We start from the raw sequence: 121,896 nt of genomic DNA, 5'->3' as shown, positions 1-121,896 counted from the left end.
CTTTAACTATTTCTGGATTTTTTTTTTTTAAGATTTACTTATTAGAGAGAGAGAGCTGGGGGGAGGGGCAAAGGGAGAGGGAGGGAGAAACTTAAGCAGATTCCCTGCTGAGTGTGCAGCCTGACACAGGGCTCCACAAGGGCTCTCTCTCATGACCCTGAGATCACTACCTGAGCCAAGACCAAGAGTTGGATGCTTATCCACTGCATCACCCAGGTGCCCCATCTATTTCTGGATTCTTAGCACTGAGTGTGTGCTGTTTTCATAATCAGGAAAAAAAAAGTTATCCAGACATGGTCAGTTGTTCCCCAGTATCCATTTTTCTGCAATAAACAGGAACCCGGTTTTTAGGTAATAGCACAAGTAGAGCGTCCCGGGATGGAGATGTGTGACTGTGTTCTGGCTGGTGAGATGTGGGTGTTTCTGGGTTCTGCCCTCCAGGGGAAGGGCTTGCCTCTTCTCTCCCCCTCTGATTCCCAGCAGCCTGGGTGGAACGGAGTGTAGCAGAGAGCCACCTGGAGTGAACCCCATCCTCTGGTAGCATCGTCCACGAAAGCTGGGACTGTGACAGAGACATGACTTCCATCTGATTTGAGCCCCTCAAGTGTGGGGACACTTCACAGCAAGATCACCTGAGCAGGCGGGCATTCCCCCCACCCCGTGTCTCATTCTGCGGGGGGGGGTCTAGGGAAGGTGGAGAGGGCATTTTGTAGAACACCTTGCAGCTTTGGGAATAGAGCAAACATGGGTGAAAGTCCTGGTGTCTGTGTCCCAGGGGCCCCCTCAGGCACAGACACCGCATCCACTTAGACCAGAGCAGGAAAGCGCCGTGGAACGGCCGGGTGGAAGAGAAGGAAGAGGCAGGAAGAACACGCATCACTGGGCACAAGCAGAAGGACCTGCTGGTAACAGACCAGCCTGCGGCAATCCTTCGGTTCAAGTCGGATCCTGTGCCACGGCCTGGCCTCAGCCTCCCTCTCCACTCCCTGTGCTCCTACCACTGCTCAGGCTGCCTGGAATGCTCGTCCCCCTCTTTGTCTGGCAGGTCCTGTCGTTCTGATGGCACTTAAGGCTGGCCTGCTCAGAGAGCCCTTTCCTGACCACACAGCCTGAGCCCCCCACTTTGTTCACACCTGGCTGTCTTTGTGCTCTCTGAACCTGGCCTGCTTGTCTGCATTTTCACGGCTGTGGCCCCATCTCCTAGAACAGGGCCCCATGCACACAGTAGGTGCTCAATCTCTTCGTGTGGAATCAAAAGGGAAGTGACAAGGGCAGGTCACAGTGCTTGAGGTCAAAGGACACCAACGGTGGAAAGGTCACAGTGGAGTCCAGGTCGTGAGGGCCATGACCAGCGGACAATGTGAAAAGGCTGAGTGAGCAGGAGACACAGAGTTCTGAGGAGACCTGCAAACTCCCATGGGACCCCAAAGGCCCAGTGTCCCTGCCTTGCTGTCCCGATCCCACTGCTGGTCCACACCTCTCTGCAGGCAGCCTCGGGACAGAACCCATCCTCCACCCTTGTTTTCTGGCAGCCAAAATTTGGAGTAAAACACAGTCCTGGGAGCTCCCTGTGATGCGTCCATGCCCAGGTGAGCCTGGGGGCGTCTTGGGCTCCCCTCCTCTGGCCTGACACTCAGCGGGGTGCAGATGACCAGCTTGCCTCTGGGCCTCCCTGTTCTTCAGAGCTCAGTCTTCTCACCCTTACTCCTGGGTTCCTGCCTTGGGACCAGGTCACAGCAGAGCTCCGGTGTGTGTCTGTCTATATGGAGGAAAATGAGCATGCCTCCCGAGGGCCCCCCACTGTGCCTGCCTGTGGCTCCAGGGGCCTCCTGCTTCCTTGCACGCCCGCTGGAAAAGTGCTGGCCTGGGAAGTCCCAGTCGGATGGGGGAGAGCCTATACTTGGCAAATGCACCCCCCCAGGCCCTGGGGGAGGGGCAGTTATATTGTCCACCTCTACCAGAGGCTGCAAACTGGGGAGGGTGGGGAGGTCCCATCTGGTTCACAGAAGGGCTTTGTTCCGCCCACACAATGTTTTAAATCTATTTTTAATTAGCTGACAGCTTTCAAAAGAATCAAGACATTTAACATAAAAAATCTGGATTTCTTGCTTTTCTCAAAAAACCCGGGATCTCTGGCTACACTCAGCCTACATTCCAACAGGACAATCTTTTCTTTATGCGCAGCACGGGCTCTGCTATTTGTCACAGTACCCCCCGCCCCCCCCGCCCCCCCCCACCGCTTGATTTTTATTATGAGCCTGGCTTCATGGTCAGTTGAGTCTGTGTCCCCACCACCTCCTCTTTGGGGCATGGCTCCGGCCCGACTTGGGTCTAGGTGGAGCAGAATCGTTTCCTGGGAATGTATCAAAGAGGGACGGGGAGAAGAGACCTCGCACACCCACCCACAGCCTCACACCCCAGTCTGTAACGAGGGGAGAAGTCATTCTGCAGAAAATACACAAAACAAGTGTTGAAAACAGAGAAAGAAGAGAGACAGGGCTGAGTCTTGGGGTCCCGTCATACCCGAGGCCGCCCCATCCTGCCCCCGTGTGTTTCAGATGCCCCTGACCAGGAGGTAGCAGAAGCAGGGGGCTTGAGAAAGACCTTTGGAACCCAGGTGGCCAGCTGTGGTTTTGGACAAATCTTAGATCTGCCTCCCCCCACCCCCACGCCCGTTTCTTCAGCTGTGCCATGTGGACTCTGCTGCTAACCTTCCGAGGTGGGTTATGTCATTACGCGGAGCATTGAATGCAATGCTTGTGCATAATAGGGGCTACTGAGGGTTCCATAAGCACTTACTGACCTTTATGGCAAATGTTTAAACGCAGGCGGGCTGGCATTAAGACGAGCCCCCTCCCTCCTGAAGAATGGCAGCAGTATCCTTTAGGGAGACATTTCTAGACCAGTACTGCCTTCAAGGACTCTGGGGTGGGCTGGAAGCAGCCAGGCCTCCACCCGATGGACTGGGGTTCGCATTACATCCCATCCCTCCAAGGACTGCGTCCTCTTGGGCTACTTATCTCAATTCTTGGACCCTGAGGTTCCTCCTATAAAGTGGAGATAATAAACCTCATCTCTTTCAGTGACTTTGAGAAAGAAATTAACTCCCTAGCAGAAGGAGTGCCTCGTAGTTATACTAAGCATTCGACAAATTGTGGTTATTAGGATGGACGTCGAAAGGCCACGGGCGAGAGCCAGCCAAAGGCTTCACTTCTGGAGAAACACTGCTATTGTGATTTCTAGTATCTGAGGCCCAACTGAGCCATGAAAGTCATCAGAGCACAAAGCCGTTCTGTTCAGCAGGGCCAAGAACTCCCTCGTGCAGCACTCACCCCACAGCCAAGCCAGCGGCCCCCACGATTCAGAACCTCCGATGGGAGCTTCAGACAACAAGCTGTTACAGCAGATTTCTGCTCAAAAGAAAGAAAAGGAAAAGTTTCAGATGGTCAATTGGCAATGTAAGACCCCCAAATCAAGAGAAAAACCACAATGTAGAAAGAATCTTTTTTTTTTTCTTTTTAAGAAGTAAAGTCTAGCAACTTTCAAGTTGCAGCCAAAATGATAAAAGTTGCTGGCATTTTGAGGCCAAAGTACTGTGTTGTATGATTGATTCCCTGCGCGGGTGGAACGGGGGAAAAAAGGGGTAAGATGGGCTCCCGGGAAGCTTTGTCTCTTCCTCCAGTTTTGGCACCATGCCTGACCCGCCTTGCACGAAGTATCCTCAAACACTTGCTGGGATCGGTGGCCCTGGGCGCCACGACTTCCCTGCCAGGAGCTGGCCAGCACTGGGTAAGTCTTGAGGGTGACAGGCAGCGGTGTCCGTTGCTTTGATGAGCTCTTGAAAATAACGCCCGATGGAAATAGTGTCTGTGGTGGGGCCCTGGGGGGACACGCCGCCCCCCACAAGTCTCTGCTGTTCACCTTGAGCCTCTGATGCTCGTGGAGAAACTGCACCACGTTCGAGTGTTGCCACCAGAGTGTCTTCATCGGCTGGCCCAGCTGCCAGGCTGTGTCAAGTTCCCGGGCAACCAGCTGTAACTTCTCCAGCTTGGAGGAGTGCTTGCTGCCTTTTCCAAGTGGCTCTTGGGCACTCTGGTGGCACAGAGCATGGCCCGTGTGTCGGTGGCCCTGGCGCGGAGCTCCCAGAGGAGCTTCTGCATGTCCTGTGGAGGCAGCGTGAACGCTTCCTTAGGAGCGACCTCCCGAGGGCAGGCGTGGGCATGCTTCACAGCATTGTCTCGGCCTCCTGTCCTCCATGGGCCAGGGACTCCTTGGGTGGGGCTGGCACCCATGGTCGCCAGCCCAGCACCCATTTTCACCTTTCCTCCCCAAAGAACCCTGAGCCCTGCCAGCAATGTGTGGGCAACTAAAAATACTACATTCGTTTCCTGCTTCCCTTGCAGTTAGGGGTGACCAGACATGCAACAGAAGCAGAAGTAGGAGTGGCTGGGTGGGGCCTCTGGGAAAGCAGCTTCAAAGTGGGCAGATGCCTCTGGGACAAGTCTTGACCCCTGCCCTTCCCCTTCCTCCTGCCGGCCTGGGGCTGGTGCCCACGCAGGGCAGCACCTTGTGACCCTGTGTGGCAAGGGCACCCCCAGCGTGGCCGGAGAAGAGGGCAGAGCTTCAAGGGCAGCCAGCTGCCTGGGCTGGCTCCCCACCTCTGGACATCTCAGTAGGAAAACAGAACCCTTAGTTTCTTAAAAATCACTGCTCATGAGCTTTCATTACAATCAAATGCAGATCCTTGCTGAAAGAATGGCCAAATACGGGGTGCCTGGGTGGCTCGGTCGTTAAGCATCTGCCTTCGGCTCAGGTCATGCTCCCAGGGTCCTGGGATCGAGCCCCACATCGGGCGCCCTGCTCTGCGGGAAGCCTGCTTCTCCCTCTCCCACTCCCCCTGCTTGCGTTCCCTCTCTCGCTGTGTCTCTCTCTGTCAAATAAATAAATAAAATCTTAAAAAAAAAAAAAAAAAAAGAATGGCCAAATAGAAGGATTACCCAAATAATTTTGAGGGGAATGAAATCTCAGACCCGTCCGTCGTGATTGTTCTAGAAAAAGTCAAGATCTCTGCCCTGGATTGTCCACGGCCACAGCCCCTCCCTGTCTCAGCCCATCGGCCCATCACCCGCTCATCCCGTCAACCTCGGCCCCCGTCAGCTCTGGGACATATTTCCGTCGCAAGGCGCGGTGAGGTCCTGCGGACGCTGGCGTCACCTTGGCTCTGATGGCGGGAGAGTCCTGCATCTGAGATTCCTGCTTGTGGAAAAGGGACCCGGGTCCCACAGAGAATGGAGTGAGAGGTGACCCCGCAGGACATACAGCCACACGCAGCAGGCAGTAGGCCCTCGGCAGATGGGGCTCGACTCCCCACACCCCCTCTGCCCCGGGCAGCGACCGGTTCTTCCACCCTTGCGTGTCACCGCAGTCCCGCACATGTCACCATCGGTCACCATAGCACGGCACAAACACGTCCCGACATTGCGAGCTGACCGAGAAATGATGCGACTCTCCCCCATTTCCAAAACCGTCTTCAAGTTGCCAGTTTAGTTGATAAATAGATATGCCTGCCCTCCCTATCGCCCCCGGTAGCCCGCCCGGTGTGTGTTGAGGCCTTATTTGACCCACTAGAGTAATCTTCCCGCGGGCCGCCTCGCGGCCCTTACAGACACACTGCAGAAAGATGAAGGGACATGGAGCGCGGTGGGCACAGCAGCGGAGCGCCCAGGGGGCAGGCAGCTGTTGACCTGGGGTGGTCCGGGAAGGCATCTCGGAGAAGCTGTCCTCAGAGGCAGGACCGAATGATGGCCAAGCACTGGTCTTATGACACAAAGCACAAAGGACGTCTGAGGAGTGGCCAGGCGCTGAGGCTGAGACACAGCTGGGCGGAGTGGGGACGCGGCGCTGGAGAGGCAGGGGGGCCAGGCCTTGGATTTATTCGCAGTATGTGGACCCCCGCCACCAAGTGGGGATTTTGAACAAGGGACTGGTATGAGCTAAAGCGCTGGCTATTAGTGGGGCTGTGTGGGCATGAGGAGCCCACGTGGGAGCCACTGCAGGGTCCAGGCCAGAGATGAGGAGGGTGGGACCCGCGGGGAGGCCTGCGCACCACCAGGGTCATCAGAGAGCGCAGCACGGCTGACCAGGGGCCCGGGGAGCTGCACGAGTGGGGACGGCCAGGAAAGGCCACGTCCACTCCCACCAGTCCACAAAGTGTTGGGGCCATGGAAATGAGGGTTTTCTGGGATAGTGGCTCCCACAGGCGAGAGAGAACAAAGTGGATGAAGAGCAGGCCAGTGAGCTCGTCTGTATCCTTCACCCACCTGGGTCTTGCAAGATGTTAAATATCTCTTTCTCTTTCTTTTGAGTTTTTAATATTACTTTGGTTGTTCTTTGGCTTCCAAGAAAACTTGCAGTTCTGTGCTATACAAGAAATATTAAATGCTACAAATTGTGGACTTTTTTACATTTGTAAAATGATCCATTTTGTGATAAATAAATATAAAATGACGTATTTTCTAAGTATTTTAGGCTTTGTATAGAGAACAGAACCACAAATACAACAACAAAAAATTTAAGAGATTCCAAAAATGAGTGAGTCATTTGAATTTCTGTTTTTATGATAAGGAATACGTGATGCAGTAAAATTATTTTGTAATGCGACAGCAACTCACATGGAGAAGCTCACAAGAGAGCAGACTTGCTTATTTCTCCAGCCCTGGATCGCATTTAAAACACAACTGGCTTCTCTGGCCGCGGAGTGAACTGGGAGTGAAACCAGCAGGTGCCCTGGAGCAGAGCCCTCCCGCTCAGCGGGGACCGTGGGGCCAGTTCTCAAAACTACCCGAGTCTGTCCACCATTGAACTTCAGCGTAACACGTCCCTGTTCCTTTAACATAACTGAGATACTAATGACCCGAACCCACCGGTCCGTCCAGCAGGGCCTTAAATTCACTGAGCAGGACCCCTGTCTTGCTCACTGTCGGACGCCCTCTGCCAGGCCCCCAGCGGGCACCCAACAGACACAAACACCCAAGTGAACAACAGAGGGAGGTGGATGCTTTCTTGGCTGATAAAGCAGTGGTTCGGAGGAGTGCGATAAACCCAGCTCTTCAAAACATCCTTTAAAGTTTAAAAACAGCTTTACTGAGTATAATTGACATGGGAAAATTATACAATTTGATAGGTTTTGAAGCTTACTGGATGAGGGGAAGCCATCACCGCAACCAGGGGGGCGAGCCCTTCTATCCTGCGCCCCTTTACCATCACCTCCCTTCCCCCCTCAGCACCTCCAGTGCCTCCCCAGCAATCTCTGCCCTCCCTTCTCTAACTGCTTGCTACGCCACAGTTTCTAGGATTCTATATAAATGGATTCGTGCTCGCTTTTTGTCTGTCTTCTTTCACACAGCAATTTTCAGACTCATTTACAGGTTGTTGTGTGCAGCCGTTCGTTTATGCATTTGTCTGGATGTTTGGATGGTTTCCAGTTTCTGTCTATTATAAATAAAGCTACTATGAACGTTTGTGGGCACGTCTTTGTAGGCATATATATTTCCTTTCCTCTTGGGTATTGAGACCCAGGAGTGGAATGAGTAGATCATATGTTTAACCTTTTGAGAAACAGCCAAACTGTTTTCTGAAGTGTTTGTACAATTTTACGTTCCCTGCGACCATGTACGAGAGCCCCACTTCCTCTGCATCCTTGCCAACACTCGGTGTGGCCTTGTCTTTCTAATGGTGTGCGTGGGATCTCATTGTGACCAGTGACGCTGAGAATCCTTTCATGTGCTGTTTGGTGAAGAGTCTGTACAAATACTTTGCCTATTTCGATTGTTTGCTTTCTTAGAGTTGAGTTTGAGGGGCACCTGGATGGCTCAGTCCCTAAGCATCTGCCCGTCTGCCCCCGGCTGAGGCCATGATCTCTGGGTCCTGGGATCAAGTCCCTTGTCGGGGGGGGTCCTTGCTCAGCAGGGAGTCTGCTTGAGATTCTCTCTCTCCCTCTGCTGCTTCCCCTGCTTGTGCTCCCTCTCCCTCTGTCAAATAAATAAATAAAACCTTAAAAAAAAGAAATGCTAGAGAATAGAAAAACAATACTATAATTAACAAAATATTGATTAAAATAACACCAAAATAAACAAAGCACTGAATAAATTAATCTAGAAAAAATAAAAATATATGAAATAAGAAATGAGAAGGGAGAAATAACCATTGAATCAAATGAATATTTTTTAAAATAGAAGACTACTTTTAATTGGATAATTTCCTAAGAAACAATAGCTTAACATAATTGACCCCACTGGAGAGAGAAAGCTTGAGCAGAATAGTTTCTGTACCAACAAAATAAAGTTATTGAGAGACTATCCCACTCAAAATCACCTGGCCCCGTTGTTCCCAAGAAGAATTCTATCAAATCTTCAACTTGTTCCAGAGCACAGAACATGGAGGACTTTGAAGTGCCTTTTATGAAACAAGTAGGATGTTGAGACACAATCCTGAGAAGACGATATCGAAGGAGCAAAATTTACAAACAGATATTACTTACACATACCAGTGCAATTACAGTAAACATAATGTTAGGGGAGGGACTACACCACCACATTGATGTAACACCATCCCATGGCCAAGCGGCATGTGTTCAAGAGTGAACATGGTGTTTTCATTTCCATCCCGTTCAGAACAGCTAGTGGATTCCGTTTGGTTTCTTCCTCGCTCTGTGCTCTCTGGAGGCGTCCCAGAGATCTCTGTCATTGAGTCCTGATTGAACTGTATTGCGGTCAGAGAAGTACTTGGTGTGATTTCAATCCCTCTAAATAGCGAGACTTGCTCCATGGTCTGTCTTGGCGGGCTGTGCACTCTGCGGTTGCTGGGCGGAGTGGCGAAGCGCTGTCTGGCCAGTGCCGTCGTCTGAGTCTACTGTGTATATGCTGAGTTCCTGCCTACTTGTTTTGCCAGCGATTGCGAGAATGGTATTGAAAATTATGCATCTGTCCATTTCTCCTGGGCCTTCTATCAGTTTTTACTTTTTTATTTTGAAGCCTCATTAGACGCACAAACATTTAGGACCCCTGTGTTCTCTCGATTAGTTGATTCCTTCATCAGAATGAAGTGACCTTCGGGGTCCTGAGTGGCTCAGTCGGGTGAGCGTCCCACTTTTGATTTCAGCTCAGGTCATGATCTCAGGGTGGTGAGATCGAGCCCTGAGTTGGGGTCTGCACTCGGTGTGGAGTCTGCTTGAGATTTTCTCTCCCCCTGCCTCTGCCTCTCCCTCCACTTTCTCTTTCTCTCAAAATAAATAAAATCTTTTTTTAAAAAATGAGGTGACCTTCTTTACCTCTGATAACGTTATTTGGTCTGAGATCTGCTTTTTGGGATGTTGATAAAGCCCCTGTAGCTTCTTTTGATTCATGTTAGCATGACTTATTTCTTCCCATTTTTTACTTTTAACCTGTTTGCGTGTGTCTTCCTTTTTAAAGTGTATTTATCACAGGCAGCATATAGTTGGGTCTTGATTTTTTAATCCATTCTGATCATCACCTTTTTAACTGAAGGATTTAGATAATTTTCATTGCATGTGATTACTGACGTAGCTAGATTTGAGTTTTATCATCTTGCTATTTGTTTCCATTTGCCCAATCTGGTTTTTGTTCCTTTTTTCCTCTTTTTCTACCTTCTTTAGGATTGAGTATTTTTCTGTGATCTTGTTTTATCTCCATTGCTGGCTTATTCTCTATAACTCTGTCTTTGTCATTTTAGTGGTTGCTTTAGGGCTGATCATATTTATCTTTAACTTATCCCCGTCTGCCTCCAAGGATGTTGCAGCCCTTCACATATAGCGCCCTCCCACCCTGTCCCTCCTGGCCTTTGTGCTCTTCTTGTCCTGCATTTCACTTTTACATATTGTAAACCCCACGATATATCGTTGTTTTAAAACTGATTATCTTTTACTTTATTTTTTAATTTTTTTTAAGATTTTATTTATTTATTTGACAGAGAGAGACATGGCGAGAGAGGGAAGGGGAGTGGAGGAGGGAGAAGCAGGCTTCCCGCTGAGCAGGGAGCCGATGTGGGGCTCGATCCCAGGACCCTGGGATCATGACCTGAGCCGAAGGCAGACGCATAACGACTGAGCCACCCAGGCGCCCTAAAACTGATGATCTTTTAGAGAGATTTAAGTAATACAAGAAAAATCTTTGGGAGTTCTGTGTTGGCTTCATTTCTGGTGCTCTTCATCTCTCTGTGTGGATCCAGATTTTCCTTCTGCTTGACGGGACCGCCTTTAACATCTCTTCAAGTGTGGGTCTGCAGGTGAGGAATACTTTCAACTTTTGTGTGTCTGAAAAGGTTTTTATTTTGCCTTCACTTTTGAAAGATATTTTCAGTGGATATAGAATTCTAGATTGACTTTTATTTTTTTAAATGCATACTTCTAAAATTTTGCTCCACTATCTTCTTGCTTAGATTGTTTCCAATGAGAAATCGGATGTCATCCTTATTTTTGTTCTGTATGGAACATCTTTTCCCCCTGTGGTCACTTTTAAGATTTTCTCTTCATCACTGGTTTTCAGCACTTTGTTTCCGTTTTTTAATAAGATCTTATTTATTGGCCAACTGGTGAGACCTGTGGTCCCTAAAGAGCTTCCACATCCACATATTGGTTCTCCATCACTGAGGCACATTTATTGGCCAACTGGTGAGACCTGTGGTCCCCAAAGAGCTTCCACATCCACATATTGGTTCTCCATCACTGAGGCACATGTGATTGATGCATTTTCCCTCCATGTCCCAGCTCTGTGCACTCAGGACCCGCCATGCCCCAGGCCATTGACATCTGTGGAATGTGTTCTGAAGCAGGTATCAAGGGTCACCTGCACAGGACACCAGGTGGAGGACAGAGGTGATGGTAGCATGAGGATGCTCGATTGGTCATTCAGCAAAAACACACCATACTGGGTGCTCCATGGAATCCTCACGACTGCGTTAGATGATAATTGTGCAGGGAAGCTGGGAAGGGGCCAAGATGCTGGGTAACATGCCCACGGCACACACCAGAAAGGGGCAGCGCTGGGATTAGAAGAGCAAAGTCCCTTCCACTCTGCCACGCCACAGCCTCCTGGGCCTTGTCAGGACTGGCTGCAGCGTCCGTGGCGTGCTTGGTGAGGTGCCTGCCACTCGGTGGTAGCTACTGATAGCGTAAGGGCCTCCACAACGTCAAGTCCACTGCAGGCTCACGGTGAGGCCAGGTAGATGGAAGGAGAGAGGACCCTTCACTTTCCCTCTTCTAGTGGGGGGCTCGGGACGAGCCACTCACGTCTCGGCAGGGGAGATTACCACCGACCACGATGCAGAACCACTGAGAATTTGTGGCAGACGAAACTGATTTTCAAAGGCAGAGTCCAAACAGCAACAGTGAACAGCACAGTCTTCTCTCAAGCCCTCTTACTGGTGTGGCCAGCCTGCCCAAGACTGCCACCATGTCCCGCAGGAGGAGGGACCACTGAAGGAATAGCAGAGGCTGGAGCGGCCTGGAGGCCCAGGAGGTCTGCTGAAGCTGACATCACAGGGACACCCTGCTCCGTGAGGATGGACCCCCAGCACTCGGCGCTGAAGAGCCAGGAGCCCGGGCACCACGAGACCATCTCTCGGGGCCACGTCTGTGCTCCCGGAGTTGGCCACGAGCTTCAAACCAGAGCCAAATAATGAAGACCAGGGAATCATCTTGACCTCCTCCAAAGAAATCACCAGCTTGGTTCATGCCCCGCAGTTAACAAAGCAGCCTAAAGCTGGTGGGCTGTGCTCCGTAATCTGCGAAGCAAGGAGCACCCTGGCCGTCCGGGGTTGTTGAGGGCATCAGATGGGCTAGAACTAGAGCCGACTGGCGTTATGTCCAATTCATACCTGAGTTTTATCTGACACGAGTTGTCCTCAAGTCTGTACCAACGGGGAAGTCTACGTGCATCAGATTACCTTTGAAGGTCCCTTGACTGGGGCATGGGGTACAGAGGACACAGGGTTTTGCCTCACGGTGTTGCAGACATGCGCATGGAAGTGCACGACGTTTCGAGCACTGTACGGAACGCGGTGAGGGCTCCTGTGTGTCCCGTGTGAACAATACGCTCAGCTCTGCAAACAGCGCAGGAACCAGCAGGAGGGCCGGCAGCTTCGCTGGTCCCCCTCCCCCACCCTCTGTCATTGGGATGATGAGGGGTAGCCAAATCCTCCTAAGTCTGAAGATGCTGCTACTCAGTGTGACTGCTTGAGCCCTTCTCTCTGTGGTCCCCTAAATCCTGCTGCGGGCTGCATGGCTGATGCCACACACACCAGGGTGATGTCCCTGGGCTCCAGTGCGAGGAGTGAAGGGCAGGCAGTGTGGGTGCGGGTGCGGGTGCGGGAATGTTTCTGGAAAGGAATCTCTGCTATACTCCTGAGCAAACACCTGATTTCAACTCTAAGGCTGCTGAGCAATTTGGCAGATTAGGCAGCTTGGCAAGAATAAACTAAAGTTGTAACTGGGTACCAGATTCGTGGCCTCCCCATGCTCTTCGCACATTTGAGCAAGTTGGCTGTGCTCTGTGGTGTGGACTATCTCTGGTGCCCCCTCAGACTTCCCAGGATGTCCCCCTGCCTTCCCCTCAGAGAGATGAGCTAGAACACAGAGGCACGAGCCTGTGGCAAGCGCCCATCGCCCACTGTGACGTCACCACAGGAGGGGCACCGCCCGCCAGCCGTCTCCTGGGTAGTGAGTGCCCTGCCTTTCCCCGGGCACGCTCCCAGGTGACGATGACGCACAGGAGAGCACAGACAGGGAGGAACCAGGTCTCCTGGGGTGACTGCGAAGACCAGAGTTGCAGCCTTGAGGAGCGGGTGCCTGAACTAGGCACTGAGAACCCAAGTGTATTAACTCCATCTCTCATTTGCTGCCTTTGATGCTCTGGCGTCTAGGGCCCTGCAGACCCTGGAGGGACGGGCCACGCCTGGAGATGGCGAGGGGCTCACCTGGGGGCTGCCTCCACATTCAAACAACCCACGCGGAGCCACACCGCGGCCTCTGTCAGCTCTTGCCACCCAATCACTGCGCCTGCCCTGGTCGCCCAGCACCAGGTGCCAGACATCTCTGGTGGCCCCCTGCCCAGAGCCCGCTGAGGTCATTCACCCGCTACAGTCTGCCTCGCCTGTTCCTTCCGTGGAAATCACAGTACTCGCTGGCTGACCCCAGTGTTTCCCGTGTGGCCCCCCACAGCAGGTCCACCCTCAGGGACCGTGGGTAGCGAGCTACCTTCTGATCTGATGCCTGCCTGCCACACCTGAGTAGTAATAATACCTACATTTTAAAGCACAACAGACAAGACCAGGTGCCACGGTCACAATCCACCTGTTGAGCAAACTTTCACTCAGGGTGCGCTATGCCGGGGACGTGAGGGGGAAGGGGAGAGGCCCCCCTGGCCCCCCCTCGGGGCCCTGGACGCTGAGCGGGACACACATGCCGGACAGCCACCCTGCCAGCGCCACCTTGGGATCTCCCGCCGGACCGGCAACCTAAAGCTGTCCTTTCCCCCGTGCCGCTGGGGGTGTGTGTGAGCGCATAGTTGCATACGCGTGTCTGTGGAGGAAACGTGGTAATCGAGCCCGGAGTCCGAAGGGAGAGCTCCACGCCAAGTCCCGGCTGCGCAGAGTACGTGTCAGGCGGACAGTGGAAAGTAGGGGTCGTATGCGTGCGTACACAGGGGACACAGCGCTGGGAAGATGAACGGCTTCGGAACATCCCCCACGCCCAGGCTCGGCAGGGGCACCCTCGGTCTCCCTGAGTCTGGCGGACAAACGTTGGTGGAGCCTCGTTTTACAGGGGATTCCCTCGCCCCTACTGTTAAGCATGTGACTTAGAACCACACTGGGGGACCAAAGGTGGTGTGAAGCCACCCGGACGGGGGCTCCGCCCGCCCCGGGAGCCCACATCAGCCGTGGCCACAGCTGGCCCTAAAGGGACATTAGAGAATGAGCATGTTAAGCACTGTGAGACCGCCCCGGGAAGAACTCTCCAGAACAAGTTCCAAGGGGCTGCCTCGGTGGGCCTGGGGCGGGGGCACACGGAGCAGAGGCCGTGACTTTCACTCTCCATCTTTTCCAAGGTTGACCCTTCAGCCTGGTGTGTACTACTTTGAGAGGACTTTACAACAAATACAAAGTAAGCGAAAATTCCAAGTTGAAACACGAAAAGTGTAAATAAATCCAAGCATCTGGTGCCTTTGAAGCTATCCCAGGCCGGCAGCCCGTCACCCGCCCCCATGTCCGACTGGTGACTGTTTGGGGGCCGGGCCCCCCTGCCCAGGCCGCCCTCTGTTCCACGGCCCCGTCTCCCGCAATCTGTTCCGCCTGCGTTTCTTCCTTCCTTCCCTCCACAAATCCCCAAGGGACCTGGATGAGCTCCAGTTGTGGTTCCTGCGCTCTAGCTCGGGATCAGGTCCCACCGGATGCGTGGTGTGGATTACGGCTCCCCACTGCCCATAGGTCAAAACACAGCGCCCTGTGCATGACCTGTAAGACCCCCTCCAATAGGGCCTCACCTGCCCTCCCAAGAGCACATCCCACGTCCTCCACTGAAGTCTGTCTCCTACGGACCAGCCCCAGCATCTCCGGGTGTGGGCCCCTCCCCTGGGCCCCGGCATCTGCCACCCCCTCTTGCCGGGATGCCCTCCCCACTTGCGATGCCCTGCTCTGTGCACTCTCTTCTTCTCTGAATGTCCTGTGTCCGCCGGGGCCTGGCGCCTTGCTAACGAACACTCCTTGCCGCCAGCGCGCGCCCCAGGGCACGTCCCCGCGGCCCCCAGCCTGGGTCCCCCATGTCTTCGGAGCCCGCTCCCACCCTTCCCAGCCCTTCAGAGAGGGGTTCTGGCCGGCCAGTGTCTGCTTTGCCAGACATGCCCCAGTCCTTTTGTGGGGTGGATTCTGAGACGTGCCGACCGGAAAGAGACCTGCCGCCTCAGTAGAAGGCCCCACACCTCTCTCTCTCCCTGACGCCCGGGACGGCAGACTGCCTGCTGGCACCTGTCTGGGGGGCCGGGAGGAGCCGGGAGGAGCAGCAAGGGGCATGAACCCTCCATGCACACAGGGCAGGACAGCACCGCGCCCAGGGCCTGCCCCGCCAGGCTTCTAGATCAGGCACCAGACACAGCCCCGGGAGACACATTGTCACACGGACGCCAGACTTTCCTTGTGGGACAAGAAGCGAGGCCATTCCTCAGACCCCTGGGGCACCAGCACGTGTGGGGGGCAAACTACGGCCCGCCCACAGCTTCCTTTTGTACAGCTCACCAGACACAAGCGGGTTTTACATCTTTAAGACCCGGTAAGAAACAAAAACAGGAACACATGATATGTAACGGAAACCATATGTGGCCTGCAAAGTCCGAAATACTGACTTTCCAGCTCTTTACTGAATTTGCTGACCTCTCTGATGCAGAAGATACGCGGCTGGAGAGCAGCCCGCCGGCTGGCTCCAGCTCCGGGGACTTGGGGTCCCGTGCGGGCCTGCGCTCCTGCACAGGACGGCCTCTGGCGCGCCACTGAGCTCTCCCGCACCTCCACCCCCTGCAGAGGGGCAGGTGCATGGGCCCACCTGGCCTCGGGTGCCTCGGAAGACCAGGCAGCCTCCACGAGGGGCGCTGACAGCCCGAGGAAGCACAGGTCTTGGCTCTCACCTGAGCAAGGACGTGGAGGCGTGGAGAGGTGCGGCGACCTGTCCAGGGCTGCAGTTCATGAAGACGGAGGAGCTGATGGTAAGTGGTGCCCCGTGGGCTCTCCTTTTGCCTCTGACAGGCTGCGCTGCTCACAAGTGAGGTCCTGCAGATGGGGACGTTCCCGGTGAGATGCACGGCCTCCTTACACTCCTGGACGTGCTTGTGAGACCACGGGCAGCAGGGAGAAAACCATGAAGACCTACTGTATGCCCTTAACCTCCATTTGACATGCACAGAGTGAGCACCCAACATGCTGGACACACGTGACGGCCACATGGGGGCCACGGTGCTGCCATTCCTGGGCTCTTCACTTACCTGCTGCTCCTGTGCCTTTGGTTCTTAAATATCTATTTAGTTAAATGGATAAAGAATAGGGGATCTATATACACAACGGAATATTACGCAGCCATCAAAAATTAAAGTCTTGCCATCTGCAACGACATGGATGGAACTGGAGGGTATTATGCTAAGTGAAATGAGTCCGTCAGAAAAAGACAAACATATGATCTCGCTTATATGTGGAATTTAAGAAACAAAACATGAACATACGGGAAGGGAAGGAAAAAGAAGACGAAAACAGAGAGGGAGACAAACCATAAGAGACTCTTAAGCATAGGAAAAAAACTGAGGGTCGCTGGAGGGATGGGAGGAGGGGGGATGGGGTAACTGGGTGATGGACATTAAGGAGGACATTTGATGTAAGGAGCACTGGATGTTATATGCAACTGATGAGTCACTAAATTCTACCCCTGAAACTAACAATACAGTATATGTTAATTGAATTTAAATGTAAAAAATGAAAAAAATTATTTGAGGCGGGGGAGGGGCAGAGGGAAAGAGAATCCCAAGCAGACTCTATGCCCAGCACGGAGCCCAGTGTGGGGCTAGATCCCACAACCCTGAGATCATGACCTGAGCCGAAACCAAGAGTCAGCACACTCAACCGACTAAGCCACCCAGGCGCCCCTAAAATTTACCATTTGGGCCATTTGTAAGTGCGCAGCTCAGCAGCACTGAGTGCAGCCATCCACACCATCCATCTCCAGGACTGTTCCATCTTCCCAAACTGAACCTCTGTCCGCACTAAACAGTGTGTGGACTGGGCAGGACAGCCTCCAGGACCGAGCTCACTCAGGTGGTATCACGGGGGCTGGAGGGCGTGGGTGCAGCGGGGTGAGCCCATCCGGGCAGGAGGGATCAGGGGAGGCAGAGCACCAAGGAGAGAGGACGGGGGTCCATGCTGCCTCCAGGGTGGATGGGGCATGGAGGCCAGCCTGTGGGCTCAGGAACGGGGGGCCAGCAGCAAGAGCACGCACTCCGGGGCTGGGCCCAGGCGCCAACCTAAGAAAGACCAACACCTTTCTGCCCCATCCCTCCTGCCCCTGCAGCGTTCTGGCTCGTGCGTGAGGTTTCCCTCTGCCCCTTCTGTACACCGGCCCCTTTCTGTGGCACAGACTTCTCTGTCCATGTCCCCCTTGGACGCCACTGCAGGGCCAGGTGCCTACTGGTCTGGGAGTCAGGTTTTGATCAGAAGCTGCCCTGCCTTCCACGAATCCGCAGTCTGGTGGGAGCACCAACATGCAGACCCCCAGTCCCCACCGCGGACATGAGTGCTGTCCTAGGAGAACCGGCCTGGAGCCTGGGAGGCTGTGTAGAGCCGGGTGGGGGCGAACAGATGTCACTGAAGAAGGGTGGAGACAGAGCAGGAGGGGCTCGGAGATGTGGGGGTCTTGGGCCCCCGAGAGACCCTGGGACTTGGAAGGGGCGGCAGAGGATGTGATGAGACTTTCTTTAGAACAGCTGAGGTGTGTGGGGCTGGGGACCAGCGGATGGAGCACAGACGACACAGCCCAGGAGCCTGAGCAGAAACGGATGGTGGGTGTGGACAAGGAGCCAGGGCCTCGGCTTTTCACCAACGGAAATCAAGGCTGAGCTCCCGGGAGAGCCTGCTGGGGCTTGGGTAGGGGGCATCGTGTCCTATTCACAATTGCCAAAACCAGCGCTAACCCGAGTGGTCCTGGGAGAATGGACCCACAGGCCGTGGCCAGTCCACGTGGCAGGAGCTCCTGAGCCGCAGATGGGAGCCGCCGTGGACACACACGATAGCGTGGGCGCATCCAGTGGGGCCCAGAGCCTGCGGCTGTGTGACGGCTGAGAAGACAAAACCAGAGGACACGGCGGTGGGCTGTGCAGGGACAGCAGGGGACCTTCTGCACTGGCCGGCAGCTGTGTCTCCCTCGTGGTGGCAGTTACATGACTGCGTGTTTGCAAAACTCGGAACATGGACGGTTGAGCCTTTGACCCATTATCTCCATATACCTGACTTTAAAATAAGCAGCCCCTGGGAGGGGAGCGGGGAGGCGGCCGAGCTGTGGTGGCTGAGGAGGGCTGGACCACGGGGCCGGGCTCTGGGGGACGGCGGGGAGGGTCTCCTCCAGACCAGCCTGGCCCTGGGAGCTGGGAAGGGCCACACCCTGGTGCTCCATCTCCTCCGGTCATGCTGTCCGTGCTCCAAGCCCGGAACAGCCTCAGTAAGGCGGGCCCTAGTTCCTGCCCCTCCTCCTCCCTCTCCCAAGAGTGCCAAGAGCCACCTCCTCCGCCAGCTCGGCTCAGGGTCAAGGGAGGATCCCACTCGAGCAGACAGGCCCCGCCTGCCAGGAGCCCCGATCCACAGCACACACCCCCGTCCGCCTGGGTTCCTCGGGGAGGGGACATGCCCTGCCTGGCCTGGCTGGCCGGCAGCACCCTGCCTTCTGGGGAGGGGCCGGCCTCCAGGACACACTTCGGTATTTTAAGGAGAGACATGTGCCCATTCCAGGCTCGTAGAGCCCCCTGTGGCAGCTGCGAGGGGGCGCAGAGGGCCCAGGCCTCTCCAGCACCTCGGGCCCAGTCGGGGGCCCAGCCTGGGGTAAACGGGGGCCTGGAGTCCACACTGAGGAAAGAAAGTCAAGACATGGGCCGTTTCTGCTCACCTGAGATTGTGGATATAAAACACTGGATGGGGTGAGGGGGACCTCTTTGAAATTTGGCAACAGAATGACCCCAGCCCTCTCCTACAGTCCAGGGACAAAGAAGGATTTGGCCTCAGAACAACGGGCCAGAAGCACCTCCGTGCACTGCTTTGTCCAGAATCCCCGACCCTCCATTTCCCGACTTTCCATAGGCCGAGCACGTGTCCTCCCTCTTCCCAGAGGAAGTTGGCTCTGAGGTCCCACTGCTCCTCAGAAAGAGCCGGTCCTGCCCCCAGGGCCACCTGCATCCTTAGGGGGACCGGCCTCGAGTCTGTGTCTCTAGGGCCAGGGCCGGAAGGGGCCACGGGTGGGACGCGGGGGGCAGAACGAACACTGTCCCGTGTTTAATTCAACTTCCTCCTCTCCCGAGCAGACACAGACCTTCTCAAGAGCCATTTCTTGTTTGCCAAGGGTTTCTTTTGCACACGGGGTTTCTTCATGACTCACGGGCCCTGGGTGGCGGCCAGGAGGCTCCGTCAAATTCCCGGGGGGCTGACTTCCGGGCACACCAGCAGCGCCCTTGTGGGAGGTAGGAGGCCAAACCCTCTCAGTTAGAGCTTCTGAAGCTCTGCAATTAAATTGCGGTTTCTGTGCCTCCACATTAGCTTGTGAATGCCAGTTGTCAAAGTTCTTAATTGTTGAAAAAAATAATTACGTGGCTAAAGCAGCTAAATCTCCTCTGAACCCTTTAAACAGAGAAAGCAGGAAGACAAACATCTGGCAGGAGAGGCTGTGCTCTGAATGGGCGGCGACCAGAAAGTCCACGCAGGAGTCAGAGTCTGGGAAAACAGTCTTTCACTTTTACCAACGGAGCAGGAATGTGGGACATCTGTTAAAACACAGGTTTTCCCAAATCAGTCCTTCAGAAATCCTCAGAAAACAAACATTTAAAATCAGAAATGCACTTCAGTTCATGTAAAGATAGTTTAGATTGTAGACACAGAGCTCCCACTGCAAAAATACTACCAGCAGAGAGGCTCTCTGGAAATTGAGCTCGACAAGCGACGGAGACCAGCTGTGAGCAAGCCACTTCTTTTTCACTTTAGAAACACAGCATGGCTGCGCTGTGGGCAAACTCATTTACAGAAATTCAAGCACAGTTAGAGCCCCAGCACCCCTCGAACATGATGGCCCATACGTCCCCGCCCAGAGAAAACCCACGTGACCACTCCAACGTGCCTCCTCCCAGGACACCGTTTCCTCTTTTACAAACGTAAGTCTATTTTCTGGAACAGAAAAATCGGCACACAGTATTTAAAGTGTGCAACTTAATAAAATCTTTAAAAAAGTGGGGGGGCGCCTGGGTGGCTCAGTCGGTGAAGCGACTGCCTTCGGCTCAGGTCATGATCCCAGAGTCCTGGGATGGGGCCCCACATCAGGTGTTCTCAGCGGGAATCCTGCTTCTCCCTCTGCCCGCCCCCCCCCCCCCACCACACTGTTCATGCTGGTGCTCTCGGTCTCTCTCTCTCTCTGAAATAAATTAATAAAATCTTAAAAAAAAAAAAAGTGTGCAACTTGATACCTTCTGACATGAAACCATGAACTTCACCCACAAACCCAACACCACAGTCACCACCGTGAACGGGAGCATGCCCCCCACACCCCCGGGCCTCCTCTGGCCCTGGGCAGCCAGATCTGCACTCGCTCACGACACGTTCTTCTGCGTTCCCTAGTTTTATGTACAAGGGATCACATGGCGCGTACTCCTTCCGTCTGGCTTCTCCCACTCGGCACAGTGAGGCGGAGTCATTCCTGCTGTTGTATGAATCACTGAGAGTTCACTCCTTTTTATTGCAGCGTGGCGTTCCACGTGTGGATCCACCACGATGTGGTTTTCCATTTTCCTGTTCATGGACCTTGTGCTGTTTCCAGTTTTTGGCTAGTCCACACAGAGCTGCTATAGACACTCCTGGTCAAGTCTTCGTTGGGATGTACACATTCTTCCCCCGTGGATAAACGCCTAGGAATGGAACAGCTGGATAGCACACTTCTGAGGCCACCGCCAAACAGCTTTCCAAAGTGTGCACCACTTCATGTTCCCACTCGCAGTGTGAGTTCCCATTTCTCCGTATCCCTACCAACACCTGGTGCACCCCAGTTTCTGCATTTTCAGCATTTTACAAGGTGTGCGGTGGCATCTCCTTGTGGCTTTCATTTGCATTTCTTTTAATTCCAATACCGTTAACATATGGTATTATGTTAGTTTCAGGTGTACAACATAGTGATTCAACACTTCCTTATGTCACTGGTGCTCATCAGGACAGGTGCACTCCTTAATCCCCATCACCTGTTTCACCCACCCTCCCACTCTCCTCCCCTCTGGTGACCAGCAGTGTGTTTTCTGTAGTGAAGAGTCTGCTTCTTGGTTTGTCTTTTTTCCCTTTGTCTGTTTGTTTTGTTTCTTAAATTCCACGTCTGCCTTCGGATCAGGTCATGATCCAAGGTCCTGGGATCGAGCCCCGCATCTGGCTCCCTGCTCAGCAGAGAGCCTGCTTCTCCCTCTCCCTGCCGCTCTGCCTACTTGTGCTCTCTGTCAAATAAATAAAATCTTAAAAAAAAATTCCACACGAGTGAAATCATACAGTATTTATCTTCCTCTGACTTATTTCACTTAGAATAATACCCTCTAGTTCCATTCACATCCTTGCAAATGGCAAGATTTCATTCTTTTTAATGGCTGAGTAATATCCCATTGCACGTATACGCCGCATCTTCTTCATCCATTCATCTGTCGGTGGACGCTTGGGTTCTTTTCAGAATTTGGCTATTGTAGATGATGATGCTATAAACATCGGGGTGCACGTACCTCTTTGAATTAGTGTTGTGTTCTTTGGGTAAATACTTAGTGGTGCAATTGCTGGGTAGTAGGGTAATTCTATTTTTAATTTTTTGAGGAATCTCCACACCGTTTTCCAGAGTGGCTGCACCACTTTGCTTGCATTCCCACCAACAATGTGGGAGGCTCCCCTTTACATCCCTGCCAACACTGCTGTTTCTTGTGTTGATTTCAGCCGTCTGCCAGGTGTGAGATGCTGTCTCACTGTGGTTTTGATTTGTATTTCCCTGATGCCAAGCGATGCTGAGCATCTTCTCATGTGTCTGTCTTCTGCCCATTTTTAAATTGGATTATTTGGTTTTTGGCGTTGAGTTGTGTAAGTTCTTTATAGATTTTTAAAAATTATTTTATTTATTTATTTGACAGAGAGAGACACAGCGAGAGAGGGAACACAAGCAGGGGGAGTGGGAGAGGGAGAAGGAGGCTTCCCGCTGAGCAGGGAGCCCGATGCGGGGCTCAATCCCAGGACCTTGGGATCATGACCTGAGCCGAAGGCAGACGCTTAACGACTGAGCCACCCAGGCACCCCAATAGATTTTGGATACTAACCCTTTATCAGATATGTCATTTACAAATCTTCTCCCATTCCATAGTTGTCTTTTAGTTTTGTTGGTTGTTTCCTTTGCTGTGCATATTCATTTGCCTTTCTATGACTAATACTGCTTAGCATCTTTTCATTTAGTTATTTGCCAATTTTGTATTTTTGGTGGTGTATTAAAATCTTTGGCACTTTTATAAGTTTGGGCTGCTTTTCCTTTATCTTGTTGAGTCTTGAGAGGTTTCAGATAGTCTTTCATCAGATAAATGCTTTGAGAAAGAGTCTCCCCTAGTCTACGGCTTGTCTTCATTTCTTAACAGTGTCTTTTGAAGAGCGGAAGTTTTTAATCTTGATGTAGTCCAGATTATCAACTTGTTCTTTAATGGACTGTACTTTTGGTGTTGTATCCAACAAACCTCTAATTAACCTAAGGTCACATATATTTTCTCTTAGAAGTTTTATAGTTTTAGATCTTACATTTAAAAGTTGATTTTTGTAGATAATGCAAGATACGGATCCAAGGGTTTTTAATTGTCATTTTGCATACGAACATCCAATTGTTCCAGCACCATTTGTTTAAAGACGGTCCTTTCTCCGCATTGCCTTTTCACCTTTGTCCAAACTCAGGTGTTCATGTGTGTGTGGGTCTCTCTCTGGAATATCCTGTTCCATTGATGTACCTGTCTAGCTTTGTATGAGTACCACACAGTTTTGGTTAGTGTAGCTTTATAATAATTCTTGAAATCGGGCGCCTGGGTGGCTCAGATGGTTAAGCGTCTGCCTTGGGCTCAGGTCATCATCCCAGGGTCCTGGGATCGAGTCCGGCATCGGGCTCCCTGCTCAGCGGGGAGGCTGCTTCTCCCTCTGCCTCTCTCTCTGTCTCTTATGAATAAATAAAATCTTTAAAAAAGGGCGACTGGGTGGCTCAGTTGGTTAAGCGACTGCCTTCGGCTCAGATCATGATCCTGGAGTCCCGGGATTGAGTCCCGCATCGGGCTCCATGCTCGGCAGGGAGTCTGCTTCTCCCTCTGACCCTCCCCCTTCTCATGTGCTCTCTCTCTCTCATTCTCTCTCTAAAATAAATAAAATCTTTAAAAAAAGAAAAAAAATAATTCCTGAAATCAAGTAGTGTTAGCCTGCCAACTTTGTTCTTTTTTCAAAGTTCTTTTGGCTGTTCTAGGTCACTTGCCTTTCCATATGAATTTCAGAATCAGTTTGTCAATTTCTGCAAGAAAAGCCTGCTTGGACTTTAATTAGGATTGTATGGGATCTAGAGATCAATCTGAAAGGAATGGACATATAAACAATCTTGACTCCTCCAACTCATGAGCAGGTTATCTTTCCATCTTTTTCGGTCTGTTTAAGTTTCTCTTGGAAATATTTTGTAGTTTTCAGTGTGCAGGTGTAGTGAGTTGAATCACGCCACTCACCCTCCCCCTGCTCTGCTATGTTCGTGTCCTCGTCCCCAGAGCCTGAGAATGTGAGTTTATTTGGAAAAAAGGTCTTTGCAGTTGGTACTTGAAGGTCTCAAGAGGAGATCATCCTACATTATCCAGAGGTGTCTAATCCAATGACATGTGTCCTTATAAGAGTTGCACAGAGGATAGAGAGAGAGAGGAGAAGGCAGTGTGAAGATGAAGGCAGAGATGGGCGTGATACGGCCAGAAGCCAAGAAGCCCCACGGGACACCGGTGGCCGGCAGAAGCTGGAAGAGGCAGGAAGGATCCTCCCCTGGAGCCTCTGGAAGGAGCGTGGCCCTGCTGATCCCTTAATTTCAGACTTCTGGCCTCTGGAACCAGGAGAACCAGAACAAGTAAGCCCCCGCTCCCCCACCCCCTTACTTGTGATCATTTGTTGTGGTGGCCCTTGGAGATGGATAGAACAGGTGGCTCCCATTTTCTGTCAGATTTATCCCTTAGCGTTTGATGCTCTGGTAACTGCCATTGTTCAACTTCAGGTTCTTCATTGCCAATATACAGAAATTCAGCTGGTTTTTGTGAATTGATTTTTTGTCTTCCCACTTCACCAAACTCACGTAATAGCTGTCATAGTTTTTTTCTGTAGATTCCATCAGATTTTTTACAGGGATGGTCATGTCTGAAAATAAAAATGGTTTTACTTTGGGCGCCTGGGTGGCTCAGTTGGTTAAGCGACTGCCTTCGGCTCAGGTCATGATCCTGGAGTCCCTGGATCGAGTCCCGCATCGGGCTCCCTGCTCGGCAGGGAGTCTGCTTCTCCCTCTGACCCTTCCCTTCTCATGCTCTCTCTCTCTCTCTCTCATTCTCTCTCTCAAATAAATAAATAAAATCTTTAAAAAAAATGGTTTTACTTTCTCCTCTGAATGCCTCATATTTCTTTTTCCTGCCTGATTACACCAGCCAGAACCTCCAGCACAATGTGAACAGGAGGGGGGGCAGCCTTCCCTGAGTTGTTCTGATCTTAGGGGGACAGTGCTCTCCTCTTTTCCTCTACCTCCTTACTTCTTTGATCCACATTTGTTGATCCCTTCTGTGTGCCAGGTGTTACACCGAGTGTGGCAGGATCATGGATGAGAAGAAAGAAAACCAACACACGGAGCACCACGTGTTTAAGGGCTGTGAGAGACAGACACATGTGCACAAGCACGTGAGAGGAGACGAAGCACACATGTCCCAGGACACGTGAAGATACCTCACTGGGACATGTCTCACACCAGCTGAATCTGGCAGAAACCAAGAAGGCAGCCAGTACTAAGTGTTGTCAAGGCCACTGAGCAATGGGAACTCGCATTCACCACTGCTGGCGGATAAACGGAGGCGATCGTTTTAGAAACACCTTGTCCTTGTGAAGGAACCTGGACATGTGCCCTGAAGCCCGTAAATGCCACTTGTAGCTCCACAGCCTAAATAACTATGTGTGCACCCATGTGTTTGTATTTATCTACAAATACAATCATCTAAGTGTCCATCACAAGTAAAGGGGTAAACTGTGGGGCATCCACATAATGGGCTGCCACACCCCAGTGAACACACAGGAACCACAGCTCCACACGCCAACATGGATAAATGTGAGGAACGTGGTGGACAACGTGAGCAAGTCACAGAAGAATACACACTGCGTTCTTCAATTTGCATAAAGCTGAGAAACAAGAAAATCCAAGTGATGTGCTGTTTGAGGTAACGTGATAGAGAAACACACACAACGTACAGCGGAAGCGCTGAGGAGTGCATTGGTCAGCCCCGGCTGCCATAACAAACACCATGGCCCGGGCTGGTACGATAGAAGTGTGTGTTCTCACAGTCCTGGAGGCGGGAAGTCTGAGGCCCAGGCGTGGGCAGGCCAGTTTCCCCCAAGGCCTATCTCCTGGCGGGTAGACACCGTCTTCCCACGTCCTCACGTGGTTGTCCTCGGTGCGTGTCTGTGTCCTCACCTCCTTTTCTTCGCAGGGACACTGGTCATGCTGGATTGGGGCCACCCTAGTGACCTCGTCTTCACTAATTACATCTGCAATGACCCCATCTCCAAATACAGTCACATTCTGGGGTACCAGGAGTCAGAACTTCAACATGAATTTTAGGACACTGTCCAGCCTGTAATACCCCTCCATCTCCTTGGGCTGTATAGTCAAGTAGCTGAATTTGACTACATTTAACACACTCTGTTCCAAGGAATTAGAGCTGAGCTTTGAAGGATGTTCAGAATTAAGTGAGTGACAATGTTGAGAATTAGGCTTCTAGCATTAGTTCCAAGCATGTGCTAAACTCGGCTCCTGACAGAGGACGAACGACTGAGAAGATGAGCTCATGTGCCCCCAGCATCAGTGGAGAGCCACACACAGAGGAGGCATGGCCTTGCTTGCTGAAAGAGGAGTTTCACACTGGTCTCTTCCACTTGTTTTGAAGTCCACTGGGAGCATAGAGAATATTCTTAGAAAATACTTGATCTTCTAATTTAAACTTTGTTAAAATAATACAGGAAATATCACCTACTGGTCTCAGGAGCATTAAATTTAATATTCGGTTGAACCACAGGAAATGGCCACATGTGATCATTTTTGACCTGCAGGCTATTCCACATGGTTCAGTCTAATTCAGTGTCTGACTACTTTTAATTTTATTTTTAAGAGAAGAAAGAAAATGAGAAAGCAACTCACTAAATCAAAGCCAAGGAGTGTTTTCAGGCTGTAATCAAATGGCCATGTAAGTAGGAAACTACTCCAAAAATATAACTTCTCCCCAAAACAGGCAATCTTAAGAGTCAAACATCTTTTCATTTTAATCAAGAAAGCCAGGAGGCAAGGACATTACAGCCTTCTGTTGCAATATAAACTGCCGTGGACACACGAAACTTCAGTGCACGAGGTCTTATGATCGTAAAAGTCTGGTTTGGACATTGTCTTCCATGACTGGATGTTTTAAATGATGGCTGACAGTGATGGTTTCCCCAAGCCACACTGCTCAAGGCCTCCATCGTGATCACTCACAAGTCAGTTTTACCGTCAGTGTTGGGCTACTCAGAGGCCAGCTCATGCCTAAAAGCATAACTAAAACAGAATGCACAACTGCATCACAGGATTTGTTGAATTTTTCTCCTGTCATGTTATCTGTAAACAATTTTCAACCAACTAGCATTGAGTAGGCTCCTTTATTTTCCTTTAAATTTATCTATTTGAGAGTGAGGGAGAGAGAGTGAGTGAGAGAGAGAGAAATGGAGCAGGGGGCAGAGGGAGAGGGAGAAGCTGACTCCTTGCTGAGCAGGGAGCCCAACGTGGGGCTCCATCCTGGGACTCTGGGGTCATGACCTCAGCCGAAGGCAGACACTTCAGTGACTAAGCCACCCAGGTGCCCCAAGGAGGCTCCTTTAGATAAGGTGATACTCTTGAGCCATATTCATAAAAAGCACCAAAGAGAATGTCATTCTTGTTTTACTTGCACTGAAAATATATCGATCCTTGTTCATTTGGAACAACAAGAACAAAGATGCCTTGAGTAAACTGTCAGATTAAATCAATCCCCCAAATTACTGTGGGCCTTCAGATATCAGGGGCTTGGGATATGCATTTTGTCTGCAGCCTATTGTCTCCAGAGATTTCTTCAGACCTCTAAAGAACTGGCTGAAAGAGCATGCAAGCAATGAGCAGGTGTCCTCCATTTAAGAGAAACCAGCAAAACTTTATTGAAGTTATGATACATGGTTTTTCATGGACGCCAGCATGATGAAAGCACATGCTCTTCCTGAGATAAGACTGGGGAGCTGGCTGAAGACACGACTAAGCACATTACGTGGGTTTCTGAGTTCTGCACACGGATAAAGCAATCTCAAGACCAGCAGCACTTCGGTGCAGAGGGCATCAGCGAGCTCTCGGATAGAAGGAAAACTGGTAAGTGGCCGGAAATCCTGCACTTCCTAAGTGAGATATGCTGAGATCACAGGACAGTGACATGGCAGCTCAGCCAGCTCCAGAGGACAGACATGATGGGGACTTTCACTAAGTGACAAACAACACAATGCTCTATGGTGCCACCATGGAGCCCAGTGCTGACAGGGCCCATGGTTCCTGCCGGGCATTCTGTCAGGGGGAGGGAGGAGGGCACAGTCTGGAGTCGGTCAGACTGGGACTCCTTCAACAGGCAAGTATGAATAATACTTCTCCCCGGGTCTGGTAAGAACCCAGACAATGCATATGCATGGCCATGGCCGTCAGTTCTGAGTGTGTGCTCTTGGCCCCTCACACTTCCGCTGAGCTGAATCCCAAAACCCTGTAAGTTCTTCTGGTCAGTAGAACTATCCTCTGGCCTGCAGAGAACTCCTCATCCACTCAAGTGCAGGAAGGCAGGAACCCCGCCAGCCTTAAGATTCCCCTCACCCGCTCCTCCTAGAGCTCTCCTCTCCCCTCCTGCCCCTCCTGCCCCTCCTGCTCATACTGGACCAACAGAGTTGGGACCAACCAGAGCCTGACTGATGTCCAGCCCACGACCCAGTCTGCCTGTCAGGATCGTCCCATCACCAAGCATACCTGTATCATCAGGAGCTCCAAGCTAAAATGTACGAGGGTTATGGGTTGTTCTTTTCACTTTTATTCAAATACATACAAAGCCCACAGACAGCCTGATTTATTTCTCCCACCAGCTCTCTTCCTCAGTCTGGTGCGCTGCCATGGTCACGTCGGGGCTGTGCGGGACCATCTCAAACACACAGGCCAACAGCCGCTTGTCCAATGAGCCCTGCTGGCAGCTGCCCAGGTGAGACTGACAGAAATGACGGTAAACATCTTTTTGGGTAAAAAACATATTTTTATAATGTACCTTTGGATAAAATGTAATCTTTCCCTTCTTTCCCAGGTCAGGCACTTAAAAATGAGAAATTTCAGGAACGGGCAACCAGTTCATTAAAATTCGCTGGATCTTAAGTTTCCTAAGAAAACTTACACAGTGTGGGAGGTAACGACATTCAGCATTTGCCGCCAGAGTCTGTAAGACCGACAAGGATTACTATGTTTCTGATGTGCCAGCACCTGATTCAGAGATGCAGGAGTCGGGGAGACTCATCCGTGGTTAGCTTCACTTCCCCCGAAATTCCGTCTCTAAAATTAGGTCATAACCTTACCGTGAAATTGGTTAGATGAATAGCATATTTACTGGGGAAAATGCTTACCCTCTGTGTGGCCCGCCCTCTGGTGCTGCACACATTCATCACGGCTTCGACTGCTGAATGACAGTTTGGTCCACAGAGAACTGGTTAGGCAGGAACTAGTTCACTTATTTCTTATCTCGAGCCCAGAGGGTGATTGCGGCCTACGTGCGTCACGTTCAATTTAAGAATCTTAGTTCTCAGAGTGACAAGTGGCCGAAGACAGGGCCCTGAGATGACAGGGTCCACGGAAGGGCAGATGTGGGAGGTGTGGGCCGGTGGTCACGCTGCTGCATGGAGCCTGCCCCCACCTGACGCTCCTCCCTGTGGAGTCCTGCTTCTGAGCAGCTGCCCACACTGCCCACCACGGCCCCCGCTTCCACCGTGAAGACGCTGTTTGTTGGGCATCAGGCTGGACGTGCCGAAAAGCGTTCCTGCCTCCTGTGACAGCAGAGGTCGGCAGGGGGTCTGGAAGCCTGACCAAGAGCAAGTCTACTTCCCGTGGTAAAAAAATCCCAACCACCTCACAGTCAACCTTCAACACAAAACTAAATCTCTCTGAGAAATAATATCTTTGAAATCCTTTGACGCGTTTATAAAAAGAAAACAACAAAAAATTTGCAAATTAAAAAAAGATCCTTAAAAAAATTCAATAGCCTTCTTACTAACAAATACAAAACTGCTTAAGACACTTTGTGACTTCCTTAGGTCAAGGATCAGGGGGATGGATCCACAGTGAAGTTTTACTACTAAAATTACCTATTTGGTAAAAACTCCAGCAAGGGTTCCACTGACAAAATATTTGTTTTGGAAAGAAGAGTCACAACTTTTTCCAAAGTGTCAAAAAGAATAAAGATGTAAACACCACATACTTAACATATTAATACAACAGTATTAATTCAGTTAAATAAATACAAGAAAGTGGCACCAACGTTATGGCAATTTTTCAACACAAAAATGTAGCTCGAGGGTATTTTAAAATAAATAATTGCTCCCAACAGAAATGGGTGTTCTTAGCACAAACCAAGAGCGTCTGAGATAAAGTGCTCTGAGACAAAGCGGCTCCACGCTCCAACCTGTTCATCTGTGCGCAGAAACGCCATCTGGGTCTCCGGGTCGGAGGGCTCCGCCACCAGGAAAGCATCACTAAACGCCAGGCTGAGGGCCATCTTTTGTCATTTTCCTGTTTTCTTCCAGTGTGTGTTTAAATATTTTCTTCAGGGTGTCGTAAACTAGTGGTCCATTTTCAGAGTCAAAATTAACCTGCTGACAAAGAATAGATAGACTCAGGACACAGTAGTGAATCTTAATCAGCTGATTTTGGGAGAAAAGGAAGGACGGTGGAAAAAAACTCTGACTTACAAACACAGTTATACACAATGAACAGCATACATAACACAGTCCACACATTCATTTTAATCGAAAGACTGTATTAGAACTGCCAATCATGTCAACACCAAAGTTATGAATGAAAACTCAAAAACCGAAACCCCTGCCCGGACATGCGCACTCACAGGTTGTCGTGACGCCAGGCAGCTGTGAGGGCGGAGTTCCGAACCTGGAGACTTAAGCGCCAGGGGCACAAGGGACGGGGTCTGTCAAAGGGGTCTCCAGCTGTAAGGCTGCCCTGTGGCAACCCGCCTGGAGCCCACCTTGCCACTGGCCCGCTACGCGGCCCCACTCACACCTGACCTGTCACGCACGCACCGCGGTACCCCCCGCCTTAGCATTTCTGGGAGCACTGGGTGTGAGAGGCTCACGTGTTTGTCTGCCACAGAGAAAGCCTTCATGCAAGTTAGTTCCCTTGCCCCATGGTGGGGATGTACTGTGTCCATGTATTTCGGCTGCAGGGTCGAGCAACGGGAGGACAGAGAACCCGAGCAATTCCCACACCTGCACCCACTCCCACTCCCGCAGAAATGTGCGACTCCCGGCGGTGCTGCGGAGGGTCTGGGCCCGCCTAACATGTTCGTAGACACAGGACGGCCAGGCCAGAGACAAGCAACTCCACCCTCCAGGCAGCATGTCACAATCACACGGCCGCCCTCGCCCTCCAACAAGAGGTGGGGCGACGCGGAGCGGCCCAGGTGGGCTGCCCATCCTGGCTGACCTCTCTGGGCGCAGGTGACCCCAGTGTTTGCTGAGGGGCTGCAGCAAGCCTGGAAAGCTCTGGTTTTTATTACTTTCTGCTTTGATTTGCCAACTAGGGCAGGGTCCCGGGTCATCGCTGCTGGATGCTGGGTTCTCAGTGGTCAGTTACGCATTTCGGCCCAAAGTAGAATGGGCTCAACCAGAAAAGATTCTCTCCTACTTGGCACACGATTTAAAAGAATTTTCTCAACATCCAATTGTTTCTGTACGAAAGCTCTTTGTTCCAATGTTCTCCTTCAAAAAACCCACAGTTCAGCTTTTTCTGATATCACTGTTGAGAAACTAATATTTTTTGGCCAAAGTCTACTACTGTGTTTGAGAAGTGTCAAACATGTTTCCATTAAGGAAAAACATACTGAAAGTTTTATTTTAGAGCAGGTGGGGGGGGGGGCCCTCTGGATTCTGATTTGCAATTATGCCGACAGCAGCATGTGACCCACCTTGGTGAAGGCTTTAATGGCGCGGATGAGGATGGCTTCCTCCACGTCCGCAGGGATCGCCTGCAGACTCACTATGCAGTGCAACACACAGAGAATGGTCTGGTGCTGGCCCTGTTTTTGCAGAAATCAAAATCAAACAAGTGGTTTTAAAAAATGCCTCCGAACATAAACTCAAAGTAAGTGCAGAGCCAGGAGCTGGGGTGCGACCAAGTACTCATGACCTCAAACACCAAACTCTCTACCAAGGGCTCTACTCACGTTTCCTGTTAGGTGTTAATATAATTTGAAAAGCTTCCAGGAGATAAAATCAAAGCTGCTTAGTTATTACATAAAGTATAACTGAATATGAATATCATCAGTGTGACTTCAAATCAAAAGTCTTCCTTGCAGTGAACCAATGAGAGGACCCACTCGTTTCTAGACACAACTGTTTCAGTTCGGCTAGCGGAGGCCCGATGTGCCACGGTGGTCCGTGGACCAGTGGGCAGCCAGGGTCAGTACGAGCACGCCCTGCCTGTGGCTGGAGCTGCGGAGGGAGGCGGGGAAGGGGAGAGACAGCCGTGGCCCCCCAGCAGTGCGCCCACTGGAACTTAAGGGGGAAGGTCCCCAAGGAACGTGTCCGACTTGACTCCCAGGGGCTGTTCACTTTAGAGAAACAAAGGAGACACCACCTCTGGAGCCGACATGCGTCCAGTACACTTGCCCCTGAGAGCCACTGACTACGCTTCTGGAAATCTAGTGAGGGCCTAATCGGAAATGCAGAAAACCCTGCAAGCACAAGTGATCATTACAGGATGGCTACCGAAGTAAAACCCTGAAATAATGCAAACACCCTATGTGCAGGGGTTGGAGTGAAGGAAGACGAAGGTGCAGCGGGCGCCACGGGACAGACGGGTGCAAGCTGTGTGCGGAGCCACTGGGGCTCAGGTCCTGCTGTGACACACGCTGACTGCCTTTCCTGAGAGATGGGGCCTCACCCTGTCCAGGCCATGGAGATGAATGAAGGGGAAAACGGAAATTAGGACCTGGCAAGGGCCTGGCCACTGCCCCAGGGGTGACCTCCTCTCTCAGCCCCTCACCCAGGGCCTGAGAAGGCAGACTGGGAAACGGACTCTGGATCCAGGGCGTCCTCACCTTTACTGGCATGTGCGCACATGTGCGAGCGTGTGCATTCGTGTCCATGTGTGTCTGAAAAATGAAGTATGCGGTCGTCCGTGACCACATTAACAAATGCACTAAGTCTGACAGAACGGACGTGCAATGTTCAGAGTGGTGCTGCTGGGTTACGGGCGTTCTCCTCGTCTGGTGTTGTATCTTCTACACCTGATGCTGGGTGTGCATTTCTTCTTACCTCGGAAAAACCTAGATTAGACCCAGATATGGGATTCTGCACAAGTCCCCTTCTTCATAATGGATTTTTGTGCACGAAGCCTGAGCTAAGGGCCGTGGTTAACTTCATCAACCGCCCAACAGCCTCTTTACCTTCTCTAATAAAAACAGTGCTTCTGTGGCATGTGCGTGGCTGCCAGCCAATGTGTCCACGTCCTCTTTGGTGACCACAGGCTCCTTCAGCTGCTCCACCCAAGACCACATGAGACTGCACAGGACGAAAGGGTCCCTTTCGCCACATATTCTTTCCCAAGCTCCATCTCGGGAATTTAGTTCTTTCTAAAAGAAGGGAAGAAAGAGGAGAATGGAGAAGAAGGAGAGGGGAGGGGAGGAAAAAGGGAGGGGAAGAGGAAGGGGGAGGAAGGGAGAGGGAAAAGAAGAGAGGGGCAGGGAGGGAGGAAGGGGAGGGCAAGGGATGAGGAGGAGGAGGGAGGGGGGAGGGACAGGGAGGTAGCACTGTTTGAGTTTTGATGGCCTTCAGGCTGTTCATGAGTGACAGTCTCGGGCTTTGGGTGGATGGGGACCCCTCCCAGTGCCCCCACCTCCAGGTGGCACACTAGGCTGAGATGCTGAGTCTCTCCAAGCCTCAGTTTCCCTCTGTGAAGCTGACCCCCTGCCCCACGTGTGCCCTAAAGCTCCCTCAGAGAGGGGCTCAGCTGGCCCAAACGCTAAGCTCTCCACCGGGCTCTGAAACCACAGACGCTGTTCAGGAAGAGGGAGCCTTCCGTTTTAGGTTCCTTGGGACAAAAGACAAATACTTACTGTGATGGAGTAGAATGTTAGACAAAAAAGCATACATAAGATAACATTTGCAAATTACCCTGGGACGAGGAAAAGCTGACTAAAACTTCAAAGTGGGCCCCAGAAAAGTGCTGAACAGTCTGCAACTGGGCAGGCACATCTGTCTCACGTTCCTTTTCAGAGTCCCATGCAGGCCTGGCCACAGAGCCAGCCCCACATCCTGAGACTGGACAGGGGAAGGGACGAGCAAGTCTTGCCCATGCCCTGAATGCTGGAGATAAGTTAAGGAGGAGGCCTTAACAGTTTACCTCGCAGAGAGCAGGGGGAAAACAGGAAAATTTTAACTTCTGATGGGGCTCAGTTTTATGCACTAGTAAATAAAGTCTATGTGTGCTACAGGAATAAGCATAATAATTGCACATTCATTCATTCACACATCTGGTATGTTCACAAAGCTTAGAACAGGACAGCCTGTAGCACGTGGCTTATCCGATTCCTACAGCCCCCTGAAGTGAGGCCCTGACGGCAGATGTGCAGGCCCAGGGAAGAGGGTACTTGCCCAGGAGCCCAAAGCAGAATGGGGCAGACGGCATTCCCTGGGTTTTGCTTGACCCCAGACGTGATGCTCCTGCCCCGCTGCCAGGGTCCTCCGGCTCTGGGTTCCTCTGGTTCCTCTTTATTATCTTATAAAGAAGCCAATATGTTTAGTTGTATGGAGGCCCCGTTCCCCACGGGTCATATACACAGCAGATCTGCTCTGCAGTAACCAGAAGCTGGGCAGAACGGGACAAGTCAAAGGCCCTCCCAGTAAAATGCCGTTACATAGTCATGTTTTCTGAAATCCTCAAGGGGACTTAGCAAAGTATTAAACTCATGAGCTGCATCCCGGCCCTGCCACATTCGGGCCACATGACCTTGAGCATGTGCCTTGACCCCTGTGACCCTCGGCTTCCCTACCTGTGATACTTAACTCATAAGGACTGTGAAGATTAACGAAGAATCTTAGGGTGTCCTCTGCCCTCCGGGGTCCCTGAGAGAGCAGGTGATGCAGCAGAAGGAAGAGGGCCTAGCGCGGGCACAGGCAGCCCGTGCCGTCCAAATCACAGTTCACTGGACTCTTTCCAGAACTCAAGTTGTTTTATTGCTGAAAGGCCCATCATAAAATCCAGAAAGTGAAACAAAGGGCAAGCCTATCCAAACAAAAGGGTCGTGTTCACCTCTGGAAAATGCTTTTCTGTGTGAGGTGCTCCGACAGTCTGGCCCATGCTGGGCTGACCTATGAGGGGTCCAACCACTAGCTCTCGTGGCTATGGTGTTACAAGGGAAGGGCCCTCAGACTGAGCCAGAACGAGCCAAAGGCTTGTTCAGTTCAGAGTAAGAAAAAATACTTCGTGTTGGGGCGCCTGGGTGGCTCAGTCGTTAAGCGTCTGCCTTCGGCTCAGGTCATGATCCCAGGGTCCTGGGATCGAGCCCCACATCGGGCTCCCTGCTCCACGGGAAGCCTGCTTCTCCCTCTCCCACTCCCCCTGCTTGTGTTCCCTCTCTCACTGTATCTCTCTCTGTCAAGTAAATAAAATCTTTAAAAAAAAAAAAAAAGAAAAAATACTTCGTGTTGTAAGAAATCAATGTATGTAGCGATTTGCTCAGCAAACACCTGCGGTTCTGACAAACAATGTGCGCATGCTCTGCAGTCCACAGCTGTAAGTGGTGCAAGGCTCTGGGCCTAGTTTTCCCACCTCTGCATCTGGAAGGTTCTGAACCTTCTGGGAGGTGTACATGCCTTGCTTAATTAATGTAGAATACAGAGGAGCACCTACACAAATAATTCGTGGGAGATTATAGGCGAACAAGTCTCAGTTTCACTGAGCCAGGCCTCCCCAGGTCAGCCCCACATTTGGGCAGTTTACTAGTTTCTGATAATTAGGTGGTAAGGCCTGCCCTTTGTCTACACCAGCTGCTCATTCAGGGCAAAGAGCACAACTGATTTAAGATTGTGTTTCTAATGAAAATACACCACAAAAAGGGGTTAAAATTTAAAATTGCACATTCTAATTTAAGTAAAAGCCAAGAAATGGGCCCCAAAGACACAACCTCGGGTAAAACTACTGGCACAGGGGTGCCTGGGTGGCTCAGTCAGTTAAGCGTCTGACTCAATTTCAGCCCAGGTCATGATCTCAGGATCGTGAGATGGAGCCCCACGTCAGGCTTGGTGATGAGCTTGGGATCCTCTCTCTCCCTGTGCCCCTCTTGCTCTCTCTAAATAAATAAAAGCTTTTTTAAAAACCTAATGACACAAAGGTACTCTGTGGCTTGCTCCCATTTGCTTTGTGGAATCTGGCTGTTGCCTCATTGGGGTGCACCGGGAAGTCTGCGGGAAGGGATGCTGAGCAGACAGCATCCATCACGTGTCCTCCTGACCTCACTCAACACTTGCGTTGATGACTTTGGAAAAGAATTTTCTCTGATTTCACGTATGTCTCTTGGTCAGTGATTCTCCCCACCAGACTCAGGTTAGTGGTGCACAGGTTAGTTCCTAAAGCTGTCTGCTTAGGTCTGTCCATCCCACAAACCCAGCAGGAAAGCAGGAAGCCGCCACATGCATCAGCATCAATGCCCTGCTCCAAGGGCCCTGCTAAGTGCTAAGCACTGAGCGCTTTCTTTCACACAGAGATTGAGAAACCTGAAGTTCAAAAGTCACGTATGACATAAACAGGTCTTCAAATTCCCATAATACCTAAATTTGGTAAAATGTATTGTTTTTGTTCTGACGTAAGTATTTCCCCCACACACATAATCAAATGAAATACAAGTACCTGCCACATTTCTACCTTCCTTTTCACCTCCTCCTCTTCTGTGAACTCATTTAAACTTGCCAGGGCTTTGGCTGCCAGTATTCTCCTGGCTTCGACACTCAATTCAGACTGCAAAGCAGTGTGTGGAGCAAGTGCAGACAGATCTTTGCTGTCCTGGGCTCGGATGCGTCCACCGAAGAAGGGTGCTTTGGGGCTGAAGCCACAGTCCACGGGGCCACGGGGGGTGTCGGAGCAGCAACCAGCAGGAGTTCCGTCCTGACAGCGGGGCGCTTGCTGGGGAGAACAGTTTGGTTCCGTAGGGGTATCTGCAAGGTTCGGCATAACTGGTTCCCTAGGGTTGTATGAACTTGAAACACCCGAAGAGAAGGTTCTACTCCGCTGTACTTCCTTTGCAATAGTCTCCCTATGGAACACCGGTGACCCCTCATCTTTGAGTCCTTCCAGGCCTCCAAATTTAGCCTGATTCCAGAAAGAGAATGTATTTTGGACCAGCTTTTCCTTACTTGGATCCAGCTGTGGAGACTGGGGGGTGTAACAGTGGCTGATGGGCTTCTGCTGCCCGGGATGATGGCCAAGCAACACCTGGGCAGGCCCTGTCCACGGAGATCCCCCCTGCTCCAGAAGCGACTCAGCCCTCTTTAAATCTGAGTCGCTGTAGCTGAATGGTCTTTTCAGATGAGTCAGGGGCTGAAGGCACTCGACATTCCGTCTCTTCCAAAGAGGGTCAATCTCTTGCTCGCTGGAAAGAATCACATCCTGATTCTCAAAATCTGTGGGCACTGCAGTGGGGGGGTAGGAATCTGATGCGTCACTGCCCTGCCTCAGCAACTCTTTATCCAGCTGCAGGGTGATCATCTCAGAAACTGTCTTCTCAATTTCGGCAGATAGGCTGGGCACTTCTGCCACCTCTTCTGTCACTACTGGCCTGTTCTCGGCTAAGTCGAGGAGCAATTTGCAAACGAGGTGGATAATTTTGGGTACATGTTTCAGAAGTCGGGCCTCATAACCATGAAGCAGATGCCGCTGGCGAATAAGATACTGTGCTAAAGTAACAGCGTGTGCTTTGGGGTCACAGCAAGAGAATATATTGCGAAGAGGAATCAGAAACTGAGTAAACTCCCTTACACAGAGTAGTTGTCCTCGAGTTTGTATGGAATTGGGTCGCTTTGCCCGAACAAATATAATTGCTTGGTCAGCAGTCATTCTTGTTGCAAAAACTAAGTAACATGCTATTAAAACACCTAGAGGTGAAGAAGAGAAGATTGGTATGAAAAAGTTTATAACTTATTTATTTATCAGTCTTTAAGTTTTAAATTTTGAATACGTGTCAGGAAACCATATAAAGGATCATTTTAAGGACAATTATAACTTACTGACTTCTTGTACAAGTGTTTATTCACCTGTCTATATGTCACTGAGAATCCACAGTCATCTCTGTACCCTGAAAGGAAGTAAGTATGGGTGAGGGGATGAGGGAGAGAGTGTGGGTGAGGGGGATGAGGAAGTAAGAGGGGGCAAGGGGATGAGAGAGTGAGTGTAGTGAGGGGATGAGGGATAGAGTGGGGTGAGCGGGGGTGAGGGGGATGAGGGAGAGTGTGGTGAAGAGTTGAGGGAGAGAGTGTGGTGAGGGGCATGAGGGAGTGAGCACGGGTGAGGGGATGAGGGAGAGAATGTAGTGAGGGGAGGAGGGAGTGAGTGTGGTAAGGGGATGAGGCAGAAAGTATGGCGAGGGCATGAGGGAGTGAGAGGGGGTTTAGGGGAAGGTCCAAACAGTGTATGGATTGACTGGATGGAATAGTTTAAAAGCAGTTCAGAGCAGGAAGTAGAGCAGGATTTGCTTTCATCCCTGTTGAAGTTGGTCTGAAGAGGGTAAGGAGCTGAGCACAGGTCACTCCATCCCCCGCCCTGACTGCACACTTACTTCCTACTCCTGCCAACTTTGCCATCGATTGTTGCCACATTCCCAGCCTGGCATTCTTCCTTTTCGGGCTTTTTTTCTTTGGGGATTATTCACACTGACAGTTTACTTCTGGACTTTTCTCTACACTAATAGTGCTTTTCTCTAGACCAAGATATAACTTTATTCGATAAATACTTATTATTAAAGGAAACAACCTTAATGTTATAAACCTTATTATTCTTGTTAATTAATTTTAAATTAAAATGAATAACACAGTGGTGATAATCAATTAATCCAACTTTGATAGTTAACTAATATCAAGGTAAAAGGCAAATCAGAAGACATCTGTGTGATTCACCAAGTTTGTTAATCACGTTACACGTGAAAATCAGGACCTCTGCAAACTGCATGGTTCCCAGTAGGTACAGTGTCCCACAAATCTTTCTCACCAGGACATGGCACTTCAGTGTAAGTAGGAAGTATCTGCAGTGCTGTCGTGTGGAATCCCCAAGAACAGGGAGATTTTAGCTGGACCCTAAGAGCTGACGTTCTCAGGCAGAACTGAGTCCCTGCCCTGAGCACACTCCCAAGCAGGTGGGAGAACTGGAGGCAGGTACACAGGTACACTGTGGACAGTGTTGAGCTCAGGAGTCTGGCTGGACCAGATGACAATTAATATTCTAACCTTACAGTATTTATTTTTGCCCCAGTATCAGCACTGCATTGAGATCTGCTGCATTTTTAAGTAAAATCATTGATTTTTATATAGAATTTTAGGCACAGATAGACTCCCTTCACAAATAAATTCCTTCCAGCCACGAATTTAAATTTTGGCTCTGCCACTTACTCAATGTAGCAAGTTACTTAAGCTCCTCTCAAGACTCACATTGCTGCTAAAGACTTAAAGAAACAGTTTGTGTAAAGTGCTTAGAACACACCAAATAAAACAATGCTTTCTATTTTCATTGTTTTGGTTAAGGAAAATTACATTTTAAAAAGATATTATGTATTATAAATAAAGTGTTGGGGCTTTTTTCCTTTGAAAAAGAATAACCAGAATAATCATTTAGTGAGCTGTGGAAACCCATCTGTTTACTAAATATGATGAGTTTTCAGGCTTAAGTCTCTCAAAAATACTCTCACAAATAAATGATCACTGAAACCATTTAAGTTATTTCTAATTTCTTTCAGTGGCTTCTACCATTTGACTCCAAAACTTTGATAGGATTCTGAAAAATATTTATCCTCTAGAATTACGAAATATTATTCTTTACATGTTTAAATATGCTACAAGACAATAAATCCACTTCCTAGTATTTACCTGTCCGACCAAGCCCTGCATGACAATGGACAGCTACTTTTCCTTCTTGTAAGGCAAATGTCATCACCTTCACCATATCTAAGATGGTGGTGAGTGATGCTACACCATAATCCTTCCATCCAAAATTGTAGAAATAAACTGGACAATGAAAAAAAGAAAACATGAAAAAACAATTAACATCGAGGAAAAGTACTTGCGTAGCCATCTGAAGAAAGGAAGTGAATTCATGAAAAGTGTAAAGCTGTAAGGCACACGGATTGAACTGGATGCAGAGGCCTAAAATAATAGACTTTTTACATTTCCAGTAAGTTCACTGTTAACATTTCTCACAAAGCACATTCTATATTACTTAAGATATTTCCTGCTAAAACTCAGCCAGAAAGAATTAAGGTGAAACAGGATTACAAATTAATAAAGTCCCCGACCCTGGCCCAAATTACTCAGCTACAGAGGGAAAGCATGGCATCTTGTTTAAGTATGGCAATGTGTCTAAAGGACTCATAAATGGCACAAGGTGGGTACATACAGATTCTCCACCCCGTGAAGACAAAAAAAGCTAGACGCACACTTCTGAAAAACAAGTCCCCGAAGTGGCCAGGGTTGGTCCTTTCCAGTCTGGTCCTGAATGGCATGTGCTCGGCGGACTCCATCCCTAGGCTCCCAAGACTGGGGCTTCTGGGATTGTCACATAAAGACTCCCTGCGTCCCACCCAGAGGCAGAGCTCGGCAGCAGTAAGGGCATGAGTGAGTCCCGGGTTCCAATCCTGCTGCCATGTGTACACTGTGTGACCCAGGCGAGTGGGGACTCACGAAGCCTGCAGGGCCTGAGTTGAGGCAGAAACAAGGACTATGGGATGCGCAGAGCAGCAGGGCCAGTGTCCACGGTAACTAACGCGGGCATTGTTTCTACAGGGACCCTCCCAAGATCCCTCTCACAGGACAAAAGGAATCCTGTACTTTCAGCAGCACCACCCGAGAAGAATGGCCACATTATCTAGAATCAGTCAGCTCATCTTCTCCGTAGGGAGCCCACCCCCGGCAGAAAGCGGTCACTCTGTCACCCGGTAACGACGGGAGAGCTGGGCAGACAAGAGTCTGGGTGCTGTTCTTGGTAACTCGTGGAGGGGAGGTGGAAGGACTTACTGCCAGCCTCCATGAAAGCTTCCGGAAGGTACGTGAAGCCACTTTCTTGTTCCAGAGGGTTCCCACAGCTGGCATGCTCACCAGGGCGCTGCAGGTTGATGACTGTTTTTATGCCATGGCTGACAGGAGAAAAGAAAAAAGTTATTTTGAGGGCAAGTGTTTAAAAAAAATCAAGCATTTTTGGCATGAATAAACATTATTAATCACTCTCAAAAACCTCAATTTCCTAGTCGAAATAAGCTGTCCACTGCCTATCGTTTGGCTATCTGACGTCAAAAGCAATGGACAAGAACATGCGAATTGGCTTGGCAAGTGTGTCAACGACACGGCATTTACCTGTGGAACTGCTCGATGAGGCGGTACTTCTCAAGGAGCTCCGTGGACGGGCGAGCCATGGCTAGGATGTTCTCAGTGACCCTAGGATGGGAGGAGGGGCTGGTGAGATGCACAAACTTGGAACGTTCCAGCTCTAAGAACTAAGAGAACGGGATACCAGGTCCCTACTTTTCTATGATTCTAACAAATCTAGAACAATTTTCTTACACAAATTCCGGCTTCAATTCTGCATCACGATGAGGGCTCTGAGAAACCCCGAATCCCTGGAAAAAATTCCGGGATGTACGGTATTTGTGGACCCCGGCAGCGAGAGTCTAGTGGACGTTGCGGAGGAAGCTCGCTGAGCAGCAAAGGTACTTCTGCCCCTCAGTTACCTATGACGTTAAGTGGGGATAACGCCTGCCTCACGGGGTTGGCACGAGAATTCAACACAGTGTGGGAATAAAGTCTTTAGCACAAATCCTGGCATGTGATTAGGAATAAATGCTGAGTTACTGTAATTCAGCAAAACATATGGGCTTTGGAGTCATTCGGGCCTGGTCTCAAACGCTGGCTTTTCTACTTCTAGCTGGGTACTAGATTAGTCTCTCTGGACCTCAATTCCTTCATCAATAGGATGACACTAGCCACGCCTACTTTCAGGAGCTTTATGAAGATGACATAATAATTTAACAGTGTCTAGCACAGTGCTGGCCTGAGGACAAATGGACAGAGGCCCCCCAACAGACAGCTGCCCCTCCTCCGGGGTCTGGTGAAAGGTACGTCAGGCAGTCTATCGGGAGCTATGGGTCACATGAGCCTGATGAGTAACAGAGACATCAGCTGAGCAGAGCACAGTCCAGAAAGATACCATGCCTCCCTGCTGGGGCAAGCCCTGAAAATTGATGGGGGCCTCCCCCACCAAATTCAGCAGTACTTAGTATAAGACGAGGAGAGAAGTACCATGAAAGCATGGCAGGTGAAAAAGACTCAGATGTTTAGTCAACAATAAACCAAAAATACTAACGTGATCTCAAGCTGCATGATTGGATATTTACGGTCCGAGCACACCTCAGGCCTAACGCTTGCTTTCACACAACATTCTTTAGACTAGAATATGATCTGTGGGGAACGGCAATGACAATGGACCCCAACTCTATCACTACACACGTGCCAGCAAATATAAAAAAGCCCAGGCTGCAAGTTAGGTAAGCCGGTTGACGAAGTCTAATTTGGAAATGGATTCTTGCTGCAGGAAATGAATCACCACTAGAGTTCTTTGAACTGTGGATTCCTCTTATTGGGCTTCAAAGGTGATTTGTGGGGGCGCCTGGGTGGCTCAGCGGGTTAAGCGTCTGCCTTCGGTTCAGGTCACGATCTCTGGGTGCTGGGATCGAGCCCTACATTAAGCCCCACATCAGGCTCCCTGCTCAGCGGCAAGTCTGCTTCTCCTTCTCTCTCTGCTCCCCCCCTCTTGTGCTCTCTCTAATAAATAAAAAAAAAATCTTAACAAACAAAGGTGATTTGGCTTGATTATCAGAATTCATCAGAGACATCACTACATCAAAAGAGGTACACTTGACAGTTTACCGTTAATAACAAGCAGCAGAAGGATTCACTGCAGAATGAATCACATCTGCACACCATAAAGCATGCACCCGTATTCACCCTGCCTGCTGAGCCAACAACGTGCACCGCTCTCTACTGAGGCACGCGGGCGGTGTATTTGCGTGGAAGTGTGCCCTTTCATCCAGAAGACGGGAACAAAAAGAAATGAGGCTAACACGTACCTGTGTGAAACTGACAAACCATGTATGTACCTCCTGCCTTCTCAAATTTACAGCTGAGCACATTATTTCTAGCAACTTCCAATACTTAAGAGCTATCTCGTTACCACTTTTTTAAGATTTACGTACATCATTTCACTTAATTAAAAAACCCCTGTGGGGGCGCCTGGGTGGCTCAGTCAGTTAAGCGACTGCCTTCAGCTCAGGTCATGATCCTGGAGTCCCGGGATCGAGTCCCGCATCGGGCTCCCTGCTCGGCGGGGAGCCTGCTTCTCCCTCTGACCCTACCCCCTCTCATGTGCTCTCTCTCTCTCTCATTCTGTCTCAAATAAATAAATAAAAATCTTTAAAAAAAAAAACAACAAAAAACCCCTGTGGGCTGGTTTTATTATTTCCATTTTACAGAAGAAGTTCAGAACACCCATGTGAGGCAGCCAAGATCACGCGGCTCATCAAACCGCAAGGCCAGGGCGGGGGCGGGGCCCTCCGCCTTCACAGCCCCGTGCCCCCTCCTGCACGGCCACTGGCCCCGCAGACTCACTCACCACGATGAGTACACCCCGTTGATGGCTTGCTCCTGCTCGCCCCAGCGCGCTGGGCTTTCGTACTTGCAGGCTCTGCCACCACATGCCAGGGAGCAGGCCATGTGTCCGGGAATCACATGCCGTAAGCGCTCTCCGACTTTCGTGTACTTTGGTGTTGGACGTCCTGAATTTCCTAGAACACACAAGGAAGAGAGGATTCAAAATTCCACTCTCCAAATGCAACAGTAACATGAGAAACAGCTTCCATGTCACCTCAGGATTGTAGATGACGAGCCGGGGCTACATTCCCTTCATTTTGCCAGAAATAAAACGGTTTCCTTTTCATCTGAGTGCATGATCTCTTAATATAGAAAAGGCTTTCACACACAATAATCTCCACATGTCATACTGGTAATGAAGAGGAAGAAACCATAAAAGCAGATCTTTTACAAGAGAATGAATTTTTTCAAAAATTACATTTTTAATGCAAAAGCACAAAACATTCACTTTATCTCCTATTACATGTCCACTGAAGCTCTTAGCATAACAGACAGTGAAAGTACAATGTAGAATTAATTGTCAACAGTCTGAATTTAAACTCAAAGCTGTGGCAATCTTTAAGAAGGAAAAGAGCTTTACTTTTTCTCTGGAGGCTAGTTGGGTTCCTCTCGGCACAGCTGACGGAGGCCACTGCCACCATCACCTGGAGAGAGGACGAGGAGAGCGTCTGGGCGGCCGAGCCACGCCGGCCATGCTGCAGGACAGGGTCCGAGGACGAGTGCCGGCGGCCCTGGAAGAAGGAGCTGAGGAAGGGCAGGGCCGAGCACCGCCGGGGCAGGTCCTGCATGGCTGGGCTCCCAGCGGGAAAGAGCTGCGGGCGAGGGGATGACAGCTCCAGCCTGCTCCGTGGTGAAGTTTCGCTGAGCCGCCAGCCTCACTCTGCGAGATCTGACAGCCATTCGGGATAGGCTGACTTGTTTCCATAGTGACGAACAAAGAAACTACTGATTCCCACTCAGAGCTGTACAGGCAAAATCCCACATGAATGGATTGCATTTTGGACAGACTGTTCAAATAGAGGAAAGAACATGTATTTTAAATAGATTACACTAAATTGCAACTACTCTATTTTGTTTCTCATACACAGTTGAAAGATCTGCCAGCTCAAAGAATTACATCTAACACACTGTAATGAATTTAGAAAAATGTGTTTATCACACAGACCCTGCCGTTTATACACATGTTGAAAGGTTTAAATTCTGGTATTCCTCTCATAACTACTCTCTGAACAGTCTGAAAAAACTTCTCTTTCTACTCCTCCCTGGAACAGGGTGGACAAGAAGTTAACTCTAATGAAGTAAAATGTGTAGCATACCTCGTAACATCATTAAAACACCACCCAGTTCTTCAAAACCAAAAAGTCCCCTGTAATTTTCCTGACAGAACTATTTAAAAAAAAATACTTGCACAGAACACATAAAGACGTCTGCAGGGTTGATTTAATCAGAAGACACGGACTACCATACTTTTACTTTCAGAATGTGAAAACACAGATCCTGCCCATGCCTTGATCAGGTGGTTAAGTGGCCATGCCTCTCAAACACTCAAAGATGCAATTCTGTGCCTTTTGTCACTGACTGTCGGGGGGGGAACGAAGCTTTAGGAATGTCTTAGTGGAGGCATGTGGAAAAAATTCACTAAGTATCACATTCTTCTCAGGAACTGGATGAGGAGGTGGCTGCAGCTTGAGGATAAAGGACACAAAGAACACAGAAAATCTAACATTGATGTCCGCCTCCTCCCTCCTGAATGTCAGGCTCGCCCCACCCTGTCACTCTGTGTCTCCAGGTCTCTCTCTGTCTCTCCAAATGGTGTTTCAGCCACGTGCAGACAGAAACAACCTCCTGCCACAGATATGGCTCTTTTTGTTGGTTCTATTTTATTTTAATCATCAGTAATGCTGTAAGCACTTGCCTTTTAAAATGCAACCCCAACTCCCCAACTGAACAGATTTTGTCAAATAACACAGAGACAGAGAAGCTCAATTTGGTGCCCAAATTCCTACCTGAGTGCCATGCCATGTCCTTGTTCACATACAGTGATGGAAAATAAATTTTTTTTAATGTAACCAATCCAAAAAGCAAAGCTCCCACCGAGCTTTACAGGAGAGAAAGGAGTACAAGATGGCGCACCAAGGGTGAGCAGATGCCTGGCAGCCGACAGCCCTGAGGACTCAAACTCAGGGGTCCACATCTGCTATGTGCACCAGGGGTTCTGAGCAAAATGCCCAAATCGTGGCCAAATCCATCTTTGAAAGCCAGTTTTTATTTATGCCAAGTGGCTTTCCAATAGGGAAGCGTGCCTTCAGTCCCACCCCTAGGACTACACTGGCCTCTCTTCCTGCCTCTGTCTGCAGACGCGTGGACCTTCTGTGAACACATCTTCCTGCTTTTCGAAGCAGATGGCCACACCTTCCCATTTGCTCTGTGTCTCACGAGGGTCCTCACACACAAGCGGGTGCACCATAACTTATGTCCTCATTCCCTCGCTGTTGGACATTTAGGCCATAACCCATGATCTTATTTAAAAATAAGGCATTAAACATCTCAGGACCCAATCCTTTTTATATCCACATTTCTCCTTCAGCAAACTCCTAGGGATGAGATGGCTGGTGAGCAGAATTTTCAAAGCTCGTATTTTCATATAGGTGAGTCTTTACATGTTTCAACAACTACGTATGAAGACGCTGAAAGAGGTAATATTTTTTAAAACTCAACACAGGTTTTTTCTGAGGTCAGAGAGAAATACAGCATTAAAATAAAGACTGAGAAAAGCCATCTCCGAGAAGCTTTGTTTCAACCTCCCTGACCTCAGAAATCTCACATCTCCTTAATTTGTGGCCTTTGAAAACCATGTTTTTGTTCACAGAATGTTGCCGGAAAATAATCGTGAAAAAACTTTAAAGAGATTATTTTCAAATTCTTGGAATAAAAAATATTATACTTGTACCAAACTGGTCTCTCTTTCTGTATTCGTAAGAAAGCATATTTGTAGAACAACCTAAAAATCCATTAAAAAATTTAAGTTGGGATGAGTTACAGATTGCTAATGATGAGTTGTTCAGATTCTTACAAGTAACATTTCTTTTTAAAGATTTTATTTATTTATTTGACAGAGACAGAGATAGCGAGAGCAGGAACACAAGCAGCGGGAGTGGGAGAGGGAGAAGCAGGCTTCCCGCGGAGCAGGGAGCCCGATGCGGGGCTCGATCCCAGGACCCCGGGATCATGACCTGAGCGGAAGGCAGACGCTTAACGACTGAGCCACCCAGGCGCTCCTAAGTAACATTTCAATATATAAATTACCAGCAGGAAAAAAACAGAGGCCTTCTTTTTAGATAAACAGGAGCCACAATACTATTTTAATTCCTATTTCATGTGATATTGTGATATATAAAATGGAGTGTTTCAGAGAGTAATTTTGTGAAGGGCCATGCTTTCGCAGACACTTAAAAGGTAGAGTGTTTTTTCAGGAGGCCCCAGAAAGAACATCATTATCATAAGCTCCTTGTCCCTCCACCGTTATAATTTATTTGCAGGTCACAAGAATCCACACTACTGCTGTTTTCCCACTTGCCTGCTAGTAACTCATCTGGTTTTCTCTGCTGTGACAACATATTCTTCTAAATACATAAGAAGACAAATGTCAGTTTTCTATATCCCATGAACATAAACTCATGGGTGCGCTACCTCGCTACTGTTCTTACCCTTCTCCCTTCCGAATACACCGTCTCTAAAAAGAAACCAGGCTCCAAGAAAAAGCAGGAAGATAATACAGAGGATAATCCCTGTGACCAATCCTATACCCCCCAAGCTGCTGTCATCACCCGCACACAAAGGGCCCTTTGAAGCGCAAAGAACCAGGGCGCTGTGCTCCAGCCGTAACACCTTCATGGCCACTGGCCTGATTGCAGGTGGGCAATCGGACCTTCCCCAGTTCAAAATAATGTTTAACCAAGGGATTCCCTGGTCACTGCAAGGGTGAGACTGTCTACCCCTGTGGTAAGCGCAGCAAAGAAACCCGCTGAGAGGCAGCCGACCGCACGGTCCTTTTAATTCCCACACGCAGTGGTTAAGGCAGACGTAGAGCCCCAAGCACTGGTCATTTCCACTTAGACTCAAGATTTCAGAAAGGGCTGAGGACTTCCTATCTGAACAAACCACATGACAATGGGCCTGAGTGCGCAGTGGGAGCTGGAGGTCCACCTGGCCTCAGCCCTAAGTCACCAGAGGAATCACTTCCAGGAACAGCTTCTGCTTGCCACTGTTTGGGTCAGGAGTTCACTTCGTGCAAGGCCACCAACCACTCAGCTGCTGGACGGCTCAACGCGTTAGTCAGAAGCCCCTGCTCTGTAAACACTGGCTCTACTTCTTTCCTCCGAAAATTAAAACAAAGCATCTCTTTGACTTTGCAAGATCTTCAAATAGCTGAAGACAGAATTTCTCCAAAACTTCCCCTCCTTGGGCTATAGCTTCTTAATTGTCCAAGTATTCCTGCATACATCATTATCTCCACACCCCTCACCACAGTCCCCTGCTTCGGAGGGTCCTTCGTCCCCCTTCCCAGAAAAACCTCTGAAGAGTTGACAACAGTGGCCATTTGCACGTCGCCTGTCCCAGTGCCAACCCCTGTCGCGCTGGTCTCTGCCTCCATCACCCACCAACAACTGTTCTAAGGTATCCGATGGCTTCCGGATAGTTTTCGTCTTGGTGGACTGCTCAGCAGCAGGCAACACGGTTGAACAATTTGGTTTAATTTTAAAAATTTTTTGGAGAAGACTATCTTTTACTTTGAAGCAATCTCAAACTTACAGAAAAATATAATAAGGTATTTTTTCTTGAACCACCTGAGAATAAGCTGCAGACATGCTGTCCTATTACTTCAAATAATTTAGCGTATATTTCCCATAAACAAAGACATCCTCTAGATTCCCCCAAATCTACAGATTACAACTGATACATGACTAGTTGCTTCTGTCCCTCAGACCTCGCTCAAGCTTCCCTGATGATCTCAGTGCTCCTAACGGCAAATCACACCACGTCAGAACCACATTGTAGCGGCTGCCCGTGTCTCACTCATTCACTCCAGAGCAAGCTCCTCCATCCTTCCTTGACTTCTGAAGAGTGTAGGCCCGTTATTTTGCAGAATGTATCTGTTTCCCCACGAAGAGCCCTCACGGCTGAAGAACGGCGCTTAGGAAGGAAGTCTGGGTGCGGGGTGCAGCCGCCAGCAGGCCCTCTCAGCAGACAGTGAAGACACGTGTGCTGGAGACACGCACACTCCGCACGTTCGGGTCCACGTCTATCTCCATATGCACGCATACGTATACAAACTGAAAACCAAGAGTTCACCCTACACAGCAAGTCCAATCCAACACACACGGTCCCTCCGCCTCTGCTACCGTCATCTTTAACCGGGCCGCTCTGTGTGACCGATCTCCCCCTCACTGCCATTGCCCCCTCCTCGATGTGGATCCACACCCGCCCCGTGGGCTCTAACACCCCAGCCAGTCTGACGCGCTGCCCGTGTTCGGATACTCCACGTGGGGCCGCCGGCCATGCAGGAACCCTCTTCACCTCACCCGAGGCTCTGGCCCCGCCGAGTGCCCTCACAGCAGAGTGTGGCCAGCCTCGCACAGCCGTCACCCCGCACGCCGTCATCACTGCTGCCGCCCCCCACGCTGCCCGGGCTCCAGCACCACAGCCTCGCCCACCCTCTGGTGCGCACCTACTCTTCGTGGCCCTGCCAGGGGCTTGGGACTGACTTGTTCGGGAAGGGAAGGGAAAAGAAGAGGAAGAGAGAGCGCGCTCCTTTTTCCTTTTGTTAACTGTGGTAAAATACCTATGACACAAAATAGGCCATTTTAGCCACTTTCAAATGTACAGTACTACACTAGCATTAAGTACGTCCCCACTGTCCGTCTCCAGAACCTCTTCATCTTCCTAAACCCAAACTCTGTCCCCATTAAACACCAGCTCCCCATCTCCCCCGACCCAGTGCCTGGCGCCCCTCTACTTTCTGACCTTCTGGGTCCCTCACAGACGTGGACTCACGGACTGTTTGTCCTGTGTCTGGCTGATCTCACTCAGCATCGTGTCCTCACGGTCCACCCACGCTGTAGCAGGTGTCAGGCTTTCTCGGGCTGAGTCAGCTCCCACTGCATGTACGTGCCACCTCTGTGGGTTGGTTCCCACTTTTGGCTATCGTGAACACGGTGGCACTGGCTTGATCCCCGCTTTCTGTCCCATGGAACCGCTGGACCACGGAGTCATTCTTTTTTTTGTATTTTTATTTTATTGTTTTAAGATTTCATTTACTTGTCGGCGAGGGTGGAGGAGAGAGCGAGCGCACAAGCAGGGGGAGCAGCAGGCAGAGGGAGAAGCAGGCTCCCCACCGAGCAGGGAGCCCGATGCGGGACTCGATCCCAGGACCCCGATATCATGACCTGAGCCGAAACCAAGAGTCAGACCCTTAACTGACTGCGCCCCCCAGGCATCCCCAGAGTAATTCTTTTTTAATTTTTTTGAGAAACTGCCATACTGTTTTCCACAGTGGCTGCACCATAATTTACACCAGCAGCAACGTACTTGGGCTCGTTTCTCCATCGACTCGCCGACACTTGTTATTTCTGGTTTGTTTGAGAACAGCCATCCGAACGGATATGCCCGGCATCTCACTGTGGTTTTGGTCTGCATGTCTATAATGGTTAGAAGGAGCTTCTCACGTGCATATTGGACATCTGTGTGTCCTTTCAGACAAACGTCTACTCGAGTCACTTTCTGGATCAGGTTGTTTGCGTTTGCTCACTGAGTTTTAGGATTCTCTTCATACTCTGGAGCCTACTTCCTAATTAGATGGATATGTGATTTGCAAACAGTCTCTCCCATTCTGCAGACTGACTTTTCTTTCTGCTGATGGCATCTTTTGATGCGGAAAAGTTTTACATTTTGATGAAGTCTGAATTACCGACTTCTTCCTTTTGTTGCTTGTGCTTTCGCTGTCACAGTACTTGTCAGGGGCCAGACTCACGGGTCTGGCTACCCAAGGCAACAGGAGGGGTCCTTGTAGTGACGGCGCTGTCCTGTATCCTTTTTTTTTTTTAGAGAGAGAGAGGGGGAGAGTGCATGAGTGAGCAGGGGCAGAGGGAGAAAGAATTCAAGCAGGCTCAACACCCAGCACAGAGCCCGACGCGGGGCTCAATCCCACAATCTTGAGATCATGACCTGAGCCGAAACCAAGAGTCAGACCCTTAACTGACTGCGCCCCCAGGTGCCCCCAGTGCTCTCATCTTCACTGTAACAATGTCGACATCCAGGCTATGATACTGCACTACAGATCTGTAACATGTTACTACTTTTCCTTCACAAATAACTTAAAAACTTTATTTATGTACCCCCTAATTTTCCCATGATTCATTAGCCACTAATAAAAAAATACTTCCCATCCCAATGTTAACCCAATAAAGTATAACTGACTACCTTTATAGACGAGCCTCACTCTAAAAAAGTTAGATGTAAAGTTTCTTATTTTTCCAGATTTTTCCTAATTAAATATTAGCTACATTTATACAATGGGGAAAATTTCAACGACAAAGATGGTTTTAGGAAAGGTAAAACTGGGGTGCCTCAGTGGCTCAGTTGTTAAGCATCTGCCTTCGGCTCAGGTCATGATCCCAGGATCCTGGGATCGGGCCCCGCATCGGGCTCCCTCCTCTGTAGGAAGCCTGCTTCTCCCTCTCCCACTCCCCCTGTTCGTGTTCCTGCTCTCACTGTCTCTCTCTGTCAAATAAATAAATAAAATCTTTAAAAAAACCACAAAAGGTAAAACAACTCAGCGAGAGATCACACACAGCCAGTACAGCGCTCCCTGGGCAGCTGGAAACGTGTCAGGCTTTCTGGGGGTCACCGCAGTCTGGGGACGTGACTGGATGATGGGGGGGTCACTACAGTCTGGGGACGTAACTGGACGCTGGGGGGGTGCAGGGATGCTTTCTTCCGCACCCGGCGCTCCCCTGTACACTCAAGACTTGCCCGCCTCAGAAGCCCAGAGAACCGCTGGTGGGAAACCCCAGCTACGAGGTGACATTTCGACAGAAGAAGGCAGAGGGGGAAAGGTCTGTCTGACCCTTACATCGCTAGCTGGAGTCCCTTAGCAAAACACACATCACTCTACAACGTAAGCGGCAAGTAGGCACCGTTCCTGCATCGGTTTTAGACAGGCTTCCTTCTCAAACCAGGGCAGCCAACACACCGTAAGTCTGCCACACAGACGCTGTCCACAAACGGTGGCCAGCAAGCGTCCCGGTGCCCCCAGAGTCAGGCACAGCACAGAGAGAAGGAGGGGGATCTGCGAGGACCTGGAATTCGGGCGAGGTCTCAGGAGGGAGACGCTCCTTCTCCCGGCGAGAGACAGCACCCCCTGGTGACGTGGCTGGATTCCTACAAGAGCACAACGCACCGAGAGCCAGGTACTCCCTTCAGGCCCTTACATCATGTCATCCCACTTCGGGGGACAGTCCTTCAAAGTTCCCTGCACAGGAACACGAAAGTGAACAGGGCAAACCTAAAAGAGCCAGTGGGAAAATCACGCAAAGGGCACTGCCAAGAAAAGTGACTCAACATCCGGCTCTCCGCTGGCGGCAGCCGCAGGGCCTGTGGTGCCAACGTGGCAGGAAGTTGGGGTGTGCCCCGGCTCAGCACCTGTGGCAGGCAAAGGAGTGAGGGCACGTCCGGCAGCAAGAGCCCCGGGCAGCACCCCTCCTGCCTGGGCTGCCGTGTGAAAGCTCGAGACCATGGGACGGGACAGAGGAGAGAAACAGACTGGGAGGCGCAGGCGCCCCGTGCTTCTGGACACGCGTCGAAGTGTCACTCCCGAGGAAGGAGACAGGAAAGAAAGGAAAGTGTGACTCACAGGAGGCGTTTGATGAGAGGATAATGCAGGAGACAAACATTGTTTTCAACGTTCCTCCTCAAAAGACCTGCTATTCAGGATTATGAAAAGGAATTTTAACAGGTCAAAACAGGGAGGCAGAAATAAACAAAAGCCATAAACAGCAGCTGCACTTGGGATCCTGGTATGAGGCCTCGAGCCTTCTGTCATGTCTACTCACACCATTTTATTAGATGCCGCTTGGCACAAAGAGGCAAGTACATCAAAGCCCTCTCACCTTTCATGTCGGCAGCATGTGTGCTGTCATTCACCGAAGTGGAATACGGTTCTTCATTTTCAGGCAAGATTCCTGCAGGCATGGTAGTCTGCTGGGGACAAAAAAAGATTAGTTTTTGAGAGTCTGCCTATGTGATGTTCATTTATGTACACATACACACACACACAGTGGAACATTATTCAGCCATTAGAAAGAATGAAATCTTGTGTGGGAAATAAGAAACAAAGAGCAAAGGAAAAGAGAGAGAGACAAACCAAGAAACGGACTCTTAACTATAGAGAACATGCTGATGGTACCAGAGGGGAGGTGGGTGAGGGATGGGGAAACAGGTGACGGGGAATAAGGAGGGCACTTGTCATGATGAGCACCGGGTATTGTATAGAAGTTGAATCACTGTATTGTCACCTGAAACTAATATAACACTGTGTGTTAACTATACTGGAATTAAAATTTAAAACTTAATAGGGCGCCTGGGTGGCTCAGTCGTTAAACATCTGCCTTCGGCTCAGGTCGTGATCCCAGGGTCCTGGGACGGAGCCCCGCATCGGGCTCCCTGCTCAGCGAGGAGTCTGCTTCTCCCTCTCCCACTCCCCCTGCTTGTGTTCCCTCTCTCGCTGTGTCTCTCTATCAAATAAATAAAATATTTTTTTTTAAATGGCCCATCTTCAAAGAATATCATATGTATCCAAATGTGACAATAAAAGTCATCTTAAAAATAGTAAAAGCTCTCTTTCTTTGTAAATCATCTACTTTGTATGGCTTAAATACTGTATTTTTGTCAAATAACATGAATACATGCTTTTTATGAAAAAGCAATTCTTCTAACCTAGGAAAAACAGTGGAAAAATGGAACGTTTTCTTTAATGGTCTAATTACCTGAGAGTTAGTATATGCTTAGAGTTAAACTATGAATTTTCAAAGATCTGAGACATCCAATAAACATCAGTTTGGGAAACATTATTTCCAGACCCATCAAAGTCTGTGAGTTAAAACAGAAAAGCGAAAGCACCAGTGCGGGCTCTTCTCCCTTCTCCTTGCAGGTGCTCATCACCTGCTTTGATCTAAACAGTCTAGCAGCCCCAGTGCCGCTTCTTGGCAAAGTAAACAGCCCTCCTCTCGGCCCAAACACCAGTCCCCACTACTGTTCCGCTTCAGCTTCCAGCTTCCAGCGGACTCTGCAAGAGTGTTCTCTGTGTCCTAACTCCGCATAAAAACATGGATGTGTAGTCCAACGGTATATAACTGACCAATTACAGACGGCCCAACTAGGCTAAGCTGTATTGCACAGGCAGAAGTTCTGCGTTTAAACTGTGACTCTTCACTGCCAGCTATACAAACCGGTTTTCGTATAGCTTCAATGTTCTCTTCTGTAAAATGAGGATTGTATCTTTCTCAGCTTGTTGTGAGGATAAAGAACAGTTGTGTGTGTGTTTCTAGCACAATGTCTGGCATACAGGTATCCAATATATTACTGTTATTTTAATTTGCAAACCAATATCATAGTATTTTATAAGACTATAAATATTCCCTTCACTACCTAGAAAACAGTCCTGCCGGTAGTTAGTAATGGTTGACTTTCTCAAGAAGATTTATGAAACAGCAACTTCATTCACAACTGAATTCATTTCACGTGCCTGGTTGCAGAGTCAGGAGAAACAGGGTTTGAACAGTAATCCTGTCATTTCACTGTGTAATCATCTTACTTAATTTCATTTCCTGCTGCTAATGACAGATATTTTGCTCGCTCTATCCTACAATTTGCTTTCATCCCAAGATGTTCCTCAAAATGACTCAACATTTAGGATTAATCACAGGCTCACTAATTAGTACACAATACTTAAAACTCAGAACAGCTACAGACGATCACTCATACTGTTCAGAAGAGTTGTCAGGAAGTAAGAGTTTGACATAAAGAATGTTCTCCTTCATAAAAAGCCATTTCACAGAGAGACAGGCTCTGTGGTGACCTGAGGCGTTCTAAGGTCACTGCTTTCCTTCTGTCTTCAGACAAGAAGCCCGCACGTGCACTTTTGGGGACAATGGGTGGTGGCGGTGTGAGACGCGCTGGCAGGAGAGACGCGCAGCAGCACCCCTCCTGGCGTGCAGAGCACGTGTGCTCCGCGGGCATCAGGGTCAAGATGTCTGAGGTGGGACACCTGGGGAGGAGTCAACCCGCGCTCCGGCTCCTCCTGCTGCAAGAGGCCCTCTGCCCACACTAAAGACATGGGCCAAGAGCATTACTTCTACATGGCAATTGTGGTAGAATTTGAGGTTGAAAAATTGAAGTTTGTATGGGCAAAAATAGAGATCTCCAAGTATGTGAGTGAACTTATGAAAGCTACATACTTTTATGTTCACAAATAATATATATATATTTTTTAAAAGATTTTATTTATTTATTTGAGAGAGAGAGAATGAGAGAGCACATGAGAGGGGGGAGGGTCAGAGGGAGAAGCAGACTCCCTGCCGAGCAGGGAGCCCGATGCGGGACTCGATCCCGGGACTCCAGGATCATGACCTGAGCCGAAGGCAGTCGCTTAACCAACTGAGCCACCCAGGTGCCCCCACAAATAATATATTAATAATAACTAAAACACATAAGCTTACTCCACGCCAGGCACTGTTCCAAGTCCCTTACTTGTCTTAACTCATAATCCTCACCACACCACCATTTGCTGAGTACTACTATTATTCTAATTTTAAAAAACAGTGTATTTTTTTTATTTATTTTTTTATTCTTATGTTAATCCCCATACATTACATCATTAGTTCTAGATGAAGTGTTCCATGATTCATTGTTTGTGCATAACACCCAGTGCTCCATGCAGAATGTGCCCTCCTCAATACCCACCACCAGGCTAACCCATCCTCCCACCCTCCTCCCCTCTAGAACCCTCAGTTTGTTTTTCAGAGTCCATCGTCTCTCATGGTTCGTCCACCCCTCCGATTTCCCCCGCTTCATTCTTCCCCTCCCGCTACCTTCCTCTTCTTTTTTTTTTCTTAACATATATTGCATTATTTAAAACAGTGTATTTTTAGAGCAGTTTTAGGTTCATAGCAAAACTAAGTGGAAGGTATAGAGAATTCCTCTGTACCCTTTGTCCCACCCCAACATGCACGGCCTCCCTCACTATCAACACCCCCACCCGATAGCACATTTGTTACAGCTGATGAGCCCACATGGACACATCATCATCACCCTGAGTCCACAGTTTACCTTAGGCATCACTCTTGGTGCTGGATACTCTGTGGATTTGGATAAATGAATAAGGACATGTATCTGCCATTACAGGACCACACAAGAGAATTTTTGCTGCCCAGTCATCTCCTTCTCTGCCCCACCCCAACAACTCCTGATCTGTTCACTGTCTCCACAGATTTGCCTTTTCCAGAATGTCATATAATTGGAATCACAGTATGTCACCTTTTCCGATTAGCGTCTTTCACTTAGTGATAATGCATTTACGGTTTCTACACATCTTCATGGCCTGGCAGTCCGTTTCTTCTTAGTGCTGGATAATATTCCTTTATCTTGATGAATCACAATTTATTCAGTCACCTGCTGAAAGACATTTAACTTGCTTCCAAGGCTTGGCAGTTATGAATGAAGCGGTTGTATGCATTCATGTGCAGGTATTTGTGTGCACATAGGTTTTTCCGCTCCTACAGGAACACCAACGAGCATGACTGCTGGACCATATGGGAAAAACGTGTTTAGTTTCATCTATTATTCCCATTTTACAGATTAGAAAATGAAGGCAAAGAGAAGTCAAATAATTTGCCTACAGTCACACAGCTATTAAATAGTGGCGCTGGGATTTGAACTCACACCTTTCACTCCAGAATTTGTGCTCTTCACCACCACACATACAGCCTCTCAACAGGAAAGACTTCACACTGGATAAAAAAATTTCCATGTTACTGTATGCATTTTAACTCTGCTATGCTGATAATTCCTTAGCTTGCAAGAAACTTTTCAGACCTCTCTATCCACAGCTAGATTTTCAATTTGCTTTGCTTTGTGCACACACTTTGCTAATCCTTTATCCAAATCTTAATTCACTGCTGTCCCAAAAACAAGTGTCAAGAACAAAGCTCCTTTACACATTTTGGCCTCCTCCCTCCTAAGAAATGCAGCTGGTCTGACTGCATGGTCATAAAATCCACACACATGTTGGACAGAGTTGTTGGCACTTCCCAGCTCTGTGATCTTAAGCACATTTACTAACATCTCTGAGACTCACATCTGCCCCGCAGTCATTGCAAAGATGACCTGCAAGCCTATATACAGACTAATTCTGTGCCTGACCCATAATTCAGTCTGTCCTCAAGAGAGCAGCCAGAGTGACCTTGTTAACTTCAGCAGGTCACACTCCCCCTCTCTTCAAAACCCATCTAGCCACCCTGTTTACAATTTAAACCAGCTCCCCTTCCCTGTTTCATTGTTCTCCTCAGGACTTTTGAAGAAAACACACCTAACATGGTACATAATTTATTGCTTTATCCCTTTTATTGTCTGCTTTCCCCTACCAGAATGTCAGCTCCATGAAGGCATAGAGTTTTGTCTGCTTTGTCAACTACTGTATAGAACAGGGCCCCGCACATAGTCGGTCCTCAGTAAAGATTTATTGAATGAATACACAAATTACTATTCAGTCAAAGGCAGCTGCCACCACCACCACCGTTTAATCTCACTGAACCTCAGCCTGTTCATCTGCAAAGGGGAACCAGTAATCATGCCTTCCCCATGTCAGGGTTATTGCTGAGACCACACAAGGGACACAAGAGCACCACCATGCAAAGGCAAGGAGTGGCATCTTCCTTATCTTAGTTTTCCTGATCACATTTATATCTCCAACTTCTTGCGGGTCTTTAACCTGACAGATCTGTGTTCCTTCTAATCCTTGAGGGGTAGGTCTGTTTAATTTCAACCCTTTTTCTCTGCTTTAAATTTTCTCTGCTTTAGGATGTCTTCCCTAACACCAATTACACATTTTCTTACATCCCCTGATCATGTGGGGCTGACTGAAGATTTACCTAGTGGCTCGGATGCTTTAAAACATGGCTTCCTGATACCACACTAGTATTTTGTCCTTAAGGAATTAAAGCACTCTTTATGATTCCACATGTAATAAAATAAACAAATAAAAAACCCAAATTCTTTTTTCTTTTTTTAAATTTCTTTTTTTTTTAAGATTTTATTTATTTATTTGAGAAACAGAGTGAGCAAGAGCACACAACCAGGGGCAGAGGGAGAGGAAGGAGAAGCAGACTCCCCAGTGAGTAGGGAGTCCAACGTAGGGCTTGACCCCAGGACCCTGGGATCATGACCTAAGTCGAAGGCAGATGCTTAACTGACTGAGCCACCCAGGCGCCCCACTTCACAAATTTCTTTTAAATGGAAACATCCTTACTTCTGAATCTGTATCTCAAAAAAAATGACAAAACTGGATAAAATTACTTTTCTCCTCAAATCACCCCTGGGGGCAGGCAGGCAACATTTTAAAAATGTTTTTTCTTTCTTGAGACCCCTCTAGCCTTTCTAGCAAGCTAAGTCCTCAGGGCTGCCTTGAATAGACTGATGTCTGACAGTCTGCTATGAACTTCACCCACTTCTGTGATCCTACACCTTAAATGCACCTCAGGGAAGGCCCCTGGGCTCTCAGGAGACTCATCACAGATCAGGGAAAAACAACACCACAGCAGGATCCTCTTTTTCATCATTTAAAGAAATATGCTGTTTGGTTCAGATTCTTCAGAAAACACATTATAATAGCACAAATGCATAAAATGTTAACAACAGGTGGAGCAGATTTTTGCAAGCAAGGTTTCCATCATCCCTAGCCTTTTCCCACAGCCACACAAGGCTCATTCCTACAGGTCTGAACCCACCTCACATTAATGTCACACCACAGATACTTCAAACTCATCAAGACGTCAACAGTTACTGATTCAACACCCATCAGAGGGGTTTTCTTAAAAACCCAGACTGCTGGGCCCTACCCACAGAATTTCCACTCAGTAGGTCTGGGTGGGGCTGAGAATCTGCATTTCCACCTGGTTTCCAGTGATGCTTTGAGAACTACTGCATTAGGTAAGCCATTTGCATTTACCTAACAGCAGGTATTCATAGAGGTTACTGTGAAGGTGTGTCTCCTGGGGTCTGTTTAGCTGTCAAATAATAAAACCTTCCTTTTACAATTCTTCGATCAATCTTCACAAAATCCTGGAATGCATTAAGAAGCCCCACATCATCAACCAAACCTAGAAAAAGCGTCATATTCCTGGGTGAGACCTGGGTACTAGTGTTCCTCCCAAAATTCTAGTTCGGACCAAGCGATCACCTGGAATCAGGTCACTGCTTTGCAGGTGGTATCAGCAGGAAGAAAGACTCCCCACAGTAGCCACCTTTTGGTCAAGCACCAGACACCACGCCATTTTGGACGGCATAATTTGGATTCTTAACCAACAGATGTTCATTAGCTATTCCTTTTAGTAAGTACTGTGGATACATATTTGTAAATATTGTGGATACATAATTATGTTCACATTTAAATACATTTCTATGACATATTATTTAAAATTTTTTTTGAAATTTCAGGTAGTTCATTAAAATGATTCTAAAATTTATATGGAGAGGGAAAAGACCTAGAATAGCCAACACAATATTTAAGGAGAACAAAGCTGGAGGACTGACACTACCCAACTTCAAGACTTACTAGAAAGCTACAGTAATCAAGACAGTGTAGAATTGGCCAAAGCATAAAAATATAGATTCATGGAACAGAGAGCCCAGAAATAAGCCCGCATAAATAAAGTCAAGTTATCTTTGACAAAGAAGCAAAGGCAACACAATGGAGCAAAGACAATCTCTTCAGGGGCACCTGGGTGGCTCAGATGGTTAGGCTTCTGCCTTCGGCTCAGGTCATGATCCCAGGGTCCTGGGATCGGGCCCCACATCGGGCTCCCTGCTCGGTGGGGAGTCTCCTTCTCCCCCTCCCTCTGCTTCTCCCCCTGCTCATGCTCTCTCTCTATCTCTCTCTCTGTATCTCTGTGTCTCGAATGAATAAAAAATAAATAAATAAATAAATCCTTTAAAAAAAAGGCAGTCTCTTCAACAAATGGTGTTGGAACAACTGGATGTCCACACGCAAAAAAAACAAAAAACAAAACAAAAAAAAACTAGACACAGACCTTACACTCTTCACAAAAATTAACTTAAATGGATGGCAGACCTAACCATAAAATGCAAAACTGCAAATCTCCTAGAAGATAACCCAGGAGAAAACCTAGATGACCCTGGGTGTAGTGATGCCTGTTTAGATATAACACCAAAGACACGACCTGTGAAGAAAGTAATAAGCTGAACCTGATTAGAAAATTCTGCTCTGCAGAAGACAAAGTCAAGAGAATGAGAAGACAAGCCAGAGACTGGGAGAAAATATTTGCAAAAGACACATCTGATGACGACTTATTATCCAAAATATACAAAAAACTCTTAAAAGTCAACAATAAGAGAACAAAAAACCTGATTACAAAAATGGGCCAAAGACCTTAACAGACACCTCACCAAAGAAGATATACAGATGGAAAATAAGCATATGAAAAGATGGTTCACATACTATGTCATCAGAATGCAAATGAAAACATTGAGATACCACTTTACATGTATTGGAATAGCAAAAACGTGGAGCAATGACAACGCCAAAGGCTGATGAGGATGTGGAGCAACAGGAATTCTCATACATTGCTGGTGGGAATGCAGAATGGTACAGTCACTTTGGAAGGCAGTTTGGTGGGTTCTTATAAAACTAAACATACTATACAATCCAGCAATTGCACTCGTATTTTTCCAAAGGAGTTGAAAACTATGTCCACACAAAAACCTGCACATAGAGTTCACAGCAGCTTTATTCATAAAACTTGAAGCAACTACGATTATCTTCAATGGGTGAATGGATAAACTGTGGTACATCCAAATAATAGAGTATTATTCAGCACTAAAAAAAAAACGAACTATCAAGCCATGAAAAGACATAGAGAAATCTTAAAAGCCTATCACTAAGTAAAATAAGCCAATCTGAAAAGGCTACATGATGTATGACTTAACTATAAGACACCCCAGAAGAGGCAAAACTACAGAGGCAATAAAAAGATCAGTGGTTACTGGGGCTGGGGGAAGGAGGGAGGGATTAATAGGCAGAGCACAGATCTTCAGGGCAGTGAAAATGCTCTTTGTATTATAATGATGGATAAAGTCATTATATATTTGTCCAAATCTATAGAATGTCCAAATCCATAGAACACTAAGAGTGAACTCTAAGGTAAACAGTCTGGCTGATTATGAGGTGTCAATGTAGGTTCATCATTGGTAACAAATGAACCATTCTGGTGACTGATGTTGATAACTGGGGATGCCATGCATGTGTGTGGGCAGGGGATATATGGGAAATCTCTGTCCCTTCCTCTCCAGTTTGCTGTAAACTTAAAACTTCTCGAAAAAAATAAAGGCCTTTAAAAAATGGACCCAGAAGCATAAAATAAAGAAAAACATAAATTGGATTCCATCAGAATTTAAAAATGACCCAAGTGTATGCTGTCTACAAAACCACACTTTAGATTCAATGACACAGGCTGAAAGAAAAAAAGATGTAAAAATACATACCATGTAAGCAGTAACCTAAATAGAGCCGAGATGGCTATATACCGCATAGAATACAGTGAGAAAAAAATTGTTACTAGAGACAAAATAAGGACATTTTACAATGGTAAGAAATCAATTTATCAGTAGGATATAATGACTAAATATCCATGTACCTAAGAACAGAACCCCAGGGCACCTGGGTGGCTCAGTTTGTGAAGCATCTGCCTTTGGCTTGGGTCATGATCCCGGGGTCCTGGGATTGAGCCCCATGTTGGGCTCCCTGCTCAACAGGGAGTCTGTTTCTCCCTCTCCCTCTGCCCCTCCCCCTGTTCGTGCTCTCTCTCTCTCAAATAAATAAAATCTTAAAAGAAAAAGAACAGAGCTCCAAAATACACAAAGTGAAACGGAAAACCTGAAGAGAGAAATACACAATTCAACAAAAATAGTTGGACACTTAAACATTCCACTTTCAATAATGGATAGAAAATGAGGCAGAAATCAGCAAAGAAACAGAAGACTTAAAGAATACTACAAACTGCCTAGTTGTAGCAGACATCTACAAAACACTTCAGGTCAAACAAGAGCAGAAGACACATTCTTCTCAAGAGCACATAGAACAGTCTTCATAGTAGACCATATGCTAGGTCATAAAACAAACCTCGATAAATTAAAAAGAATTAAAACATACAAAGTACCTTCTTTGACCACAATGAAATTAAATTAGAAGTCAACAACAGAAGAATGTGGGAAAGTCACAGTTATATAAAAGTTAAACATATGCTTAAACAACCAATGTGTCAAAGAAGAAAATACAATGAAAATATAAAATACTTTGAGATGAATGAAAACAAACATAAAAAATACCAAAACTTATGGGGTACAGCTCCACCAGTGCTTAAAAGGGAAATTTATAGCTATGAGTGCATGTATTAAAAAAGGAGAAAAGGGGCGCCTGAGTGGCTCAGTTGGCTAAGCATCTGACTCTTGATTTTGACTCAGGTCATGATCGCAGCCCCGCGTCAGGCTCCCTGCTCGGCGGGGAGCCTGCTTCTCCCTCTGCCCCTCCCCCTCTGCATCTCTCTCTGTCTCAAGTAAATAAGTAAAATCTTCAAAAAAAAGAAATAAAAAGGATTATAAGAAAATACTAAGAAAAAAGGTATGCCAAAAAATAATAAGATGAAATAAATTACTAGGAAGACAGAAACTACCAAGAATACCTTCATGAAGAAATAGAAAAATCTGAACAGATCTACAAGTAAAGAAACTAAATTATTTCAAAAACTTCACACAAAGAAAAGCCAAGCCCAGATAGTTTCACTGGTGAGTTCTACCAAACATCTGAAGAAGAATTAACACCAATCCTTTTCAAATTCTTTCAAAAAACAGAAGAGGAGAGAACATGTCATAATTTATTTTGTGAGTACAGTATTACACTGATACTAAAATGAGAAAGATATCACAGGAAAAGAAACTATTGACCAACATCTCTTTTAAATATGGAGGCAAAATCCTCAGTGTTAGCAAACTGAATCCAACAACATATAGAAAAGTATATACACCATGAGCAAGTGGAATTTATCTCAGGAATGCAAGGTTGGTTTAACATTCAAAAATCAAAGTAATATATCAATATTAAGATCAATGTAATATATCAATAATAAAAGACAAAAACCACGTATTCATCTCAACAGACATAGAAAAATCATTTGAGAAAATCCAACATCCTCTCAAGGTAAAAATACTCAATAAACTAGCAGTAGGGAGGAAATATCCTCAACCTGATAAAGGGCATCTATGAAAAATCCACAACTAACATCATGATTTACAGAAAGATGGAGGGCTTTCTCCTAAAATCATGAATAAGACAAGGATATGTACTCTTACCATATCTATTCAACTTTGTAATGGAGGTTCCAGTTAGTGCAATAATGTAAGAAAAAGAAATAAAAGGCTTCCTTATTGGAAAAGAAGAAGTAAAACTATTTCTACTTGCAGATAGGATGTTATATTTAGAAAGTTCTAAGGAATCGACTAAAAAAACTACAGAACAGATAAGCAAGTTCAGCAAGTTGGCAAGATACAAGATTGATACATAAACCCAATTTTATTTCTATAAGCTTGAATTACAGTTTTATTTCTATAAACTGTTTAAAAATGCTCTTTTTCAAGTTGAGTCAGTTCCCTCTACTCCTAATTTTCTGAGAGTTTTTAATAATGCGTCACTGTTTGTGTCAAATGCTTTTTCTGCATCAACTGATATACATATATGATGCAGAAAGGTTGTCTCTTCAACCTGTTGATGCAGTGGATACCCTGAATGACTTTTGAATATTAAACCAATCTTGCACCTTCTCTCAGCACTGCTTTAGAGGGCCCACAAATTTTTGATATGTTGAGATTTCGTTCAACTCAACGTATTTCCCCCCAAGACAAGCACATCCACTCTTGTCACTTTTATTTAACACAGTATGGAGGCCAGAGCAATAATGCAAGAAAAAGAAGGGAAAGACTTTCATACTAGAAAGGAAAAAGTAAAACTATGTTTATTCAAGGATGACATATTATCTATATAGAACATCTGATTCAATCCACAAAAAAACTTATTAGAAACAGTAAGACAATTTAGCAAGGCTATGGTATACATATCAATATATAAAAATTAATCACATTCTTATATAATGAGGATAAATAACAAAATTAAAATTAAAAACACATTTCCAATAGCATGGAAAAATAGGAAATATTTAGGGATATATCTGATAAAAGAGATAAAAAGGTTGTATACCAAAAACTATAAAACACTACTAAGAAAAATTAAAGAGGACCTAAAAAGGAGGGGGGGGTCAAGATCTACCGCATTCATAGTTCAGAAGACTAGTTAAGATACCAATTCTCCCCCTAATGACCAACAGAGCCATCACAATCTCAACCAAAATCCCATAAGGTTTTTTGTAGAAACTGAAAGCCAATTATGAAGCATATGGAAATGCAAAGGCTCCCCTGTAGCCAAAACACAATTGAAAAAGAAGAAAGAGTTGTCTATCTAACACTACTTAATTTCGAAGAGCAGTAATAAAAACAGTGAAGTAGGAGCTTAAAGCCAGATAAATGGAGCAATGGCACAAAAAAAAAGGTCTGAAAATATACCCACACCCGCAGGACGATTGATTTTTGACAAAGTTGCAAAAGCAAGATAAGATGAAATAAATTACTAAAAAAAATAAGGCAGACAGAAAAGAGTACATACGGGTAACTCCATTTATATGAAGTTAAATCAAATGGCCCTTCAACATCTTTTCTTTGCTCCATCTCTGAGCTAACTGGAACTAATTCCAAAGACACTAATCATTTGTCCCCATTAGATCAGCTGCCATCCTCCTTATGGGCAACATTTCCAACAGATACTGGCAGTGTCCATGGAGCACCTCCCTTCAAGATTCAAACAGATCCTTCCAAATCTCTCCCCAGAACTAATGCCGCATAAATAAATAAATAAAGCAGCCCTTCAAGTTATCAAGTCCATAATAGAAGATTACAAGGTTCAGGGCCTCATTATCTCCTGCACTAGTCCCTGTAATATCTCTAGTTTACCTGTGAGAACACTCAGTGGCTGAGGATGAAGGGTTGTCCAGGATCCCGAGCAATAAATACCACTGCTATCCCTCAGCACCCTGCTGTTCTAACCCCATACATACTGACACCCAACCCCACTGAAACCAAATTCTTCACTGTAACTGACCTATGCAGTGCATTTTCAGTATTCTAGTAGATAAGGATAGCCAAAATCTTTTTGCTTTCCCTTGGGAAGAATTAAAATCCATCTGGACAGTCATGCCCCAGGATTTCTCAGGGTCCTTCTTACTTCTCACAAACCTTAAAAGAGGATTCAGACAACAGAAGGTTTTCTGCAGGCTCTACTTTGTTCCAATATGTGGATCATCTGCTCTTCTGCTCCTCTTCTCAGACCTCTTCACAGGAAGGCAATGTTCATCTGTTAAAACTTTTGCCCTTAAAGGGACATAAAATCTCCAAAGAAAAATTGCAGGTTGTTCAAACTCAGGTTCCATACTTAGGGCCCCTGATCTCGGAACCAGGACTAGATTTGGATCCAGGGAGACTTCAAGGCATCCCGAACATCCCTAAACCTAAAACTAAGCACCAATGACGAGGTTTTCTTGGACTAGCTGACTACTGTCGAAATTGGATCCCAAACTCTCTCTTACGGCTCAACCTCTATATGCTTTACCGAAAATCAACAAACCTGACCCTATTATTTGGAAAGATCAGGATGACAGAGCTTTTGGGACTTTAAGGAAAAGCCTAATAAGGCCCCTGCTCTGGACATCTTAACTATCCACTTCCCTTTCTCCTCTTTGTCTGTGAGAGGGAAGGGAATGCCCTTGGAGTGCTTGCCCCACCGGGGACCATCATCAGCCAGTAGGGCATTACGGCCAACAACCAGACCCTGAATATGGCTCAGGTATATCCCCCTTGCCTCACAGCCATTCCTGCCCCTGCCTCTTAGTTAAGGCCCCTGCAGAAACAGTCACGGGCTCCCCTCTAACCATCCTTGTATTCTGGCCAAAGGGAAAACCGCAGACATTTATACAGATGGCTGGTACAGCTTCCAGTAGCTCGTGACTTTGGAATATTACGGAAACAGCGAGGTTTACCTCCGACGAAGATAAAATGAAAAACGGCTCCTGTGTTCAAAATTCATTACATGTCACACTGTTGTGGCTGCTCAGGCCATTACCAAGTTTCCTGGGTATTCCGGATGCGACTCCCCGGAGGCCAAAGGAAATCACCTCACTGACATTTCTGCCCCAAATGCTGCTGCCAAGGAGGCCAACAGCCAGACCCCTGTCCGGTCCAAAGGGACGTTCTCCCAAATGATATTTGGAAAAATTGACCACAGACCCCAAAAACTGGCCCCTGAAAAGGAAAAAGAGCATTGGAAATCTAATAATTGTTGGTTTGATAAAAAGAGGGAACTCTGGTTTGGACCAAATAACAATCTGCCCACAGAAGTTCCAGAATTCCCAGTACTTACCACTGTACTTGCTTTAAACTGTTGGTCTCCTGACAGAGTGACGGCATTCACGAACCAGTATTGGTGGGGGAAAGGTAACAGGGCCACAGAAAGCGCTTACCTTGCTTGTCCCACCTGTTCAAAGCACAGTCCGGGGAAAACTGCACGGCTCCCAGACTCTGGACTGCCTGCAGGGCCACTCCAGTTTGGCAGATGGATCTCCTGCAGCTTCCCTATCTCGGGGATAGAAACACATTTTAGTCGCGGTCTGTATGTTTGTCATTGGACCGAAGCTTTCCCTTGTAGACAGGCCACTGCTTCTTCTGTGGCTAAAATTCTGTGAGAAAGAGGATCCCTACCTGGGGACCCCTCTCCAACTTCACAGCGATCGGGGAACCCGTTTCACCGGTCAGGTGCTTCGACAAATCTGCACTGTTGGGCGGGTATTAACAACACTTGCACGGTGCACACCATCCTCAGTCCTCAGAGTTAGTCACGCTCACTGACGGCATCACGAAATCTCAATTGGCAACATTTGTAGAGACCATAATATAATTTGGAATTGTCGTATTACTTTTTCTGTTGTGTATAATTATCTTTAAATTTTGCATTTTTTTTTTTTTTAAGTAGGCTCCATGCACAACATGGGGCTTGAACTCACAAACCTGAGATCAGGTCCTGAGACGAATTCACAAACCTGGTATCAGGTCCTGAGATCACAAGTTGGGCGTTCCACCAACTGAGCCATCCAGGCGCCCCAAGTTTTGCATTTTATTGCCTGTCGAACTTTTGCAAAAACGATGTGCCCAATGATTCTAGCTCATGCTTCAAGATGATTTCCCACACTTACAACCTTGAGAAGACAGAGACTTTAGATGGAAAGTACCTGAGAGTTTCTCCCTCCTCACCTTCCTTGTTACTCAACTGTGGCCTTAAGTGCTTTCCAACTGCTAGGCACCTTCCCTCTGACTTGGGACAGGACAACCCGAGAAGTCCTTCCTTGGCACCGAGGGACAAAACCACTAAATACAGAAAACCTGACCCGGGACCAGCGACGCCTTTGGGGAAAGATCTTGATTGATTAAAAGGGGGAAATAAGGGGCACCTGGGTGGCTCAGTTGGTTAAGTGTCTGCCTTTGGCTCAGGTTGAATCCAGCAAGTTGACTATATAAAAAGGGCAATACATCATGATCACATGGGGTTCATTCCAACAATGCAAGACTGATTCAACATCTGTAAATCAATCAGTGTAATTTATCATATTAATGGACTAAATGAGAAAAAGGATTGGGGTGCCTGGGTGGCTCAATCAGTTAAGTGTCTGTCTTCAGCTCAGGTCATGATCCTGGGGACCTGCGATAGAGCCCTGCGCTGGGATCCCTGCTCAGTGGGGAGCCTGCCTCCCCCCTTCTCTGCTGCTCCCCCTGCTTGTGCTCTCTCTCGCTCTCTCTCCTGCTCTCTGTCAAATAAATAAACAAAACCTTTAAAAATAATAATAATAAAAATTTTAAAATAGGATTATATTAATATATGCAGCAGAAAGTTCAACATCCATTCATGAAAAAAAAACTCTCAAAAAACTTAGAAGGGAACTTCCTTAACCTATTAAGACTTTTCAAAAATCACAGCTAACATCATACTAAATAGTGAGGTGTTAAGTTTTCTCCCTAAGATCAGGCATGAGGCAAGGATGTCCTCTCTCAACACTTCTAATTCAACTTATACTAGAAGTCCTAGCTAGTATAATCAGACAAGGAAAATACATAAAAGGTACACAATTGGATAAAAAGAAATAAAACTGTCTTTATTCACAAACAACTGTCTATGCAGAAAACCCCAAAGATCTATCAAATAATTCCTGTACATAGTAAGTGAATATAGCAAAGTTGAAAGGTACATAATCAAGATATAAAAGTCAACTGTTTTCTTTTATACCAGCAATGAATACTTGGAATATGAATTTTAAAAAACAACACATGTATAATAGCATCCCCCAAAATGAAGTTCTTAGGTATAGAGGTAACAAAATATGTACAGGATCGGTGTTCTTGAATTGGAAGACTCCATATAGTAAAGATGTCAATTCTCCCTTAGCTTACTGCAATTCCTATTGAAATCTCAGCCAGCTTTTTGGAAACATACTTAAGCTTATTCTAACATTTATATGAACAAGTAAAGGTATTGGAACAGCCAATTCAATTCTAGAATAGGAGACCTAAGTTGGAGGATTCATACTACCTGATTTCAAGACTTTCTATAAAGCTACAGTAATGACCAGAGAGGGGCAAAAGGACATCCATCAATGGTACATAACAGAGCTTGGAAACAGACCCACAAAAACACAATTTTTGACAAAGGTACAAAGACAACTCAGTAGAGAAAGAACAACCTTTCAAGCGGTGCCAGACATTGGAAGTACATATGCAAGAAACTGAACCTCCCACAAATAGTAACTCAAAATGGGTCACTGACCTACATGTAAAATGCAGACACTATGAAATTTCTAGAAGAAAACACCGGGGGAAATCTGCATGGTCTTGGGTTTGGTGATGAGTTTTAAGTACAAAGCAAAAGCAAATTTATGAAATAAGAAACTTAAGTTGGATTTAATTAAAATGAAAACCTTGAACTCTGTGAAAGCCACTGTGAAGAGGATGAGGATGTAATGCCCTTTTTATATAGTCAACTTGCTGGATTCAACCTGAGCCAAAGGCAGACTGGGAGAAAATATCTGCAAACCCCACGTCTGATAAAGGACATGCACCGAGCATATGCCAAGAACTTTTTTTTTTTTTAAGGTTTTATTTATTTATTTGACACAGAGAGAGAGAGAGCACAAGTAGGCAGAGAGGCAGGCAGAGGGAGAGGGAGAAGCAGACTCTCCACTGAGCAGGGAGCCCGACGCGGGGTTCGATCCCAGGACCCCGGGATCATGACCTGAGCCGAAGGCAGACGCTTAACCCAGGCGCCCCTATGCCAAGAACTTTTAAGGCTGAATAATAAGAAGACAACTCAATTTTTTTAAATTGGCGAAATGAGAGAGAGAGGGGGTGAGGGGAGAGGGCAGGAGTGGGAGGGAGAGCACGGTGGCAGGAAGACAGGTTCCAGGACAGAAAATGATTTAATGTTCGCAGGAGGACTGACTACTACTCTTTCCTGCTCATACATTGATTGGGTAATTAGAGATATTATAGATATCTACATATTGTATTTTTATTTAAGAAAAAAAATGAAAAGGCCAACAGTGTGTATAAATTGTGGTTGCTGTAGTATTTTTCTTGTAGAAAAGAAATTGGTATTAATTTGAATACTTTTGAGTAAGAAATGGTTGAGCCAATTCTAGCATATATATCTCATGGAATGCAAATCAGTTATGTTTCCACCAAGTTAGGTTTACATGTACTGAGCTGGAAAATTGACTATAATACAGTGATAAGTTAAAAAATAAAAGCAAGTTGCAGAGTGATAATTTTAGTCTAGTTACATTTATCTGTAAGAATTTTCAGAATGATAGAAAAATGCATTTATGCATTAGAAGCATAGAAGGAAACTGGCAGCACATGGGTCAATCTGTAACATCAGTTTTAAAAGATTTACATTTGGAGCAAAAAAGGGAGTGTCTGTCTTATTTTATTCCCTTTATACACTTCCGTATTGTTTGAGCTTTACTTTGAAATTAAAAATAAAACCTTGTTATTATATTTTTTAGTTTCTACTGAAACAAAAAAAAAAAATGGGCAAAAGATCTGAACAGATACCTCACTACAGATCTACAAATGAAAATAAGCATATGAAACGATGCTCAGTATAGGGACGCTAGTTAAAACCACAATGATATACCATTATACATCTATTAGAATAGCAAAAAAACCAAAAACACAAGAAAACCTAGCAATATCAAGTGCTCGTGTGGGTGGAGAGCAACAGGAACCCTCTTTCCCTGCTGGTGGGAATCAGTGGAGCACGGTACGGCGTTCAGAAGGCAGCTACAGTGAGGGATACGTGACGTTATCCATTTGTCAAAACCCCTAGAACTATTTTATAGTACAGAGAATAAACCTTAATGCAATATTTTAAAATGCAAGTTAAAAAATCAACTGGGGAGTGGAGAGAAGGGGGATGCAGACTATGACAAAAGAATTTAATTGTATTATGGGACACTTGGGTGGCTCAATGAAGTGTCCAACTCTTGATTTCCGCTCAGGTCAATCTCAGGGTCATGGGATTGAGCCCGAGTCAGGCTCCATATGCAGCATGGAGCCTGCTTCAGATTGTCTCTCTCTGCCCTTCCCCTGCTCACATGTGCATATGCTCTCTCTCTCAAATAAATGAATAAATCTTTAAAAAAAGAACTTAACTGTATTACAAATGTATGACCTAAACTCATGGGGAGGATGGGAGAAAGTGACCTGAGTAAGTTTGAGTGGAAAATGAAAGACGAAACAAAAGGAACTGTACACTCCCACTATAATTGGAAATTCTGTTTCTCATGGAGGTGCTAGTTAATGATTTTGATAGTTCTGTACACATATACTGGGACTGAAAAAATAAGTAAAAACATAGTGAATGGCAGAAGCCAAGTTTCTCACACTGGGAGTGGAAGGTTACAGATAACAGGTAAGTAAAGGGGAAAGGGCTAGAACGAACCATGGGGTTCTGAATTAGAGTCTGAGACATCAGTGGGAACTCCTGTTTAGCTTAATACAGAAACTGATGAGTAAAAGTAAAAATAATAGAGATGTATGCATAAACAGGTAAATAAATACACACACATTTATTTCCTCGCTCTGCTCACTGACAGGACCTAACAGCAATGAGCACATCAGAGCAAATCCTGGGTTTTCATACCACTCTCCAGTAAAAGGATCTGGAGACCCTTACTGAAATGGCTGATTTTAGGGCTGGAAAGAGGGAATATAACCAGATGAGTGTGGAGCATCCTGTAGGACCAAAAAGCAGGGAAGTGCTCAAAACACAAACTGCTGGGAATATGTCAAGGAGATACAGAAACCAAATGAAAGAGCTCCCAATGGCAAAAGCTGGAACAATCTGAGCAACAAAATAGAGTGCAGTTTTCAGCTATTATCTAGTAACAGAAACCTTTGATATGCTCCACAATATAAAATTGTGTCATTGTGCAGGTATGTTTTTTTCAAAGCAGGAGGGCAGAGTATACCAGAAACATAAAAGGAACAAACTGGAGTATGTTTTAGAGGGAAGAGGCCAGGATGCTTCGGGATTCGCATGAACAACAATCCGATGCAATATAATAAATATTTGAGCCCCTACTAGGTACCAACAACTATAGGGACATGGGGGAATATGAGAATAAATAAAACAGTTCCTGAACTGCATGGCCTGAGGGGCAGCTTAGGATGAAGGCCAGACGCTGTAACAGGCTGACTTGGGCTCAGCGTCTGGCACAAAATGAGTGATTAGTGTATGTTAAGATCTCTTCCCCAAATGCCCAGTGTACCAGGACTCACTCTGTTGACACCAATAAATTTCACCACTTATGCGACAAAAGGATATTATTTCCATTCTATATTGTTATAATCAACTAGAGAAGTTAGTTTTTTTTAAAGTATATAGAATTTAAAAGTCTAAAATTTAACATTAAGAAAAAGAGTTCAGGCGCCTGGGTGGCTGAGTTGGTTAAGCGACTGCCTTCAGCTCAGGTCATGATCCTGGAGTCCCGGGATCGAGTCCCACATTGGGCTCCCTGCTTAGCAGGGAGTCTGCTTCTCCCTCTGACCCTCACCCCTCTCATTCTCTCTCTCTCTCTGTCATTCTCTCTCTCTCAAAAATAAATAAAAACTAAAAAAAAAAGAAAAGAAAAAGAGTTCAGTTTAATTTCTGTCTACATGAACATGGGGAATTTTATAGTTTGACTCAAAGAGTCTACCACTGATCCAAGTGACAGGCAATTAGAAAACAAGACGCTGGATGGCACTAAAAAGCATAATTATTCCATGATCACTTGCTAGAACTTTATACCACTAAGGGCATTCACACTTTAAAAATCCACACATAATTAGCATTGTTTCCCTGTTTGGAAACATCAAATTGTTGCATCAGATGGAAGAGAAGAAAATTACCTAAATGAGAATGCTTTTCCAATGTGCACCAGGAAACCCAATTAATCACTGAGAGAAGAAAAAAGCCTCCCCTGTGCTCCTGCTTCTCATCTCTGCTTTCAATGAGCTTTTGCTCAAAGGAAAGAAAACAGTTGATTCTGTACAGCTTTACACTGACAAAATTAGTACACGTTGGCTAAGTTGGATGCATGCTACCTCTGCAAAACAGCCTTATGGAGGGAATGTGGAGATCAGTCAGCTGGGGGCAGGGGAAACAAGCTCGGCTACAGGGGAGAGAAGGAGAGAACAGCGTGATGACAATGTTCACGGACACGGTGAAGGCGAGTTTGTTCGGGTAGCTGCTGACATAAAGCAAGAAGCCCGAGAAGTGTTCAAGGAACGACAGCCATGATGACAGTGAGCCCTACAAAGGACCCAGGTCAGGCAGGTGGTGGCTAGCAGGAGCACCGCCTGCAGAAGCTGGCGTTGGGGAGGACAGGGGCCAGTGGGAGTGACAGTACATCATTTCTGGAACATATTAAAATGTTAAAAATTGACTTGAAATGGTAAAACATTTCTATTAAAGAAAGTCAAACACAAAAGTTGTATACATAGTATGTATGAATAATCGGGCAGAGAAAAAGGACCTGAAAGAGACTAAATGCTGGCAGGAGACATACATATGGCTGACTTTTTTCCCCTTATATATTCCTGTATTTTCCATTAGTACTTATTTATTTTGCTATTGCTCAGTTATTACTCAAATGACTAACACAAACTTAAAAAGTTTGTTCACTCATACCTTTCCCTAAAGATACATGAGGAGCCAGATGTCTGAAGATATCCAAAGTCAAAATCTGCTGTGGTTTACAAACTGAGTGGATCAAAGGTTTTGACCTTAATAAGTCCATTCATTAACGGAACAGGTTCAGAATAGATAATATACAACAGATACATGCTCGCTGCAAATAAAGAGGGTAAAGCACGCACCGAAGAGCTGTCCTTTCATACAACCATTATGAATAAACCCACTGTAGATTAACAACGGCAGAGCAAACTAACAGAACGTTAACAGTGGTAGAACTGTTACGTTTTCTTTTCTTTCTGGCTTATCAGTACTCTCTGAATGTTTGTATTTAGTAATGTTTTACTTTTATAGGAATGACATTTCTATTTCCAAAAGATGCTACAGTTGTACTGGTTACTATTATGTACTTTTTTAGGTATTTACTTTCATGCTACATGTTAAAATACATTCCTACCGTTGTTAATATTTATTATAAATTTAATCTGTGGCCTGAGTCATTTATATATAATTTCTCATTGGGGATGAAGACAAAAATATCGTATATTTCAAAACAGCCATAATTTAATAATCAAATATATTTGCACATCAGTGGTAGACACAACAAAACTGCTACAAAGTCTGAGCTAATATACAAAAGGCTAAGTGGAATTTAAAAACTGGGCCGTTTTCTTTGGGACACAAAAATTTTAAACTTGAATATTTACTACTCAACTCTAAACATATTTTTAGTCAGCTACCTCCCCTTTCCCTGCAATTCTGAGAAAAAAATTCCAGCATGTGATTTTACTTTCCCATATTGACCCCAAATCCTCCCGAGTCTACTCTTCATGCTCTGCCTCCAGCAAATAAAGTAAAAGATAAAAATTCTGAAGGACTGGCTGACAAGGTCTGAAGAGAACCTACGTGTGTTCCTGCTTGGGTAACCTTCCTTCAGAGGCTCCCAGACAGAGCCCCTGCGGTGCAGATGGTGTGGGTGGGGGGAGACATGCATTAAGGCTAGGGGCTAGAGTTAGGGAAGGAAAGGAACAAAGAACTGTAGTTTGTTCCTGGATTGGTGATTTGGGGTTCTAAATTTATCCTTTAAAGCAATTTAATAAATGGATTCTCTGGTCCCTATTCTAGCAATAAAACACCTGCTTAAAAAGAATCGGAATCATGTGAGCAAAAAGTATATTTATTTACCATATAATACTAGAAAAAAATACAATCTATAAAATAGAATGCATAGTATGATCTGATTTTTATAAAAGAAATATATAAGTAAAATATGTACATAGACAAAAGATTAGAAGAATATGTATCAAAATATTATAGATGTATTTTATTTTCTGATTATCAATACTTTCTAAATTTGACACTAAGTACATATTACCTTTAAAGGAAAATACGTTATTTAAAAAAAAATTTGTATATTATATGCAAACTTCTTGTAAAACCGTATTGGGAATAGAATAAAATAAAAACACGTCACAACACTAAACTACTGAGCAATTTAATTCCTAAAACAGAAGACTTTTTAAAATTTTAATTTGACTATAGTAAAATGGAGAACATGTAAACGCTCTAGACGCTTTTCTGCCTAGAGTTGATTTAGCCTTTATAAACTATAAAGGTAATGCATCAGGATTGACTTTGCAAAGGCATGATTCTAAATGAGAACATGTTTCCATGAGGAGCTAAGATCACGTGGCCCTTCTTAAACATACAAGAATTTACCCCTGAATCTACTACTAATAGACCCATTTAAAGCGTTACGATGCCTGGCACATAGTACACAGGTGCTCAAAAATTTTTGATGAAATCAAGTCCTAAGTTCATATATAGGGTGAAACAACTTTTCTTTTGAAGGGCTGAACGCACAAATTACTAGGTCAATGGTGCAGGAGAAGAGATGGTACTGCTTGGACTGCAGCAAATAGAAATGGCTACAAGACCAAGAAAGCGTGCTTTCGTTTCAAGGAACTACAAGTGAGCTTTCTCCCAGCTGATCTCCACCTGCAGTGGCCAGCTCCTATGCTAAAATCAGGACAGCATCCAGACAGGAAGGTCTGACCAGAGACAGATTGTGTTCACGCCCACACAGAGGGAACAAGAAGCAGAAGTGCTCTTTCACAGCAGCTAGAATAAGGCGAGGCAATGGCCCTGGGGTGGAACCTGACACTCAAAAGGTTATGGACTAAAATCATAAGGTTTACTACCCAAGGGGACAATTGTTAGGTTTTAAACCATGACAAAAAAGTCATGTCCAAATACTTAACTAGATAGCCCAGAAAATGTGACTAATAACAAACTGAGAAAATAATAAGCGGAAACCCTGCTAATATTTTTGTTATTTTCTTCATGCAAGTGTAAGTAGTTAGGGAGTTTCAAATTTTCATCATCGCAACGAGTCACTTGCAAAATTCATTTTCCTTAAAAATCCAATTTGTTCAATTTGCTGTGATCAGAGTGATCACTGTTTGATCAATCAGAAACATAATAGGTAACTTATGCATTATGTCTAAGGTTCCCTGGTTAGTTGTTCCCTCAGACACCTGTTTAATGGTCAGCCCACATTCCTGGTTAAAAAAAAAAATTCTCATGGGCTTAAGGATCAATAATTTTGGGGGACCATGGAGGGCTGCGTGGGTGGCTCAGTCGGTTAAGCGTCTGACTCTTGGTTTTGGCTCAGGTTGTGATCTCAGGTTTGTGAGAAAGAACCCCCCCCACACACACACAACCCCCACCCGGGGCCGGTGGTGGGGGTCCTCCATGCTCAGCAGGGATTCTGCTTCTCTCCCTTTTCCTCTGCCCCTCCCCCTGCTCACATGCCACAATTTTCTACCAAACTAGTTGTCCATTCTAATTGCCATTAAAGGAAATGATTTCCAAGAAAGAATAACATTATAACTTCTTAGAAATCAAGCCAAAGAACTATCAAAGCATTGACATTTTGGAACAAGCGTAAGTTACATCTCTTAGATCAACTGTAAAAATACTTCAGACCTACGAAATCTTCAACTGTGCTCATTTATTTTCCTGAAGTTTCCTATTTTCTGACACACAAAGTACTTTTATATTTTTTAATTGTAATTTAATTCTATTTAAGAGATTTTTTTTATTATTATTTATTCATTTGAGAGAGAGAGAGAGACAGAGAGAGCACAAGCAAGGGGAGAGGCAGAGGGAAAGGGAGAAGCAGACTCCCCTCTGAGCCGCCCAATGTGGGGCTTGATCCCAGGACCCTGAGATCATGACCTGAGCCGAAGGTAGACGCTTAGCCATCTGAGCCACCCACGCATCCCACACAAGGTACTTTTAATAAGCTTAATTGAGACCCAAGAGTTTAAGAGAATTATCCAACCACTATTTTGTTACAAATTAAACTCAGTGAGGAACACATTTCCTCATCATGTTAACATTCGGAGACTGTATAGTTTTATTGTTGAAGCATTTATCACAATCTGTAATGACCTTGTTTTATATGCTTATTGTTTTTTTTCCTATATAATTTCTGTAAGATCAGGGACCCTGTCCTCCTTCCTCACTGGTATATCTCCTCCACCTAACATAAGGCCCAATACTAAAAAGCATTCATATATATGTACTGACTTAACAAATGGGTATTTTGGTCACAGAAAGGAAAGCATGATTAGGAGTTAAATAGTCCATGCCCTCAGATTTCTCAAAAAAATGTAAAAGGTGGCTTATTATTATTTTTATGGATTTTTTAATGCCTCACACAGTAGATTCTCAAAAATAAATTGCATCTTTTTTGGAAATGGAAATGACGTTGAATATTACAGCAGGACTGGAACTCACAAATCTGCTCTAAAAACGTGAAGGAGAAAGAGGACAGTAGAAAAACAGTTGTGCTTAGTACTCTCCAAGGGTTTTCTACCCACTGTCTCAGATAAACCCTGGAGGCACTCTCCATCTTCAAGATGAGCAAAGTGAGAATTCGCCAGGAAGTCCATGGCCCAAGGTCAAGAAAGTGTCAGGATTGAGATTAGAATACCAGTTCGTCCTTAAACCAAAACCCACATTATTTCCTCTACTCCATGCTGCCTCCACAGGAACCAGAAAAGAAGTATATCTTTTTTTTCAGTAACAACACATTAAGTGCATTAAATGACACAGTTAATATTTGCAAAGAAATGTTTTGATTATTCAACTTACGAACTTTTTAGAAAAGGTGAGTAAACGGGGCGCCTGGGTGGCTCAGTTGGTTAAGCGACTGCCTTCGGCTCAGGTCATGATCCTGGAGTCCCTGGATCGAGTCCCGCATCGGGCTCCCTGCTCGGCAGGGAGTCTGCTTCTCCCTCGGACCCTCCCCCCTCTCATGTGCTCTCTTTCTCATTCTCTCTGTCTCAAATAAATAAATAAAATCTTAAAAAAAAAAAAAGGTGAGTAAACTAAATAATTAAATGTATCAATTGGGAGGGCTGAAGTGATGTGAGAAAGCACAGATAAAGTCACTAGAAAAGAAGCATCCCATTGTGCACATTTTCACACCTACTGTACTGCTAATTTTAAAGCCAAAGAAAATCTTCAGATTCTGAGGCATTTTTAATTTGCAAAAAGGATGAGATGTGCCTTTAAGAGAACAGTAATTTAGGGTTTGTCCTCAGGATAATTTCCAGTTTTCAGCAGGAAGGCTGTTCGTTACGGTAGAGTGAGCGGGGTGTGCAGATAACTGTGCCAGACTGGCGGCCTCGGGGTGAACTGTGGTTCCTAGACCCTCTTCCACCGCGTGCTTAAGTCTAATATTAACTTGAGAAGAACTGCCCTGAACCTGGACTTTTTATGAGGGACAGAGGAGCAAGGAAGGAAGCGCTACACAGACAGAAGGGAAGGGAGGAGGAGAGCAACCCTGTGAGCGCTTTCCCAGACCAAGCCCGCCCACTCGGGAGCCCCGCAGGGCCAGCAGCAGTATCCCTGCCAGGCCAGGGGAGAGGGTGCAGCCCCTGAGCACGGGCCCGGGACCCCGGCCGGGGCACCTGCAGCTGTGGGCTCCCGCACTTGAGGACACCCGCACCTGGGGGCCCCCGCACCTGGGGACACCCGCACCTGGGGGCCCCCGCACCTGAGGGTCCCCGCACCTGGGGACACCCGCACCTGAGGGTCCCCGCACCTGGGGACACCCGCACCTGAGGGTCCCCGCACCTGGGGACACCCGCACCTGGGGGCCCCCACACCTGGGGGTCCCCGCTCCTGGGGACACCCGCACCTCGGGGTCCCCGCACCTGGAGGCCCCTGCACCTGAGGGTCCCCGCACCTGGGGACACCCGCACCTGGGGGCCCCCGCACCTGGGGACACCCGCACCTGGGGGCCCCCCGCACCTGAGGGTCCCCGCACCCGGGGACACCCGCACCCGGAGGCCCCCGCACCTGAGGGTCCCCGCATCTGAGGACACCCGCACCTGGGGGCCCCCGCACCTGGGGACACCCGCACCCGGAGGCCCCCGCACCTGGGGACACCCGCACCCGGGGACACCCGCACCTGAGGGTCCCCGCACCTGGGGACACCCGCACCTGAGGGTCCCCACACCTGGGGACACCCGCACCTGGGGGCCCCCGCACCTGGGGGTCCCCGCACCTGGAGACACCCGCACCTGGGGGCCCCTGCACCTGAGGGTCCCCGCACCTGGGGACACCCGCACCTGGGGGCCCCCGCACCTGGGGACACCCGCACCTGGGGGCCCCCGCACCTGGGGACACCCGCACCTGGGGGCCCCCCGCACCTGAGGGTCCCCGCACCTGGGGACACCCGCACCCGGAGGCCCCGGCACATGAGGGTCCCCGCACCTGGGGACACCCGCACCTGGGGGCCCCCGCACCTGGGGACACCCGCACCCGGAGGCCCCCGCACCTGGGGACACCCGCAGCCGGAGGCCCCCGCACCTGGGGACACCCGCACCCGGGGACACCCGCACCTGAGGGTCCCCGCACCTGGGGACACCCGCACCTGGGGGCCCCCGCACCTGCGGGTCCCCGCACCTGGGGACCCCCGCACCTGGGGGCCCCCGCACCTGGTGACACCCGCACCCGGAGGCCCCCGCACCTAAGGGTCCCCGCACCTGGGGACCCCCGCACTTGGGGACCCCCGCACCCGGAGGCCCCCGCACCTGGGGACACACGCACCTGGGGACACCCGCACCTGAGGGTTCCCGCACCTGGGGGCCCCCGCACCTGGGGGCCCCCGCACCTGAGGGTCCCCGCACCTGGGGACACCCGCACCCGGAGGCCCCCGCACCTGAGGGTCCCCGCACCTGGGGACCCCCGCACCTGGGGGCCCCTGCACCTGGTGACACCCGCACCCGGAGGCCCCCGCACCTGAGGGTCCCCGCACCTGGGGACCCCCGCACCTGGGGACACCCGCACCCGGAGGCCCCCGCACCTGGGGACACCCGCACCCGGGGACACCCGCACCTGGGGACACCCGCACCTGAGGGTCTCCGCACCTGGGGGCCCCCGCACCTGGGGACACCCGCACCTCGGGGTCCCCGCATTGGGGACACCCGCACCCGGAGGCCCCCGCACCTGAGGGTCCACGCACCCGGGGACCCCCGCACCAGGGGGCCCCCGCACCCGGTGACACCCGCACCCGGAGGCCCCCGCACCTGGGGACACCCGCACCTGAGGGTCCCTGCACCCGGGGGCCCCCGCACCTGGGGACACCCGCACCTGAGGGTCCCCGCACCTGGGGGTCCCCGCACCTGAGGGTCCCCGCACCTGGGGGCCCCCGCACCTGGGGACACCCGCACCCGGAGGCCCCCGCACCTGAGGGTCCCCGCACCTGGGGACCCCCGCACCTGAGGGTTCCCGCACCCGGGGGCCCCCGCACCTGGGGACACCCGCACCTGGGGGCCCCCGCACCTGAGGGTCCCCGCACCTGGGGACACCCGCACCTGAGGGTCCCCGCACCTGGGGACACCCGCACCTGGGGGTCCCCGCACCTGGGGACACCCGCACCCGGAGGCCCCCGCACCTGAGGGTCCCCGCACCTGGGGACACCCGCACCTGAGGGTCCCCGCACCTGGGGGCCCCCGCACCTGGGGACACCCGCACCTGGGGACACCCGCACCTGAGGGTCCCCGCACCTGGGGGCCCCCGCACCTGGGGACACCCGCACCTCGGGGTCCCCGCATTGGGGACACCCGCACCCGGAGGCCCCCGCACCTGAGGGTCCACGCACCCGGGGACCCCCGCACCAGGGGGCCCCCGCACCCGGTGACACCCGCACCCGGAGGCCCCCGCACCTGGGGACACCCGCACCTGAGGGTCCCTGCACCCGGGGGCCCCCGCACCTGGGGACACCCGCACCCGGAGGCCCCCGCACCTGAGGGCCCAGGCACCAGGGGACCCCGCACCAGGGGCGGGCGACGGGGTCGAGCGCAGGGGGCCCCGGGACCGCAGACGGCGGGTTCGGGCGTCCATCCTGGCCTCAGCTTCCCGGGCGCAGGCGGCGGAACGACCCTCGCCCGCCCCCGCCCGGCCCCCACGCTCCTCACGCGCTTTCCACCCGCAGCCGACGCGTCGGGATCGGGGCTCGGGCGACAGAGCGCCGACCTCCGCCTCTCTGGAGACCCCCCAGGCCCGGCGGCCCGCCCTGCCCGCCCGGCCGCACTCACCGCGCACGAAGAGCACGCTCCCGCAGCCGCACTCGCCGCGCGCCCCGCAACCGCCGGCGCCCACCTCGGCCGCGGCCGGCGCGAGGCCTGAGGGCCGCTCCGGGCCGCGCCCGCCGCCCCGCCCCCGCCCCGCCCCGCCCCGAGCCAGTCGCTGCCGCGCGCCGCCGCACGTGACGCTCGCCAGCCAATGGCAGCCCGAGGCGGCTCGGGGGGCGGCCGGCGGCTCCGCGCGCGTTCCCAGCGGGCGGCAGCGCGGCGGCCGGCCCGGCTCGCGGGTCGGCGGCGGGAAGAAGGGCGGACAGGGCCCGCAGTTCGGGCCGGGCCCCGCCCTCGGGCCATCACATCGCACACGCCAGCGGCGTGCCCGAGGACCCCGGCGCGGGTGGCAGTCCTGGGGCCCGGCCGTCGGCCCCGCACTGCTGCCCCAGCACGCGGGAGCATGTCACAGAGCCCCCGGACTGCAGGCACCGTCCCGGGCGTGGTCGCAGGCCTCCTCTCGCCGTCCTGAAGGAAGGGTGGACCCCAGGGACCCAGGCTCTGTCCGCTCGGTGCTCCCGGCTGGGCGTCCCGCCGCAAACCGGGGCAGGACGATCGGGGCGCTCCGGCCTTCCGGAAGCCCCACCCGGCAGCCTCCCCCACATTTTACAGACGTAGCAACTTACCGAGCTGGGCAATGCGGTCTGAGCACGTTTCTGTCCTCAGGGAACTCTCCTGCCCAAGAAGAAGGGAAGGGTGCGCGCCCATAGACAAGAAGCGGTCCGCTGCGTCCAGTGCTGTTGGCGGCTTGCTTGCTGATGGTTAAACCCTTGCAAGTGGTCCTGTATCACACAGCGCAGTGCAAACAAGCCCTCGTCCCGGGTGTGCGGAGCCACGTACTGGGCGAGTACATGCTCTGTGGCTGATCCTGCGCTAGGTGCTTCCGTGTCTTTTCCTGTTGAATTCTCGACGACCCTGCGACGTAGGCATCAGGGCCCCGCGGTGCAGATACCTGGCGGCACACCAGAACGCAGAGGGCTTTGAGGTCTACCAGGTGACCTGGTATGAGCTGCTGTGCAGCCTCCCAAGCACACGGGTGAAGGACTGTAATTTTCTGTGCTAATCAACGAGGGCCACCCTGCTCTAGAGTCGACAAGAACACCAAGATGAGGACAAGGCCACTGCTGTAGCTCAGGAAGCAGGCCTCACATACCAGTGTAAAAATATCGTTATGTCAAAACAATATAGTGACGTTGTGAAAGGAACTGTCTTTGACAAACAGAGTCTGAGAGTTGAGAAGGTTGGACTTGCTTTTTCTCAGCACTGTCCAAGGGAGAGTACCCATACTAGGGTTTATTAATAAGCAACAGGACTGGTTTGAATGGCTCTCGAATACTTGTTGCTGCATTAAGCATTGGAAATTAGTGGGGTAAATTAGACATTGCCCAGCCTGTAGGGAGCCCACAGTCTATGCGGAGAAAGACAGGAGCACAGAGAACCTGAACTCATCAGGATAACCCTGGGTGGTGTGGGAACGCATCCATCCTGGAGGGGATGACAGGAGGGGAGGGGAGGGGAGGCGGGACAAGGAAGGAGGGAGTTGTCAGAGAAGGTCTCAAGAGGTGATAACTGAATGGGGGTCTTGAAAACGCACAGGAGGGGACAAGCTAAGTGTAGGGAATGATAGTACAAAAGTATGTGGGCAAAAGGGTGTCACATATGTGACTGCTGGGTATGAAGAGAGGACTAGAAGAGCATCCTGAAGAGTCAGATGGTGGCCCTGTCGTGACGGGTCATGGATGCGAAGGGGTTTGCCTTGCTGACTTTACCTTGTGCGCAGTCTTGGTGGCTTTTTTTTTTTTTTTTTAAGATTTTATGTATTTATTTGACAGAGAGAGACACAGCGAGAGAGGGAACACAAGCAGGGGGAGTGGGAGAGGGAGAAGCAGGCTTCCCGCGGAGCAGGGAGCCCGATGCGGGGCTCGATCCCAGGACCTGGAATTATGACCTGAGCCGAAGGCAGACGCTTAACGACTGAGCCACCCAGGCGCCCCCTTGGTGGCTTTCTTAATTTAGATACCCTCTGCTCCCCCAGCAAATGGATGGGCACTTGACTCAAGCTAAGCCAGTTGGATCATCTACCAGGAGTGAGAGGGGAAGTATCGGGATGGGGAGTTGAGGGTTGAAACATCCCCCCTGGAGAGAAGGTGAGGGGGTTGCCTTATGGGTTCATGAAAAGTGTACAAAATGGGGTGGAAAGCACCACAGAGGATAGAGGTACAGTGTGGGATGTTTCCTCAGCCCACTCAGTAACCTGCAGTCTCATTACTTCATTTCACACCTCACAACTGGATATGAAAACTGTATTTTAGTCCTTAGAAAGATGTACTCTGTACTTACTTTGATCTTATTTTCTAACCCAAAATTAAATACTTAGTATTTTAAATCAGCACTGTTAAGGAAAGTCTGGACTACATAGACATCATTTCTCTATGACAATTTGGATGGGATGTTCCACCAAAAAAAATTTTTGAGCAATATGTGCAAACACCCCATCCAATTTCACCCTCATTCTATGTTCATGGGACAACCTTCCCCAGGGTTTCAACAGAAAAACAAGTTTCCCCAGTGGAAACATGGTTACTGTGTTATTTATATTACACAGGACTTCTTTAGGTTTGTAAATTTTTAAGGGCTTAAAACCCTTGCAGCCTCCCACCCAGAAGGAAACATAACTAACTGCCCAGGAGAACTTCTACCTTGAGAGACCTGCACTGGGTTATGAGTCTAAGACAGCCAGCAGCTGTGCCCCAGGCTCACTTCTCCTCTAAATCCCATAATCCTAATTTACACCGAGAACATAGCTTCGAGAGGATGTGGGAAGTGTAGTTTCCACAGCTGCAGCCAGGAGAACGGAATGGAAACCGTGCAGGCCAGTTCACTTTGGCCACCACACCGAGACACTGCTCAACGGCCTGGAGGAGGAGGGATGACGAGATCTCACTCTGTCCTTCGTCCTCCCCAGGGAGACCCCGGTGCCTGCGCAGAAACGAGCCTGGAGTCCGTGCACTTCGGTTCTGATGCCTTGAAATCAAAGGCACATACTCTTTAAAAAGTGAGAGAATAGGTTACCGCATATGAATCCTGATGTTAAGCATTTTTACATTTCTCATCAAAAATACTGGCTTTCTAGCCAAAATACTGATAAAGGAAGAAAAAACTGTCAATGAGTTATCAACTAAATGTATTCCCGTGAGTCTGAGTCATTCTTTGACCTAGTGACTGAAGTTGTGGATATTAGCGTAGATGCATTTTCTGAGCTGAAAGTCGATTAGAACTGACACGCGAACATGTACTCTCTCTCTCCTTTCGCTGCTACTCTAGAGTAAAAGTATCGTGAGAAGCCAGAGTACACAGAATCCTTTTCACACTAATGCAGATGAAAATGTCATTTCTCATCTCTCTAGCAACTTCTTGGTTTGACTGAAAATGACTTATTTGATCCATCAGTGAAGCTTCTTAATTATTCCGTTGTAGGAAACCCTGCCTAGATGAATCGGTATTAACTTTGAAACAAGGGAGTCCTATCGGGTGCTCAGGATAAAGAGCAGTAAAGTTGAGATAAGACGACATTGTGGGTGGTATGGAATGAAAACACATCTCTGTTCTTAAGTTCCAGGAGGGCCGCTAATTAGAGCCACTTGCAAGGAAACTCTTTAATTTAGTTTTGATATGTGATACTGGGTTTCTGGTGGCACCTTCAAAATAATGTTTTTTCTTAGGGCATAAAAAAGTTGCAAATTAGATTACATTAAAATGATCATTTTTTTAGCATTTCCATTTATTTTAATCCCCACTTTTGTTTTGTTTTGTTGTTTTGCTTTCCAGACTTGGAAAATTAATGATTGACTGGACTAATTCAGTAGCCTGGTTGATGAATTAGAGCATTAACAAGAAAATTTTGATGTAAGTATGAATCTTTAAGCCATATTTCCAACCTTCCACCATATGCATTCTTTGGTTAATATTAAAAGTTTATTCCATGGCATCATTTCCAGTTATGTTCTTCTCAAATATATACTTTACTCACTGTTTCTCTGTCTCTCTGCATCCATCCAGTGCAATGGAGATAAATGGACAATCACTCTTGAACACACAGCGGGCTTCTATTGAAGCACTTGGCCTGTTAGCCCAGCTCCAATGTCCTTTTTTTGGGAGAATGAATGTTCTGGCATAGCAGTCACCCAAGTTGTGATTTTGTTTCCTTATAATCATTGCAATTGTGTTTGAAATAGCCATAATGCAATTTTCTCAATATGAGCTATTTTTAGCAGTGCAAAACTCTGACTGCAATTTTTTTCATTTTATTTCTTTTTTAAAGATTTTATTTATTTATTTGTGAGAGAGAATGAGAGAGAGCACATGAGAGAGGGGAGGGTCAGAGGGAGAAGCAGACTCCCCGCCGAGCAGGGAGCCCGATGCGGGACTCGATCCTGGGACTCCAGGATCAAGACCTGAGCCGAAGGCAGTTGCTTAACCAACTGAGCCACCCAGGCGCCCCATTTTATTTCTTTTTTTAAAATTTTTTTTTTTAAGATTTTTTTTATTTATTTATTTGAGACAGAGAGAATGAGAGAGAGAGAGCACATGAGAGGGGAGGGGGTCAGAGGGAGAAGCAGGCTCCTTGCTGAGCAGGGAGCCCGATGCGGGACTCGATCCAGGGACTCCAGGATCATGACCTGAGCCGAAGGCAGTCGCTTAACCAACTGAGCCACCCAGGCGCCCCCCCATTTTATTTCTTAATATAAGGTGGGCATTCTTGTTTAACCATATCCACAGACTACCTTAATGAACACAAATGTGTCACATGATCTTTAAATAAGTGAATGTCACTATGTTCCAAGGCAAAAAAAAAAAAAGTTACATCACCATGACACAAAAATGATACCATAACAGGTAAACTCTGCTCCAAGATTTTGAATAATTTTTTTTTTCTTTAAAAACAGGAATCCATCTATCTTCAATTATAAAATACATGTTCATTGAAAAAATAAATTTCGGGGCCCCTGAGTGGCTCAGTCGGTTAAGCGTCTGACTCTTGGCTTAGGTGGGTCGTGATTTTGGGGTCCTGGATGGAGCCCCATGTTGGGCTCTGTGCTCAGCAGGGAGTCTGCTTCTCCCTTTGCCCCTCCCCCTCTGCTCCTTCCCCCCCCACCTGCTTGCACTGTGCATGATCAAGAGTGTTTTATTCTCTCTCATAAATAAAATCTTTATTAAGTAAATAAATAAATTTCAAGAAAGGCAGAAGAGCATGGGGAATATACATAGTGGTTTATATTGTCTGAGACATTTTTTTCTATGAATTTATTCAAACTCAAGTGCAATTTTACATAAGATCATACCACAGGATGGTTCACAACTGAGTTGTTACTTAACATAGACAGCTTTGCATAACAAATCACCACAAACTGCAGCTGAAGACAGCATGTATTTATGATCTCACAGTTTTTGTGGCCAGGTTATAACTTAGGAATTGGACAGGGTCAAAGTCTCATCAAGGACTTGATGGGGAGAGACATGCCTCCCAGCTCCGTCAGGTTCCTGGCAGGACTCACCTCCTCGCAGGCGTAGACCGGGGTCCCTATTTTCTTGTGGATGGTCAGCGGTGGGCTGTTCACAGCTCCGAGGTCACCCTCAGTCCTTAGCCACGTGGTCCTCTCCATAGACTGTGTCACAACACGGCAGCTTCTTCAAAGCCAGCAAAGGACAGAGAAGCATCATCATTATTTTTTAATCGTTTTACTACCCAAGGCCTACATTTTTTTTTTTTTTGGCTTTTTTTTTTAATTGAAGTATAGTTGGCTCACAATGTTACATCAGTTTCAGGAGTACAACATAGTGATTCGACAACCCTGTACGTTATGCCATGTTTACCACAAGCGTAGCTAAAAAACGTGGCACGTTTCACAAATCTGCAAGTCACCTTTGTGCAAGAGCTATGTCAATCTTCTCAGTTTCTTTCCAACTTGGGTGTGTGTGCTGCTGAATTGAGCACAGAATCATTACCCTTTCAATGATAGCATAATATTCCGCTCTATGAATGTAACATAGTTTGTCCTTATAGATATCAGGTTGTTTCAATTTTTTTTTAATTTTTTTTTTTTAGATTTTATTTATTTATTTGATAGAGAGAGACACAGCAAGAGGGGAACACAAGCAAGGGGAGTGGGAGAGAGAGAAGCAGGCTTCCCGCGGAGCAGGGGGCCCGATGCGGGGCTCGATCCCAGGACCCCGGGATCATGACCTGAGCGGAAGGCAGACTCTTAACGACTGAGCCACCCAGGCGCCCCTCCAATTTTTCTTAATTATAAACAAAGCTACAATGCAGCTTTGTGACTTCTGTTCTTTCCTTCCTGTAACCCCTAGAAGTGGAATTGCAGAGTCAAATAGTATGTACTTTTAAAATGTTTTTACACTTGGGGCACCTGGCTGGCTCAGTCAGGGCAGCACTCGACTCTTGATCTCAATGTTGTGAATTCAAGCCCCATATTGGGTGTAGAGATTACTTAAAAATAAAATCTTAAGGGGCGCCTGGGGGGCTCAGTCATTAAGCATCTGCCTTCGGCTCAGGTCATGATCTCAGGGTGTTGGGATCGAGCCCCGCATCAGGCTCCCTGCTCAGCGGGAAGCCTGCTTCTCCTTCTCCCACTCTCCCCGCTTGTGTTCCCTCTGTCACTGTGTCTCTCTCTCAAATAAATAAATAAAATCTTTAAAGAAATAAAATCTTAAAAAATAATAAAAAATAAATAAAATTTCTTTATATTTAGAAAATAACCATCTGGAAAGTTAATCCCATTATACTTCTACTGAGAATGGGTGAGAGTGCTGGTCTGCGCACATACTTGCCAACACTGGCCTTATCCATAAATTTAAGCTTTGCCGATTTAATGGTAAAAAATTATACCTCATCGTTTTCATTTGTATTTCTTTGATTGGTGAGGTCAAACATGTTTATGCTTATTGGACACTGTTTTGCAAACTGTCCTTAAATGACTTGTTCACTTTGCGATTGTGAAAGCACTTTGTTTATTAAATGCCCTTAGTGGGTTTTTCCTAATTTATGTCACTATTTTGGGGAATCGTCAGTCGTATAAAAGTTTTAAGCGTGGATACCTGGGTGGCTCAGTCGGTGGAGCGTCTGCCTTCAGCTCGGGTCACGATCCCGGGGTCCTGGGGTCGAGCCCCGCGTTGGGCTCCCTGCTCACTAGGGAGCCTGCTTCTCCCTCTGCCTCTGCCTGCCACTCTCCCTGCTCGTGTTCTCTCTCTCTCTTTACCCTCTCTCTACCCCAAATAAATAAATAAAATCTTAAAAAGAAGTTTTAAGTTTTTTTCGGAAGTCAGTTCTATTAGTCATTTTCTTAATGCTTTTTGCCATCGACGTCATGCTTAGAAATACGTTTTCCTCCTCAGAAGTGTAAAAATCCTCATACCTGGTGGTTCTAAAATTCTTATGGTTTCGTCTCACGTTTTAAGTTTTAATTGCTCTGGGATTATTGTGCTGCAAGATCAGTTGCTTCAGCGATGGCCATGACAAGCGTTTGTATTTCTTTTGAGTTATTCTAGATGAGCAACTCCAGAGCTATTTTAGAGATGAGTCACTTGTGGCTGCAGATTTGTGGGAAACAGAGAACAAATTAGTGCTGTGGAGTGTCTTCAACATGTGGTCTCTGAGTAATTTAATTTCCAGCAATATGCACTTTTCCCTGAAATTTTATGTGTGTCACTTCTGCTGTAATAACATGATGCAAGAGGACAAGCTTAGTGACAGGACAGACAACACGAATAAATCAACATGACAGATCAGGAGGACTGGGGACAAGGACTTCAAACTACAACAAGCCCTTAAATAAGAGGCCAGGGTGATTTTGCCACAACACCACGGCTTTCTGAACTACCGAGGCTCTTCTGAGAATGTGGTTATTTCTCCTGCAGGGGGGAGGCTGGAGAGTAAAGTGGGTCTCCCGGGTGCACTCTCCTGAGAACCCTGATTCCAAAAGAAATTCTGCAGACCAGAAAGCGACAAGAGCTCTTGTGAGCCTTGCTGTCTCTTAGATGTGTAAAACGAAGGAGCAAAAGCGAACATGGAAGTCAGATGATGGGGCTTATCTGGCAGCGACACTCGGCACTTAGCGCGCAGCCCTGCTCCGTGTGGGGTCTCCCCCCCAACCTCCTGCTTGCCTCAGCCCTGGCTCGCCGCTCCGCAACTGGTGTGTTCTTAGGCACTTAGTGAATGTTTATGGAATAAGTGATTGATGGGTTGAGGAAATAAATGTGTAGGTATTCAAGAGGGAGCTTAGTTGCATTCCAACAATCAAAGGAGCCCGTTTGTGGAGTGCCTGTTCCTATAGTTAAGTGCTCTGCACACTTAGTCCGTTCAGCCTCCACGATAGCCCCACAAGATAGGAATACTAGGATCGCTCCCTCTCACGTAGGCAGAAGAAGCTCCCAGAGGAACCAGAGTTATCCAATTAGGTGGAGGAATCAAGGTCTAAGACCCAGAACGGTCTGATTACAAAGCCCACACGGTTTCCCGTGTTCCCTTATAGCCTCTGAAAAGTTCATAAATCACCATGGCAGGGAAACTCCGGTCATCATCTAGGCTTGTGCACACCTAGGCTTTTCACGTGGGTGTTCATCTTCCAGAATGGGCAAGGCCCCCACCCACAGATGGTGCAAGACCACATGAGCCAGTGAGAGCTCCTTACCCTCCCGCGTTCCTTCAGCTCGGCCCCTGGAGACGGAGGACAGCAGATGGTCAGCGTGCTGCTTCCTTCCTCAGCCGCGTGGCTGTTTCCAGAGATGGCTTGAACTCGGCAGGCTGGCTTGGAATTCCTAGTGGCTGTGGACGCTGGCACATTTGAGTTTAGCCAGAGCCTGATCCCTGCCTATTAAATCTGTTCAAAAGGCAGCCACCAGGCCAATATAGTGGGAAACAGAATGTACTAGAAAGAGCGGTGGATGGGGAGTGGCAGCTCACTGTTTTTATTACTAATATGAGTGATGGAGGGGAGGCTGGGAGAGGCTCCAGGTCAAAGGAGTCACCACGTGCATGTAAGCTAATCCTTATTACAGAGAACAATCAAGACTGAATTTTTAAAGAAAAGGGGTGCTCTGAGTGAAGGCAGGAGCTGGTGGCAGCTGATGACCAAGGTGAACACACTCCTCGTGTGGGTTTTCTTCGAGCCCAGTATTTCCTGAGCTGCTTCAGCAGGAGCCTATTCCACTGGCTTCCAGCTTCATCAGAAGGATGTGCACCGTTGTCCACATCCCCGGATGGGTCGTGCGTTGAAAGGTATCTGTAAAAGCGAGAATACACTCTTTTTCCTTTTTCGCCCCTCTTACCTGGATGATCCCGGTCACATTATTAAGTTGATAGAATTCTATTTAAAAGCAGAGAAACGTGGCTTTGGTTTTATTCGGCCTTGTAGAACCCCAGCTCTGTTTTAAGAACCCCATCTCACTTCTGCTGACAATTTCCCCTTCTGAACGTGGAAATGGTAAAATAGAGCAGTCCCTTCTCCATGAAGTAACCAAGTAAACGTGAGCCGGGAGCGTGGGCGAGTCCCTCCATGGGCTGCACTGTATGCTGTTAGCTCGCTGATCCGCTCACGTCTCCAAGGCCCCCTGGGAATCCCAGACCCCGTTCTTGGTGCCCAACTCCAGTCGAGTCCAGCCTTACTGATGGAAGAACCAAGACCCAAGGGAAAGGACGTGACCCCACTTCTGCCCTTGATCTTAAACTGTATGTCAGCTTATTTGCAGTAATCATACAGAAGCAGTTATTGGAAATAAGGCTTGGTGCCCCCCAGAAATGCAGGTGAGGAGCGGCCGAGGGGAGGCGGGAGCACAAGGCCGGACCTGCTGGGCCACTCCAACTACTTAGTCTCTCGTTCAGAGGCACAGGAAACCAATAAAGAGCATGTGTTGTCAGTTGAGATTTGGAAATATCTTAACAACTGCATTTAAAATTTTTTATCCATGTTTGAAAGAGTCCAATCATGGTTTAAAGGTATAAACTATTATCGTGATCTTACAGCAAGAAATCCATCAGATTCTAATAAGGACAAGAACCAGAAGCAACGGGCTTCGCCAGACTAAAGAGATGGGGGGTTGGATGTGGATGGAAATCCTGGACTGCAAGTGTTGTGGGGCATGGGACACATGACCGAGGATCCCTGGCTCAGAAGAGCATACGGGGGCAGCAGAATTCTTAGGACAGATCGTTGGGAATCAGAGTTTTCAAACTGGACCATGCAAGATGAAGATTTAAACTGTCTGAAGAACCTTTAAAATGTGCTTTTAATATTGGCGTTCCCTGTTTAGTTTTCTTTTATTAAAAAATCCTGAGGAATGAGGGCGGGGAGTTTGGGGAGCACGGGGTGTAGAGCATCTTCCAAACCAGCTGGAAGGCAGTGATCCCAGTAACAGACCAGGGGTGTCTTGTGGGGGGAGAGGGAAAGGGACCAAAGCGGGGAAAGAATGGGTCTGTTCTGCAGAACAAGCAGCTCCCAGGGAGATGTATGGCCAAGACGTATCCCCAGACGCCCCCTTGCACGAACCAATTTGAGCCAGATTGAAGCTGGGGGTCTGCACAGAAGGCCCCTGAGTTGCCCTCAGTTACTTCAGCTCATTACAACACTAAGATTTCCTCCTAGGGGCTGGTTTTTTCAGCCACTTTCTGATGCGGTCTTGCCCTCTTCAGATGCCTTGATGGCCCCCCACAACCTCCAAGGCCACACTGCCTGCTGGGTGCCATGCAAAGGGCTTCGTGACCTTGCCCTGCCCATTCTAGCATCCTCTCCCCGCCTGCCCATTTCCCTGAGCCCTCAAACCTGGCTGTGCAAACTTCAGGCAGTCCTCCGGGTATGCTCTGCCCTTCCTCACCTTTGCTGTGCTGCTCTCCTCGCCAAAAACGTCCCCTCTCCTTTCCTCCTTCGTGATTCAGCTCCATGACTCAACCTCTGCACTTCTCCCGTGCTCCAGCCGCTGAAGAGGAAGGGATCATTGTAGTGCATTGGAGCTGACAGTGTGTTTTTACTTCTTCGCAAAAAGCTAGATCAGGTGGATTTGTACCTACTGTTTGGCAAGGCTCAGGGAGTTGACTTGTCCAAGGTCCCACAGCTAGTTAGGGACAGAACGGAGCTATCACCCAGGTCTTCCAGGGCAGGCTCATTCCCTGCCCCCCCCCCCCCCATGAAACAAGACCCCATCAAGGAAGTGAGGGCTGCAAAAGAAATCTTCCTTCTTGACCCCTGGCTCCCGCCCCTGTCTGCCTGATTCACTCTCATCTGGCCTAGTAGGAAACCTTCTCATGGAGCCCAGCATTTCAGGTTGGGGAATGCATCTTATGCTCTGAAAAATGTCACTTCTCCTGACATTTCTGGAAGAAATGAAAGCCCATTAACCAGTGACTTTGTTGAATAATTTACACCTAATTAATGTTAATAATCAGATGAAAAAGGCTGCAAACAGAGTTTTTTTCTGATGTTCCAAGGTGGGAGCTTGGGTCAAAGTGTCTGTTCAGGACAGAAAATGGGGAGATGGGGAGAAACCTTGCTAGATGCTAGAGTTGTAATTGGACGGGCAATGTGGAGGCCTCTGGCGGGTGGAGGCAGGTGGAGTCCAGGAAGAACCCACCCCCCTCCCTCAAAGTTTCCCGACCACCTTGGCTCTGGCCTCCTAGACATGAACGGAAGTGCTGGACGGATTTCCTCCTCTCTGTACTTTGCTGCCACATTTACGGGAGAAAACCGGAGGATTTAAGGTCTTCTTTGCCCGTGGATGTCCTTCTGTTGACGTTGTGTTGTGTTCCTACATGTCTTGTATTTAGTTCATGAAGACCTGCACTGCTTCCTAGAATATCAGGCATTGCTGGGGGCATTTGGCCAGCCAGCACGTGCAAGCCCTCGAGGGCAGGGCATGCCTCGCCCGCGCTCCTGCTCCCCGGTTGACCCCACCTAACACCAATTTGTCTCAACTGTCAAGCATGTTTGAGAGGGCTCAGGGAGAGAAGCCAAGTCCACTGGATCCACCCAAACCTTTAGCGTTTTGTGTCTCTGCCTCCGTCCTGCTCTTTCAAAGTTCCCTTTTTGTCATTTCAGTCTCGAGAAGATCTTTTAGAGTAGTCTGCTGGTGACCGACTTCCATCTTCCTTGTTTTGGAGCGTGTCTTGCTCTCCTCTTTGTTCCCGATGGGTGTCCCCACTGGGGGCTGGATTCCGGGCCCACAGTTGTCTTCTGTCCCCACCTGCAGCGAGACACACCGCATCGTCCGGCCCCCGTGGTTTCTGGTGGCTAGTTTGCTCTGCAGATGAGGGCTCGTTTCTCCCGCCCCTGAGATTTCTGCTTTTGTTTTCAGTCTGACTGTGATGTGTTCTGGTGTGTTCTGGGATTATCCTGTTTATCCTCAACTTCTTGCATCTGCAGGTTGATGTCTTTTGCTAACTTTGGGAAATTTTTGCAGTGATTTTCTTGAAAATCTTTCAGCTCACCTTCTTTCTCCGGGTGAGACGCCAGTGTCTCAATGTGTGATTTTTGTCATCGTTCCACAGGATCTGGGGCCTCTGTTCATTTGTTTTTTCAGCCCATTTTCTCATCGTTGGGGTCGGGTAATTTGTCCTTCCGCCTTCAACCTCACTGACTCTCCTTCGTCCTCTCCTGTCCTTGTGTCACGCATCCATCCACTGAGTCGTTCACTTGTATGTTTCACGTCTAGATGTTTCCTCTGATCCTTCTTTACACCTTCCATTTCTTTACTTAGACTTTCTATTTTTTCACTTGTCGCCAGTGTGTTCGTATTTGCTCATTGGAGCATTTCTGTGGCGGCTCCTTTAAAATCCTTGCCAGATGATTCCAACGTCTGTGCCCTGTCAGGATTGGCACCTGTTCACCATCTTCTCTCAATGACGTTGAGATTTGCCTGGATCTTGGTTGAACTGGTGCTTTTCTATTATACTCTGGATGCAGTAAGAGGTCACGAGATGCTGGTTCTTATTTAAATCCTTTGTTTCTGCACTTTTCCAACTTCTGTGCACCTTCTGTGTCATGTCCTGACAGTTACGATGGGGGGTCCTGGTGGGGGGGGGGTCAGCCGTGGTGGGAGGGGCATGCAGACCCCAGCCACCCCTTTCAGGAGCTCACCAGAGCACTTGGGAAGAAACCACACGTCCTTTTAGCCAGGGCGAACCAGCCCAACGTCAGGGAAGGTGGATGCAAGGTAGAGACAGCAATGGTTTCCAGATCTGCCCTCAGGGGAAATCGCGGGAGAGGAAAGGGAGACTTGAATAGGGCCTGGGATGAGGGTCCTGAGGGGCCTGCACCAGAACGTCCTTCCTTGCAGGGCTTTGTTTTATCGAGGAGGGGCTGCAGACCTGGAGGAGGGGAGAAGCTATAGGGACCCCACCGCCATCCAGAGCCTTTCTGCCTTCTGGGCCCTTCCTTCACTTATTTAGGGTGCTCAGCCTTTCTGCTAAGTAAACGCTGAACAAATACGTTAAAAACCACCCGTTTAAATGGTGTCAGGTTATTACCCGTCTCCGCCCAGCCCTGGGCAAGGTTGTTGTGCTATGTCAGACCAGTGTTTTTGATCCTGCATTAGCCACAGTCTTAGTCAAGAAAACAGAAACCCCACTAGGAGTTTACACAGAAAAATTTATACAGAGAATTGGTTATAAATGAGGTAGAAGGTCTAGAAGAGCAAAAAGGAAGGCGTGATAACCAGGACCCCAGGGCCTGCCATGGTTCCGGCTCTGGAACTGCCACCCGCCCACCCCCAGGGGCAGGTGCTGGGATGCGGAGCCGCCCCGCCCTCGCCTGGGTCCCGGGAGCACAGCGATGTCCCTCCCACCCGCAGAGCCGCCTCGAGCTGTTGGTGCAGGGGCAGCATCTTCCCTCGCCGGCCTCCCATCTCCTGCCAGTGCCTCCCGCTGTCAGGGCCTGGAGCCGGCTGTCAGGAGACTCTAGGAAATGCAGACTTGAGACGCTCAGCTCCAGCAGGGCAGAGGGCGAAGAGGCAGGTGGGGGCAGCAGGGACCCAGCACTGCGACCTCCCACCACCTGTGTCTAAAATCGTGATCAGCAGAGAACAGAAGCCTCATGCTTTTCCAACAGGATGCGGTCACGCTTTGTGGGGGATTCTCTCTTCTCATGCCCAGGAGAGGATGCACAAAGCCCCATTACTCCCCATCACCACGTCTGGAGGCTCATTCCTGTTTTGGCTCAGTTCAAGTCCTACCTGGAAATTTTGTGACCCCAAAAAGTCATGGAAATTCATCACTGCCAAAATTGCTGAGTACACAGTAGGAGGAGGAGGTGGGAAAACTCGGTTTACAGCCCCCGCCCCGGCCGAAGGAAAGCCAACGAGAAATGCGCCTTGATGGTGTTCATTTGAACGACTGGTCCTGAAGCCAGAGTCAGTATCTGTCGGTTCCTGCTGCCCCGTGCGCATTCTCTGCTGTCAGCTGGCCCCTCGGCGAGGGGTCCTCGCCGCAATATTGGATGGTTTGAATTCCTAGTAGTCCTGCTCTTCCTGAGAGGCCATAGTTCTCCACTTCTTAAAAATAGCCTTCTTGTGGCATAACTTACACGAGTAAAATGCATTTGTTTTAGTGCAGACCTTTGAGTTTGGAAAAACGTGTACAGCCCCTTAACCAGCATGACTGTAAGAACAGAGAATATTCTCAGCCTCCCAGAAAGCTCCCTGTGCCCCTTGGCAGCGAAGTCTCCCTGGAGCCCCATCGCTGATACTTTGCCCGTTAGTGTCTTTCCCATAAAGAACGTGCTGTGCGCCCTTTAGTGTCTGGGGCTCTTGCTCAGCAGAATGCCTTCCCGAGGGCATGCCTTGTGTGCCTGCCAGCAATTCGCGACTTCTTGCTGCTGAGTGGTGTTCTCTGTCCCGCCGACGAGCCACAGTTGTTCATCCGCTCCCCTGCTGATAAGCATTGGCATGGTTTCTATGCCCGGGCCTGCCTCAGGTCTCTTCGTGGCTCTGAACCCCAGAGTCACCCCAGGAGCACCTTCACCGACAGCCTGGGCTCCAGCCCATTCCCCCGGCCAGGGTGTGAGGTCAAGCTGGGTCAGCAGAGGGCACTAGAGGCCAGCGCTATCCCTCGCTATCCCAGGCGTGTCCCGCCTCTTCTCTCTTCGGCCACGTCCTCTGGGAACCGCCAGTGGAGCTCCGTCTGCCCCAGGCACACGCCCAGAGCCCCAGAACGCATGCCCCTCGCAATCTCACGGCCCGGGACTGGCTGGGTAGCACTGTGGCTGCATGAAACCCAACATGAAGCCCCCGTGCAGGAGACCATGGGCAGTCCTGCCAATGAGAAGGCAAACTCAGGGCGTTGTTCCCTGCTGCCCAGAGACCGTGCGCCACCTCCGGCCAGGCAACCAGCAAAATCCCGTGCCCTCCAGGGGGCTTCAGCCACACCTCCCCCGATGACGTCTGAGCCCCAGGCTTGGGGAAGGAAGCAGGACTCCCTCCAAGTCCGCTCTTCCCCGTGCGCGACGTACAAGAACAACGTGGTGCGTGTGTTCTTCCTGTGATGAACCGTGGTTTGTTTATCCAGCCATCAGGTCCCCTTTGGAGACCTCTTTTCATCTTTGCATTATTTCCTAGTCACAGCTTAAGTATTCTTTAGACTAAACTTCCCGTGTGGTTTCTCTCCCTTGCTTGGATCCAAACTGATGATGGAGGATTGGTCCTGGGACTGTACAGATGGAATTTGGGGTTGGTTTGGTGGTGCCGTCAGACTCCTGTGCCAGGCTGAGCTCCCCGCCCAGGGGAAGCGAGAGGCCGGTGACCGTGACACGCTGTGGACCGCAGCGCTGGATCGTGATCCCAGTGGCTGCCGTGCTGGACCGTTACAGGGAGCGGGCACACTTGAGCTCTTTCCGAGAGAAAACGAGGAGCTGGGCGGGGGGTGGGGTGGGGAGTTAATTCTTGGCTCAAGCCATTTCTGAGAAGCAGAGCGGTTCCATGACAGACCCTGAAGGGCATCATTTCTTGTAGGCACAAAACTAATCAAGCACAACATTTAGCTACGTGGGTTGCTGAATTTCGACAGTTGAATTCAATCTTGTCAAGTTTCTCATGTAAAAGTTAGGGTATTGATCAGGAAGGAATGGGATCTTGAAACTTGACAGTGGAGAAACTCGGAACGCAGAAATCTGGCTGGACCCGGATGAAACTGGCGCTATTGAGTCCCCAGATCATTCTGAGCCTCCACCGGCAGTGGACGTGCCTCGTCATCTGCTGCCCAAGGAGACAGCTTCTTCAGCTTCAAGCCCCTTTGATAACTTTGCCGGGGAAAATGCCTCCTGGAGGAGTCCTCATTCTGTTCCACCGCTCACTAACATTCCAGGGTTTTTTCAGTCCTCATTCTGTTCAAGACACAGCACGGCCACTCCCCGTCGCCTCTAGACCCACGGGTCAGGTCAGACGTCAGCATGGTCCGTACACGCTGCGACCGAGGAGGACAGAGATTCAACGTCGTGGCAGGAAAGGCTACGTGGCAGCACCCTCATCTTCTGCTCCCCGCGGGATGGCAAACGGGAAGCAGCGCCCCCTCCCTGGGGACCGAAGAAAAGCATGCCGCCATCCGAGCCGAAGGAAGCAGGAGTGGGGACACCTGTGGCCTCCCATTGCACTCAGCAGTCCGGCGCGTGCGGGAGCTCCTGAAGGAGCACGGTGGGCTACGGCAAACTTGAGCAGGTGGTGGCTCTGGTTCCAGCCGCTGCCCCAGCCACGGTAGCTGTCCTGCGCAGGCCCACGCGGCTTCTGGCGCTTGCTGTGCAGAATGCGTTCCCCTCCCCACCCCTCGGCGGAGCACCAGAAGGGTCTTTACAGATGTAACTGGTTCTAATAGGTTCGCTAAGGTGGGCCCTAACCCAGAAGGACTAAGGAGAGGTCGGAGCGCAGACACGCACGGAGGGACGACCACGTGAGGACACGGGAAGACGTGTCTACCCGCCAGGAGAGAGGCCTCGGGGAAACCGGCTGGCCACGTGGGGCCTCAGACTTCCTGCCTCCAGGACCGGGAGAGGATAGTCTCTGATGTTCAAGCCGCCGGGTCTGTTAATGGCAGCCCGAGAAAAGCAATACAGAGGGGACAGAAAGAGAGGAGAGCACCCCTCCCGGGACTGACACCATCACTTCTGCTCACGTTCCCTTGGCCATGTCTAGTCACGGGGCCACACATGGATGCAAAGGAGGCTGCAGGGCAGCTGTGTCCCAGTTTTGGTGGACAACTGATCATGTCCACCACTGGCCTTGCTCTCGGCTGAGGAATCAGGTGGAACCCCCGTCAGGTGAGTCGGAGGCAGACAGTGAGCTACGATACTCACCGTCGTCTGTCTGTCCTCTCTCAGCTCCTACAAACTCACTCTGGCCCACGTGTCCCCACTGCGGAGATGAGTGACGAGACCAGACAATCTGGGACGGGTAACCTTCTCTGAGGCATGGTGCCTGACTGGAACCTGGCTTTACCAAACCAGCTAAATAAGACATTTGGGGGCCACCGGACTTGAACCTGGGCTGATGCACTTGTAGTCTGCTTGCCCACCAGATCCACTCTCCCTCCCTCATGCCGGCCGCGCCCAGAGGGTGATACCAATTCATAGTTTAAATTTGTTTTCAAGACCAGAGAGGAGCAAAACATACAAAACAAAAGCAGCCTCCCACTTTCTGTTCTTCTCCAGTTCCACAGTTAAACTCCCCAGATGTGGCCCCTATTAAAATAGTTTCATCAGTGTCCTTTCAGAAGTTTTTCTCTGAAAAACAGGGATTTGGAGGGGGGGACAGAGATTTTAGCCTGGGCCCTTGAACCTGAGGTGCTCTTGAACATTGGGGGGTGGGGGATTCTCCTCGGGGCAAGTGAGGAAAGGGGTCCAGGGCTTAATACAAGCATCTGGACTAGATTTTTATGATAGACCCTCAGAAATTCGACTTCTGGAGGCTGGATTTGCTAGCAACTGCCACTTGAATGATTGTTCCTGGATATTAATAGGATAACCGTGTCCCTAAGCTTAGGATGCCTTGCTGGTCGAGCCCTTTCTAACAAGGCAGAGATTTACGTGTCAGGGCAGTAAATCTCTTCTCCATGAAGTTGTTGTCGTTCAAGGATCCTGCTGCCTGGCTTCATTACGGGGTGGGGAGGGTCCTGTGCATGTTTCCAGTTTTGGCGTCCGGGAACTCAGAGTCAGCCTCGACTACAGGGAAGTTTTCAGTTATGTGGGTTTCACTACTGGGCACAGCCTCTGCCATCTCAGGCTCAGAAAATATTACTAGGAAGAAATCAGGGCTGAGTTTTATTTCCCGTAACAGTGAACCAGCTTGTCTCAAACTAACCCTTGAACCAAGAATGACTAGAAAAGATGGACCCAGTCCAAATAAGCATCTTTCGACAGCATTGCAGGGAGCCCGGGGAGGGGAGCCTGACATCTGGGACATTTTCCCCTCGAGGTAAGTATCTGTCAGTTAACAAACGGTGGCACTGCAGAGGCTGTGAAGCTCGCTGTTGGTGGCTCCATGGGCCTGGGGACAAGTGTCATTCAGAGGTGGCCGAGGAGGGGAGGATGTCCACTAAGTACCCCAGGCTCTTGGCTGGGTCCCCGGAGGGGTAGACCCTAACAGAAAGGGCAGACAGGAAGCGGATCATCAATCACAAGGACAAAAGGCAGCTTCAGGGCAGCTCAGTGTCTCGTGTAATAAGGTGGCCTGTCCCTTCCTAACTGCCTGCTAGAAGCAAAAGTAAATCTCTCTATGAGAAAGAATCCAAAGTCTCAAGCTATCTTCATAGTTTTTAAACCACAAAGGTCTGGCACTCAACCAAATTTAGGAAGGCATACAGAAAGACAATAATTGACCAAAAATTAAGAGAAAAAACTAAGGCTTAAGACAGACCCACAGAATGCCCTGATACTGGGATTATCAGACATGAACTTTAAAATACTTAAGTTTCACATTTCATGTTTTCAATACATCCAATAAGAACAGGGAAAATTCTTCTCAGAGAACTGGAAACCATTAAAAACAATCAAACAGAAATTCTAGAATTGAAAACCATAATAACTGAAATTAAGAACTCAGTGGCTGACTTTCTACTTCTGCCCACGAAGGATTAAATGCTATGGGAATTGCCCTCTGGCCATACAGAAATAGAACACTTGGGAAAATGTCTGGAGCAACTGTTCCCAGGCATCGGAAAGCAGGTAGCACAGAGAAGCGGCAAGGCAGGCGAGCCCACAGGTGCCCCGACTCACTGCCTGGGGGTGACGTCTGAGCAGCAGAGCAGGCCTCAAGAGGTCCTGCTGAGCTCAGGACACAGATGTTGGCTTCTGGGGTCATCAAGAAAGTTAGACATTTCAGGACAGAATGCAGAAAGGTATGGTGCTGTGGATGGGGTTCCAGACATCTGCAGGGGTCCCACCAAGTCTTTGTCAGAGCACTTGTGCATATAGGGGAGGAGACTCTCTGAGGGTGAGGGAGGAGACCTGAAAGCAGTAGACAACAATTCCTGGAGTTTAGAGAAGGCTGGGATAGTCTGTGTTCCCACAGTCCTCGTAATGCCTGGGGCATCGGGCAGTGTGTTCACAGGGGCCGTGCCTACTAGCAGGGCTAAATCATCCCTAGACCCAGAGCCACTCTGAAGTCCCTGTAGTAAATCTTAAAATCAAAACTCAAAAAGGATTGGATTCATCTGCAAGTAACTGCAGCCGGAACAAAGTGCAACACTCTGTAAAGTGATATAACACTACCCAGCACTAAACAGCACTGCAGAGCTGATAATATCCACAAACAACCAAAGATGCAGAGAAGCAAGAAAAAGGACCCACAACCAAGAGAAAAGTCAGCCGATACAGACTGAGAAGTGACAGGTAATGGCATTAATGAATGAAGATACTAAGCAACTATAGTAAAAATCTTGTAACTGTGTTCAAGGCTATAAAGGAGAATGGGAACATCGTGAGGAAGTAAATGGGACGTGTGAAAAAGACCCACATGGAAGTTGTAGAGATGAAGACTGTGACACTGAAGTGAAAAATAAACTGGATGGGATTGAGAGCAGATGAGGTTCTGCAGAAGGAAAGATCGGTGACCTCGCAGCTCACAATTGGGGGTATCCAAAATAAAGCACTCAGAGAAAAAGAATTCTGAAAAAACCCTGGAATGTTAGTGAGCGGTGGGACGATATTGGGTGGTCTCACAGACTTGTAACTGGAGTCCCAGAAGGAGAGAAAAAAACCACAAAAATATTTGAATAAATTATACTTGAAATTTTCCAAATTGGAGGGAAATGGCAAGCCCAAATATCCATGAAGCTCAGCAAATGTTAAGGAGAAGAAATATAAAGAAAACCCCATGAAGGTACATGATAATCAAAGCAGCCGGAGAAGGAAAGCCACATTGCAAGAGCAGAGGTGACAGAGGCCTTCGGTCCAGAAACCGTGCAGGCCAGAGCACAATACAACATCACTTTTAAGTGCAGAAAGAAAAAAATATGTATCAACCCAGAATTCTATACCCAGTGAAGACATCTTTCAAGAAAGATGAAAGAAAAGCCGAGCTAACTGCTCACCAGCGAACCCAAACTACAAGAAATGTTAAAGGCATTGCTTCAAGGGAACCAGGAGGAAACTGTGTTCCTAAAGAGAAGAAACGTAGAGCATCTACACTGGCAAATATGTGCGTAAATTTGAAATACATTTCCCTGTTTTTTAATCTTCCTAAAGGAAGATGGATTGCTTAAAGCAAAAACCAACAATGTATTTTGCGGTTTACAACATATACAGGATTAAAATGTATGACAGAAACACACAGAGTGTGGGGGAGAAGGACACGCACTTGACAGTTGTAAGATTCATATTTGATATACAAGATAATATAATATCTGAACATAGATCGTGACCGGTGTAAACCCTAGAGCAACTAATAAAACAAGCATGGAGACAGACTGAAACCACAAAAATTATTTGCCCTGAAAGGAGGCAGGGATAAAAGTAAAAAAGCAATAAAGAAAAAAAAAATCTATATTGTAGACTTTAAATCCAACCATGTGGATAACTACATTAAACGTCAGTGGTTTAAATGCTCCTACTAAAAGGCAGAGATAGTCACATAGATAAAAGAGCAAGACCCAATCAAGTGTTGTCAACAAAAAATTCATTTAAATATAAAAACACAAGCTCCCAGCCAGGGTAATGAGGAAAAAAAAATAAATACAAAGCATTGAAATTGGAAAGGACGAAGCAAAGCTGTCACAATTTGCAGAAACATGGTATTATACACAGAAAACGTTAAAGACTCCACCCTCAAATTTCTAGAACTCATAAATGAATTCAGTAATGTTGCAGGATACAAAATCAATATACAAGATCTGTTCTGTTTATATACACTAACACTGAACTGTTGGAAAGAAAAATTAAGAAAACAATCCCAGGGCTCCTGGGTGGCGCAGTGGGTTAAGCCTCCAGCTCTTGATTTTCATTCAGGTCATGATCTCAGGGTCATGAGACTGAGCCCCACATCAGGCTCTGAGCTGGGCATGGAGCCTGCTTACGATTCTCTCTCTTCCTCTGCTCTTTTCCCCCTAAACCCACTTGCGTGAATGTGCACTCTCAAGAAAAGAAAAGAAAAGAAAAGAAAAGAATCCCATTTAAAATTGCATCAAAAAAAGAATAAAGTACTTAGGAATAAATTTAACCAAGGAAGGACGCATACACTGAAAACTATAAGACGGTGATGAGAAAAATCGAAAAAGACACAACTCTATGGAAAGCCATTCCATGCTCATGGATTGGAAGAGTTAATATTATTAAAATGTCCATGCCACCCATCCTAATACGATGCTGCCTCTGACACCTGCAGGTCTTACCCAGTCCTCTCTCTGATGCCCCACAACCCGCCTCTGCTTGCATACCTGCCGTGTTAGTGGCTCACTACCACACCAGGCTTTCAATTTCACCCATGCACGGTTGGCCCTGGGAACTTCAAGCTTGTTTCCGCCGGCAATGGAGGCAGGGTGGCCTGGTGGTCAGTGAGCGCCATGAGCGCTGAGGTGCAAGCCCCAGCTCCACGCTCACTACAGAGGAAAGAGGCAAGTCACCAACCTAGCTCGCCTCGGCTTCCTTACCTGGAGGAAGGAGAAGCCCGTGACTAACCCCTAGGACTGTTGTGATTGGCTCGCTCACAGACTGAGTAGCTGCAGGGAGGAATGGGTCCTGGACAGTGAGAGCTGGAGCAAAAATAACATCAGCGCTGGCAGACACCTGGAGAGCCAACCAATCGCAGACAGGGAAACTGAGGCCCAGGGGTGGAGGGGTATTGGGCGGTGTAGAGAGCAGCGGAGACCAGAGATGTGTGTGCGGTGCTGAGGATGCGGGAGCACGGCACGCCCACATGTGACCCAGCTGCACGAGGACGAGGGTCTGTGGCCCTTTTACGTGGGAGGCCCCCAGAGGGAACACAGCTGCCTGACCCCCCGTGTCCACATGCACCAGGTCCCAAATGACCAAGAGTCACCCCTACAGGGGTGTTGATAAGTACACCTGAGCTGGGCGACTTTCGGCGCTGGGCGCAAAGCTTCCTGCAACTCGTTTCCCTCCTAGGGAAATGCAGAGTCAGCCTGCCCTGGGTATTCAGGGCCGTCGGCGCACCTGTGTTTACCTTGCAGCTACGGAGCCGCAGATGTGCAGAAGGGTCAGAGCGTGGGGGGCGCTGGGCAGAGCCGGGGTCAGGCCCCGAGCTGGCAGAGATGATTCCAGCTAACCGGGTCGGCTGGGGCCCAGCAGTGCCCCCAGCATGCCTGAGCGGCTTCTTAGTTAGCAGCCCCCCACCCAACTACGCAACCAAACTGTTTTCAGTTATAATCATGAAATGACATGAATTATAACCACCATCATGGCAGCAAAGGAATTCAGTCGACTTCCACTGAACTACCTGCCAGTAAAAATACATATATCATACAAAATAGGAAGAAACCAATGGGTTAATACCTCTAACTTACTTGAATGCATTTTTTCAAAGGGGAAAACCTTCACCCTATGTACTGGTCTGTTAATAACATTTAAATAGAAGTCAAATAAGCGGCATAATTTTAAAAGAAAAATAAATTTCAATTTCAAAGATATCCGAATTCAGGGGTGCCTGGGTGGCTCAGTCATTAAGCGTCTGCCTTCGGCTCAGGTCATGATCCCAGGGTCCTGGGATCGAGCCCCACATCGGCTCCCTGCTCGGCGGGAAGTCTGCTTCTCCCTCTCCCGCTGCCCCCGCTTGTGTTCCCTCTCTCACTGTGTCTCTCTCTGTCAAATAAATAAATAAAATCTTTATTAAAAAAAAAAGATATCCGAATTCAGTAAAATAGTTCACATACAGAATAAATGTACACTCACAAACAAAACGATTACACTTTGCTATTTGCACTGCTGTGGTGTTTTGGGGTGTTTTTTTTGAGATCATTCTTGTCCACCATTATCTTTTTAAGTTTTTATTTTGACTACATTACAGATTCAAAATGGTAGAGAGATGGTCCCCGAGTGCCCTCCGGCCCACTCTGCACTCAGTGACAACTTAGGTTAGTTAACTGTAGTTAACAAACATCCAAAGCAGGAAGCTGACGTTGATACGTGTGTGCTGTTCTTTGTCATTTTTTAAAAAAGACTTTACTTATTTACTTGAGAGAAAGAGAGCATGAGCAGGGGAAGGATGGAGGGAGAGGGAGAAGCAGACTCCCTGCTGAGCAGGGAGCCCAAGAGGGGATTCAATCCCAGGACCCTGGGATCATGACCTGAGTCAAAGGCAGATGCGTCAGTGACTGAGCCACCCAGGCACCCCCTGTCCTTTACCATTTTATCACAGGTTAGTAGTGCCCACCAAGGTCAGGATACAGAATGGTCACCCCTTACCTCACACTGGCTCTCTGTTTCACTGTCGGAAGTTTTAAATCCCAATAAAAACTCCCAGGAGTCTTGCAGAATGGCAGACTTGAAAGAGCTTGAGGTCTGTCTTTGTCTTTGTGGTCACTGTGCTTTCTGGAGGGACACTGACTACCCTGGGTGTCAGGGGTGTGCAATCCCCTGGCGCCATGACAGCCAATGGTCCTGAAGCCTCCCGGCCCTCAAGATGGATGTGAATGCTTGGGCTGGCTGCAATGTCCCCCTTCTCTGAACAACTTCCACGGAGGCCAGAGTGTTCATGAAAAGACGAGAATAAGCGCATGCTAGTCTGAAAACTCTGTAGTGGTTGTTTAGAACTAAAACCAACGGAAGATTTGGGTTACACTGTTTAGAGTGGTGGGTGCACGGTGATAATAAAAAGCAGGTCAACTTTTGCTCAGCTTTGTGATTATTCTTAAATTCTCTGCAGACAATGTACCCCCTATGGCCTCACCTGCTGCAAACCCTGCCTTGGCCCCTCCCTTGGGCTTCAGAGCACCTTCTGGCCCAGGTTGAAATTGAAATTCCAGTCTGGACATTTTACCTTCGATGGATGTTAAGCTTATGAATGAGAGGTTCCCGAACGGGGCGGCTGCTTACAGTTGTGCAGGTTGTTCACTGCACAAGGGTACCTAGCTCGAGGGCAAGTGAGGGGCTCAACCCCAGCCTGTGCTCTGCTGCTGCCGCCATGCCTACCTGCAAGAAGGGGTGTCTTTATCTAATTTGTACAAAGATACTCTGTGGGCAGTGCTGGGTAAATCGTGTCCCACAAAGAGACATACTGAAGTCCTAACTCCCCGGGACCTGTGAATGTCACTCTATTTGGAAATAGATGTAATTAGTTGAGATGAGGTCAGGCTGGATCAGCGTGGGCCCTGACCCATGACTGGAGGCCTTGTGAGGAGGGAGATCTGGAGACACGGACACACGGGAAGAAGGCCACGTGCCACGGAGGCCGACACCAGAGCGGCCGCAGCCCCCAGAAGCTGGAGGAGACAAAGAGGAGTCCTCCCCTGGGCCCTCGGAGGGCGCGCAGCCCCGCGGACACCCTGGTCCTCCAGCACCGTGAGAGAATAGACCGTGCTGTTCTGAGCTGCCCCGCGCGTGGTGCCCGGGAAACCAGTCAGTGACAGCCCTGTTCCAGAACCCACCTTGTGGGCGTTTTTAAAGATCAGAACTTCCCCCATCCCCCTAGAAACAGGACGTTCTCAGCTGGGGTGGAGGTGAGGCCACGAATCTTGTTCTCAGGGCCTTAGGGGCCTGTGGCCCAGACACACGTAACGGAGGGACAAAACCTGTGGGCTGAAAGGCTGGCTGGGGCAGCAGGGCGGGAGCTACCTTGCTGTTCCCGGAGAGCCCAGCAGAGGGCGGTTGGGCCATGTGCTTAGCACCTCCACAGGGCACCAAGCTGAGCTCCGAGCTGGGGGGGGGTCTCTTCCCAGGCCCCCCCTCTCACAGCCTCTGGGAAGCTCCCCTGCCCCGACCCGTGGGGTCCCAGGCCCTCCCAGTGCAGGAGTGGCCCACAGTCCCGGGGGGAGGAAGCCAAGGCTCCAGGGAGGCAGGGAGGGCCAGTCTGGGCACCTTCACCTCCTCTGTCCCCACCTGTCCTGGGAAGGCACCTGGCTTCACCCCAAGACCTGAAACCCAAGGCTGGGCCTGCACAAGAAAGAGGGGTGGGTGTGTAACAACAGCCAGCCGGGGGCTCCAGGCGGCGAGCACACAGCCATCTACAGGGAGACGGCCCATACAGACTGGGGCCACGGGGGTGAGGAAGGCCACGCCACCTTCGTGCCTAGAACTGCCCGCACTGTCTTTGCATTCAGGCCTCTGAGCTGCTCTCAGATGCACACATGCAGCGCCTCCTCCCCGCCACTGCACCAGGCCTCCGGGGAGCTCCCTCCACCTCCTACTCCGAGGAGTGGCACACACGGGCTTCAGCTCTGCTGCTGGGCCCCTCAGCTCCCCCCACCCCCGGGCACCTGCAGACCTCCTAGCACAGGATTCAAATCCTGCCTGTGCCCTCACCAGCTGCCCTGCAGCCTGCAGGTTCAGGTCCTCCTGGCCTTCCTGTCAGGGAGCGGGGAGCCTCGCAGGACTGGAGGGCTCCAGGGAGGGCCTGGGCCCAACACTGGGGAGCAGTGGGTGGTGTCTGGGGGCCGGGGCAGAGGTGGCACAGAGGCCCTCCCAACCCCGCGATTTCACCAGGTTCCACGGGGACCGACACCTCCCCAGCAACAATGGCCTTCAGGAGGGACCGTCCACACGCAGCGTTGCCGCAGGGCTTATCCGGAACACAGCCTCTGCCCAGCCTCCAGGTGGCAGGGTTATTCGGCCGTCATCTCCAAACCCCGACACAGACACACTCGCCGGGCTCCCAGCACTGTGAGCTTTCCAGAAGGACACCACGGCCGCCTGGCCAGTCTCTCGCCCGGGCCCCGGGGGCGCTGTAGCCCAGCTGCACACCTCCCCAGCCCAGCAGGCTCCCGCAGGGTGTGGACGCGCCTCGGAAGCCCCCAGCCACCTGCGCCCACCCCAGACCCTCCAGGCCACGGACGGACCGCCCGGCGGCTGCCTGAGGCTGGGTTCCTTGTGCTGTCTGTGTGGACACTGGCGAGTGTCGCTAGCGTTGGGCCCTGACTCTTGGACACACGTCCTTGGCAGGGGGCTCCAGAGCCACCGTCCACACCGCGGGGCTGTGTTCAGCTACAGACCTCTGCCAGAAGGCTCAGGGCTCCTCCCACGGCGGCCACGGCCTCCCCGGCGCCTCCTGCGCTCACGGGCCCTCAGTAGGCAAGGCCCCCTGCCAGGAACTGCTCTGCCAGTCCCTTGCTCCGGCCAGGATCTAAGGGTCCTGTCAGGGCACAAGAGAAGCAGGAGCATAGGAAAGCCGGGGCGGCCGGTCTCACGCAGAGGCTGAGTCTGCCACGGCAGCGAGGGAGGGGAGGCCTCCTGTGTGTATTTGCAGGGGAGTGGGGCGGGGGCTGAGATGGGGGGGGGACAGAGCAGGCTGGCCCAGCACACCAGACCCCCGGTCGGAGAATAGGCTTAAATTCCACATGCTACCTTGTCTTGCCTCCCAGAGCCCAGGGGAGTCAACCAGGCATGGGGGACAGAGGAGCTGGACATTGCGGCCCCCTGTCTGTGTCCACCACTGGCCAGCTCTACAGCCTCAGAGAGGGTTGGGGGCAGCCTCCTCTCTCCGGGCAGGACTTCCTTGGACTCACTCCTAATCACGGCAAGATGGCATCTGGATACCAAGACACCAGGTGACCAGTATGACGTCCTTTGTTCTCTGCCCCAGGCAAGAAGTGGCACAGGGGTCCTGCCCACTGTGGCCAGCTTGCTGCCAAAGGGGCCTCCTCGGGTGTCAGCAGGCGTGTGTGGACCAGGCGCATGGCGGTCCCTCAGTAGGGCGGACTCCCAGCTTTGCCCCTGGGTCCTGGTAAAGAGAAAGGTCCCCAGAGGGTCCTGTCCTCTCGTAGTCTTTGTCTCCCCGAGCAGAAGTTGGGGTTGACAGCACAGGGCTCCTTACTGACTTGGACTCTGCCTAACACGTTCCCACAAACGGAGCAACACCCCCTTGTCATCTCATCATGTCTGTGGTCAGGCGTGCAAGCGGGGTCCTCCGCTAGCGGTCTCACAAAGGCCCAGCTGCAGGCCCAGCTGACCACAGAACTACTTCGGAGCTCACTCAGGCTGTCGGCAGAATCTACTTGTTCTCAGCTCCTGGAGGCTGCCCTGGAGTCCTGGTCCCGTGGCCCCTCCGTGGACCCCTCAGCACGTGGCAGCCAACTTCCAGGCCTGCAGAACCGCTCTGACCTCAGGGAGGCCCCTGTCTCCCAGTTAGGTCAGGTCCGGGATAATCTCCCTTTTGATCTATTCAACACAACCGGTTAGGAACCTTAATCACGTTAGCAAATCCCTTTTGACCGATAAGGTAACACGGGGCGGAGAGGCAGCCCATCAAACCACAGGTCTGCCCACAGGTGACACAGGGCACATCACCAGGGGGCGCTCACGGAATTCAGTGGGCCACGCGTCTGTCCCTGCTCAGAACGTCAAGAGATAAATTTTATTCTAATCTGTAAAGAAACATAAAACAGCAAAGCATTTTAAAACTGGATTTCTGAACTAAGGTAGATCCCTCACATGACGTGTGCTGAAAGGATGCATTTCCCCCCCTTGTTCCGACATGCGGCTCCTCATCTGGGAAAGGGGCCCACAGAACAGCTGAAAGCCAACAGTCTCTCCAACCCCATTTTGCTCCATGAGAATGGGAGGCAATGAATACTTGGCAGGACTTCTGGATAGTCGTGCAGGTTGTGCACTGACGGACCCTTCACAGCACATGCAGTGATACCCCCGAGAGCCACGTAGTCTGTGCATGGCCGTCTGGCTCCGGCTTACAGCAGAGGTCTCCGGATCTTCCCCGGGTCTCGAGCAGCTGTCCCTGGGCACCAGAGGGGTCTACAACTGTAACTCCCTGGCTGAGGACACTGCTCTGTGTACCACTGAATGCAAAACCAGTTGGGAACCACCGTGTTTCTGGAACAAGCCTTTCAGTCTCAAAGCAGGTGACTATCCAGACCTCCCGGGAGCGCTTGGACCCTCCTCCAAGCTTACATTCCAGAGAACTTTCCAGCCCCAGCAAACGGTGCTCCTCTGGCTTCTTGAGCCTGCCCACCGCACCCCAACACCTACTCAGCTGCCTCCTCCCCGAACGCCTCCTGGGGTTCCCAGAGCAGGCCGTTCTTCCCAAAGCCACCACGTGTGCTCGTCTCTGTCCTCGATGCCCACCTGCTCTCCTGGACAGCCCGGCTGGGCCCCGATCAGGGCCAACACAGGGGCCAGCCTGTGGAGGGGGCCCAATACCCTGGCTGCCCTGCCCCCTGAACAGGGATGCCCTGCCTGCCGCGTGCTCTCTGGTTGGAATGGGGCCTGCGTCCGAGGGCCCCCGGCCAGCAGGCAGGGAGGCATGTCTGCCCCGATCGCTGCTCAGCAGCACTTCCCCACCCGCCCACGTGTGGGAGCAGGAGCAGAAGCCTGGGGAGCTGGGGTCCAGACTTAAACACAGTGAGCATGGTATGCTTGTGGACACCTGGCTGGAGGGGACCTTTGGCAGTGAGGGCTACTAGTCTGAACCTTGGGAGCAATCAGGGCTGGAGAGAATATGGGGGTTAAGTCCGAAGGTGGAGGAGCCCCAGGAGACCACGGTGGTGTTATGGAGGGTGTCCTGGCCCTGCTACTTTGGCATATGAGGTCGCTTTTCTGTACCTGCTTCCTTACCTGTAAGTTCAGGGTAAAAGTGCCCTTGTCCTAGAGTGGGATTAAATGAGATAATACTGGGGGGGGGGGGCTGCTGCTCAGAGGACATGCTCCTCAGACATCCCCAGGGCGATTCCAGCTAGGGGGCACACACAGGAGCCCATAATTGGGTGGAGAGATGCCCCTTCTCAGCATCAGGGGCTGGGAAACATCCATGGCCCTCAGGAGAGCACGGGGCATGGGGCTCCAGCCCGGCAGGTCTCCAAAGGTTGGCTGTGGCTGGCACTAAAACTCTCCAAACGTGCAAAAACCGAGCGCCACCAGCCCACTGAATGGGATGTTAACAACCCCCAGACTCGTGAGCTCATCACATCTGTGTCTGGAAGCTCCTCGCCCCCGGCTCAGTGCTATGTCCTGTCCCCCGCTCTCCACGGCTGCACTGTGCTCCTTGAGGACAGATTTAAATGCCCCTCCTCTGTCTCCTTAGCATCCAGTAAGCGTCTGGTACATAAAGGGAGACAAAGCTCTGGCTTGTTTTTCCTTTTGACGAGAAAGACTGTCCCAGGAAGCCTGGTTAGGACTCAATCCAACCAGCAGAGGGCGCGAGAGCTATTGAAGATGCACATGGTTGCGGGGGGAGTGATGAGGCCTCTACAGGAACAAGATTTCCTGGAAATATTTCTAGCAAGTAACACATTTATAATAGCTATTTCTCTGTCATATTCTTCCCCCTCGCCTATTCCTTGCAAGATTTGTCACTTGGCAGCTGCAAAGGCCTGCAAAGGCTCAGGGCTTGGGAAACGTCCAGAAAATCAGGGCTGTGGCCCCCTCGTCCATCCACATTTCAACAGCTGGAGAGGATTTAGATGCAATTGAGCAGAGATGGGAAATGATGGGTCCTGGAGGGAGCACTCATACCCACGGTGGCCTCTGTCCTCCTAGGGCTGTTGGGCACATCACTGGACTCTCAGTAGCTGGGGTTCTCCAGAGGATTCAGCCCTCAGAGTCTCTTAGGGCTACCACTAAAGGGAGTGAACGCCCTGTCACCAGGAGTATGCAAGGCACTAGAAAGTGGGGTGAACAATCCCTAAGGACTATTGTGAGAGTCCATTTATTAAATGAGCTGACAATTGTAAACCAGCCAGGTGTAATACAGTATTAGCTTCGAGAAGACTTTAAATCGTTGAGAAGTCAAACATGGTCATAGGGAATGAACCACATAATTTATGTGTCCAAGGCCCCAGTGATGTAAAACTAATGGGTGCTTTTGTGGGGAAAAAACTAAAAAAAAAAAAAAAAAAAAATTGGGGGGAGGGTCAGGTAACACTTCTGAAGTGGAATCGTGTATGTTTGTGTGATGAGATGGTAGACTAGGACACCATCCTGCCCGGTTTTGTACCACCTGGCCACCGACAACGGCATTTACATTTTTAAATGGTCAGAACAAATAAAAATAAGAATACTCTTTTGTTACACATGAAAATTAAATAAAACTCAAGTGTCAGTGTGTAGAAATGAAGTGCGCTGGAACGGAGCCAGGATGCGGTACCCCTGGCTGCGTCCACACTCTAGGGCAGAGTGGGGTTGCTGCAACACGCTGTTTGTGTGGAAAGCCTAAAATATTGACCTCTCTGGCCCTTTGCAGAAAAAGTTGGGGGACTCAAGTCTAGGCTATTAAAACTGGCAAGGAGGATGATTCATCCAATTCACCCCTTTCTTTGTCTCATTTGGGGACACTGAGGCTTGGACAGGGAGTGGGCTTGCTCAAGGGCAGGAGCAGGAAAGGACCAGAAACTAGGGGTCCTGGGCTCATTGTGGGGTCCTTTGTGTTCTCCATGGCCTTTGGACATTTGCAAATTGGGCCTCTGAGCCCCTTCTTGGCACCCAGGGACAGGTCCAAGATGGTGCAGGAAACACAGGTGGTGGGCTGGGGGGAGCAGGAAAGCCCGGACTCCTGACCCCATCCTCACTCAGACCAGCAGGAGGGAGGAGGGCTGGCCAGCAGCCTGGGGACTGGAGGCCAGTCCTGGCCTGGTATCAGGGAGGGAAAGCAGCTGTGTAGGCCTCTCTGTCCCCTGGAGCTCCATCCCCATCCCCCAGTCCTTGGGAGAAGGGATTTCTGTGTCAGGGAGGTGAGATGCACGTGTGAGTCCCTACTTGAACAGGGATGACGAGATCTGGCCTCCCACCTGCTGCGGAACAGAACCAGGAGGAGGCGGCATGCCCCTCTCAACCTGCCTGGGGGTTGGGGTTGCTTGATCTCAGCCTGGCCCCCTGGGGCAGCCTCTCGGGCTGGCTGGGAAGGAGACCCCCATCCAGGCACACAGACCACAGATGCCTCCAAGGGTTCTGCATCTGTGTATCTGGCACCTGGGGGGCCACCCGTAAGTGCCACCCCTTCCCTTATTATGAGGAGGATGACTGTGGCTTGGCTCCCTCCTTCTCACTAAAAGAAACTAGGGAAAGAAGGGCCAAGGGAGCAGAGGAGCAGAAGGAAGCATCAGCCCGAGGGCAAGAGCAGAAGGTGGGCGAGGTGGAGAAGGATGAGCCGAAAGTAAAATAAGAAAGAAAGAGGGGTACTGAATGGAGTGAGGGAGGAGAAGCGGGAAAGCAAAGGAAGGAAGGACAAAGAAAACGAAAGAAAGGAGACCTGGCCCGGGGCGCGGGAGGGATCCGGCCTCTGCCCCGGGGCCTCTCCTTATCTGCCGACTCCAAGACCAGTGACCCGGGTGAGTGGGCGACCTGGCACCTGCCGGGATGAAGCCACAAGGGCCCTGCGGGCGGCCTGCACTGACCCTCGCTCTCCCCAAAGGCCGAGCGGCTCCGAGTCCGAACGTGGTCCCGACGCGCACCCCGCAGGAGTCAGACCCAATCTCCGCGGGGCCTGGCACCTTCACTCCGGTGCGCAGCGCCCAAAGCGCAGGGCACATCTCGAGTCCCCCCAGACTGCCCACATCCGGCCTCCCCGCGGGTGCCCAGCAGCTGGGCACACGCGTCTGGGCCCCATCGAACCGAGGCCCCAGCGGCCACCGCTTCCGGGCCCTGGGTGTGGACTCGGGCGCTGGTCCGCGCAGCTGGACTGGGATCCAAGGTCCCTGCGGGAGCCGCCCGACCGAGGGGTGGGCGTGAAGCGGAGGCAGCTGGTGTCTGTGCTTGTCCAGCAAGGTCGCCCTGGGTCTTCGCTGGGTCGGGCCCGTTATTACCTGCCTATAATCTTTTAAAATTCACACTTCTAAAGAAAACCACACGTTTAAGAAAAATAACCACAAAACAAAAATAAAGTAACGCACTCCAAAGGAGCGAGTTTGTAAAATACCCGAAAAGGGATAATTTGAAGGGAAGAGGGAGGGATGTGTCTTAAGTCGCTGTCTCAAAACCTGATTTGAGCCCCGAGCTCACAGGGGTTTGAAATGATCCGAAACGAAAAGTCCACCACTTGACATCGAAATTTTCGTAAAGGAAGGCGCCACAGAGACCAGCTTCTCCAACGAGAAAGTAACTCGGCAGTCCCTGGGAGATGTGACCCGCGAGCGTGAGGACCCCGAGATTTTCCGCTTAGAAGGCAGGACAGAGGCCGCCAGTCTCGGATCCACGCACTAGGCGCAAGAGCAGAGCGCAGGCCGAAGCCGGACGGCGCGTTCCCGGCGCTGCGCATCCGAGATCGAGCGAATGCGGGCGCCGCCACTGCCTGCGGGCCCCGGGCCGGGAGCCATCAGAGCTGAAGGCTCCCCGGAGCGAAGTGGGGAGAGGAGGATGCCCCGCGTGCGGGGCGCCGAAGCTGCGTTGCGTGCTCGGGAAGGAGGCCTGAGCGGGGCGCCGGGCAGGGGGCTGCAGGGGGCCCCCGGGGCCTGCAGGCCCGTCGGGGCTCGGTTTCCCGCTCTGTGGACCGGGAGGAGGTGTGGGACTCCCCGCAGGCGGCTGCTGGGCGATTGCACTCGGAGGTGAGCCGACTGGTCCAGAGCAACCTACCCTCCATTCCCGCCCCACGCCGTTTTGCCGCATAAGACCCAAACCCGCGGCCAGTGGGAGAGGAGGCGCCAGGACACGGGTGGGGGTCAGGTGGGGGCCGGAGGGGAGTTGGTCCCAGGACCCTCCAGGCGTTGCAGAAACACCGCCGCGGGCCGCCGATCTCGCCCAGGCCTGCGCACTCGACTCTCAGCGACCCCGTCTGCACTTAGGACCCCTAAGGCGAACGACTCCTGAATCCCACCGGGAGCCTCCGGGGGCGGGGGCGGCTTGGCTGGCGGAGGGGGAGAGTCTGGAACCTGCGCACCCGGGCTGAGGGGACTGGTTAGGGAGGGAGGTAACCCCCTTCCCGCGTCTCCCCTGCAGCTCGGCTGTGGGGTCCGGAAGGGCAGAGCAGTGGGGGAAAGGGGCCCAGCCGGCGTCGGGGCGGCGCCGGGACCCCCCCCCCCCCCCCGCCGCCACCCGAAGCCCCTCGCCGCCCGCCGCTGGAGAGGGTGGCTGGCCTCGCGCGCTGAGGTCACCTTTTCCACTGCGCGCGCCGCGAGCGGACGGTTTCCGGGATTTTCGCGGCGGCAGCGGCTGCAGGCCCCTGCCGGGTCCCAGGCGTTGGCCCGGCTGCTGCGCCCCTGGAGTGGGGGCTGCGAGGCTCGGACCGGGAGGAGGGACCCGCTGGGAACCCTTTGCCGGCTAACAACGCTGCAGTTTCCGAGCGGAGGAGGCCCAGCCGCTGTGCGCGCGCATTGTTTTCGCCTAAAAGGGGTTTATCTGCGGGTCTGCTTTGGGATCGTGCCGCGCGGGGAGACCTCGTCCGGCGGAGGGAGGTCAGAGGACTTCCCCCCCTGGGGGTAGTCTGAGGGGGTGCCGGGCCAGGCTCCCTCAGTACTTTGCGTCGGCCGAGGCCTCCGACTGCTTCCCGAAGGGCATTCCCCAAAGAGCCCCGGGGCCTCATTCCCCGCGCCGCAGACCTCGCTGGGCCATTGAGAAAGAGTCCTGGAGGGTGTCCAAAGAGCTGGGGGAGGCTCTCTGGGCCTTGGCACCTGTGAAATGAGGTGCGGGCTGGGCAGCGCTGGTCTTCTGACTCCCCCAAATCTAGAGATGAGGTCTCACCCTGAAAATGACCTCCTTTCCCCAAGCCTGACCTAGGAGGCCAACTGGGGACCACATGGGTTTGGTGAGGGCTGCTCAATACCCAATATGACTCCCAACGGGTCTTCATCTAAAGAACCTGAGACCCCGCTCCCCCCCCTCCCCCAGAATAGCAATTGAATGGGGAAGAGATGTTCAAAGCTGGGCAGCTTCCATCAGGGGCCCAAATAGGAGTGAAGGGATGGAATGGGGGTGTCTGGGCTTAACCCTCCAACGAAAACACCCCCAGGCTATGCCCTTGGAAAGACCCTGAAGCAGGAAGGAGGAGGAGATGGAGGGGGAGGGGGAGAAGGGGCTGGAGGGGGAGGTGGCAGGGGTCAGTGGGCCCTACAGGGGTGGGGGGAGCTGAGAAGGGAAGGGTGTGATGCTGATATATGCAGGGAGCAACAGCAAACCAGCCCTGCCCCCTCGGCCTCTGGGCCAGTGCAGTCCAGGGCTGCCCAGCACTGCACGAGACACTGGCTTTTCTCTCTTGCACTGTGGCAGCGTGGCCCCACCCACCATCGTACCACCTCTCACTGGGAGGGAGGCCTGCTCGTGTGGGATACTGTCATTCTCAGTGGGTCCCACACTGTCCCCTTCCAAACAACCACCATGTGACTCACAGGACCACCCACACGTGGAGCACCTGGAGGCCACCTTTCAGACCTGATGATGGCTGTTATGTTCAGGAAGGGGCAGCCCTAGCAAAAGTCACTCAGCCACTGTGAGGGGAGGCAGCTGGGATCTTAGAGCCTCTGGTAAGACATTTTCTTTGTCCCTATGGACAAAGAGTCTTGGCCATCTCGTAGTTCGTGAAGGGTCTAGGGCAGGTGCCAGGGCTTGGGACTGGCCTCAGGATCTCATTGTCAGCAGCTGGAGCTAGAGAAATTGCATCAACTTGCAGAGAGTAGGGCCATGGGTATGGTAGGCCCTATTTCCCAGAAGCAAACACAGAGGACGTCAGAGTTCACATAGTGGGAGAAGTGGTCCAGGACCTCGGCAGAGGGATGGGAGAGGAGGGCTGGCACTCTTCCCAGCCTCCCAGAGACACACATCCACCCCACTGACAACCCACCCTTCTTGCCCAGACAAACTGTGCACTCCTCCCCAGCAGACCTGTGGGGCACAGGAGTGCAGGACCCCCTATTCAGTCATCAGAGCCTCCCTGGAGCCTTGCAACAGCAGCTCCTCAGGACAGGTCAGGAGGCTGAGGCCCAGAAGGGGCAGTGGCTTGCCAGGAGTCGCAGAGCCAAGGAGAGAGAGACTCAGCAGAGAGCTGGGGAGATTGTTCACCCCACAGCCTGGGTTTATATTTCTGCAGTGATGAAGGGGAGCCAGGGAAGGCTGGACCTCCCTCAATCATATGGGGGGACTCCAAGTCTCAGAGACCAGTAGGGGCGATGCCAGAGTTTGTCTCCAGACTCCCAGTGCACCCTGTGGCCCCTCATCCAGCTCAGCCCTGTGCTCTTACTCTAAAGCTGGGAAAAGGTGGAGCTGCCGCATTTCCTTCCTGGGCATCCATCTCTTCCTGTAAGCAGGGGGACAGAACCCACCCCACAGGAGGGGGATCTCCGAGGAGGATGTGCCCCTGCATCACTTGGCAATATTAGCAAATCCCGGCTGGAGAACCTCTCAGGGCAGCTCAGGACAGATGAGGCCATGTCTGGTAAACTGAGGCGGGAGTGCGCAGGTGCGGCCGCTGCTCTGAGAGTTGCACCCCTGCCTGCTGCTGCACCCCACCCTGGCGGGTGGCTCTGAGCGCGGGCCAGGAGGCTGCGCGTGGCTACTCCTCGCCCAGCCAAGCTGGGCGGCCTCTGCCTCTCCTCCCCCGACCTCTCCAGGGCTCCCTCACCTCTGGCCAGGCCGCTGCCTTCCTAGCTGTCCCCGGTCTTTCTTTACTGCCCCTTGCCCAGCCGTGCCTGCCTCTGTGCCCTCCGGCACGTCGCGGCCCGCTGGCTCCCGCGCTTCCGCCGGCCTCTCTGTGCGCACGCCTCGGCGTCCGTGGCACCCTCTCATCTCTGTCTCGCGTCTTGTGTGGCCTCGCTGTTTCGCGCCCGCCCCTCTCTCACCTCTCTCTCGAACCCTCCGCTCCCATCTCTGGGGGTCTGGTCTCCGAGCTCTCCCGCTCTCTCCTTCCTGGGCGTGCGCTCCGCTGGGTCCCCTCGGCCTCGTCGGCCCGCCCCTCTCGCGGCCCCCTCCCTCCCGCCTCCTTCCCCTCTCCGGCCTCCCTCGGGCTCGGCCTGGGGGGTGGGGGCGGCGGCGCGGGGCGGGGCGGGGCGGGGCGGCCGGGCGGGGCGGGGCGGGGCGGTGACGCGGGGTCGGCCGGGCTAGAGGCGCGGCGGCGCGGGGCGGGGGCGCAGTCCCGGGTCCGACCGGCCGAGCCCCGCGCGCCCCGCCCGCGCCCTGCGCCTCCGCCCGGCCGGCCGGCGGGGGGAGGGGGCATGAGCCGGTGCCCGCGCACCGCCCCGAGCTGCGGGCCGGCCTAGAGCCCCGCGCGGGCCCCGCGCGCGAGCCGCCACCGCCACCGAGCCGCGGGCGCCGCGATGCAGCGGCCTGGGGACCCCGGCGCGGCGCGCTTCGGGCCGCCCGAGGGCTGCGCCGACCACCCGCCGCATCGCTACCGCAGCTTCATGATCGAGGAGATCCTCACCGAGCCGCCGGGGCCCAAGGGCGCCGCGCCCGCCGCCGCCGCCGCCGCCGCGGCGGGCGAGCTGCTCAAGTTCGGCGTGCAGGCGCTGCTGGCCGCGCGGCCCTTCCACAGCCACCTAGGTACGTGCGGGGCCGGGCGTTGTGGGGAGCGAGCCGCGCCGCCTCGAGGACGCAGCTCTGGGCGCACAGGCCCGGCCGCTCCCAGGGCGCGCTCCAGCCGAGGAAGCGAGGAGCAGGCGCCGGGCCGCGCAGAAAGCAGGCCTGGTGCCCGCGGGCGGGCCGGCTGCGAGGGCGCCCGCTCTCTCCTTCACCGCCGACCCGCGGCCTCCGGTCGGGGCCCCGAGCCCGCATCGCCAGCGCGGGCGCAGGACCAGACTGCGACTGTCAGACTGCGGGTCAGAGCGACCTCAGGCCTCGGGCTCCTGGGCCCGAGCCGCAGAGGGCTGGTCGGGAGTGGCCGCGGCTGCCCGCGGCGGGGAAGCCGGACCTTTGGGGCAGAAGCCCGTGTCTCCAAGGCCTGTGCTGGGGGCTAACGCTGGTTCCGGGGACTCAGGTGGGGGAGCCACGGCGTCTGCCGCAGCACCGCTGCCCGTGGGCCTCGCCTGGGGACAAGAGGCCTGGCTGTGAGCCGCTGCCCGACTGGCCCTTGCCCTCCAGGTCGGCTGGGCCTCCTGGGATCTTGAGCTGCCTGTTCTGGCTTTTTCGGCCGCCATCGGTTCTCTTCCTTCCTTGGCCGATCCTGCCTTTTCCTGCTGGTTCTCTTCTCGGTACCCCTTCTTCTTCTGGCCTTTCCCGGTCTCTCTCCACCCATCCGTGGACTTTTCGATGGGGTCTGTCTGCCCTCCCTGTCCCACCTTCCCCCAAGGATCGCTCGTACCCTCCTCACATTTGCCGGCACCTTGCCTGGCCCTGGCGGACTCCAGCGGGCGAGCTTCTGCGGCCCCAGTGAGATGCCTGCCGGGGAAGGGAGGCCGCCTACATCCCAGCAGGAGCCCCGCCCTGCAAATGGCCTTGCTCTGCACCCAAGACCCTCAGGCCCAGGCCCCGCCAGCGCGGAGGGCCGCAGGGCCAGTTTGTTCGTTTTCATACAGCTCTAATGCAGCCTCTCCGCGGCTCTTTGCACTGTTGTTAACAATTCGTTTGAAGCGGGGGGGAAAAAAATCGTCCTCATAGGACTAATGAAAAATGGAAACGTCTTTGCGGGAAGAGTCTAAACAGAGAAAACAGGAAGGACAATTTGCTGATGCGGGGGGATGCTTGGAGTCTCTGGGGAGCGCCCAACCTCACCCCCGCAAGCGACCCCCGCCTGCCCGCCGCGTGGCTGTGGCGCGGGCACAGAGGAGCAGACGCGCTCACGCGGTTAACATTCTGGTTTCGGGACACAGCGATGCCAACTTGGTTGGGGCAAACGCTCACCTTCCTGACTCACTGCCATTTCTTCTTGCTTTCCCTTTTCTTTGAAAGACACACTGTGCTTCTCGGAGCCCCGACTTTATTCATTGAGAATCCCGGAGGCTGCTGGGGCCTGGGGGACACCAGGCAGAGGCCCGGGTGGGGGAGGTCCCCCTCCCAGACTGCAGTGACACTGGCTTTGAAAAGGGTCACCCTAGGCAGGCGGCCCAAATGTTGACCTTTGTGGCCAGACAGGAAAGTTTTGTGCTGGGTGGCACTGGCCAAGTGCGGCGAGCACTCCCACGGCGCACAGTGCGGGGGCTCCAGGAGGAGGAGCACGGCCCAAGCTCACCGGCTCCCCACTCTCTGTCCTTGCAGCCGTGTTGAAAGCCGAGCAGGCTGCGGTGTTTAAGTTCCCTCTGGCGCCGCTGGGCTGCTCTGGGCTAGGCTCGGCGTTACTGGCAGCAGGGCCTGGACTGCCCGGCGCCCCTGGCACACCACACCTGCCTCTTGAGCTGCAGCTCCGTGGGAAGTTGGAGACGCCGGGCACCGGGGATCCGGGCGCCAAGGCCAAGAAGGGGCGTCGCAGCCGCACGGTGTTCACGGAGCTGCAGCTGATGGGCCTAGAGAAACGCTTTGAGAAGCAGAAGTACCTCTCCACGCCGGACAGGTAGCCACGGGGCCAGGCTGAGCCCAGTGGGTGGTGGGAGGGGGTGCTAGCCCTGCTGAAGGTGCACCATGCTCTTTCCAGAATAGATCTCGCTGAATCCCTGGGCCTGAGCCAGTTGCAGGTGAAGACGTGGTACCAGAATCGGAGGATGAAGTGGAAGAAAATAGTGAGTGTGCTTGTGACTTTTTGCACCCCGGTCACCACCAGGCCCCTGTGCCCTCCAGGAGCTCCCACCCCCACCCCCACCGCGGAGACTTCTACCCAGTCCTTCCAGTTCCCTCTGTGCCTGGTGCCCGCAGGGACCCTCTCTGCTCTCTCCCTGCCTCTGGGTGCCCTAGCACAGCCCACATTACTTCGGGCTCCCCTGCACCCTCAGGCCTTCCGGCAGCTTTGAACCCCTAGGCCCGACCCTTCGGTTGCTTTCCCCAGCAGCGCTCAGATGGCCGCCATTTCCCCGGGCTAGGCGCGGCCGCTGATGGCCTCGTCGTGCCGTGCCTGGGCACAGGGCGCGGGTCCCGCTTCCCCGTCCCAGCTCACCACCGTGCGGCCATCCTACGCGCAGGTGCTGCAGGGCGGCGGCCTGGAGTCTCCCACCAAGCCCAAGGGGCGGCCCAAGAAGAACTCCATTCCCACGAGCGAACAGCTCACGGAGCAGGAGCGCGCCAAGGAGGCGGAGAAGCCGGCGGAGGCGCCAGGCGAGACCATCGACAGGAGCCGCGAGGACTGAGCGCCCAAAGCGTCGCCCGAGGCCCCCTCCGCCCGCTGGAAGCCGCGAGCCGGCCCTTCCACGGCCACGCCGTTTGCTTTCTAAACGTTTTATGATTACCTTGAATGCGGACAGTTAGGGGCCAAGCGAGAAAGGACACAGACCCTGCAGCCAAGCCCGGCCCCAGTGCGCTCCCAGCCCTGGCCTGGGGACTCGCGTCCGGCACGGCGGACGGGCGCCTGGGCCCGGGGCTCCGCGCGCATTCACGCCCCGCTCCTCTCCCGCACCCCCACCCGCCTCGGCCGGCCCTCCGCGTCCTGACGCCACCGGCACACACTCGCTTCCGCCCCGTCGGGGACCCCGCTGCCCGGCTCAGGTCACTATGGCCCGATAGGGCGCCCTGACAGCCCGGCGGCTCTACGCTGAGGCCGGGTCCCCCCCGGCGCTGGGGCTCCTACCCCTCTCTTGCGAAGACAGTGATTTTTTTCCAATAAAATATTTTATGACACAGCGGGTCTTGATGAAGGGGTTTCTGAGTCTGCGGGGCTGGAGGAGGGGGGGTCGCGGCGACGTAAGAGGGACACTCGCCCTGGCTTCCGAAACATCCTCTCCCTGGGCTTCGCGGGAGTGAACTGTGACCTGCCCCACGGGCTCAGACTGGCAGGGCAGGCGGCGCAGTTGCTGCAGGATCCCAGCAATCGCTTCCTCTCGGTGTGAGGGGCCAGGGCGAGCCTCCTCCCCTTTCCTCCCAGGCCAGGGCTCCCGCGGTAGCAGCCGGGCTACACAGGGGTCTGGCAGAGGCGTAGGAGCCCCAGGCCACGGTGGAGCTGGCTCCGGAAGTGTCCCGGGGCCGAGAGCCACCTCCGGTTGTTGGCTCCGTCTCCAGGGACTTGAAGAACCGCCTGTGAGTCCTCGAGATGGTCCCGGGCGCTCTTCGTGAGGCCGACGGGGAGCCCGGGATTCGAGATGCACACAGAGGCGCGCCAGCCGGCTGCAACGGGGCCTGCCGCCAGGTCTTAACGTTTTGAGTAGTACAGGCTCAGCGGCAGCGCCTAGCCCCGAGGTCGGACTCCGGCAGCGAGGGCACCTGACCTAGGCAGAGGACGGAGAGCCTCCCCAGTTCTCGCAGGGCGCCCTTTCCAGGGGTGCAGCTTGGCGGCCTGTGCCCGCGGTGCCCTCTCCTCACGGGAAAGCTTCAGCTGACTTCTGACCCTCTAGGTTGTACTGGGCAGGCCTGTGGGTTCCAGTCCTTGCACTTCCTACGAGGACAAAGAGCAGGGCATGGGGATGGAGAGATGGCCACTTGCCGGTTAAAGCTCAGGGAGAGGCCCCATATTGGTCCTGCCGAATTCCAAGCGGGACCAAGTCCTCCAGGCACAAATACGGGGGACAGAGGATTCAGGTTTTGCATCTCCGAATGTGAAAACGACAGTTATGGCCTCCACCTGTGGTGGCGACGACTTCCTTCAAATCGCAGCTTGAGCGTTCCTTGGGGAAATCAGCGCTTGGCT

At 50.3% G+C, this 121,896-nt stretch overlaps 2 protein-coding genes and 1 non-coding gene across 14 annotated transcripts; 1 reads left to right on the top strand and 2 right to left on the bottom strand.

Annotated features, from left to right (window-relative positions):
- Positions 1–4,984: 4,984 nt before the first annotated feature.
- PTPDC1 (protein tyrosine phosphatase domain containing 1) lies at positions 4,985–80,768 on the bottom strand. Of its 12 annotated transcripts, XR_010407825.1 has the most exons (13): positions 80,647–80,768; positions 66,270–66,381; positions 55,897–56,031; positions 52,473–52,560; positions 43,268–43,439; positions 40,957–41,037; positions 40,621–40,739; positions 39,478–39,615; positions 36,257–37,497; positions 32,796–32,981; positions 31,314–31,424; positions 23,955–29,988; positions 14,863–19,568 (listed from the first exon to the last, which is right to left on the bottom strand). XR_010407825.1 is itself a non-coding variant. In XM_064579830.1 (12 exons), exons 4-12 carry the CDS (start codon positions 52,552–52,554, stop codon positions 29,869–29,871), a joined length of 2,250 nt encoding a protein of 749 aa, XP_064435900.1. In that variant the 5' UTR covers positions 52,555–52,560; positions 55,897–56,031; positions 66,270–66,381; positions 80,647–80,768; the 3' UTR covers positions 14,856–29,868. The 12 variants fall into 12 exon arrangements, 11 of the variants coding, with proteins under 11 accessions (XP_064435903.1, XP_064435904.1, XP_064435900.1 ...); XM_064579830.1 differs by having other exon boundaries at positions 14,856–29,988; XM_064579831.1 differs by having other exon boundaries at positions 14,857–29,985.
- A 5,802-nt stretch (positions 80,769–86,570) lies between these two features.
- On the bottom strand, positions 86,571–86,677 carry LOC123850320 (U6 spliceosomal RNA). The gene has a single exon (XR_006792286.1). It is a non-coding gene; the product is annotated as a U6 spliceosomal RNA (small nuclear RNA).
- A 30,679-nt stretch (positions 86,678–117,356) lies between these two features.
- BARX1 (BARX homeobox 1) lies at positions 117,357–120,890 on the top strand. The gene is made up of 4 exons (XM_045881922.3): positions 117,357–117,737; positions 119,388–119,679; positions 119,761–119,845; positions 120,242–120,890. The coding sequence occupies exons 1-4, from the start codon at positions 117,512–117,514 to the stop codon at positions 120,404–120,406; spliced, it is 768 nt and encodes a 255-aa protein (XP_045737878.1). The 5' UTR covers positions 117,357–117,511; the 3' UTR covers positions 120,407–120,890.
- Positions 120,891–121,896: the final 1,006 nt, after the last annotated feature.

Source organism: Mirounga angustirostris, unplaced genomic scaffold (genome assembly GCF_029215605.1).
Source record: "Mirounga angustirostris isolate CCGP_5_RB_7025 unplaced genomic scaffold, mMirAng1.0.hap1 SCAF_15, whole genome shotgun sequence".
NCBI classification, from domain to species: domain Eukaryota; kingdom Metazoa; phylum Chordata; class Mammalia; order Carnivora; family Phocidae; genus Mirounga; species Mirounga angustirostris.
Note: the sequence above shows the minus strand (reverse complement) of the source record. Positions and strands in the feature narration are given on the sequence as shown.

Excerpts from the sequence above, each read along its gene's own strand:
- PTPDC1 (XM_064579827.1), bottom strand. The coding sequence starts at position 52,554 with ATGCCTGCAGGAATCTTGCCTGAAAATGAAGAACCGTATTCCACTTCG. Across the intron at positions 40,740-40,956 it reads CTCATCGAGCAGTTCCACAG|CCATGGCATAAAAACAGTCA; the intron begins GTAAATGCCGTG and ends TTCTCCTGTCAG. Across the intron at positions 31,425-32,795 it reads CACTGTTTTTATTAGAGAAG|GGCCAGCACCAGACCATTCT; the intron begins GTAAAGAGGCTG and ends CTGCAAAAACAG.
- BARX1 (XM_045881922.3), top strand. The coding sequence starts at position 117,512 with ATGCAGCGGCCTGGGGACCCCGGCGCGGCGCGCTTCGGGCCGCCCGAG. Across the intron at positions 119,680-119,760 it reads TACCTCTCCACGCCGGACAG|AATAGATCTCGCTGAATCCC; the intron begins GTAGCCACGGGG and ends TGCTCTTTCCAG. Across the intron at positions 119,846-120,241 it reads GGATGAAGTGGAAGAAAATA|GTGCTGCAGGGCGGCGGCCT; the intron begins GTGAGTGTGCTT and ends TCCTACGCGCAG.